General features: G+C 40.1%; 7 protein-coding genes and 1 long non-coding RNA gene across 12 annotated transcripts; 6 read left to right on the top strand and 2 right to left on the bottom strand.

Annotated features, from left to right (window-relative positions):
* Positions 1 to 10,143: 10,143 nt before the first annotated feature.
* On the top strand, positions 10,144 to 11,776 carry myadml2 (myeloid-associated differentiation marker-like 2). Its single transcript, XM_002937307.4, has one exon. It carries the CDS (start codon positions 10,237 to 10,239, stop codon positions 11,143 to 11,145), a length of 909 nt encoding a protein of 302 aa, XP_002937353.1. The 5' UTR covers positions 10,144 to 10,236; the 3' UTR covers positions 11,146 to 11,776.
* Positions 11,777 to 18,678: 6,902 nt separating this feature from the next.
* On the top strand, positions 18,679 to 31,693 carry pycr1 (pyrroline-5-carboxylate reductase family, member 1). Its single transcript, NM_001015942.2, is given in 8 exon segments — positions 18,679 to 19,048; positions 21,599 to 21,728; positions 21,951 to 22,021; positions 22,883 to 23,062; positions 23,239 to 23,460; positions 26,207 to 26,299; positions 27,288 to 27,451; positions 30,297 to 31,693. Coding segments are annotated over 7 exon segments (963 nt in total). The 5' UTR covers positions 18,679 to 19,048; positions 21,599 to 21,661; the 3' UTR covers positions 30,463 to 31,693.
* A 3,483-nt stretch (positions 31,694 to 35,176) lies between these two features.
* On the top strand, positions 35,177 to 48,501 carry mafg (v-maf avian musculoaponeurotic fibrosarcoma oncogene homolog G). Of its 4 annotated transcripts, XM_031894572.1 has the most exons (5): positions 36,244 to 36,303; positions 41,481 to 41,559; positions 45,141 to 45,203; positions 45,441 to 45,504; positions 45,734 to 48,501. In XM_031894572.1, the coding sequence occupies exons 4-5, from the start codon at positions 45,466 to 45,468 to the stop codon at positions 46,184 to 46,186; spliced, it is 492 nt and encodes a 163-aa protein (XP_031750432.1). In that variant the 5' UTR covers positions 36,244 to 36,303; positions 41,481 to 41,559; positions 45,141 to 45,203; positions 45,441 to 45,465; the 3' UTR covers positions 46,187 to 48,501. The 4 variants fall into 4 exon arrangements, with proteins under 4 accessions (XP_004916428.1, XP_031750433.1, XP_004916429.1 ...); XM_004916371.4 differs by lacking the exon at positions 45,141 to 45,203 and having other exon boundaries at positions 35,177 to 36,303; positions 41,481 to 41,575; XM_004916372.4 differs by lacking the exon at positions 45,141 to 45,203 and having other exon boundaries at positions 35,178 to 36,303.
* Positions 48,502 to 51,565: 3,064 nt separating this feature from the next.
* LOC116407979 lies at positions 51,566 to 54,606 on the top strand. The gene is made up of 2 exons (XR_004220661.1): positions 51,566 to 52,918; positions 54,408 to 54,606. It is a non-coding gene; the product is annotated as an uncharacterized LOC116407979 (long non-coding RNA).
* A 2,398-nt stretch (positions 54,607 to 57,004) lies between these two features.
* Positions 57,005 to 64,255, top strand: sirt7 (sirtuin 7). The gene is given in 10 exon segments (NM_001015815.2): positions 57,005 to 57,098; positions 58,626 to 58,763; positions 60,412 to 60,516; positions 60,951 to 61,021; positions 61,148 to 61,220; positions 62,427 to 62,525; positions 62,627 to 62,863; positions 62,959 to 63,039; positions 63,116 to 63,222; positions 63,888 to 64,255. Coding segments are annotated over 10 exon segments (1,182 nt in total). The 5' UTR covers positions 57,005 to 57,020; the 3' UTR covers positions 64,081 to 64,255.
* An 8,679-nt stretch (positions 64,256 to 72,934) lies between these two features.
* On the top strand, positions 72,935 to 87,469 carry pcyt2 (phosphate cytidylyltransferase 2, ethanolamine). 2 transcript variants are annotated; one of them, XM_012966516.3, is made up of 14 exons: positions 72,935 to 73,139; positions 74,709 to 74,901; positions 76,843 to 76,931; positions 78,412 to 78,573; positions 78,715 to 78,781; positions 78,884 to 78,965; positions 79,792 to 79,836; positions 83,147 to 83,285; positions 84,795 to 84,877; positions 84,958 to 85,035; positions 85,318 to 85,383; positions 86,109 to 86,174; positions 86,733 to 86,821; positions 86,924 to 87,469. In XM_012966516.3, the coding sequence occupies exons 2-14, from the start codon at positions 74,876 to 74,878 to the stop codon at positions 87,024 to 87,026; spliced, it is 1,095 nt and encodes a 364-aa protein (XP_012821970.1). In that variant the 5' UTR covers positions 72,935 to 73,139; positions 74,709 to 74,875; the 3' UTR covers positions 87,027 to 87,469.
* An 18,961-nt stretch (positions 87,470 to 106,430) lies between these two features.
* Positions 106,431 to 108,145, bottom strand: npb (neuropeptide B). Its single transcript, XM_002937305.5, has 2 exons — positions 107,696 to 108,145; positions 106,431 to 106,721 (listed from the first exon to the last, which is right to left on the bottom strand). The coding sequence occupies exons 1-2, from the start codon at positions 107,984 to 107,986 to the stop codon at positions 106,593 to 106,595; spliced, it is 420 nt and encodes a 139-aa protein (XP_002937351.1). The 5' UTR covers positions 107,987 to 108,145; the 3' UTR covers positions 106,431 to 106,592.
* Positions 108,146 to 113,508: 5,363 nt separating this feature from the next.
* On the bottom strand, positions 113,509 to 116,033 carry anapc11 (anaphase promoting complex subunit 11). The gene is given in 3 exon segments (NM_001011188.1): positions 113,509 to 113,768; positions 115,752 to 115,867; positions 116,010 to 116,033. Coding segments are annotated over 2 exon segments (255 nt in total). The 5' UTR covers positions 115,861 to 115,867; positions 116,010 to 116,033; the 3' UTR covers positions 113,509 to 113,622.
* Between the last annotated feature and the right edge of the window lie 7,332 nt (positions 116,034 to 123,365).

Genomic DNA, 123,365 nt, shown 5'->3' with positions numbered 1-123,365 from the left:
TAGTGAATAGTGCATTAAGACGTGAAAAATAAGACACAATAAAATTTTTCATGCATGCTATAAATAGCGCTCATTTTATCGCACTTTATCGCAGTATTGCATGTCAATAAGCTGTTAGACCCCCTTACAGACCTTATGCAAACTGTTTCTCTGTCTGCTAATGGCTTTTTAAAAAAAACTTCAGCTCATCAAGTGCAGGGATGCTGCACTGTTTTCTTAATATTTTTGCCAACACAGCAACTAATCTAAGAATGCTTGGAGACAGGCCCAGACTGACCATCTGTGGATTCTGGCAAATGCCAGAGGGGCTGCTGTCAGATGCCAGAGACAGTCGCCATTAATTGGGCCTCTGTGTACTTATAATGGGAATATTTCAAATTCCAGTCAAAATTCCAGTCAAATTCCAGTCCAGATCTGCTGGGAGATGTAGTTTTAAGATACCTGGAGTGGGGAAGATTGCGTATTTGTATTACATACACTATACTACAAATGTAGCAGCTTGAAAGGTCTGCACATTAGTCAGAAGGAGGAAAACCTATGGATAGGCTGGAAGGCTATTTAGCACAACTACACTACTGTGTTCTTTCGATCACAGGGTATTTTAACTGCTATAATGACACAAGCAGAAAAAGGATACTTCTTTCTAAATTTCCTGCATGGAAGTTTGAAAAGAAGTGTTCATCAAATGAGTAGATCATTGTTTGGGTTTGCCACCCCTACGGCAAGCCAAATTGGACTAACGCTATAGTTTGGCACACAGGCTGGTAATCAAATCATATAGAGGGTCTATGCAGACCTGCTGGGAAAAGACTACATCCATAGCCCAACATTGTTATCATCTGTCGGAATTTTTCAGCCTTCCAAATCCATATCTGACCAAACCAATACCGGGCCATGAACAACAGATGAGTGCATATAAGGAGGCCATGCCCACCCTTACTTAGTTTGCACGTGGATAGCAAACTGACTACAGAGATCAGTGTACAGAGGGTGGGTGTTAATGGTACTTTCTCTACTTGAAGTAAGGTTCTTAGTGGGGTCCCTCAGGGTTCTGTACTGGGTCCACTTTTGTTTAACTTGTTCATTAATGACTTAGGGGAGGGTATTATAAGTAATGTATCAGTGTTTGCAGATGGCACAAAACTCTGCAGCCCAATCGATTCTATCCAGGGTGGAGCATCCTTGCAGCAGGATCTTGACCAACTGGCAATCTGGGTGGCTAAGTGGCAGATGAAATTTAATGTGGATAAATGTAAGGTCATGCACCTGGGATGTAAACATATGCAGCCACTTATTCCCTTAATTGGACTGCACTTGGCAAATCCATAATGGAGAAGGACCTTGGAGTCCTTGTAGATAATAAACTTGGCTGTAGCAAGCAATGCCAGGCAGCAGCTGCAAGGGCAAACAAGGTTTAGAACTGTATTAAAAGGGGCATAGATTCACGGGAGGAGGGTGTTATTTTTCCACTTTACAGAGCGCTGGTAAGGCCCTATCTAGAATATGCCAAGCAGTTTTGGTCTCCAGTGCTCAAACGGGACATCACTGAGTTAGAGAGGGTCCAGAGAAGGCCAACTAAGCTGGTAAAGGGTATGGAAAGTCTCAGTTATGAAGAAAGACTGGCCAAGTTAGTGTTGCTTACACTGGAGAAGAGGTGTTTAAGGGGTGATAGGCTATGCTTAAATAGGGAATATAAGGGAATCATATAATAATCTCTCTAATGCTTTATTTACCAGTCCTTCCAGCAGACACGAGGGCACCCATTCTGATTACAAGAAAGGAGGTTCCATCTGAATATTTGGAAATGTTTTTTTAAAGTGAGCTGTGAGGTTGTGGAATCCCCGAATCAGTCGTACTGGCTGATACAGTAAATAGCTTCAAAAAGGGGTTGGATGGTTTTTTAGCAAGTGAGGGAATACAGGGTTATGGGAGATAGCTCTTAAGACAAGTTGATTGCTCTTGGAGTCAGGAAGGAATTTTTTCCCCTTTGCTGCAAATTAGAGAGGCTTCAGATGGGGTTTTTGCCTTCCTTTGCCTTCCTTTGTCTTTTTTAACCCTAATGTACTATGTTACAGTAAATCTATAAGGAACTGTTCATAGTTAGAATTGGTATTACTGTTTAAAAATTATCTCATAGCTAAAAGACCTTGTGTATGTTATTTGATGTATATAGCAATGTGATAGGAGTATCACTCAAATTTCCTTTTTATAATTTTATTACTATAATGTAAAATAAAAAAATATATTATAATAAATATGTATGATTTTTAAAAATAAATATTTTTTTATCATCTGTTATTTATATAGCATTGACACATTTATGCAGCGCTTTACAAAGATTAGATATCATTCACATCAGAATAGCACCAATATCTCTTATAAGTGTAAATGCACAATTTTCAGCTTTAGATGCAAATACTGACTAGCAATTTTACAGATACTGCCATTCCCAGTCCTTGTTCTTGATTAGTTTGGACACACTTTGTAATTTTGATTCTGATATCCAGTTTAAAACACCTATTTAATAAGAGTATAATATTCTGCCTCTATCAGAAGGATCTTCCTTTAACATTCTACAGCAGTTTTTATCTAAAAGCTGTTTTAGGGCTTAGCAGAGATTTTGAAATTTACCTTGAACTGACCTTGAGATATGTACAGATCAGAGTGGGGAATAACTGTATGAAGGTTTAGGCCCAGCTGAGGGTGTTGTACTGAGAAAAGGGGATGGTTGAAATAGTTAGGGTTCCTCAGTTGTAACCAAGATGAACTAATTATAGTCAATGCAGCCCCAATAAATAATATAGTGCATCTTGCAAATTTAATTGTTTTAATACCCTCCCTATGTTTTTAATTGTTGACTTAAGGGTTGCATATTATGTTACTTACTCAGAGTTCAGGTCTACTAAGTTTGCTTTCTGTTTAACGCCATAGGGTATACCTGTTAATGGTGCAGCATTTGCTCATATGTTGCCTATTTCTTTGTGTCTCCTTTCTAGAGGGCTGCTTTAAGGTGCCATAGGGTTTAGTTCAAAGATCTCATTAGTCGGCTCTCAGGGGCCAGCCCAAAAATGTGCAATAGAACCACCCACAAGTATGTGAACTTTCATATAACAAGGCAGGCAATAAAGAAATAGTACAGGTATGTGCTTACCAAAGTAAAAGTGTGGTCCTGGTGTATCGCACTGGACCAACAACCATAAGAGCAGCGAACAGAATAAAAGTAGCAAAATGAAATAAAATAAAAAGTGAAAATTTAAGTTTTTTGTAAAGAAATGGTCCACTGGATTAAAATGAGGGGTCTGCCATTCTTAGACTCACCTCAGACAAAGTTACCAGTTACCAAGGTGGCAATTTCTGCTCCATTGCTCTCTCTGTACTAGTGTCCCCCCATTTGAGCCTCTGTGACGTGAAAAAAGAAATATGGGGGGGGGGGACTTCTTAGGGTGGAAAGGAGCACTGGGGACTCTTGTCCTGCTGGGTTCTGGGCAAATGCCTTTTTTGACCATTTATTAAAAAGACCCTGCTCTTTTTTAAAATTTAATACTGTATATTGAGCAGTCTGCACCCCCTGTGTGGCTTGATGGACATCGGTGGCTTTGACTTACTATTTAAATGAATATCAACCAATCATTCTTTAGAAAGAATTAACCAATTAGAGCTAAAGTAAACTCTACTGATTGGTGCGTTTATCACATAGTTTACAATAAAAACAACAGTTGTTTTTTATTGTAAACTATGTGATAAATGCACCAATCAGTAAAGTTTACTTTAGCTCTGATTGGTTAATTGCAACAGGGAAGCCTTTTTTTCTATGAGGAAAAAATGTAGTATAGTGGAAAGGAGTGTCTCTAACAGTTATTGCCATCTCATGCATTTCAGGGAATTTTAGCAAGCTTTTATGGAAAGTAAAACGTGTTGATTTCACTTGTCGTAATTTAAGAACCTACTAGGAACCTACTAGGAAAGTAAACAATAGCAAATTTATATCCAACACTAGTGTGGGTGAGCATTTAGGGAACAGTGATCAAAACATGGTCTCCTTTGAGATTATGAAAGGCAGAAGGATCTGGGAAGATTAAGATAACACTTTTAACTTCTTTAACAAAATCTTCCACAAAGACCACAAACCAAAATTATAAAATAAATAAATAAATAAATAAATAAGTGCAAAAAAACCCACAAACACAGCCAAAACCCTCTGTAAGAGGCCACTTTACTAACATTCAGATTTTTTTCCATGATGTTTTATTCATTTAAAAAAAAACAGATTTTCCTCCTATTATGCACTGAAACCAAGAAATACATGAATTTAAAAATACGCCATCTAAAAGCTGTCAAGGTCATGTAGTAGTCAATGGGAGCAGGCCAAGGCAATATTTTTGCAGTCTTTTTACTTTTAAGCTATTAAACTTTTTCTTATTTTTTTTTTTGGAAGGTATTCATGCTATTTTTTTAAAAAGTGAGTTAAGTCATGGTAAAAAAAAACACCTCTAAAATTATACTAATTCGAATTTTGATAAATGGGCCATTATGTGTAGTAACTTTGTAATATCAACAGTTCCAGACTGGCAATCGGAGGATTCTGGAAAATGCCAGAAGATGCCATAGACAGTCACTATTTATTGGACCTGTTTGGAGGCTGTTTGGGTATCTGTGTAAATAAATGCCAGGGCATGTTGTGCACCTCAGTACAAACCTGATGTGCTGCCAAATCCACACCAGTGGGTTTTTATAATGACTGAAACTGCCCAGTGAAGTTATGGTTTATTACCCATGTATTACAGTTGTATTTTTTATGGCTGAATGCGAGAGGCTTCCCAGCTTCCTTATGCAATAAATGCAATGGATACGACCGATTCTACTTTTTCGGATTCGGGTGAACCTCCAAATGCTTTGTAAAGGATTCGGCTAAATATCGAACCCAGTCCAAATCCAAATTAGCATTTGCTTATTGGGTTTTGGAAGGGTTAAACGTTGCGGCAACATTTTTTTTTACTTTTGTGTTTATTTAACAAAAAGTCACGTGATTTTTAGGATTCAGATTCGGTTCAGCCAGGACCGTGGATTTTTCCGAATCTTGCCTAAAAAAGGCAGAATATTGGCCGAATACCAAACCGAATCCTGGATTCGGTGCATCCCTAATAAATACTCACAAGACCAGTTGTGTATCAAACAAGTATCTCTTGAAGTCCCATATCGCAACAAAGACAAAACAGTATATAATGTAAATTTTGTCAAAGGGCTAGTCTCAGTAGTAGTTATATGCATAAGTATTTACCAAAGGTCCTCAGGGTTGTCTGGATTCTCCCCACAAAGGTCAATGTCTTAATCAGCAGCGTGAAGCCAAATGCAAGAGGAGACGTATTGTTCTGATGTCTTTAATGGGGCATCAGTTATGCATATCAGTCAAGCCCTGGCACCTAAATAATACTGATTACATTATAAATTAACTTTTAACATCTGTTGCTTAGCATCAAAATTAGTGTTTTATGTTGGAATTCACTATTTTGATTACTTGCACTTCCACTTATATTGGATCAACTGTGTTGTTAAACTATACCTCCCTGAACTAATTGTTATTTTTCTTCTTACACTTTCGTAATCATTATCATAATTATCATTAATATTTATAGCACAAGTAAGTTATGCAGTGCTTTGCAATGATATCACAAATAAAGGTTACAGAATAGAATGGAATCAGAGGGACCTTCTCGCAAAAATATATATAATAATATCTAAAAGTTCAGAATATGCTTTAAAGTAGGTACTAGTATTATCTTAAGGTTAACCATGTTATGAAATTATCATGTTTAATAAACAACTTATATATACTTCTACATACTTTGAATAATTTGTTTTTCAATCTAAAATGTTTACCTGTAATGTTGCAGCTGTTGTTGGTCTACAGCTCCCAAAATCCCATTGACAGTCATCGGCTGTAGTTCATCAACAGCTGACAGGAGCTAGAGCAGGAATCCCTCATGTTTACCAAATTTCTAATAACTGGTATGCATAGATATATCCTTTGAATGCGGCCCCCAAGGTGCCCTGCCCAGTCCGATTCTGGTTATATCGGTAGGTTAGGGCTCTCTGAGTTTGTTGGTGGTATAAGGATTTAGTATATAGTAAATAGTATATCTAAAATAGTATATCTATATAAAAACTATGTTCTAGGTTTTTATGCACAAGGCTGCAGGAACCGGTTAGGCGTACTGTCAAAGTGACGCGTTTTTTATTTTAAGCTTGTGATTTGGCAGTGGTTTTTAGACCCCCTGACTCAGATCTATTATTCTGGTAGGTCCGCACTTCGCTTATAACTAGGTTATATTCAGATATATACTAAATATATATGCTGAAAAAAAAAGTTTGACAAGGTATATTATATAATTGGTAACAGGTTTTTTGGTAAAGTAGAGGACTAATGACTTGGCACCCATTTTTGCACAGGTTTGTTTGTCTAGGCCAGTGCTGTCTCTGTACTGTGGTACCGAGGTCCGGAATTCTTCTGGCCTACATGGTGGAGGGCCAATAATGGAAGCCAGTTTTGACCATTCCCCTTTTTAAACCCACACCCACTTCAAACCACACCCATGTTATCACAAGAGCTTTTAAGACCATCCCCACATTAATGGTGGTAGCGCAGCAAAAACCCAAATGGTTGGTGCTCACTGTAGGGATATCACCCTTCATTCATATGTAAAAGAATTATAATATGTCATTTTAAGACATACCCTTACATCCATATGTCTCCCCTGTGTATAGTACAGCAACTCCCAGCACAAAATTACACACCTTAGGGGAGCATATAATGACTATTTCCAAATGCTAACAAACTCCCACAACACACCCCTGCCAGGTTCACCTCCAACAGGCAGCATAGGGCAGGCAGAGTATGGCACACACAGGCACCTGTTCACACATAGGTGTGAACAGGTGAACAATGCAGTCTGAAACTGAAGTGTGAACAATGCTGGGGGCCAGTTAATCTCAGTACTGATACCATTTAAATCTTACAAAAAGGTAAGCAGTCATGCAGCCAGACAGGTGGGGGGGGCCATACAGGGGAGGGCATGTTGGCCGGATGTGGCCTTTTTTATATATAAGAATCAGCCCGGTGTCCTGCACAAAATTGCAGTTAGGGGTAAACTCCACAAGCGCTTTTCATTAGATTTTGTGGGCCAGATTTTATCTGAACCACCATGCAACATCCGACTTGTTGGATGCATTTTGTCGATCCAATACCTTCTGACAAAAGCTCCTGTGGAGTTTATGTTCTGGGCACAGGGCAGATTGTCAGCCATAAGCGCAGACTGCACTGAACTGAACAATGCAGTTTGAGCCTGAGTTGTAAACAATCCAGGGACTAAAAGCTGTAACCAATACAGGGGATTATAACATATTATATAAACAATATAAGGTCTTATCTAGTATAAATAAATCTAAAGCAACTGGACTTGTTAAGTAATCATTGAAGACGTTTCACTACTCATCCGAGCAGCTTCTTCAGTCCAACATGCTCGGATGAGTAGTGAAACATCTTCAATGATTACCAAACAAGTCCAGTTGCTTTAGATTTATTTATACTAGATATACCATGACCTGGATGAATGAAAATCTTCATTGTCAATATAAGGTCTTATAGCCTGAGTCTGAGGTGTGAACAATGCTGGGGGCCAGTTAAAGGGGTTGTTCACCTTTGAGATAACTTTCAGTATGATGTAGAGAGTGATATCCTGAGACAATTTGCAATTGGTCTTCATTTTTTGTTTTTTTTGTTATTTCATTTTCAGTTCAGCAGCTCTCCAGTTTGGAGTTTCAGTAGCTATTGGGTTGCTAGGGTCCAAGTTACCTTAGCAACCAGGGCGTGGTTTGGATGAGAGACTGGTATATGAATAGGAGAGGGACTGAATAGAAATGAAAATTATAAAAAGTAACAATAACAATAAAACTGTAGCATCACAGAGCAATAGTTTTTGGCTGCCGGGGTCAGTGACCCCTATTTTGTTGGATGCATTTTGTCGATCCAATACCTTCTGACAAAAGCTCTTGTGGCGTTTTAGTTCTACGCATAGGGCAGATTGTCAGCCATAAGCGCATACTGACAATCTGCCCCTACGCTTAAAAAAATCTTCTAGTTATGCCTGATCGAAGCACTGAATCCGTCCAGGTGCAGGCACACACAGCTGATATCATCAGGCCATGGATAATCCTTGGTTTACTTCAAAGAGATTAAGGGTGAAAACACACAGAGCTACTAGTAGCAGTCTACTAAAATAGACAATGCTGATTGTTTACTGATAATTGTGTGTGTTTTAGCAGAGGCAATTCTCAGTATTATCTATGGCAGGGTATTTTCTGGCCTTTAGTAGCCATGGCAAGTAGGTGCTACTAAGTAGCTCCATGTGTCTTTACCCTAAACTGCCGATAACAACAGGAGGAAAGTGACCAGTTCTGTTTTACAAAGTTTGCCTTGCCATACGAGGCGCAACATAAGTGGGCATTATGGTTGATAAAAATCCAAATCTGTTCACCCGTCAGGGAACTTAGAAGGTCATCAGCCCCATTAGAAATTATTGTGAGTAAGGCCCCCTAATTGTATCTAAATTGCTAGTAATCTCATGTTTTACTTAATTCTGCCTTTTTTACAGGTTTAATCATACCTCCCAACATTTGAAAAATGAAAAGAGGGACAAAAAGATTTGGCGTACACAGTAGCCCCCCCATACACAGATGCCCCCCCATACAGAGTAGCCCCTCCCACAGTGTCCCCCATACACAGTAGCCCCCCCACACAGTGTCCCCCATACACAGTAGCCCCATCATACACAGGTGCCCCCCCCATACAGAGTAGCCCCCCCATACACAGTAGCCCCCCCACACAGTGTCCCCCATACACATTAGCCCCCATACACAGGTGCCCCCCCCATGCACAGGTGCCCCCCCCATACACAGGTGCCCCCCCATACACAGGTGCCCCCCATACAGAGTAGCCCCCCCCCACAGTGTCCCCCATACACAGGTGCCCCCAATACAGTGCCTCCATACATGCTGCAGCTTCTTCTTCAGCGTTCCCTCTCTATATGCGGCTCCTTGTTCTGTGGAGCCAGGCCCTTTTATAAGGTTGCGCCCGTGCGTGCGTGTGACGTCAATACGCACGGGCGCAACCTTATAAAAGGACCTGGCTCCACAGAACAAGGAGCCGCATATAGAGGGGAGCCACTGGGGAACGCCTGACTGCAGCCAGAGCGTCCCGCTGTCGGGATAGTTACATGAATGTGCCACATTACGGAAATGCGGGACATTCATGGAACTATCCAGGACAGCGGAACGCGCTACCAAAACTGGGACTGTCCCGCGGAAAGCGGGACAGTTGGGTGGTATGGTTTAATGAAGCTATAGAAGAACTGAATAAGGCAATAAGAAAGCCTGGGAGACAACATAGGCTTGGTGCTTGGCAGTAACTCCTTCATTAAAACTAGTGCTTATTTTAGACCAACGCAAAGAAAAAATAGGTAATGTATAGTGACCTATTAATCAGCAGTGTACCGAGAATGCACCAGTCCCCCTGCAAAAATTTTTTTCAGAGGGGCCTGTGCGCACAGGTACCTAGCTACGACCCTGCTCCCCCTAACTCTTACATGCACGCGCGCCCGCTGCTGAACATTTGCGGCGGGGGAGCATAATGTTTTAGAACAGCTATAGAGGAGGCAGACACTGCACTCTTGGGCCCCCTGGACCGTGGGGTCTGCTTCCTCTATAGTTACACCACTGCTGTTAATGTATTCTAAACTGTACATAAGGAATGGATCTATGGCTCACTGACATAACCCAATATAAAAAGAATTGTGTAATGTTTTCAAATAAATAGTTATAGCTTGCATATTAGCTATACTTTTCCTCAAAAGCTTCCCTACTAACTGTATAATTGTTTGATAGAACTGGGTGCTGTTTTTGTCCCACTCTTCCTTCTCAAAGTATTTGCAATCTGTAACAGGTGTCCTATGGAATGTGTCTGTCTGTAATCAACACGAATTCATATCATTGCTGCTAAGCACTACCCAGTCTAACACTATAAATATACATACTATTAATACACAAAGCATGTTCCTTTTTGAGTGATGCACTGAGGTCACAGACCAAGAACAGTGGCAGCCCTATAAGCACACTGAGAAGCTGGAGTAGTCACTTCTTTTTCTTTCAGTCTCCTGCTCACTTCGCTGCTCGCCAGGTTTCAAAATGGATGGCTCAGGGGGGGCCTACCTAAATGTGGATGCCATTTGGTCCAAAGTGGGATTTGTACGCTTGCTGCAGATGTTATTCGGTTGTACAACTTTCAGCCTAGTGCTGCACCGTGCCGGCTTCAGTGCAGCTCATGGGACATTCTGCGTGTTTGTCTGGGCCTTTTGCTTTGCCCTCACAATTCTTATTGTTACTTGTGAGCTGACAAGGCTTCAGTCATGCCTGCGTAGCATTTCCTGGGGTAACTTCACTGCTGCTTATGCCATGCTAGCTACCCTCATGACTCTCACAGCTGCTGTAATATACCCTCTGTACTTCACATCTTTGAACTGTTCCTCTAGTGACTGTAGTACCAAGTATTTCCGTCTGGCTGTCAGCGTTTGTGCTGCGTTACTGTTTGTGGCTTATGCTGTGGAAGTGTTCCTGACCCGGGCCAAACCTGGTCAACCTTGCAGTTATATGGCAACTGCTTCTGGACTCTTAAAAGTTGTCCAAGCTTTTTTGGCTTGTGTCATTTTTGGAGCCTTGGCAAGTGAAAGCCAGTACAAGAAATTTGTGGCAACTCAGTGGTGTGTCGCTGTGTATAGTTTCTGCTTTGCTGTCACCATGGTGGTGATTATACTGAATATTACTGGACGTGCACTAAGCCTACGTTGCCCCTTTGAGCGCTTTGTAGTTATATACACTGTACTGGCCATTTTGATGTACATGAGTGCTGCAGTCATATGGCCGGTATATTTCTTTGACAGCAAGTATGGATCACCAAGAAGGCCATCACGCTGCACCTGGGGACAATGCCCATGGGACAGTCAGCTGGCAGTTACTATTTTCACACACATCAATTTGATACTGTATATTGCAGACTTGGTATATACACAGAGGCTACGCATTGTGGCTCAGCGCTGAATACAAGGGACAAGTCACTTTAAGGGAAATGGGGACCAGTGTCATGATGCTGACACAAACTGCTATGGGCAGGAACAGAAAAGTGACAGTACACACTCAAGCCATCTAAAGAAAATAATCTTTGTACTTGTTGCTCTTATTTTTTAACATTCAAAAATATTTATTTTAAATGGTGATGGTTTTGTCATTGCATAAAATATCTGAAATCCATGTGGTGTTTGAATGGACTTATTGGTAACCGTGTAACAAATGTGAGGATTTTCTTAATGGGATTACAACAGCTTTACAACAAGGATGCCAGGAGCAGTTTTTGTAGAAAAGAAAGTAGGTAGCAAGAAAAAATTAAATCTTCTCCTTAAAAATATCAAATACAGTTTCAAAGTAAGTTATGGTAAATGTGTTGCTACTGTTTTGCTTGCTTTTGTCATAATTCAACATTTGTAAAAAAAAAATGGAGGTCTCATTTATGAAAGGAAATGTGTGGATCTATAACCATTATTTCTGTTTCCATCCCGACTCCCTACTCCTATTTTGCTTGCTTTTCTCATTAGAATTCAACATCTGTAAAAAAAATGGAGGTCTGATTTATGAAAACAAATGTGTGAATCTATAAAAATTATTACTGTTTCCATCCTTGATCTAATAATTTATTGTTCCTGTACCAGAAGTTGCTTCAGCATCACAGCTGATTGGCCTTTCTACAAAATGTGACAGTCAAAACTGGTCTATAGTGTGCATGGCATAGGCATTTGAGGAATGCGTGGAATGAATGCAGCTGATTCTAATGCTGTATCTTCTCCCCACCTTACCACAGGCTTCTCATTTTACACAGAAATTCAGACATCTGTATTCTGCACAAAAACAGAAATAGTTAACTAACCACAATATGCTCCCAAAATATGGGGGGGTCATTCCTAGGAATCCGTGGAATGGCTGAAATGATCAGGTTATACTAAAACACTGTTAATCTTAAAAGTATCCCATAGTAAAGTAAGATTTGAGGCACATATGTCTGCCTGCAATTTGTTCTTATTGGCATCCTTATTCATCTGTTTCTCAGGCAATTCTATTTAATAATGAGAAAGCTGGCAGATCACATTATAATAGTGATACTTGCAAAGGCTTGCCTGCATACATATTAAAGTCCCTTGATGAATATTGTTTTTATTATGACATATAGCAGGTAGTCCATTGGTGGAGGTGAGGGTACAATGGGCCACATATGGTGGCATTGTCCAATAGCCCAGCTTTCTTGCACCAGAGTATTTGGCGTGATTATTCCATTACCTATATGCCTAGATAGCCTACTGAACTTAGCTATGTATTTACAGCAGCCAAACAATTAATTAATAATGGCAAACTCCCTTCCTCCCAATTTCCCAATGCAAGGAATCTGTAACTGAAATTATGATTAATGAGAAAATAACCTCAATATTATTGAAACCTCATGATAATTTCCTTAAAATTTTGGAGCCCTGGGCTCCACAAGCAGTAATTACTGGACCAGGGTTGGACTGGTCCGGCAGGGCATCGGGAAATAATTCACGTGCGTGCAGCATGACCATAAAATTCTGTTGGTGCACGTCAAAAGAATGAAGCACGCGTTAAAAAAAATGAAACGCGCTTTAGAGAAAGCGCCACACGTCAAAGGAAGCGACATGCAGAGAATTTTATGGTTGTGCAAATTATTTTGCTCATCCCTGCATTTAACAAATATTGGCTGAATATTTAATGCAACCTGGTTTGTATTTCATGCCTTCCTATCAGTTACGGGCAATGTTTCTTTGTTTTCTTATGACAAAAAATTAATGAAAATAATTTTTTTAAAAAGGACCCGTTTGGGCTGCTTTAGTTGTAACCCTGCACCCTGTAGGTCGGTCTTTACAGGCAATGACACAAGCTTCAATCACCAACTTATTTCTGGGAATCTTTAGAGCTAGATGAGTGGAATAAACTGCAAATGCCCAAAGTGAGCTTGCAGGGAATAAAACTGTCACTTAAGTGTTCAGCCAATGACAGGGTGTCAATGGCTCAAAAGAAGGGAGTAATCTGCACATTTCCAGAGTGAGTTTACACAGGACAAACAACTTCACTTAGTGCTTTTGGGAGGATGCAGTCTCTTTATGCACTAGAAACTTCATGGCATTTTTCTTTTCGCTTTTCTCTGATAAAAAAAAGGTTTTAATTTTGCATTTCTGTACTTGTATTCCTGAAATGCATTAATTGCACCTTATATTTATCACCTCTGGTCGCCATATTGTGTGATCAGGACTTAAAAACACATATAATGTATCAACCCCTAGTAACCATCAAGTTTAAGGTGGCCAATACTATAAGTCTGCTGCCAGGCTTTACATTAGTCAAAGCAGACCAAGAAGGCTTATATAACAAATTATTGCCTTGAGCCTTTTTATTGCTTCCTAATTGGTGCTAAATTGCAGCTTTTTTTTTTATTGGCCAAAACTTAAATCATGTGAGCAGCCTAAGAAAGCCTTGCTCAGTTGCAGCATCTGCCTTCAAATCTCCCCTAATGTTGCTTCCTCCTACCACTTTGGTCTAAATTTGATCCATGGAGGTAAGGCTGGACATGAAGCTAAGAAATCCTTTGCAGATATTAAAGGAACAGTAACACAAAAAAATGAAAGTGTATAAAAGTAACTAAAAAGTAATGTGCTGCTGCCCTGCACTGGTAAAAGTTGAATGTTTACTTCAAAAAAGTCTACTATAATTTATATAAATAAACTGCTATGTAGCCATGGAGGCAGCCATTCAAAGGAGAAAAGGCAAAGGCACATAGCAGATAACAGATAAAACACTATTGTATTCTACAGAGCTTATCTGTTATCTGCTATGTAACATGTGCCTTTTCTCCTTTTTTCCAGCTTGAATGGCTGCCCCCGTGGCTACACAGCAGCTTATTATATAAATTATAGTAGTGTTTCTGTAGCAAACACACCAGTTTTAAAGCGCTTTCATTTTTTGGTGTTACTGTTCCTTTAATGCTAAACCTCACATTAGGAAAATACAGATGTTTTCAAAAGAACCCAAGATACTTTCCATACTAAACAGGGCTACTATGCTTACCAACAAAACAAAACCTTGTTTCAGATAAATGTTATACTTATATATTTTTAGAGGCTATAGCCTTCTTTCCTGTTACTTCCATATTAAAACGATTTATCTGTTTTTCATCAACATTTGTTTATCAAAATTTTTGTCTTTACTTTATCTATATGACAATTACAACCAGAACTGCCATTGAATAAATGTTGTTTGCTGGTCATAAATTCCTGCAAACTCTTCTTTATTTCATCCTGGGCTGATGAGTCGCTAATCCTAAAGCCTGCCTCCTTGCTTAGCTGTCCATCTGTCACCCTGCCCTCCTCTAATTCTGATTGGATGTGCTGCCAGAACCTGTGTGAGTGACATGATGCATGCTGGGTTCTCCGTTAGCTGAATGAAAACATTTGCTCCTCCTCCTCCCTGTTGGATAACATAAAAGGTATGATTTTTACTAAGGTTTATTAGGTTGGTATACTAAGCAAAAATGAGAGAATATTCGTAAAAACCCCTGGAGTGAAATAGGGCATTAGTTCATGTATATGACAATTACAGGCTGAACTGCATGTTTCATTCATAAGCCCCATTTGATCCATTTGCCCTGTTCCAAGGCGTATGGGTCCAGGGGCACTGGAGACAAGCAAGGCTTATTTACAGATGGGAAGGCACATATTGCATCCTAGGCAATTCAGCTACTGATCCTGCAGCTGATCCTGCAGCCTGCCTCCTTGCTTGGTAGTCCATCTGCTGCCCCGCCCCCTCTGCCTTGTGATTGGATGTGCTGCCAGGCCCTGTGTGAGTGACATGCCACGCACTGTCATTCCAAAATGGAATCACTTGCTCCCCCTTCTCCCTCCTTCCCCCTCCCTGTTGGATAGCAGAAAAGGTATGCTTTTTCATCTTCTGCAATCACAGTGGAAATATGCAATGTGCGCCCTGTATGGGGAAAAGGGTTGCTAACAGAAATTTATAGACTGAATTTATTCAATCTGCTGACCAGTGCACAGCCACTTGTACTGTTTCTGTATCCGTCTATTTGGCTCAGAGGCTGAGCAGTTGGATACCATACAGGTTCTGCCAGTGTACGGACAACTTAAAGGGGACATAGAATGTGTCAGTGCATTATACTCCTCTAAATATAGAAGGAAAGTGAAACATATTCTCACTAAATCCAGTGGAGACCAAAACAATAGTGTGAGTGCATTCAGTTTATTTAGCAATGTTTAATTACAATATATTTTGGATCACTAGGGATCCAAGTTGAACCCTTTTTGCAGGGACCGTTAGGACATGCTCATTACTCATTTGATACATGGACAAGGGACCATAGCAGATAAGTTTGGAGCTCCAATAAAGGGTCCCTTTTTCTTTAATTTTATTAAGTTCAAAAGGAAAAAAGAGATAAACAATACACTTGAAAGTTACAGAAAAGGGGTTCCATTGTTAAAGCTAATGACCAATTTAGTACAGATTGAAACCTGTACCATAAACAGATATGGGACATTTTATCCAAAATGCTCAGGATCTGGGGTTTTTCAGATAGGGGATCTTTCTGTATTTTGGATCTCCATACTTTAAATCTACTAAGAAATTGTTTAAACAATAAATAAATGCAATAGGACTGTTTTGCCTCAAATAAGGATTATTTTTATCTTAGGATCAAGTACAAAGTACTGTATAGATGTCTTTATTTATAAAGTGCTATTTACAGTGGAGGAAATAATTATTTGACCCCTCACTGATTTTGTAAGTTTGTCCAATGACAAAGAAATGAAAAGTCTCAGAACAGTATCATTTCAATGGTAATGCAAATCAGTTTCTATCTTTTATTTAAAGTTATTTTTTCGATTTTCCTTATGATGTGCTATCTGCCACTGTTAAAATAAACCTACCATTGAAATGATACTGTTCTGAGACTTTTCATTTCTTTGTCATTGGACAAACTTACAAAATCAGTGAGGGGTCAAATAATTATTTCCTCCACTGTATGTACGCAGTGCTGTACAGTAGAATAGATTAATAAAATAATTATTAAAATAATAATAGATAAATAAAGTATAACTATAAAGACAAATAAATACAAGGTACAGTTGCAATAAGTTAACAATGAAAGAGGATGGAGTTCCATAGAGCTTACAATCGAAATGGGAGGGTAACATAGGTTACAGTGGGTGACAGTACAATATAAGTGCTAGTTCCCAGATCAGGCTCTGTGCGAGTGCTCCAAGAGGTAACTAAGTTTAGTTCTAAAAACGACTGAGGGAGGATTCTCTCCGGAGGAAATGGGGGGGGCATTCCAAATGTAAGAGGCAGCAAGGCAGAAAGTAGGGACTGAATCCAAGATTCGGTTTGGGATTCTGCCTTTTTTAGTAGGATTCAGGCGAATCCACGCTCCTGGCTTAAGCGAATCCAAATCCTTAAAATCATGTAATTTTTTGTCACATAAGCATGTAATTTTTTGCTATGAACGTCGCTCTTTAACTCTTCTGTATCCTAATTTACATATGCAAATTAGGATTTGGTTTGGTATTCGCACAAATCTTTTATGCAGGAATTGGGGTTCGGACAAATCCAAAAATGGTGGATTTGATGCATCCCTAACAAAAAGTTTTAAGGCAGGAAACAGCAGTAGTAGTGGGGGGGGGGGGATACAACCAAGCAGTTGCTCTGTGAGGAGTGGAGGAGTCGACCAGGAACGTATGGAGAGATGTCGTGAGGGGCAGAGAAATGGGGGGGTTTGAAGGAATTTGTAAGATTTGTTTAATAGGAAGCCATGATAAGGACTTTAACAGTGGAAGGGCCTGAACTCTTCTAGATGAGAGGAGGAGAAATCTAGCAACAGTATTTAATACAGACTGTAGGGGGAGAAATGGGAGTTGGGGAGGCCAGTTAGTAGCAGGTTACAGTAGTCTAGTCAGGATAGAATGAGAGCATGTATAAGCATCCTAGATGTTACAGTTGAAAGAAAGGGATGGATATTGGGGATATTGGTAATATTACGTAAGAAAAAGTAACAGGTTTTGACAGTGGTTTTAATATGGTCAGAGAAGGAGAGAAAAGAGTCAAAGACCACCCCCAAACAACATGCTGAGTCGACAGGGTTGATGAGGGTGTCATCAATAGAGATAGTAAAGGGGGGAGTAGGACCAGGCTGAGGCAGAAAGGTCATTAGTTCAGTTTTTGCTGGGTTCAGTTTGTGGTGGTGGCGTTGGTTCATCCAATTGGAGATTGCTAGGAGGCAGTTAGTTCTGTTTTTTAAATACAGAGAAAAAGGGAATATGTTTTAAAACTGAATTAGTTATAACACAGTTAATAAAAAGTGAGTAAAAATGGAAAAAGAGAGTTAAATAGCACTCCTTCCAAACCCTTTCAGTACTTCATACATAAATATAAGTTACTTACAGGTATGGGATCCATTATCTTGAAACCCGTTATCCAGAAAGTTCCGAATTACGAAATGGCCATATCCCACAGACGCCATTGTAAGCAAATAATTCAAATTTTTGAAAATTTCCTTTTTTTCTGTAATTATAAAACAGTACCTTGTACTTGATCCCAACTAAGTTATAACCATCCTTATTGGAGGCAAAACAATCATATTGGGTTTATTCAATATTTAAATGTTTTTTAGCAGACTTAAGGTATGGAAATCCAAATTACAGAAAGATCCCTTATCTGGAATTAGTGCTGGGCGGTATACCGGTATATACCGAACACCGTTTTTTTTAAAAAAGATGATAAAAAATTTTAACTTACCGGCATACCGGTGTGGGCGCCTCCTGGCAATTTTTCTTACTATTTCCGGGTTGTGCGCGCTGACGTTACGTGCGCGCTGACGTCACGCGCACGCTGACGTCACGCGCGCAACCCGGAAATAGTAAGAAAAATTGCCAGGAGGCTCTGTGAGCTGTCGGGGGTGCCTGCGGCTGCCTGGCCCGTAAGGTTTATTTATGTGAAGGGGATGGGGGGGTGTTTGGGGTTGGATGGGGGGTTGGATGGGGGGTGTTTGGGGTTGGGGGGGGGTGTTGGGGGGGGGGTGTTTGGGGTGGTCACCTAATCATGCATGGGGAAAAAAAAATACCGTCAAATACCGTGATACCGATATAATAAAAAAAAATACCATGATATAAATTTTTGGTCATACCGCCCAGCACTATCTGGAATACCCAGGTCCCAAGCATTCTGGATAATAGATTCCATACCTGTATTAGGAGTGTAGAGCAGGAATTTGGTTGTAATGCAGACAGGTTGGGGCTGAGAGGTTAGAACAGCTGCAAAGCTGTAGAGTAGAATAGGGAGCTTCTCTTTACATCAGACCTATTGCATGCTGGGTAATGCAGTTTTACAGTACCTTAGTTGTAGGCTAATTGATAAATACAAACTACATTACCCAACATGCATTGGGAAAGGCATGCCAGGTACACTAGGGACAAAAAGCCTTTGGCTTGTTTGTACTTTAGAAGCCCGCATGAGCTTTAAATCAGTAGCCCAAATTGGCAGAAAAAACGCCAACCTGGCAACCCTGCCTTCCTCCCATGTGGATTTTCCTCACAGTGCCTGCAGGGTCCTAAAGCTCTCACTTGTTTCTCCCCTAACAGCATAAAAGTATGGACTCTATTAATGGGAACAAAACAAAAATAGTATATAAAAGGGCAGATGATATAAAACATAAATTAGTTCAGAGTTACCTGAGGACTAGCAGACAGGAAGCTGAGAGCATTAGGACCCTGCAGGCACCTGGAGGAAAGTCACATGGGAGGAAGGGAAGCAAGTGCTGATGCAAGAAGGAGACTGCTGCTGCTGCTGGTAACATATACAACGTGGGGATATTTCCAAACTCAAAGTAAGTAGCTAAATAGCATGCAGGGATGGTTATAGGGAGCACAAGCGGGCTTACTCATACACCACTGCATTTATACTTTGTGTCACTTGGAAGTAAAAACCAACAGACTGTTTATTTACTTTAAACACCTAATAAGTAACTTGTATTCATGTATGATGTACTGAAAAGGGTTTGGAAGTAGTGTTGTTTATTTTTTTTTTTTTACTTAATTAGCAATTTTATTACAGATTAAATGAACGTTTAGTATGTTACAGAATTGCATATTCCTAGTAACTTTGCAGTTGGTCTTTATTTATTTTTTATAGTTTTCAAACTGTTTGCCTTCCACTTCTACATTTTTCTGGCTTTCTCTCCAGAGGAAATCAGGGATGGCATTCCAAATATAAGGAGCAGAAGGGTTAAGATGGGAAAGGGCAGTAGTGGGGGGTGCAGTCAAGCGGTTGCTCAGAGAGAAGCAGAGGAGTCGGTCAGGAACATATGGAGACACAAAAGAAGTGAGGGTAGTGAGATGCAGAGGAATAAAGAGCTTTAAAGGTTATGAGAAGGCATTTGTATGAAATTCTTTGTTTAATAATACAATTGGCCAAAAAATGGATTCAGATAATTTAATCAATCCCAAATATGCCAGCAAGATCTCTGCACACCTCCCAATACTTTAAAAAGTGTATTACTAAATCCTGTGCACAGTGTCCAAAAAAAAAAGACTCATCCACTGTGGCCACATTCCCAAAATACCACTAACTACTTCATGACACACTGTGGCTTCCAAGCATTTCATGACAGACACAGTTGCAACATTATGTTAATGACAGACACCTCTAATATAGGGATTTACCATTCTTTCAATCCTGGTGTGCCTTAGAAACTCTCATTAGACATGGCCTATCTATTTTATAAAAGATTCTTTTGGATTGTAAATATTCAAACCCACCTTCCTATGTGTGTAAATGGGAATCAGAATTAAATATTAAACTCTCAGAACAAGAGTGGAGGAAATTTTTCAAAACAAACATAAAGTGTTCTATTAGTAATACGTATAAAGAATCATCTTATTATATTTTCTTATCTTGCTGGTATTGAACCAACAGTGTTATATAAGATGGGTCTGATATATTCCAATAGCTGTGTGGAGATGTGAAACAGAGGTAGGAAACGCATTGGCTGCTATACCCAGTAATAAACCCCTTCTGGGACCAGGTGAAATAGATATGTGAGACAGTAATAAGGGGGCCATGTAACAATAAGCCCTTTAACGATCCTACTACTATATAAGTTTGAAACCAGGGACCCTACTTAAAGTACTAGTAGCAGCTAAAATAATGACTCCCCTGCATTAAACAGCCCCCCACAAACACAGTTTAGAGATGGTTTAAAGCAGTCTTATGGAGAAACTGACAGCTTTACTGCACAATAAGAAGGACTGTGTTAGAGCCCAAGAGGCCTCAAATAAATAATAGATTTCTAATCCGTAAGATGTGTGCAAATAGTTATGCCAAATTTTCAGATAAAGAAAATACTAGCATAGATTATAAGGCGTATACAGTTATAAATATTGTGTTATGAATAGCTTGTGAACCACTTCAGTTATTTTCATTTGATTAACAAAACTTAATATCTGCTTTAATTTCTTTTCAGTTTACCTAAGTTGTACTCTGTATGTCACTGACTCTGTGAGATAATCTGTTTCATTTGATTAAAATATTATATAAGTATAAAGGGTTTTGTGATGAAGTCTTCATAACAAGATCTGTAAGAGTCCTATTGTAAATGATATAACGTTCAATAAATGTGCATGATCTTAAGAAAAAAAACTAAAATGATGCTAATTTCACTTGGCCATAGTTTGCACAAAACCTCTTTCTATTTTGGTCACTTTCTGAGAAGTGGCTCTGATGGAGGCAGGTACTGTTGGCAACCAGGAGAAAAGTCTTTTCTGTTTCTTTTTTTGTTGTTGTTCTTTAACAAAAGTAGAAGGTAGGAGCAGAGGAAAAACAAATTTTGAGGGGGCGACTTGCCCCCTCCCACAAGGGAAATAACTTGAGGTTTGAGGTGAACTCAAACAGGGTATTTTTTTTTTATGAGATGCCTGTGCTCCTGTATGGGTGACTGCATTGCAGTGCTTGTATATAAATATGTAATATTTTTTTTACAGTATATTTTGTGTTGACATAAACTTTGCTAAACTTAGACTGGATAGCTAAAACCAATATAAAGTAGCTCTTGAGGCCCAGCTACATTATTATGTGTCCTGAATGGCAAAGGAGGTTTATGCATGGAAAAAATGCAATTGGGAGCCAGATGGTCATCCTATTTGCTTAATTGCAGACATGGAATATATTTGTAATACAAGCATGTAATGGTCCTGAAAAAAAATGAAACTTCAAGAGAAAAGGAGCATGGAGCATATGACTACTAAGCACTGATAGCATAAATGCAGTTTCTCATCGGCTTTCTCTTTTAAATAAAAGGTGTGGCTGGGCAAATGAGCTTAAAGTTGAGAATACGGAGTAACATCTCTTATGGTGTCCCCATCTCTGTTTTTTACTTCAGGTGTCCGCATTGCATTCTCCATCTTGGTCATCACTCTCTCTTAACAGCAATACAGAAACAATCATGAGTGTGGGCTTCATAGGAGCTGGCCAGCTGACTTATGCCCTAGTGAGGGGCTTTACTGTGGCAGGTAAAATGTGTGAGATTCTATCACTTAATGGCAGTGTAGGTTGTCGCACCATTCAGGATAAGCTAGGCAAAAAAAAATATTTTTCCATTTGAACTATACAACTAAAGTGCTAGATTTTAACTAAAAAAAAAGAAAAACTTTATAGGACAAGATATTGCAATATATATTATAACTGTAGCAAATACACTCGGTTCTAATTTTCAGGTCTGCATTTTCTTCTAGGTGTACTGGCTGCTCACAAGATCACAGCAAGCTCTCCTGACACTGATCTGCCAACTGTAGCTGGGTTAAGGGTAGGAAATGCTGGGTTAATATTTATCATTGTACTAAAGAGCCTTAATTAACTACAGAGGCAAATAAACTCTATTTTAGTTTGTTTAGTTGTGCATTTAATCACAAGCCCTAAGCATGCTCAGTTTTTACTTATGACGTAGGTACAGGATGTCTAAGATATTTCATTTAATTGCTCTCTGTAAACATGCAACTAATACCAGCATCAGTGACCTGGCCAGGCAAGGAGCAAAAATAGGTAGAAATAGACTGAGGCAGTAGCCTGGTATAGCAGCAGCCCTGTACATGCTGTAAAGTGTCAACTAAGGGCACAATTTGCTCTCACAGTGCCCTAATTCCTTTCATAATTTTGCATGATCCTTTTGCTCTCTGAAATATACATATATATTTGGGTTTCTAACTTATCAGCCCGTGCATGGGCAATAACCATGGGCCTGCCAGATGAAATCAGCCAGATCTCGATTGGGCAGGTTTGATTTTTCTATCGGTCAGGGACGGCATCGGCTTATTGATGCAGTCCCCGACCCGACAGACGCCTATACCCGTTGTTCTAATTTGATCGTTTGGCCCCAGGGCAACTAACCTCCCCTTGGAGCATTGGCCTTAAATAAGACATAGATTTTAAAAATTCCAGTGTAGACATAAAAATGGGTGTATTCTGATATCATTTATCTGAATGAAATAGCGCATAGATTCTCTTTTATTTTTTTCTGAAACTTCCAGTTTTTGTTTCATACTAAATTTACATACTATATCTCCTGTTAACGTCTATCTTCACCTGCTTGGTGGTATTATACAGATTTATAATTATTCACATTCAGAGTCTTCATCTGCGCAACTTTTTATGCTTATTTTATTTCCAGAAACTTGGCATCAATTTCACTACCAGTAACAAGGACACGGTGAAGAGTAGTGATGTCCTGTTCCTTGCTGTGAAACCTCCTATAATCCCATTTGTGTTGGATGAAATTGGGTCTGATATTGAGGACCGCCATGTGGTTGTGTCTTGCGCTGCTGGTGTCACCATTAGTTCTATTGAGAAGGTAATAATGAGGCACTTTGTCATGTAACTAAAGGTGTAGTTCAGCTTTAAATTCACTTTAATTATGTTGTCAAGTGATTTTCAGAGGCAACTAACAATTGGTCTTGATTGTTTTTATAATAACCATAATACTGCGCCTATGGTATGATTAAAAAACATTACGTTCTTTCTCATTAGAAACTGGGATCTTTTCATCCATCTCCCAAAGTAATCCGGTGCATGACAAACACTCCAGTAGTAGTTAGAGAAGGAGCTACAGTCTATGCCACAGGGACACACGCAGATGTGGAAGATGGGAGGCTTTTGGAACAGTTGATGCAGAGTGTAGGCTTCTGCACTGAGGTGGAGGAGGACCTTATAGATGCAGTGACTGGTTTAAGTGGCAGCGGCCCTGCTTATGTGAGTGTGGAAATGAGCATTAAGAACACTACTTAACTCTACGTTTCTGTATCCTGTTTAATCATCTCTAGATGCGATATGAATTCTCTTATTGTCGACGCTGAAATACAGTTAAGCTCCAAATGTTCATATGGAATGATTAGGAAGCTTTGGCCAAATTTTAAACTGCCTTACTAATCCTTACTAAGTTGGGGTCAAACTTGCAGGCTTGAAATTTTTAGGCTATAAATTAAAGAAAATACTTTTTTTCCGAGCCAAGGCAAATCAATCCTCAAGTGTTTGGTACTTTATCATTACTTTATCATACTTTATAACCATTATCTTGAAGATACATGAGTTAATCACCTTCCAGAAAGGACAACCCCACTAAAAATTGTTATGGGTAATGGCAGACTATTTCTTGTGATTGTACATTTTCCCAAGAGCATTTCTAAAAACCACTGCCAAGCCCTGGGTCCTTCAAGTGTTTGGTACTTCTGACTGTGGGTTATGAAGGAAAAGAACCCTTATCTTGAAGATACATGACTTAAGCACCTCCCAGAAAGGACAACCCCACTAAAAAAATTTATTGGTAATGGTAGACTATTTCTTGTGATTGTACATTTTCCCAAGAGCATTTCTAAAAACCACTGCCAAGCCCTGGCTCCTTGATACTCACTGATGGGAATTGCTCAAAAATTCAGCACCTCAAGTTTACAAGCAAAATGTGCCTGTTGCTAGACAGGAGTGGTGTTTGGTGGTGAGTCCCAAGTGTTTTGAATGGTCAGGTGAAAAGATATAGACACTAAGGGGCTGATTTACTAACCCACGAATCCGACCCGAATTGGAAAAGTTCCGACTTGAAAACGAACATTTTGCGACTTTTTCGTATGTTTTGCGATTTTTTCGGATTCTTTACGAATTTTTAGTTACCAATACGATTTTTGCGTAAAAACGCGAGTTTTTCGTATCCATTACGAAAGTTGCGTAAAAAGTTGCGCATTTTTCGTAGCGTTAAAACTTACGCGAAAAATGCGCAACTTTTCGCGTAAGTTTTAACGCTACGAAAAATGCGCAACTTTTTACGCAACTTTCGTAATGGATACGAAAACTCGCGTTTTTACGCAAAAATCGTATTGGTAACGAAAAATTCGTAAAGAATCCGAAAAAATCGCAAAACATACGAAAAAATCGCAAAATACCGATCATTACGGAAAAAACGCAATCGGACTCCATTCGACCCGTTCGTGGGTAAGTAAATCAGCCCCTTAGATAAGAGCTGTATAATAAAAGTCCTTTACTAATTAAACATAAACCCCACTTTTAAGTTTGTTTTTTTTTAAGTATCCATACATGTTATAATGGTATTTCAATAGCTTGGCTGTCACAATTGTGTAGCCAGTGCATGGGCATGGGCACAAGGTCCCCTATTTTGGCACATACACGAGATTTTGAGATGATGCAGAGCTTTTTGTGTTCACAAAATTGTTCCAGAAATGGCAGGCAGACATCCCATCCTTTATAAAACAAATATAGAAAGATATTCTGGAATCCCTCCAGGAATATACAGTAGCAGCAAAGGATAACATTTTGTATTTCATATTGTTGCATAGATCACTCCTCTCTACATAGAGGATATCTGCAATGTATTTAGTTAAATGTCCAAAATGTTGCAAATTTAGGGCAACAATTCTTCATATGAGCTGGTCTTGTCATATGGTACAAAAATACTGGACCACTAAGTACATAAATATATATTTCAGACCACCTTATGATGCCAATACAACTGGAACCTCTGCTGATCTTAAAAAAAAAGTCTCTAAAATCGTAATATGTACTTTAACCTCATTGTTACAATGGTAATCTAATAGCCGTTCTATATAAGTTTTTCTATATTAATAGAGCAGGGGTCCCTAACCTTTCTTACTAGTGAGCCACAATCAAATGTAAAAAGACTTTGAGAGCAACACAAGCACCATAAAAGTTCATGGAGGTGCCAAATAAGGGCTAAGATTGGCTATTAGGCAGCCTCTATGCACACTATCAGCTTACAGGGGGCTTTATTTGGTAGTAAATCTTGTTTTTATTCAACCAAAACTTGCCCCCAAGTCAGGAATTCAAAAATAACTACCTGGTTTGGGGGCACTGAGAGCAACATCCAAGGGGTTGGTGAGCAACATGTTGCCCCCGAGCCACTGGTTGGGGATCACTGCAATAGAGGATGCCCTGAAATATTACAAAATGGATGGTCCCCATGGCTCTATCAAATGTAAGACTTTACTTAAGTCATAGACATAGTGAAACACTTAGTAGTAGTAGAATTATTTTATTATATGATTCTTTTATACATATTATTTGATCTTAGGATTTTCACAGCTTCACTGAGACGGTAAAAATCAACTCTTTTATTTTTATACACTAATGGTAAAGGTATGGGCAGTCTTTCACCAAACTAGCATTATACACAGTATACATAGCAGTATACACGTCATCCTGTAACCTTGACAAAGTTCTCAGACAGGTGAACTATATGCAAGATTTTTTTTTTTTTAACTTTGCTATAAAAAATAGTTTGTGCACCTTATTTTGGGTTTATGCAAAGTTTTAGTTGCACCAAGCTGTGAACAGTTCTTTGTTATTGAAACCATTAGCACTGATATCATGCATCCATCTTTATAGATTTGGAATGTTACATGTTAAACATGTCAAATTTGTGATATGCAAGCATTGCATTTTATCCCTTGTATTTTCTCCCATCTCTTCTAAGTCATTCACAGCTCTAGACGCTCTTGCAGATGGAGGAGTAAAAATGGGACTTCCAAGACGCCTTGCAGTCCGCCTAGGTGCTCAGGCTATGTTGGTTAGTAAATTTCTTCTTCCTATATACAGTTGACCAGCTATATACCACCTATATACAGTTGAGTCATGAAATGTATGTATGCCTATGCTAAAGATGTTTAAACATTGCCTTTGTTAAATCAAATAGGGTATCTGCTCTATTTGTACGTAAGTTTAAAGAACTTAAATATTACAAACTAGAAGAGTGACTTTTTCAGAGTTGAACATGCACTCCACTAGAGCAGTGTTTTTCAACCTTTTTTGGGCAAAGGCACACTTGTTTCATGAAAAAAATCACGAGGCACACCACCATTAGAAAATGTTAAAAAATTTAACTCTGTGCCCAGCAGCAGTGCCCCCCTAGTACATTGGTGCCCAGCAGCAGTGCCCCCCTAGTACATTGGTGCCCAGCAGCAGTGCCCCCCTAGTACATTGGTGCCAAGAGCAGTGCCCCCCTAGTACATTGGTGCCCAGCAGCAGTGCCCCCCTAGTACATTGGTGCCAAGAGCAGTGCCCCCTAGTACATTGGTGCCCTGCCTACGGCACACCAGGCAACATCTCGCGGCACACTAGAACAGTGGTTGAAAAACGCTGCACTAGAGGAATTGCTTGGAAGTAACACATGCTGAAATAACAATGTATTATGGACTAAAATTGTCATCCTAAGAGGAAGCAGCATTTGAAACTCTCAAGTACTTGAAGCAGTTTTCCAATGAGAATTTACAGCTTTGACCCTGCTGTGCTGTCTGGTTTGAAAAAGATCTTAGCATGTGCTGCCTGACATAAGGGAAACAGTAAATATATTATGAACCATCATATTCTTTTTCCTTCAATCAGACCGCACAAATTTTGTCCCCAAAAAAATAAAACATATTGCATTGGTAATATGTTATGCTGGGTGAGAGGGTGGAAATTAGTCTTGTAAAGGTGCAGAAAGTGCCTTCAGACTAGAGCAAAAGGAAATGAGTAATAAAAAGTAATACATTTTCTCTTTGTTCACTTTTTTTAAGGGTGCAGCAAAAATGCTTCTAGAATCTGAGCAGCACCCAGGACAGCTTAAAGATAATGTGTGTTCACCAGGTGGAGCCACAATCCATGCCCTGCACTTCCTAGAGAGTGGAGGATTCCGCTCATTACTTATTAATGCTGTGGAGGCTTCCTGCATCAGAACCAGGTAATACTCTAAGCCAGTGCTGTCCAACTTCTACGGTGCCGAGGGCCGGAATTTCTCTAGCATACATGGTGGAGGGCCGCTAATGGAAGCCAGTTTTGACCACTCCCCTTTTTGAAACCACACCCACTTCAAACCACACCTATTTTATCACAATGGTGGTAGCACAGCAAAATCCCAAATGCTTGGTCCTTACAGTGGGGATATCAACCATCATTCATATGTGAAAGAATTATGTCATATTAAGATATACCCTTAAATTACATATGCCTCCTCCTCCCCTGTGGATAGCAGAGCAACCCCCAGTACATAATTACACACCTTAGGGGACCATTTAATGGCTATTTCCAACTGCTAACAAACTCCCACAACAAACCCCTGCCAGGTTCACCTCCCACAAGCAGCATAGGGCAAGCAGAGTATGGCACACACAGGCAGCATAGGGAAGGCAGAGTATGGCACACACAGGCAGAGTGTCATACCCTGACTGTGTGTGCCATACTCTGCCTGCCCTACCCTTCCTGTGTGTGCCATACCCTCCCTGACCTATGCTGCCTGTGTGTGTCATACTCTACCTGCCCTATGCTGGCTGTATGTGCCATACTCTGCCTGCCCTATGCTGCCTCTGTGTGCCATACTCTACCTGCCCTATGCTGGCTGTATGTGCCATACTCTGCCTACAGTACCTATGTTTGAGGTGTGAAGAAGTGAACAATGGGAGTGATTACAGTCTGAGCCTGAGGTGTGAACACTGCAGAGGGTAAACAATGCAGGTATTAAAAGGTGTGAAAAACACAGGGGATTACATGTTTAAACAATACAGCCTGATTACAGCCTGAATCTGAGGTGAGAACCATGCAGGGGGCCAGTTAATCTCAGTACTGATACCATTTAATGCTTACTCAAAGGTAAGCCATCAAAGCAGCCAGACAGGTGGGGGGCCACACAGAGGGGGGTCGCGGGCCGCCAGTTGGACAGCACTGCTCTAAGCCATAGATATGTTATTATTTTGAGTCTGATTGATGTAAAAGTTCATATTTTATTATTGCTGCTTAGACATGGAGATGAGCTTTACAAGTGACAAACAGAGCACACCTGTAGGTGCCTGCTAAGGCTGCAAGAATGTTTAAGGTTATTGCAGCTTCCCTATGACTGCTTAGTTTAAAAGGGAAGTGTCTCTGCCACTTATTAAACTACTATATTGATTGAACACAAATATTTATTTCTGTGTGTAAGCCACCACTGATGAGTTAGATATAAGGATATAAATCATCTGTCGGTTTTAAATGTATTTAAAAATGTATAGATCCCATTTTAAAGGGCATTTTTCATTTACTTAGATTGATATATAAATGGTTCATTAGTGTATTTTGTAAACCTATTTGTAAAAGATGAATTTAGCTTCCAATGTTGTTTATAGTTGGTTATGCATGGGCCAGTATAATAGGGGGTGGTCTCTTTTTTCCATTAAAATGATCAACACTTCAGAGGCAACCTCTAAGACAGGGGTCCCCAACCTTTCTTACTTGTGAGGCACAGTCAAACGTAAAAAGACTTGGAGAGCAACACACGCATCATAAATGTTCATGGAGGTGCCAAATAAGGGCTAAGATTGGCTATTAGGCAGCCTTTATGCACACTATCAGCTTACAGGAGGCTTTATTTGGTACCAAATCTTGTTTTTAATCAACCAAAACTTACCACCAAGTCAGGAATTCAAAAATAACTACCTGGGGCACTGAGGGCAACATCCAAGGGGTTGGTCAGCGACATGTTGCCCCCGAGCCACTGGTTGGGGATCACTGCTCTAAGATAAGAGGAACAGAACTTAATTTGAAGCAGCATAGGAGCGCAGTGAGGTTGGGAAATGCCCTTCCAAATGACGTGATGCCTTTGAGTGGCTTGGATGATTTCCTGAGTAAGCAAAAATCTACAGTTTCATTACTTTTGTAACTTATATTTTTATGCAGGCCCTGTCCTATTCATATTCCTGTCTCTGGTTCAAACCACTGCCTGGTTGCCCCTAGCAACCAGATAGCTGCGGAAATGCCACACTGGGAAGCTATTGAACAAAAAGCTAAATAACTAAAAAATCATAAACAATAAAAAATGGACCAATTATAAATTGTCTCAGAATATCAGTGCCATACGAAAGCTTAAAGGAGAAAGAAAGGTAAAATCTAAGTAAGCTTTATCAGAAAGGTCTATGTAAATACAGCCATAAGCACTCACAGAAACGCTGCACTGACTTCTCTGTGAAAAGATTTCTTGTGTCTGTAATTCCTGTGCCAGAGACACACAGCTCTCTGCTGTCTCCTCTTTCCTGCTCTCCCCCCCCCCCCTTAAGAATGCTAAGAACTCACCCCCTGCTTAGGAATGTGGATCTGAGCCAATCAGCAGGAAGCTTCCTCATAGTTTAACTAACTGAGCATGTATACTTGGTCTCAGTCTCGGTGCAGGAGTGAGGCATTACGGGAACTTTCTTTACCCAGCTCAGTGTTTTTTCTTCCTGTTTGGCTTCTGATCATCTGAACAGGTGAAATTTGGGGAGACTTAAGAGCACTATTGAGAGAACTGAAGGTATGCCTGCAGCTTGAGATTAACTCTTTATTAGCCTTTCCTTCTCCTTTAATTTAAATGTGAATCCCTGAAATAATAGTGATGGACTTTTGTAATTATAATATCTGTCCAATATTTCTCAATGTCAATAACATTTAACAGAATTGTGATTTCATTTATTCAGAGAACATATGAACCATTCCTTATTCCTGATTGCTGTATTCATATTCTTACTTTGTCCCTTTCCGTTACTGTGACTGACAATAGAACCTTCTGCCTTCTGATACAGGGAGTTGCAGTATTTGGCTGATCAGGAGAAAATTCCAGCAGCAGCAATCAAGAAGACAACATTGAGCAAAGTCCAACAGGAATCTCCTTCAATATCCACTGCCCCTCAGGGATCAAAAGTCAGTCTATTTAATAATAAGTACCCAGCAGGAGTTAAAAAGTTTTAATAGGAAAAATAAAGCCATAAAGAAACTAGCTTGAGAACTGAAATTGGGACTGGGTATTATTGGGGCTAGGTCTCACAATATGTGTGAAGAGGGGCTGATCTAAACCTTTTGATCTCCCCCATTACATTTTAATTAATTTTGATATACATAATTAAAGCCAACGGTTATCTGTAAGATATGTAACTAGTAACTTAGATTGAAAAAAGACAAGTAACCAAGCAATTAATATGTATACCTACCCTGTCATATCCAAATTTAAAGGAGAGCTAAACCCTAAAAACAAATAGAAATGCCATATGTATACTATAAATTGAACTAACTGCATCAGCAGTTAAAACTAATGAAGGGTTACTTGCCAATTCACATGTGTATATAATACACGAGCCATGAATATCCTGTAAATTATATCCTTATAAATGATGCTTACTGTAATTTGTGTCACGTGACTCTTTGAAATAGTGTTCCATGGCCCTTGTCCTCATGGCCATATATGGTCATCGAACTCCGTGGGTGACTTATAATATCCTTATATTTTACAAAATGGGATGCATTATTTCCTTTATAATTTTATTACTTTTAACTTATTTAAGTTCAGGGAGCAAAAATAGCAATTTCTCTCCTGACAGGGGACTAAAAGACCAAGTAAGAGAAAGAGCTGAATAAGGGCATAAAGACTGAAAGAGCAACTTCTCTTTTTTCAGACTGCACATGGATCAATCTGTTCTTACTTCAGACAAATTAACTCTTTAATTTGATAGAGCAAAATGCAATTTAACAATTTAAAAGTACCCTGTTCTTTGTCAAATCTCTGTTGTGAATAAAACACAGGCACAGGCTTTTATACAAAAACTTGTATATGCCTGTACGATCAAGCTGGTCAATTGGCTAAAGCCAACAATATATATTTTGCATTTTTATAATAAGATACATTGTACCATTATTAAGGCACATGCACTGGCACATCTATATGGGACTAAACAACAATGTTGTCTCCCTCTCCATATGAACCTAAATGTAACAGTGGCTGTATCGCAATTATGTATGATAAACTGCAAGTACAACATCTCAGCAATAAAGTCCACTACATTGGAATACATAAAACTTTATAGGCAAAGTAATACAATTCATGAATAGAAACACATAGTTGTTCTTTTGTTCTCAAAGTTTACTGAAAAATTATAAAAACAAACAAGACTACATTTGTATACAAAAATAAACATGTTTTCATGTACATTGTCATCAGAATTTTTTTGACAAGGTGTACATTCAAAACAATAAACACGGTTGCTAAGTGGGGAGATCCTGGTTGGTGGCTGCAATTATTGGGTTCCCTCTGGGGCCCTCTTTGATGGCCCAGGAGGCCAGAAGAGGATTTGGGCTAATTTCCCCTTTGCTCATGCCTAGGGGATTCATTGGCCTCCAAGAGGTACAGCCGTCTGGTTAACTTCAGTAACAGTAAGGTCCTGTGACCTTATAGGTTAATTTTAGTACAACATGTAGGCAACAGAGCAGCAGATGCCATAGAAGTGCTATTCTCTGTACTTGCCTTCCTCCTTTTAGGAGTGCATTTACTCTCAGTGCAGAATGCACTTAACCTGATCAACAATTATAGTGCATGCATAGTTATTTTCTCCCCCTCTGGGCCTGATCAACAAATATAGTGCATGCATAGTTATTTTTTCCCTCTCTGTGGCAAATTAGGAAGACATCGGAAGGGTTTTTTTTGCCTTCCTCTCAGCAGCCAGCAGTTTTGCAGGTTATTTATAAGCATTAAGGTTGAACTTGATTCACGTGTGTCTTTTTTTCAACCTAACTTACTCTGGTACTAACGAACACCTAGAAATTTATTTTTTGGTAATGTATGAGAAAAACATGAAAGAAGACACATATCCCCTGCTAATCGATTTGTTAGGAAGACTGGTTATTACAGAGTAAATGCTACAGACTGACCAGGTGGGACTGATTAGACAGCTGGCCAATCAAGAAGCTGAAAGTCTGGCTAGTCGGCCTACATGAGAGCTCTGACTGAGAGACATAGGTGTCTGTGAATCCAACATACAGGAATCTATGTGGCTGTACACACTCAGTTGCCTTTGCAACTGAGTTCTGTAATATTGCTGAAATTGATGTGTCACTGTAATGGAGGAATTCTCTTTTATACACTCTTGTTACATCTGTATCTGGCTATTGAAGTAAGATTTGTATCTGCATGTGTAAATTGCAAGAGGGTGACGGATCTAAGCCTGCTCGTGAGCAGCACAAACCCAAATGCCTGAAGTGCTGTGTATATATGGATATAAACAACAAGTTGCTTTACTGTTAATGTACAAATGCAGCTTCACCAGCACCCAGCCCGGCTCCATTCCTTTATTTTCCCTTTGCACATGTTTGCTGTTGAGTGTGGCCACATGACATGCCACAGCAAATGAGCTTCCACTTTGCTCTGTCACTCACACATTTCTGCGTCACTGACGCAGACCAGGGAGCCAGAGATTCTGAAGGGTGGGAGATGGGAGGCTGCTTCAGTAATTTTCCATAACTTTGTAACAATGCAAGTTATAAATTGTCAAAATTTTTGTCTAGACTTTATATTTTCAATATTATAAAAACATTTTTCATGATTGTTCCCCTTTAAGCAGTTTGATAGTATAACAATCCTCCCTACATGAACCATGTGTCCCTAAGGGGCCCTAATTGATTCTTCACAAAGGACGAACCACTCAACCTATATTATTGTACCTTGCTTCAAATACCATATTTTACATATTCTCTTGCCAAGTGAAAATGAGTCTGAACTCCATTCTTTCTCCACCAATGAACCTTTGTCAGTCATCTACAGAAACAAGGTTGTCTTGAAGGCTATATCCCTTCCAAGTGTTATTTAAATAGTTGCCAGACCTGGAACTTAATAGTGAATATAAACAGGTATTGCACTGATGACATGAACTTGAGTGTATGGAATGGGGGACCAGTCCTCCTTTTCCTACAATAGCCAATTTTCCTTTTGCAAAAGAGTCACTACTTCTGCTCCTCGGAACTACAGCCTCTCCAGAATAATATACAACCATCCACATGGCTTCCAGTTCACACATGTACAAAGTTCTGCTGGCCCATCATAGTTGCCTTGGCTGTTGGACATGCTTTGGACATGCCTTGCTGCAAGTGGTTGCTGGGCCTTCTTATCCCTCCCAGCAGGGCCGGATTTGTCTTCTGGGCGCCCCTAGGCCACCCCCGTTGACCCCCCCCCCCCCCAACGCGCATGCGCGAACGAGTGAACAACCACCTGCGAGCACGCATACGCACACATTTAAAGTCCCATAAGATGTTCCCACCGCTCCGAATGGAAAAAAACTTTAAAAACCCTGTTGCGGGGGGCGTGCCGCCCCTACATTTCTGCCGCCCTAGGCCCAGGCCTTTATGGCTTCTCCACAAATCCGGGCCTGCCTCCCAGTCAAGTTATGGTACAGCTTTTGGATGTCCCCATACGTCTGCAGGACAGGAAGAGCAGCCTAGAGAAAATGAGATTTTCTTACTGGTAAATCCTTTTCTTGGATTTACTGTCAGTGCAGTAAGCCCCCCCCTTATCTCCTTTAGAGTAGTTGGCCTATGGGGTACCTGGCTATGCTGCCATGGTTATACAGTTGCTTAAAATTTTTGTTTTGTTCTTCCTTTTCCATCTAGTTATCCTTCAACAGTTTTTTTATGTACTCTTTCTTATCCTATCCTGTGTTTTTTGTTTTTTTTAAATACAGCCTCATCGCAGGTGAGCCACCTGCACCTGGAGAGAGCTCCTAGCGCACGCAGCCATGTTATTTAGTGCACATTAATAGCTGTGACAAGTAGCTGCTACTAAGTAGCTCCATGTGTCTTCACCCTTAGAGTTGTTAAACTAGGAGTATCTCACGGTTCCACTGTTAATAAAAAGACCCATTTGGATTCCTGGAAAACTACCCATTTGAAAATATATGAATAAACCTCACGCTCCAGGTATACTCTCTTTACAAATTGAACTATCCTCCAATGTGGGAAAAAAAGTAAGAACTTATTATCCCAATGGACTAAATACAAAATATCCTGGTTAGGACGAAGATGTTTATTTTACCAAAACTATATTTTTTTCACTCCCTACTTATTCCAGTACCTAAGACTGGGCTCATTACTTCACAAAAACTTTTAAACAGGTTCATATGGAATCATGGCTACCCTTGTGTTTTGGGTGCCATTTTATGTAAACATAAGAAAAGTGATGGTTTAAATTTTCTCAGTTCATTAAAATATTATCAGGCAGCTCAAATATCTCCTATAACTGTATTACGTTTCCGATTAACACAATTTTTTTGTGGTTAAAATCACAATATGCCAAAAATTTAGAGTAACCACGATAATTTCTGATGTTCGAAAATTATTTTATCGGTCGTACGAAAATATTATGGTTCGTTTTGAAAGTCACAAAATTTTCGGATCTGAACGTTCAGAAATGGCCCAAAAACCTTTCTGGCTTTGAAACCTTCAATGCATGATTTTGAAAGCCTTCCCAACTTGGCCAAAAGATAGTCACGATACCAAAGCTTGAATAAATTCCGAAATGATTGCAGTCTTTACGAAAAATACGACTTTCTTGTGGAAGTTAACGAAAACCACGAAAAAGTTGTGACATTTTAATGAAATTATCGTGGACATTACGAAAAGTTCAATAAATTAGAAAAAATACAATTTTTTCTCAAAAATAAAAATTGTGGTTTAATGAATGGGCCCCTAAGTGTAAGGGATTTCAGTTTTATCCATTTGCCTTCCATGACAAGCAGGCCCTAGAGCCTAGACCCTCAAAGTTTGTTTGTAAACATCCTGTAACTAGGATGAAACACAGTAGTAGTCACTGCAGACTATGAAATATTTCATTTCCAGTAACATGTAATATTTGATGGTATCCTTTAGCCAAACCTTAAACCATGTGACCAGCCTAAGAAAGTCTTGCTCAGCTGCAGCATCTGACTTCAGATCTCCCCTAATGTTGCTTCCTCCTTCCACTTTGGTCCAAATTTCATCCATGAAGTTAAGGATGGATATAAGGCTAAGATATTAATGCTAAACCTCACGTTAGGAAGCATTTTAATAAATATAGATGTTTTCAAAAGAACCCAGGATACTTCCCATAGTAATAGGGTTACAATGCTTACCAACAAAACCAAACCTTCTTTTAGGTAGTTAAATGTTATACTTATCTATTTCTTATCTAAAACTTTTGTCCTTTCTTCATCTTTATGACAATTACAACCTGAACTGCATCTTTGTTTTATAATATTTATTTGAATTTCTGCTCTTTCAAAACATTCCCTTATCTTTAGAATTGTCATCCGACAGACTTCCGGTAAAAAAAATCTTCCACGTTCAGCTACTCCCCTTCCTGTGATATCACATTGTCCAATAAGCACAGATCAGACCTGTGCTGGCTCCCACCTCTTTAAAGCCACAAGCTCCTCTGCCGGGGAACACAGAAATGTGGTTCCAGTGGTACAAATGTATTTTCCCAGTGTATCTTCAGGAGGCAGTTGCTAAACCCATTAGCTGTTGCTAAGTGGCAATCCTATCCCTAGAATAAATATTGTTTGCTGGTCATAAATTCCTGCAAACGCTTCTTTATTTCATCCTGGGCAACGGAGTTACTAATCCTGTAGCCTGCCTCCTTGCTTAGCTGTCCATCTGTCACCCTGCCCTCCTCTAATTCTGATTGGATGTGCTGCCAGAACCTGTGTGAGTGACATGATGCACACTGGGTTCTCCGTTAGCTGAATGGAAACGTTTTCTCCCCCTCCTTCCCCTCCCTGTTGGATAACAGAAAAGGTATGCTTTTTTTTTTCATTTTCTGCAGTCACAGTAGAAATATGAGACATGGGCTCTGTACAGGGAAAATTATTTTTGCACAGCAGCTGTCAGTTGTGTGGGCTCTGAGTTTAGGAACAAAAAAGAGAGAATATTCATTGAAACGCCTGGAGCGGAAAAGGGAATGCAAATTTTTTTGGAGGGGGGTGGGGCATGGTATTCTTTCATCTATATGACAATTACAGGCTGAACTGCATGTTTGATTCATAAGCCCCATTTGCCCTGTTCCAAGGCGTATGGGTCCAGGGGCACTGGAGACAAGCAAGGCTTATTTACAGATGGGAAGGCACACATTGTGTTGTGTTTCCTTTCATCCTGGCATCCTGGGCAATTCAGCTACTGATCATGCAGCCTGCCTCCTTGCTTAGCAGTCCATCTTCTGCCCCGCCCCCTCTGCTTGTGATTGGATGTGCTGCCAGGCACTGTGTGAGTGACATGCCCCACACTGGTTCTCTGTCGGCTGAATGGAACCACTTGCTCCCCCTTCTCCCTCCTTCCCCCTCCCTGTTGGATAGCAGAAAAGGTATGCTTTTTCATCTTCTGCAGTCACAGTGGAAATATGCAATGTGCGCCCTGTATGGGGAAAAGGGTTGCTAACAGAAATTCATAGACTCTCAGCAGGTGCAGAGACTATATTCTCTTGCCTTATAAATGTATTCATTAAATGCAGGCTTCTGGGCTTTTGCCTTATAAATGGATTGAATGTATTCTGCCTGGAGAGCTGTTTTCTGTGCCTCTTTTATTCTTCCCATCTCTAATGTGTACAACTGGGAGTTCTCGGCCTCTCTTGATTAACTGGCTATGCAGGTACTGATAACATGGTGTGAAACTAAGTTTAATACTATATTTGGCGCATATACAGTGGTGTGAAAAACTATTTGCCCCCTTCCTGATTTCTTATTCTTTTGCATGTTTGTCACACAAAATGTTTCTGATCATCAAACACATTTAACTATTAGTCAAAGATAACACAAGTAAACACAAAATGCAGTTTTTAAATGAGGGTTTTTATTATTTAGGGAGAAAACCTACATGGCCCTGTGTGAAAAAGTAATTGCCCCCTGAACCTAATAACTGGTTGGGCCACCCTTAGCAGCAATAACTGCAATCAAGCGTTTGCGATAACTTGCAACAAGTCTTTTACAGCGCTCTGGAGGAATTTTGGCCCACTCATCTTTGCAGAATTGTTGTAATTCAGCTTTATTTGAGGGTTTTCTAGCATGAACCGCCTTTTTAAGGTCATGCCACAACATCTCAATAGGATTCAGGTCAGGACTTTGACTAGGCCACTCCAAAGTCTTCATTTTGTTTTTCTTCAGCCATTCAGAGGTGGATTTGCTGGTGTGTTTTGGGTCATTGTCCTGCTGCAGCACCCAAGATCGCTTCAGCTTGAGTTGACGAACAGATGGCCGGACATTCTCCTTCATGATTTTTTGGTAGACAGTAGAATTCATGGTTCCATCTATCACAGCAAGCCTTCCAGGTCCTGAAGCAGCAAAACAACCCCAGACCATCACACTACCACCACCATATTTTACTGTTGGTATGATGTTCTTTTTCTGAAATGCTGTGTTACTTTTACGCCAGATGTAACGGGACACGCACCTTCCAAAAAGTTCAACTTTTGTCTCGTCGGTCCACAAGGTATTTTCCCAAAAGTCTTGGCAATCATTGAGATGTTTTTTAGCAAAATTGAGATGAGCCTTAATGTTCTTTTTGCTTAAAAGTGGTTTGCGCCTTGGAAATCTGCCATGCAGGCCATTTTTGCCCAGTCTCTTTCTTATGGTGGAATCGTGAACACTGACCTTAATTGAGGCAAGTGAGGCCTGCAGTTCTTTAGATGTTGTCCTGGGGTCTTTTGTGGCCTCTCGGATGAGTTGTCTCTGCGCTCTTGGGGTAATTTTGGTCGGCCGGCCACTCCTGGGAAGGTTCACCACTGTTCCATGTTTTTGCCATTTGTGGATAATGGCTCTCACTGTGGTTCGCTGGAGTCCCAAAGCTTTAGAAATGGCTTTATAACCTTTACCAGACTGATAGATCTCAATTACTTTTGTTCTCATTTGTTCCTGAATTTCTTTGGATCTTGGCATGATGTCTAGCTTTTGAGGTGCTTTTGGTCTACTTCTCTGTGTCAGGTAGCTCCTATTTAAGTGATTTCTTGATTGAAACAGGTGTGGCAGTAATCAGGCCTGGGGGTGACTACAGAAATTGAACTCAGGTGTGATAAACCACAGTTAAGTTATTTTTTAACAAGGGGGGCAATCACTTTTTCACACAGGGCCATGTAGATTTGGAGTTTTTTTTCTCCCTTAATAACGTAAACCTTCATTTAAAAACTGCATTTTGTGTTCAATTATGTTATCTTTGACTAATAGTTAACTGTTTTTGATGAGCAGAAACATTTAAGTGTGACAAATATGCAAAAGAATAAGAAATCAGGAAGGGGGCAAATAGTTTTTCACACCACTGTATATGCATGCTGTACATGGTTCATTGGTCATGTGTGAAAATGTTATCTGTCAACCAGTGCATGGCCACTTGTACTGTTTCTGTATCCGTCTATTTGGCTCTGTGGCTGATCAGTTGGATACCATACAGGTTCTGCCAGTGTACGGACAACTTAAAGGGGACATAGAATGTGTCAGTGCATTATACTCCTCTAAATATAGAAGGAAAGTGAAACATATTCTCACCAAATCCAGTGGAGACCAAAACAATAGTGTGAGTGCATTCAGTTTATTTAGGGATGTTTAAGAAAATATGTTTTGGATCACTAGGGATCCAAGTTGAAACCTTTTTGCAGGGGCCGTTAGGACATGCTCATTACTCATTTCATACATGGACAAGGGGCCATAGATGGGACAGCTGGGAGCTCCAATAAAGGGTCCTTTTTTCTATAACTTTATTAGTTTTAGAAGGAAAAAAAACGAGATAAACAATATACTTGAAAGGTGAAAGTTACAGGAAAAGGTTCCATTGTTAAAGGAACAGTAACACCAAAAAATGAAAGTGTATAAAAGTAACTAAAATATAATGTGCTGCTGCCCTGCACTGGTAAAAGTTGTGTGTTTACTTCAGAAAGTCTACTATAATTTATATAAATAAGCTACTATGTAGCCATGGAGGCAGCCATTCAAAGGAGAAAAGGCACAGGCACATAGCAGATAACAGATAAAACACTATTGTATTCTACAGAACTTATCTGTTATCTGCTATGTAACCTGTGCCTTTTCTCCTTTTTCCAGCTTGAATGGCTGCCCCCGTGGCTACACAGCAACTTATTATATAAATTATAGTAGTGTTACTGTAGCAAACACACCAGTTTTACCAGTGCAGGGCAACAGTGCATTATATTTTTATTACTTTAAAGCTCATTCATTTTTTAGTGTTACTGTTCCTTTAAAGCTAATGATCACTTTAGTTCAGAATAAAACCTGTACCATATACAGATATGGAACCTTTTATCCAAAATGCTCAAGGCCTGGGGTTTTCCAGATAAAGGATGTTTCTGGAATATGGATCTCCATACATTAAATTTACAAAGAAATTATTTAAATATTAAAAAAAACGCAATGGGACTGTTTTGTCTCTAATAAAGGATTAATTTTATCTTAGTTGGGATCAAGTAAAAGGTACTGTTTTTAATTACAGAGAAAATTCAGAGACTTCTGGATAATGGGTTTCAGGATTAACCTGTATTATTCATTGCCTATAAAATAAGGGAGGTTTCAAAATACGCTTTATGACTCCTTGAAACCCTGTGTTATGCTGGCAAACATAGGAATGTTTATTACTTATCTTTCTATTCAGACCCTCTCCTATTCATATTCCAGTCGTTCATTTAAGCCACTGTCTGGTTGCTAAGGTAACGAGATCATAGCAACCAGATAACTACTAAAAAAAAGCTAAATAACTGAAAAACCACAAAACTAAAAATTGAAAATTGCCTCAGAATATCAATGTCTACATCACTTCAACAGTTAATTTAAAGGTTACAGTCCCTTTAATATATTTCAGTCTTTGATAAATATGGCCCAATATCCAGTGCCCTCCATGTCTGGGACAAAGCTACATTTTCCTTTGATTTACACCTCTGCTCCTCAGTGTAAAAGTTTAAATGAAACAATTCAGATGTGATTAAAGTGCACATTCCAGGCTTTAATTTGAAGGTATTTGCAAATGTTTCAGTTTCACTATGTAGAAATTACAGCGCTGTTTATACCTAGTCCCCCTCATATCAGGGCACCATAATGTTTGGGACAAAGTAATGGTAGGTATATTAAAGTAGTCATGTTTAGTACTTTGTATCCCTTGCATGCAATGACTGCGTGAAGTTTACTCTAGTGCAGCCATCATCAACTCCTGCTTGTTCCAGGCGTTTATCAGCATTTGGAAGGCTCAATTGGATTTAAATCAGATGACTGGCTTGGCCATTGAATAATTTTCCATTTATTAGCTTTTAAAAACTCCAGTGATTCCTTAATGTTTGGGATCATTATCTTGTTGCAGGCTGAAACTCCATCCAATGAGTTTGGAGGCATTTACTTGAACTTGAGCTGATAAGATGTTTCTGTACAGCTCAGAATTCATTGTGCAACTGCCATCAGTAGTTACATCATCAATAAAGATAAGTGTCATGGTTTGGGCAGGTACAGCTGCCACAGGTACTAACACCCCCGCCACCATGTTTACCAGATGAGTTGGTATGCTTTGAATCTTGGGCTTTTCTTTTTTGTCTCCACACTTTCCTCTTGCCAACACTCTGATACAGGTAAATCTTGGTTCCGTCTGTCAATAATACCATTTTCCAGAATTCTACAGGCTCTTTTAAGTACTTTTTTGCAAACTGTAATCTGGCCATTTTTGTGGCCAACTAGTGGTTTGCATCTTGCAGTGTAGCCTCTATATTTCTGTATATGAAGTCTTCTGCGGACAGTAGTCTCTGACAAAGACACACCTGCCTCCTGATCTGCTGGACAGGCATTTGAGGATTTTTCTTCTGTCATGAGCAGTGGAGGTCTCCCTTGACGATTACAGAGCTCGCCAGTGCAGTCTTTCTTAATGATATTCCAGACAGTTGATTTTGGTAATCTTAAGGTTTGACCGATGTCTCTAATGGTTTTATTCTTGTTTTTCAGCCTCATAATAGCTTCCTTGACTTTCGTTGGCACAACTTTTCTCGTCATGTTGAACAATGGCAGCTACAGACTCCAAATGGTAAAAGCAAGCCTAGGTATCTTATCCCTGCACTAATGAAGCAATGCAACACACCTAATTAATCACAAACACCCACTAAGTCTGTTGTCCCAAAACATTATGGTGCCCTGCTATGTATAAAAAGTGTTGTAATTTCTACATGGTGAAACTGAAATGTATACAAATAACTTTAAATTATGAAAGTCTGGAATGTGCACTTTAATCACAGACAACATGGACGATACTACTGATAGAGTGCAGCAAACATGGATGTGGTCCATGGAGGTTCTGCATACACCTACTCCTATGCTCTAGTTTTTAGCCTAAGGGACACATTTTCTTTTGTTTTTTCTCTCCATGGCTGTGTTATTTTCTGTCTTACTCCTTGTTCACATTGTCTCCACACTACTAATTTTCAACAGGAACACAATAAGTTTTTCTGCTAATATTCTGAAAGGAATTGTGTCAGTATCGCTAGAAAATAGACTAGTATATAATTTTTTTTTTGCCTAAATTCTTCATGATTTTATTCACTCTACTTGGGGTCATATTTACCAAAATGCTAAATTCCACCTCCTATATCGCCAAAAGCATAGATAAGGTGGAATAGGAGTGGGATATTAGCATGGCGCATATAACATAGATATGAAATGGTAATGTGTGTGCTGCACCTTTATAATGGTTTTTCTAAATCTGGCAAAGTAGAATTGGTGCCCTTGATAAAGTGGCGTATTTTAACACTGGCATAATTACACCTTGCAAAAAGACATGTTCACCATTAATTTGTCAACATTTGTCATGTTGGCGTCTTGGTAAATTGCTGATGCCTTGGCAGATATTCCATTTTTGTCAACTTTGACATTTTGCACTTGCAAATATACCACTTGGAATTCTACAGATTTTCTACTGAGAATAGATACTCTGCACAGATAAGAGGAGTAGGAGGAAGGAAATGCCCATCCCAGTCATGATAATTTTCTAACAATATTGTGGGTTTTCTAAATATAAAGGACATTGACTTTTTGTTTCAGGTAGTCAGCACTAATTTATGTTTAATGGGGCATTCATTCCTCTTAGTGCCTTATATGCCATCATATAATAAGCTTGAATCTGATGTAAAATTGCCTTTATATCTTGGGCGCCTTTTGAAAATTTAGATTGTAAAAAATACTTTATTGTAGTACACCTGAAGTGATTACAACAAACATAACTCCTCCCCAACCCACAGCAACAAGCCATGCTCTCTTTTTACCCAATCCACTCACCCAGAGTGGAAATAATCCATAAAGAATAATATAACAATTAGTACAACTGGCAGAGAACTTGGCCTGTAGCTCAACAGCTCCACGGGCTCCTAGAGGCAACCAATGAACCTGTGGCTTTTCTCTCCTTTTATTCCAGGTGATCATATTAACATGTTTTCATTTTTTCTACTGTGTGTGAATTAAAGGGGATTTCAACCAAAAAAAGTCAGTTCTTGTGTGGATCTGTAAATCATGTGGCTTCTGCTACATTGTTTCAGGACCAGTGATGCAAAAATATTTTCTTTTATTGTGCAAAAAATGTTTTAGGTGGAGCGCAGTACAGATTTTGGATTACACAGTCAGTTTAGTACCATGGGAATACATATGCCAATACAACCTTGGCTTCAGCGTTTAATAAATGACAATTATAGCAAATGGAATTGAGATAGAGTTCGCTGGCTTAGATTTTGCTGTTGCTTGCATCAGAAACCTGCCTGTTAAAGTGGTTGAAAAGTGTATGCCTTTAAGGGGAAGGGGATGCTGTGGGCTCCCTAAACCTATGAAAAGCATATTGGATTTTTACTTTGTGTACATGGTCTCAATACTTGATATGATATTTCCTATTTGGTATAATTTTTGATCTATTAATTGAGTTGAATTTAGTTTACTTTTTTCAATTTGTTTTTAATGTTGTGTACATGTAATAAAAGTTGTAAAATGGAAAAATATTTTGCACAAATAAGAATAAAATAATTCTCATTTTGAAATGTAATATTCTTCATTATACAGTTATTGCATAGCAATTTTTAATTGTGCATTGCAAACTTTTTAAAGGAGACAGAAAGGTAAAAACTAAGTTAGCTTTATCAGAAAGGTCTGTGTAAAAACAGCCATAAGCACTCACAGAGTCCTCTATCAAAAGAAACACAGGATTTCTTGTCTTTTTTGTAAACATATTCTTCGGTATCTGACTTCCTCTCTCAGAAAAATCCTTTATTCTAGGGGCCAGAGTGTGGGCACCTCTCTCCTGTTTCCCCCCTCCCTTAGGAATGTGTAATCTGAGCTACAATGGCTAGAGCTGCAGCAGGAAGCTACCAAGATCAAGCTAAACTGCCAGCTGCTGTCTTAAACAAATAGAGAAAGCTTCTAGGGCTCTTTACTCAGGTATGGTAATGATTTCTGCAGAATAAATATAGAGGTGGCACTAATGTGGCAAATCTATTGGCAGTAAAATGCCAAAATGACTTTCCTTCTCCATTAAGACATGCTCAAAGGTGGGGAATCTTTTGGAGCAAACATAACTTTTTCATTAAGAAGTTTTATTACATAGACTGCACATTGGCACAAACTTTCTTCCACTGTCGGAAGGGGTCAGTTTCCCCGCTTACAAAAGCTATATTATATTACAGATTTGTTTGTGCACAGGCATACATTTTTGCATTGCAAATATTTTTTGTTACTGGCTGTTATTACATTCCTCCTTTATTCTCTAGAGTCTAGAGGTTTCTGTTCTTAAAATGTTTAAATGAAGGCCATTTTTTTACTGCTCTAATAAGCCAATGATTAAGGGCGGTTCTACCCTAAAAGCATGAGGTAGCTGATGCTGCTGGTGGTTTTTACTTTTTTTCCCAATAAAGATTTGCTTTTTAACTGAAGCCTTGGAGTGCGGAGACCTCTTTTCCCTTCTTTGGATTGTTGCTTGTATATAGAAAATTGTGCCAGTGTAGTTTATAACTCTACCTGTGTCCCCCTGCTTACTCTGTAGGTTAGCGAGTTATAGTATCCAGCCATTTAGATTAAAAATGTAACATTCACATCTGCTACCACTCACAATTTGGAGGGGTAAAGAATAAAATCAGACACACATTTTGCAGACCTTGTTACCCCCTGGTATTGTATGAGGGGGGAAGATTGCAATTGTTCTGCATTCAGCCATGAGCTGCCCTGACTTCTTGTGCTTAATAGAATGGCATCCTGGTCTTTGGTATTGTTGCTATCAGTGGCCTGGGCTGTACTCTGGTGCTGGAGCTTTCAACTCAAAGCAATGGGCTCAATGAGAGGTAGGATGAGCCAAAAGCTTCCCCTAGCCACATTTCAATTAGTCATTCTGGGTTAGTTCCCACTTTGGTGTACTATTATTTTAACCCCTAACTTATTGCTATGCAGCTTTATGTGCTAATATATGCACAAAAGTATTGAGCTTTACAAACAGACCTCAGTGTGTGCAAAAATGTTATTTCGGCATAAATCACTATATGATAACATAGCGCAGGGATATTTATGTCTATGTCAGCTGCTTACATTTGCATGAGGAGCTCCTTTTATTATTATTATATGTTTTTTTTTTTTTTACAACAGCCATCTGCTATTGTGCATGGATATATATAGTGTATGAACACACCATGCTGCTCAGTGATACAGGTATTCTGCTGACTCAGCATGACTGTGCAAGTTCTACTGTTTCTTTCCCCTTGCTTATTTTTTAAGTTTTTTTCGTTCCTGGACTTTGTAAATATATATTGTTTTATCTGGGTTAACTATTCCTGTAGACAAGCAGTGCATGAGGTGTGTGTGTGTGTTAAGACTAGGGGGTGTTTTGTGTGCTGTTATAAGAGTACAAAACTCATTCTCATATTCTGTATTTATGTTCTTCTTTAGTTTGCTGGCACAAGGTTCCTGGGTTATGACGACTATCGGCAAAGGCAACATCAAAGCCTTGAAGGTAAATTGCTCTTTGTCACCTCCCAAATCTATACTACTGTACATCAGAATCATTGCTGTCACCATAGATCAACATGGGCAATAGAAAGGCATCCAGATACTATTGTACTTCAGGTCTCATCATCTCCCCCAATAGCTAGGAGTTAAGTCTCAACCACATCTTGAGGGCAACTGATGTCAGCTACTGCTCTAGATTAGAACTAACCAATCACTCCCACTTAATCTGACAGGTGAAGCGAGAGCCAGGGGAGAATGGCACAAGCCTTACAGATGAAGAACTAGTAACAATGTCTGTCCGTGAACTAAACCAGCATCTCCGTGGTCTCTCCAAGGAGGAGATTATTCAGCTAAAACAGCGCCGGCGCACACTAAAGAACCGCGGCTATGCAGCTAGCTGCCGAGTTAAACGTGTGACCCAAAAAGAGGAGCTGGAAAAACAAAAGGCTGAATTGCAGCAGGAGGTGGAAAAACTTGCATCTGAAAATGCCAGTATTCGACTGGAGCTGGACTCATTGCGCTCAAAGTATGAAGCACTGCAAAACTTTGCCAGGACTGTAGCACGCAGCCCTATTAATACTCCGCTTGGGCAATTCACACTAGGCAATAGGCCCTTCATAACGAGTAAAATGGCCGCAACTAGTGTCATTACCATAGTGAAATCCAAAACAGATGCAAGATCATAAGTGTATAACAGATAGGAAGGACTGCTCCAAAGCACAAGCACTTCATGATCAAGAGCATTGGTTTAAGAAGAGGCAGTAAATTTCTTAATTGGTTAACGGGAGAATATAGCAGTCATGGGGTCAGTTTACAGTGAGCGAAACTGGAGATCTCTTTGTAAAAAGAGGAAGGAACTGAGCTGCCTGTGAGAATCCATGTGGCCCAGTTGGTGGGTTTCCTCACATGAACCGCTTGCTTTAATTCTTTCCACAACATTTCAATTGGATTAAGGTCAGGACTTTCACTTGGCCATTCCAGAACATTCACTTTATTCTTCTTTAACCATTCTTTGGTAGAACAACATGTGTGTTTAAGATTGTTCCTTGCTGCATGAACCACTGTCTTTTGAGATTCAGTTCAGGGACAAATGTCTTTACATTTTCCTTTAGAATTCTCTGACGTAGTTCAGAATTCATTGTTCCATCAATGATGGAAAGCTGTCCAGGCCGAGATGCAGCAAAACAGGCCCAAACAGGACACTTCCACCACCATGTTTTACAGATGGGATAAGGTTCTTATGTTGGAATGCAGTGTTTTTCTTTCTCAAAATGTAACTCTCCTTATTTAAGCCGAACAGTTCTATTTTGGCTTCATTCTTACAACAAACATTCCTTCAGTTTCCTTTTGGTTTGTCCACATGATCTTTAGCAAACTGTAGATAATACAGCAATATTTTTGGGGAGAGCAGTAGCTTTCGATTTTGCTAACCTGCCAAACACACCATTGCTGTTCAGTGTTATCCTGATGTGGACAGGACTCATGCACATCAATATTTGCCAATGTGATACAGGCCTTCAGTTGCTTAGAAGTTACCCAGGGTTCCTTTGAAACCTCTTAGGCTATTAGACACCTTGCAGTTGGAGTTATCTTTGATATTCCACCACTTCTCGGTAGGGTAACAACGGCCTTGAATTTCTTTCATTTGTACAAATCTGTCTGACTGCTGATTGGTGGAGTCTAATAACCTTTTCCAGTTTTATGAGCATCAACAACTCTTTTTCTGAGGTCCTCAGACACCTCCTTTGTTCGAGCCATGATACACATCAACAAAAGTGTTGTATGTGTGATCAGGCTTTGCTAGATCCATATTCATAAAATAAAACAGGGCCTCTCACTCTCACTGATTGTCACCCCATTGACTAAAAACACCAGACTCTGATTCCACTTTCAAATGATATGATAAAGCTAAGGATTGACTTAATTTTGCCACACACAGTTTATGTTATTGGATCATTTTTTTTCCAATAAATACATGACCAAATAGGTTTATTTGTTTAACTAGGTTTTCTTTTTCTACTTAAAGGACTGTTTGAAAATCAGTTGATGTTACCTTCATATAAAAACATAGAAAACTGTAAAGGGTTCACAAACTTTCGAGAACTACCATATGTGTCCATAAGCTTAAGCTTGGTCTTTTACAAGTAGAAGAATCAAAATTGACTGTATTTGAGTTTCCTGTTAATTTGTGCTGATTGTGGTGTTTTAGCGTGTTTTATATGAGGTATGTGGCGCTGTGCATTTTGATGTGGCTGTACTTGTGTTGTGGTAGATCATTTGAAGGATTATAAAAGTAATGCTACTTTTCCAAGTTGGTGTTGTGTTTTGACATCAGTGTTCACACTGTTGTATTATCAGTCAAGGTTGGAGGTAGTGTATGTGACTTCTTATGAATATTTTGTACTGTAAGACTGTTCTGCTGCTTGTGTGCTGGTACAATTATTTATTTTTTTGTGATATCATATGTGCCGTCAGTCTCTTGGCATTATGTTTTGTTGTGAATGGCTTTTGTGTATGGCCCAGTGAGTTCTCTTAATGCCAGATAGTGCTGCTTTTGGGGTACTATTGTGACTATTTTTGGTGTGTGTGTGTTGGATGCAGCTTCTATAGTGTATCTCTGCCAAATTGTAGCTTGCATGCTGAATCCTAGATCTTCTTAGGGTATATATTTCCTAAGTGATAAAAAGAGATTGATCATTCAGTGTTACTTGCAAACTAATACAAGGACAAGGAAAGTCACAACTCTCTTTGTGATGTTTCAAAAAAAGTAGTGACATTTACTGCCCCTATATTTAATGTAGACAGCAAATACTTCCATTTCCCCAGGTGTTAGATTCAGCCCCTTATTTTGTTTTTAATTTATTTAAGATTAAAGTGCATTGTGTGAAGATCCAAAGGATTATATTTTCCACATCATTTCAGAATTTAATTCAGACTAAAGGTGGCCATATATGGGCCGATTCTAGCTACCGATATCAGTCATTTAGACCGATTCGCCAGCTTATTTGCCTGTGTATGGGCACGAACAACGGGCCTCCCCGACCGACATCTGGCCTTAAATCAGCCATATCTTGATCTGGCAGGTTTGATTTTTCTGTTGGATCAGGGACCACATTGGCTCGTTGATGTTGCCCCCAAACCGACAGTGCCTATACCTGCCCGATATCGCCCACCCGTAGGTGGGGATATCGAGAGATGATCCACTTACTTGCCCACCATTTAATGCAGGTGTATTCATTATTTTGATAATGATTTGATTGGTGCAATGCTGGTGAAAAACACATTATTAAATGGCCAGGGGTTAGCACTGTTGCTAGTTCTAGGGTCCTGAGTTCAGTTCTGACCTGGGGCCTATCTGCAAGGATTTTGTACAGTATGTTGTTGTCATGTCTGTTTTGTTTTATCTGGGTACTCCAGTTTCATTCCAAAGCATTCAGTAATATTGATTGACTCCTGATCAAACTGACTGTAAGTTCCACTGGTGCAGGGGTTCATATAAGGGCAGTGACACACGAGGAGATTAGATGCGCCGTGGCAAATCTTCCCGTAATGCCCACCGACTAGAATGTAAATCGCTGGTGGGATGGCATACGCCTTGAGAGGAATCTTCAGTGACTTCGGCAAATTGCGGCGCCACGTATGCCATCCCACCGTAGATTTACATTCTAGCTGGTGGGATAGCATTGTGGGGAGATTAGTCGCCCGCGACAATGGAGATTTGTCGCGGTGTGACTAATCTCCCCGTGTGTCACGGCCCGAAAAGATGAGCAATCTCTGCAAAGTGCTAAGTAAATGTTTCGGCACTATTTAACAAAAGTATAAAAAAAAATATGAAAAGGAATTTTCATTAAAGCTTTGTAAATCCATGTACATTTGCTGATTTGCGGATATTTTTATGCTGTGTATGTAACTTTATCATATACTTTACTAATAGTGCACTTTTTTTTTTTGAGCTTCAGATTGTTTCACATTAATTTTAAAGATAAAGTCATATGTGAATATTCTCTATTTTTCCAGATTAATTTGAAATATATAATTAGCAGAAGGAAATGATACAAAAAATGTAACCCCACACAATGGCGGCAGAACCCTACAGCCACAGACACTGAGACTGTACAAATAACATAAATACTCCAGCAATTGAATGTGGGGTTTAGTATCAACTTATATTTATTATTAAATGCTTTATTCTATGTTTACGTTAATATACAATGCTACAATCGCTTCAAATATTTCATCCATTAATGATCCATGATTTAATGTTAAATCTTAGTAAAGTAAATGCAATTTAAAAACAATTAAAATTATCCAAAGAATTTACAGATATTATAAAATTAAGAAATTATGATAATAGCAATGAAGGTATGATGGTGGGATGGATTTATAAGTGAATCAATGTCCAGGAATTAATCAGTTGCGTGATAATAAATTCAGCCTATGTACTGACTACACAGGGTATAAAAGATATTGGTTCGAAAAGCACAGCTGATACCAAATGAGCAGTGCCAATAGCATTTTATATATAATCGTTATGCTGGTATCTGGATTATAAAAGATAAAGAAACACCAATTGACACTGATAACTGAGTACCTTGGGGATATTTCCATATTTTTTTTATCATCTAGCAGTTTGGTAGGTTTTTAGTTATACCAAAAGGCTGAATGAACTCGACTGATTTTTAAATTTTTTTTCAACTTAAATTACTGTTACTATATGAAATATTTTTTGCAGTCTACTGTACTGTACAGGTTATGTGCAGTTATTCTGATAATAAGCAGCTGATGGGGAAAATAAAGGTTTCTTGTCCAAAAAGTCATCCAAGCCATTCCTATAGGCATTATTAGAATCTGACATCACAACATGAGCCACGGCGTTGACGTACAGGCAGACAGAGCGGTTTCTCATACTCAGGGCGAGGGCAAATGTATTGCCTCTGGGTGCAGGCACAGGGAAAGGCTGATGCCAGCATAGCGCTGATTCTCATCCTGTGTTTATCCAAATGCTGAGAACAACATGGCATTAGCCTTATAGTTTTCAGGCACAGAGCTACAGTAGATCTTTTTGAATAAAGGCAGCACATAAGTAATACCTTCAGTTTCTGGAGCTTTGTTTACTTTTACATGTTCTAGTCTCTTTAGATTTGGGTCTATTTAAATGGAAAACTCCACCAGCTCTGTGGAATATGTGCTGCTTTATAAATAACAACAATTATTAACTTGTTCTTCAGTTGTGGCAACAGATGAAAAATAACAGCTTAAATTTTTTGCTTTTTGTGTGCTCTCATCAATCTATTTACCTATGCATTTCCACCGTATTCTGCTGTGTGCAGGGCCAGATTTATACTTGGTGCGCACCTAGGCCACCTGAAGTCGCGCCCCACCCCCTATGCATGCGCAGTAGCTCACCTACTCCCCACCGCTCCCGCACTCCTAGTCGCTAGTGCTTCTCATCTGGTCCAGGAGCACTGAGAAATTGGCACACAGGAGAGGTAAACAAATTTCCTGCTTGCCTATTTCCCCAGTGCTCCATGGAAAAAACAAATGCGGCTGGGCAGCACGCCGCCCCTAAGATCTTGCTGCCCTAGGCCCGGGCCTTTGTGGCCTTCCAACAAATCTGGGCCTGGCTGTGTGTGATGGCACAACCAAAAGCTTGTTTGAGGGTAGGGGCAGATGCTTGGGGGCACATTTACTAATCCACGAATGTCCGAAAAGTGTTCCGAATGCATTTTTTCGTAATGAGCTGTATTTTGCGACTTTTTCGCGAATTGTCGTGAATTTTTCGAGCGCTCAATATGAAAAAGTCACGACAATTCGCGAAAGTTGTAATGGCTATGCAAAAGTCGCGACAATTCACGAAAATCATAATGGCTATGAAAAAGTCGCAACAATTCACGAAAATCATAATGGCTATGAAAAAGTCGCGACAATTCACGAAAATCATAATGGCTATGCAAAAGTTGCGACAATGCACGAAAGTCATAATGGCTATGAAAAAGTTGCGACAATTCGCGCAAGTCGTAACGGCTACGAAAAAAATCGCAAAAAAATACGAAAAAGTCGCAAAATGTTCATTTCCAATCCGATTTTTTCCCATTCGGGATTCAGATTCGTGGATTAGTAAATCAGCCCCTTGGTCTTTGTTTATCCGCCCCATGTGGCATTGGCCTAAGGGTCTCACCGCTTGTTGCTTAACTTTGTTCCTATTGCTCCTCGCCCAATGCCCACTTTTAGCTTGTCATTTCCAAGCTAATTTGAATGCCTTTAATGCACTTTAAATCTTACCAACCTCAATGCTAACTTTTTTTATCAATAAACAAGTTTATTTCATTAAGGTTTAATAACAGAATTGCCCTTTTTTAACTTTAATCTGCATGCATTCATTCATTATTGCTTACTTAAACCATAGTTGTTAACAAATATTAAGTTCATTATATGCCGAAAAACACTGATTAGTAGACATACAAAAGGGTAAATTTGGATGAAATTTATAAATGTTTTAAAACATCAGATAATTTATAAATAGGCTTTCATAGGATTTAAAGAAAAATTTATGTAAGCCAAAGTACAACATTCAGTGAACATTCACTAGGTACCTCAGTGTACCCAGTGTACCTATCTACTAAAGGGGGAGTTAACATTTAAATGATCTTTTAGTTTGGTGTAGACAGTGATATTCTGAGACAATTAGCACTTTCTAATCTTTTATCTTTTGTGGCTTGTAAACATTACACATAATAATAACACCAAACAAAATATTATACGTAACAAGGACATTTATGCTACTCAAATCTCAGTTTGTATTCAATTATATACCGGCTTCTCTAGTGTTGGTTTTTTAGAAGCCAATGGTCATGTGATAAGGCTGGAGCAGGTGCTATTGTATTACTCTAAAGGTGGGCATACATGGGCCGATTTTAGCTGCCAATAGGGCCAAACGATTGAATTAGCCTAAATTCGCCCAACCGTAGGTGAGCATAATGATAGAAGATTCACTCACTTGGTGACCTTGCCAAGGGAATGAATCTTACAGTGTATGGCCACCATTAGATAGCATGACTTGACAGATCGTGTTGGTAGGTAAACACACATGCGTCTTGGCAGGAGTTCAATGCAACAGGTAATTTAATGCAACAGGTAATTTTGAAAAGCTTTGAATAAGCCCTGTGTTATGGTTGGAGCTTATTTTAAAAGCCATAAGAATAAGCTAATTAAATAAAAAGGTCTCATCTCTTATCTCCTGTTAGTTTGCCTTCCTTTATAGAAATATTTCTCTTGCATGGAGAGGGTGTGCCATATTTTACTTTATGTTAAAGTTACCTTATGTTTTTTGCTTATATCTAGTGCAGAACAGTCTGGAAAAAATAAACACCAGATATAGAGACACAGCTGAGTTACTTTGTACTTATTTTTACTAGCAGGTGAGTGAGTTGACCTGAAACCTGTAGGTTGGATGGGTTTAGACCTGCAGTACTGTGTGTATCACTCAAAGCATGGCTTGTCAACATGGGAATGGGTCAAAATCAGGTTTTGGTGTTTTTTACATGCTTGTCGGCCAATGCAGTTTTATGTCATTGCAAACAGACGGTGTTTCTTTCCATCTTGGTATGTGCCCTGTATTTGTCCTTTATGTGGCCAGTATACTAACAAGTTATACTCCAAAAAATCATCTACTTATGCCAACCAGTATGCAATTATTTTTGCTCAATCTCCTACAAGAAAATTAATTACTGTTAATTGCTGATTCATTGTTATGGGTTACTGCTCTAGTGGCATTTATTAATAAATCAACTCTAACTATAAATCCTCTTAACAAAGAGTAAACAATATACATTTTATGTATTGTTCTCATCTGGGACTGTGTGATTGTTCAAGTTCACTGTGATCTATGGCTTTCACTTAATATTGTATTCTGCCACTGGCGCTTGGGGACTTGTTTCAAATAGTTAAACTTCATTCAGGTTGTATCAAAGAAGTATTTATTGCTAAATTATTGTAACATTTCCATATGTACATATATATAAGTACAGGTGTTAAAAATATTTATTTAAGGGCTGATCTTTCCAAGTACTTTGGGCACTTGCAAGGAGTAGAGAAGATTTGTGGGGGGAGGGAGAATAAAGTGTATATAGTGTAGTATATTTTATCAATAATACTTATCTCCCCAAAATGATTTACATCTGTTATTTTGCAATACCAGTTTCATAACAATATAAAAATTATGCTTTGAAGTGTATCTACTCCTTTGATTAAAGTTTGGTGGTATTGACTACTTTCAATGTAGAAACCGCTAGGGTTCATTTAAGCATATCACAATAAATTTCAAATATCAATGTTTCCTTATAGATTTTATTTTCTACTTTGTAAAAGATTGGAAATACAGGTATGGGATCCCTTATCCGGAAACCCGTTATCCAGAAAGTTCCGAATTACAGAAAGGCCATCTCCCATAGACTCCATTATAAGCAAATAATTCAAATTTTTAAAAAGTATTTCCTTTTTCTCTGTAATAATAAAAACAGAACCGTGCAATTGATCCCAACAAAGATATAATTAATCCTTATTGGAGGTAAAACAAGCCCATTAGGTTTATTTAATATTTAAATGATTTTTAGCAGACTTAAGTTAAGGAGATCCAAATTACGGAAAGATCCCTTATCCGGAAAACCCCAGGTCCCGAGCATTCTGGATAACAGGTCCCATACCTGTACTTTCTTTGGCAAGCTTGCAGGGTAGTAAATCCTACTAAACGTCAGTGAAAGTAGTGAATATACTTTACACTGCTTTGAAGACACTTATTGGATTTTTCATATCTATATAGACACTAGTAACACAAAATAAATCACTTTGGGGAGATTTGCATTGGTTTTAAGATGTATTATACTATATACATTTATTCTCTTTCACCAGGGTTGGACTGGGTCAGAGGGACACCTGGAGGGCTGATGCCCCAGGTCCGCTGCCTGTCTGCAATTTGGCCTCAAAGAAAGATCTTTGCTACCATAGAGTCCCCGAGACCTAGGTTTCACCCATTGCTGCATATAATGTATGTTTGATTTAAGCTCTATATTATTTTGTTTGTTTCAAATAAACTTTTTTTTAAAGACAACTGGTTCTTATTGACTCTATACATAAAACAAAGGATTACATAAGGGAAGGAATAAATAAAAAGTTTGGGGAGTACATGGTGTATACACAGGGCACCTAGAAACAAAAACATAGGAAGATGGCTTCCGTGAAAGTAACCAATGTAAAGTGTACAGCGGCTTATTCAGTGGCTTTACATTTAGAGTTTATGCATCAAGGATGTGGTTGGGGCCCGTCCTAAAAGCCAATCAGTATGAAATGTGAGGGGACATTTGTACTAGGTTTTAATATATTTATAACCTTGTTCAATAATGGGGAGCCCTTCTCATTAGAGCAGGGATGGCCAGACCTTTTTCATTGGCAATCGACCGATGACCAGGAATGCGGAAGTGTGCGTGAATGCGTACGTACGCTGCGTCACATACATTTGCATTCACGCAGCACTTACGCATCCCCGGCTTGACGTCTTGGCCACCCCTGTATTAGAGTAATGCATATGTGGCACTTTTTATATAATAATATTACCAAACAAAATAATTTATACAGTAGATGTTCAGTTTAATTGAGTCGGTGGTTCACTTCATCTGCTATGGCAGTGATCCCCAACCAGTGGCTCCTGAGTAACATGTTGCTCCCCAACCCCTTGGATGTTGCTCCCAGTGGCCTCAAAGCAGGTGCTTATTTCTGAATTTCTGGTTAGGGGGCAAGCTTTGGTTGCATAAAAACCCAGTGTAACAGAGCCTTGTATAGGCGTCCAGCCAACACAGGGGCTATCAAATAGCCAATCGTAGCTCTCATTGGCACCTCTGGGAACTTTTATTCATGCTTGTGTTGTTCCCCAACACTTTTTCCATTTAAATTTGTCCCACGGATATAAAAGGTTGGGGGGATCCCTGTGCTAAGGGTTGGATTGAAGGAAAGCTGATGTAATTAAGATATTGTATTCATAAAAGGATTATGATCTCAACCTGCCAGTTATTTGAAACTTCTGCGATTTCGGGGAAATCGCGGCGCAGCGTATGCCATCCCACCGGCGATTTACATTTTCACCGGTGGGATGGCATTTCGGGGAGATTAGTTGCCCGCAACAAGGGAGATTTGTCGCAGGCGACTAATCTCCCCGTGTGTCTCAAAAAGGCCTGGAAAGGATCATTGTCTCCCTCGTGATATGGGGCTTGTTCACAGCTTTGCTAGAATTCTTTCTACTCTGACAGATCTAATAGTAGAAACTGCTAACATGGATGCCTTACCTGCTCAGAAATGTAATTTAGCATTTAGGCTAGCAACCCACGGAGCAGTTCAGTCGCTCGTGATAGATCTCTGCTATTGTGGGTGGCTAACCTCGTTGGCCAATAGGAGTCGCCAGTGGAAATCCCTTCACATGGGTAATCCAAAGCAAGGCAAAAGGCTTTCTACCGCCAACTCCTATTGTTGCTGGTGGAAAGCCATTATGGAGCGGTTAGTCACTTATATCTAGTAGAATTAAGTCTAAAACAACTGGACTTTTCTGAGTTTTTCTTGAAAACCTTTCACCACTCATCCGAGTGGCTTCTTCAGTTCAAATGACTGGTAGAGAATTCCCCAGTATTTAAAGGAGAAGGAAAGGGTTCAAAATTCGACCCCATACATAGATAGGCCACATGTACCTGTAGCTGATTGCTACATTTTTTTACCTTTTTTGCAGGTACTTTTAGAGCACTCGTCGTTCGTTCTGAGCGCTCTTTTGCTTCTTTTTTGCATTGGATATTTATATTAGTCCAACATGGCGCAGCTTAAGTTGATGTGCATGCGCAAACCTTCTCCCTCCCCTATACGCGAGCGCTCCTGCATATGTTAAATGTGAATGCGCTTACTCAAGAGCTGGCCTTAGTCTCGGTGCAGGAGTGAGGCATTATGGGAATCTTCTTTACACAGCTCAGCGTTTTTTCTTCCTGTTTGGCTTCTGATAATCTGAGATTAACTCTTTATTAGCCTTTCCTTCTCCTTTAAACCCTTGATGGTAGTACAGTCGCAGATATCAGATCACAATGGTTCCATTTAGCATTTAGGCTAGGAACCCATGGAGCAGGTTAGTCACCTGTGATAGCAGAGATCTATGGTGAGTGACTAAACCGCTCCCTGGTCTGTTACCCTTAAAAGTACAGTACATTTCCTGGGCCTACCAGTTATTATCAGGTGGAGACTTAAATCTCATTTTTAAACAAGAGCCTTGATTTTTTTTGGCGTGTAAATTTAACCAAGAGTTTTGTGCAAAAAATATATTTCACTCTCAAGATTTAGTAAAATAACAACGTGGTTATTAAACTGCCATAAAACATACATATACTACTGCTATAGTAGCCTGTTACAGTCTTCGGCTGCAATGTTTTTATTGTAAAACCTTTCCGGAAGCGGAAGTTCCTTTCCTATCCAAACGCACTGACTGGAACTGCAACAATGGGGCGCGCAGAGAGGAAGGCGGAAGCGCGAGAGGAAATTCTCCGGCGAGAACAGAACCGGGACCGGCTCCGGCGGGTAAGTACCTCAGGCGGGGGGGAAAGTACCTCAGGCGGGGGGGCAAGTGGCTGCGGCGGGGGGGGGGGTAAGTACCTCAGGCGGGGGGGAAAGTACCTCAGGCGGGGGGGAAAGTACCTCAGGCGGGGGGGTAAGTGGCTGCGGCGGGGGGGGGTAAGTGGCTGCGGCGGGGGGGGGGGTAAGTGGCTGCGGCGGGGGGGTAAGTGGCTGCGGCGGGGGGGGGGGGGTAAGTACCTCTGGCGGGGGGGAAAGTACCTCAGGCGGGGGGGTAAGTGGCTGCGGCGGGGGGGGGTAAGTGGCTGCGGCGGGGGGGGGGGTAAGTGGCTGCGGCGGGGGGGTAAGTGGCTGCGGCGGGGGGGGGGGGTAAGTACCTCAGGCGGGGGGGGTAAGTACCTCAGGCGGGGGGGTAAGTACCTCAGGCGGGGGGGTAAGTGGCTGCGGCGGGGGGGGGGGTAAGTGGCTGCGGCGGGGGGGGGGGTAAGTACCTCAGGCGGGGGGGAAAGTACCTCAGGCGGGGGGGCAAGTGGCTGCGGCGGGGGGGGGTAAGTACCTCAGGCGGGGGGAAAGTACCTCAGGCGGGGGGGCAAGTGGCTGCGGCGGGGGGGGGTAAGTACCTCAGGCGGGGGGGAAAGTACCTCAGGCGGGGGGGTAAGTGGCTGCGGCGGGGGGGGGGGGTAAGTGGCTGCGGCGGGGGGGGGTAAGTGGCTGCGGGGGGGGGGTAAGTACCTCAGGCGGGGGGGGTAAGTACCTCAGGTGGGGGGGTAAGTGGCGGCGGGGGGGGGGGTAAGTGGCTGCGGCGGGGGGGGGGTAAGTACCTCAGGCGGGGGGGTAAGTGGCTGCGGCGGGGGGGGGGGGGTAAGTACCTCAGGCGGGGGGTAAGTACCTCAGGCGGGGGGGGTAAGTACCTCAGGCGGGGGGGTAAGTGGCTGCGGCGGGGGGGAAAGTACCTCAGGCGGGGGGGAAAGTACCTCAGGCGGGCGGGTAAGTACCTCAGGCGGGGGGGTAAGTGGCTGCGGTGGGGGGGGTAAGTGGCTGCGGCGGGGGGGGGAAAGTACCTCAGACGGGCGGGTAAGTACCTCAGGCGGGGGGGGTAAGTACCTCAGGCGGTGGGGTAAGTGGCTGCGGCGGGGGGGGTAAGTACCTCAGGCGGGGGGTGGTAAGTACCTCAGGCGGGGGGTAAGTGGCTGCGGCGGGGGGGGGGGTAAGTACCTCAGGCGGGGGGGTAAGTACCTCAGGCGGGGGGGTAAGTACCTCAGGCGGGGGGGGGTAAGTACCTCAGGCGGGGGGGGGTAAGTACCTCAGGCGGGGGGGGGTAAGTACCTCAGGCGGGGGGGGGGGGTAAGTACCTCAGGCGGGGGGGGTAAGTGGCTGCGGTGGGGGGGGTAAGTGGCTGCGGCGGGGGGGAAAGTACCTCAGGCGGGGGGGTAAGTACCTCAGGCGGGGGGGTAAGTGGCTGCGGCTGCGCTTATGCTGCAGGATTCTGTGGGCACGATGAGACGGCTTGGGTTGAACTGTTTCTCTCCGCAGGTGTGTGTGATCCTGCACAAGCCGGCCGCAGACAGGAGCCCAGAGGAGAGTGAACTGCTGGGGAAATGTGGGGACTTGGTGCACGAATTGGAGAAACGGAGGCTGCATGTGGAGAGGCGGCGGCACCGGGAACAAGAGGTGAGGGAAGGGAGGAGGAGAGTGAGCCGAGCGCCATAGTTGGGCTGTAGGCGTCGCAGACCCGGGATGGTCACTCTATTATTCACTGCAGCCATTAGTTGCCCCTGGCCAGCTTTCCCTGCTCACTCCCTATTTGTGCACTATAGCTCAGACACATTACCCTACAAGTTTACAGTACTATTCTTCCCTGTATCCCTCTGCTAAACTGGGTGGTTAAGCCCTGAGAGTTGTAGTTTCTCACAAGGTATATTACATTTTTTTCTTAAGGTGGCCACACATGTGGCGATTTTCGATCCTTTGGGTGACCATTGGTCGCAGGAAAGATCGTTCCCATCCTCCACAGACATTCAGGGCTGAATCATCCGATAAGGAGGTAAAAACAATAGGAATTCTACCTCCTTCTGCCGATTCAGCCCTGAAGGCAGATTCTGCTCAGGCGCCTTCTATGGCACCCAATCAAAATCTTTTTACCTGCCTGATCGGCGAGTCGACCGATATCCTCAGCCTTTTGCGATATCAGTCGCCTCGCCGAGTCGCCATACACGCACCCAATATCGTACGAATCATCGGTGCATGTATGGCCAGCTTTACTGTAAAGATATCCACTTTGCTCAGACTATTCCTGCTGTTTTGGGCTTGTTAGCGGATTTGCTTGCTAGCATGCATGTGGTACTTGTCATGCAACAGACTAATTGTCTTGGTGTTATGGCTCCATACTGCGTGTAGGTTCCCAAAGTGTGAGAGTGGGTACGAGAACAATTCCAACTTGGCCATCCTTTTCTAATAACTGGAGACCTTCTGTACTTTTTATGTGCTTAGTTGGTTTTATTTGGACTTTCTTCATTTCATTGATATACTTTTTAAATCTCCATGCACAAGTATAGAAGTCGCTGCATGCAAAATGTGGCGCGTGACTAGTCACCACGACTTTCGTGGTGGGTGATTAGTCACCTGACTGGATTTTAAACATTGTGGCGACTAGTAACCTCGTCTGTATCACCTTTACAGAAAATGTAAAGATAGTAAAGAAAGATCCTATGATCACTTTTAGGGGAAGGCGGATTAGAGGTTACAGTTGCTCCAGCTCAGAGACCCCTTTCCTCATGAAGCCTGTAGGGGTTAGATTGCAGTTTAGTGTTCAAAAATGGCAGAAGGAAACCTCCAAGAGATATTTTAAACTTTGAATAAAAGCTATACCATAGAATTCATTTTTTTCCTCCAGAAACATTAATTCTCTTAACCTCCAAAAAATCTCTCTAAGGGAGTCTTTACTAAAGGCAGTATAAGAATTCCAGTACCTTTAAGCAAGCAAAGCATAGAGGTCTGTTCGCCAGACCTAAATCAAATGGAAAGAAAAACTAAAAACTCGGCAACAAATTAGGCTATAAATGCATTACCTAATGTTTTTGGCTTTGGTACCACACAAAGTGCCACAACCCTTTAGATCTGTTGTCTTTTCTGCTGATTCAAATTACATGTTCCAGGTTGCTGTCATTTACCTGAGGTTAGAGAAATACAGTATATATACACACTTCAGGGTAGTATACATGAAAAATGCCTGCTGTTATTGATAGTGCCAATGTTCAGAACTTTAATTGTTTTGTAAAATTAACATTCCATTATATTCATTTATTCTCATTTGTTTCAGGTGCTGGATGATACTGATTTGCTGAGGGAAAAGGTTCTTCAGTTGGCAGGTGCCTTTCGTGCAGCAGAACATGTTGTTATCTACACGGGGGCTGGAATTAGCACGGTAAAAAGGGGAAAGAAATCCTTTCTGCCTGTTTCCAACCAGTCACCTTGCATGCCATTCTGCCCCTCCCGAACTTCATCTGGGCAATTTCAAATTTTACCCTGTTCTCCATAATTTTTTGGGAGATGCAACCCAGCTGGTTTAGAGGCAACCATGTTTAGCTATGTCACATTTGATACCTAGGTTCCTTGGCCACATTTGTATCCACTGCTCATGTTCTACTTGCCAATTGCAACTAAGGAGCCTGGGCTAGGGTAATTAACCCCTAACAAATAGATAACAGTTTAAACGTTTAAAAGTCTGAAAGATGCAGCACAAAAAAAAAATGACACCCAAGTTGGAAACTTGCCTAGAAAAGTTTTTTCCACTGGGGATTATTGACAATGTAATATTAAGCAATTCATTTTATCGCCAGATGTTCTTACTCTCCACAGGCTGCAGCTATTCCAGATTATCGAGGGCCAAGCGGTGTATGGACACTTCTGAATAAGGGCAGGACTGTAAAGTAAGGGCCAGTGCCATGGGCAATACAGTTTTTTGTTGTTTTTTTTTAAGTAAATACATTTGTGATAACTATTTTATACATAGTGTTTTTTCTATTTCTTTTTTTTTTTCTGCTCGATTTATTCAGTGCAGGGGATCTAAGTGAAGCCCAGCCTACTTTTACTCACATGTGCATTGTGCGGTTACACAGTGCAGGGCTGGTAAGATACAGTTATATCTTCTCCCTTCCTACTTTTGTTGTGCCAGGTTAATGAAATGTCTGATACCCAGTGTATGGGCATGGGTATCAGGTACCCCATTCTAGCACATAAACAAGATTTTGGGGTGCTACAAAGCCTGCCTTAATAACAGTGCCCACAAAATGGCACCCACTTGCAGTGATTGTGTAATTCCAGGACTGAAGGAAACAAGATTTATATTATTTTTATAGTGTAAGTGAAGTTTATTTTGCTTGAGAAACACAATAGAAAAGAATTCGGAATTATTTCTTAGGGTGACAGGTCCCCTTTAACATGGTCCAATACTGAAGTACAACAAGTGTGTAAAACTGATTACAGCTCCTGTAAGCCCCACTCCTATGCTGGGTATAAAAACCAAACAAACTACTACATGGAAGTGCAGCAATATAAAAAAAATTATTATAGTATGTTGTAAACACATTCACACCATCAGTTAACTGTGCGCCTCCCATAAACATGTATATTTAGTGTAAACATCTCTGTGAGCAAGGGGGGTTTGGGGATATTGAATATCCAGCAAATGAATCAGTGAGCCTGTCTACTCATCGGTAGACTGCACTAAAGCAAATTTCATACTAGGCATGAGGAAGTAATGGCTTGCCAATAAGCATGGAGCAGAAAAAAAATTACATATAGTGCAAAAAATGTTAATGACACACCCTTTGCAGTAAAGGCCTCATAAATCCGAAAAGATGCAGGCATAGAAGTATAAACTAGCAGCTCTATGCATTTTGTGTGTTATTTACCACATTTCTTATGTAAGTAGCTGTATGTGATTTTCTGTCTTCTCTGCACAAGGTGGAATTTCCTGGTTGCCATGAAATTCTTTTCAGATTGTGATTTTGCCAACGTGTATACATTCTGGTGAGGAGACAGACTCACTGATTCACTTGCTGGACATTCAGTATTCCTACACCCTTTTCTCACATAGGTGCTTTTACTGAATGCACTGTATATGTATTTGAGAGCACTAAAAAGTAAACTATGTTTTTTTTTTGTTTTTCTTGCACTTCTTGTATTATGTTTTTACTTAATTATTTGAGTTTATTATTATTTATATATTTTCTATATACAACATTATATTTTATATTACAACATTAAATCTTACTGTGTCTTATTTCTATCCATGGCTTTAGATGTTTTGCTGTGTTTACACATCTTTTTTAGGTCCAGCATATTGTGTCACAAAATTGTGATGGGCTACATCTTCGTAGTGGGTTACCAAGAGAAGCCATCTCTGAAGTTCATGGAAATATGTTCATTGAGGTGAGCTGAGGTGTTTCTGTGTGAATGAGAATCTGAGCTCCTGCTTGGGCTGCATTTACCCTTGTAATCGGTCAATCTGTCTTTTTTCCCCCCATTTATAGGTCTGCACCTTATGTTCACCGCAAAAAGAGTATGTGAGATTGTTTGATGTAACAGAACGCACAGCTCTTCACAGGCACAACACAGGGCGCTTCTGTCACAATTGCGGTGCTGAACTTAGAGACTCCATTGTTCACTTTGGAGAACGGGGGAAGCTGACACAGCCATTAAACTGGGAAGGAGCAGTGCAAGCTTCTGAGAAAGCTGATGTAATATTATGTCTTGGTTCAAGTCTAAAGGTAAATTCAAGTATGTAAACTTTAGCTATTACCATCATTTAGTTAGCTTTTCTTTTCTTATCTACCACTCCTGTTTCTCTATGACCACCTTTCAGGTCCTGAAAAAGTATAGCTGCCTCTGGGGCATGAACAGGGCTCGTGCACGTCGGCCAAAGCTCTATATTGTGAACTTACAGGTGAGTGTTGGCCAGAGAGTCGTTTCTGCAACACAGTCTGGATCCTCGTAACCCTCCATTTTCTGTTTCTTTACAGTGGACCCCTAAGGATTCAGTAGCTACCCTTAAGATTAATGGCAAGTGTGATGATGTTATGCAGATCTTAATGGAAGAATTGAATTTAAATGTTCCTGTTTATGACCGGTAAGTGAAGTTATATCTCTGCATATGTGTTTATTTCTAGCTCTGATGGTGTCCACCTTACTTAGTAAAAATAATTTTGGTAGAGAACTGTAGTGTCAAGGCTTGTTTAATATACTAGTAACACAATAGCTGCTTAAAGAAGCCTTGGAAACAGGCAAGTCTGTTATTTGCTGCAAATTATTTTCATATAAATCCTTAGTAGTAGTATAGCATAGTATTGCTTCCTAGTTGTAGTTTTTATAAATTTTTAAAATAGGGTTGTAATTGCTTTGTATAATAAATTGTAATGTCTTTAAATTTCATTAGTCTGTGGATAAAATGCCCAGAATTTTGTTTTGTGACTTGCAGTTTGCAGCTTGGCTCCCATCCTTCTAAATACTTTCCTGTGGGCTTATATGGCTGATCCCTTAGCATAAGTGCACAGATGTAATGAATTGAATTCTTTTTTCTGGTTTTCTTATTAAGCTAATCAACTTTGGGGCAATTACACCAGGGGCTGATCATCAATAAAGGTGTTTCTCTTTGGCCAAATACATAATTGGGTGGTGACCACACCATGGAAGTATATGTGTCAGCATTCAAGCGAAGTTTACATTAGTTAATAATTAATGAATGATGAATACAGGATGAGCTATGTGCATTATTGATAATTACCCATATTGCAGGTCTCAGGATCCAATATTCTCCTTGGCTGTCCCATTGCACTCCAGTGAAGAACAAAGCCATACTCGAAAGCCTATAAAGACTGCAGATTCACACAACATAATACCTGAGCAGGAGCAGCCTGTTGTTGAGCAGCCAGTAAGTGGCGGCTGGTTTGGTAAAGGATACACCAAGGGTCGGAGGATGAGAAGATGATGAATCGAGGGGTCTCTCTTCCCTTAGTAAACTTGCACATCTGCACTATATATGGCTGTTTGCACAAACAAAAAAATTAAGCTGTATAAAATGTTCTTAAAAGATATTTTATTTTCCTAAAGTATTTTTTTAAACTGCAAATATTAAGTAAACATTGAAAATCTGTTTAAAGCTGCTGGCAAAAAGCACTGTGCTCAATTATATTCGCCACTTATAAGTTGAATACTATTTGTACAAGGACAGGCTGGATTATATGGTAAGCAAACTTACTGGCTCAGCAGGAATAGTTTAAGGACAACAAAAATACAAACAGGGTTAAAGGAAACCAGCAAGGGAAAGGTTCCTGAATCAGGATCAAAAACCAGGAACAGGATCAGAGTGCCTACCTGGCAATCAGGAACAAGGTCAGGGTGCCCAAGCCAGCAGGGTCACCAGAAGGTACAGAGACCTAGAAACTGGCGAGGTGAGGTGGGGAAGACAATAACTTTTCCATTCAGGACTCCTCACTTTCCCCTTCCTCTGTAACCAGTGCATGAGTTTAGACATCTGGTCCCCCATTCTGCCACATAAACATTATTTTGGCATGATGCAAAGCTTGCCTTACTAACAGTGCCCACAAAATGGCGCCTGCCTACTTGTTGTGATTGTGAATTCCAAGACTGAAGGAAAGAAGATTTATATTATTTCTATATATAGAAATATATATTAGTGTAAGTTTATTTTGCTCAAATGTTAGAAACACAGTTGGAGTTATTTATTATGGTGACAGATCCCCTTTAAATAAGGGCTCTCTGCTGGGAGCTCACCAGGGATTGGCTGCACTAGGGATAGCCATAAGAACTTCAGAACAGGGTAAGCCTATACATCTAACCTCCCTGAATAGGAAAGAGGTAATGCAACAGGCAGCAACGTACCAGGTATCTGATTTAAACCCAATATAGGAATAATACGTTAAAAGTGGCAGAGGGATACTGACCCCTTCCTTCCTCCTTGGTGGAGCCTTAGCTGCTTGGTCTTTTAACACCTAAAATGAACTGCAGAGATCTGGCTTCTCCGAGGCAACAAACTTCAGACAGCCTGGCATCATATATTCCATTGTCATCGGCAAAAGAAAAAATAGTCTACTGCTTTCCCCCTTATATAGATAACCTAAGGCAATTCACTTCCCTTCAGAGTAACACTGAGGAATCGCATGCGCAGTAGAGTGAAAAGCCGACTTTATATTTTAAGTTTGGCTTTTTCACTCTACTGCGCATGCACGCGAAGGCAAAAAAGCGATCGCAGCTACCCTGAGCTGGTGCTGTTCTCTCTGAAAAGGGGCACCAGCCCGGGGTACAAGGTAAGCGATTTAAAGGAGAAGGAAAGGCTAATAAAGAGTTAATCCCAAGCTGCAGGCATGCCTTCAGTTGTCTCAATAGTGCCCTTAAGTCTCCCCATACTTCACCCGTTCAGAAGATCAGAAGCCAAACAGAAAAAAAACGCTGAGCTGGGTAGAGAAGATTTCCCATAATGCATCGCTCCCCCCATGGAGACGCAGCGTCGCCGAGTTCTCTGACAAGCAGGAGGAGGAAGGGGGAGGGCGAGCTGGTGCTGAGAGCGAGCAATTGTTTGTGGCAGGAGCGGGGGTATGTGGGAGGAGCGGGGGGGGGGGTTTGTGGAGCTGCAGAAACTTTGTAAGCAGGGAGCTGGCTTGTGCTTTTCAGCCCATAGAGACACGCTGGACAAGATGGCGGCGCCGTTCACTGAAACAAGCATGTAAGTTCTAGTATGTGTATCTCTGTAATTTTTTCATTAGGCAAGCCAGGAATATAGCGATTTTACACAGCAATAGTAGTACTATTTAATAGTGTGCTTAATAGATTTTGCCTTTCCTTCTCCTTTAAGTCACTTGTGGGTTCCTAACATTTTGGCACCCCCAAGTGGTTTTCCTTCTCCTTTAACCCCTCTCACAACCATGTGTTCTATTGATTTGGAGCCCACATACTGGAGGGGGTGGATGGGACTAGAGAGCCTGAGGTAGCTGGTATCAGTAGGAGTAACTACTTATTAATACTGCTTATTAAGTTCAGCCAATTTGCCTATGTGAACATTTTCATACCTTTCCTTATAACATAGACCTTCCATTTTCTTTTTAATTAATAGCCTTTTAAAAGATTGAAGACCAAAGCTGCACTGCATATTCTAGAGGCCTTATCAGTGCTACAGCCAAGTTTATTATCCACAAGTATCCCTCTGTCCTCCATCAAGGATGTGTCTTAACTTAGTCCCATTTGAAGTATAAGTGGCTTGCATATTATTGTATCACAAATGCATACCCATACATTTATTATCCTTAAACCTTGAATGCCACCTAACTGCCCAGTCTATCAGTTTGTCTAGATCCCACAACAAGGACCCCACATCCTCAATGGAATTTATTGTCCTGCATAGTTTTGTGTCATAGGCAAACACAGGTTCATTCAGGGCCGCTGCTGCCGTGAGGTGAGTTGAGAAACTCCTCAGACGGCTGCACCCTGCAAGTTACCAGGTGCAAAATTGGAATTTTGGGTCTTCTAGTGCAAATTGCGTGCTCTGCAATAGCGGTGACCTCCTTGACCCATGCCAAAGCTCCAAACAGCAGGTGAGGGGGTGGCATCGGAAGGCCTACCTCAGGGCAGCCAGGGGCACAGAATTGGCCCTGAATAAATTGCCCTCACCAAGTCATTAATTAAACAAAATAAAAATGGGTTTAATCATACCGCCCAACTGTCCCGCTTTCTGCGGGACAGTCCCGGTTTTGGCAGCGCGTCCCGCTGTCCCGGATAGTTCCATAAATGTCCCGCATTTCCGTAATGCGGGACATTCATGGAACTATCCCGACAGCGGGACGCGCTGGCTGCACGTTAGTCCTCCTCTTCAGCGTCTCCTCTATATGCGGCTCCTTCGGCGGAGCCAGGCCTTTTATAAGGTTGCGCCCGTGCGTATTGACGTCACACGCACGCAGGGGCGCAACCTTATAAAAGGCCTGGCTCCGCCGAACAAGGAGCCGCATATAGAGGAGACGCTGAAGAGGAGGACTAACGTGCAGCCAGCAGCCTGTATGGGGGCACCTGTGTATGGGGGGGGATACTCTGTATGGGGTGCACCTGTGTATGGGGGGGCACCTGTGTATGGGGGGGGGATACTCTGTATGGGGGGGCACCTGTGTATGGGGGGGATACTCTGTATGGGGGGGCACCTGTGTATGGGGGGGGATACTCTGTATGGGGGGCACCTGTTTATGGGGGGGGGCTACTCTGTATGGGGGGCACCTGTGTATGGGGGGGGCTACTCTGTATGGGGGGCACCTGTGTATGGGGGGGGCTACTCTGTATGGGGGGCACCTGTGTATGGGGGGGCAAAACTGGTACATAATTATAACTCACGTATAACTTAGGTAGTACAGTATGAGGGTATAGCACATTTGCGTCTGATCCCGCCATTTCATCTATATAAAAGGAGTATTTTTTTTTTTAAAGGGTGTGGTAATTGGGGCGTGGCCACAAAAGGGGGTGTGGTCAAAAAATTGTCCCTCTTTTCATTTTTCGAATGTTGGGAGGTATGGTTTAATACAGAACTCTGCAGCAAGACATTGTTGAATATTGAGGAATGCGGAGATCACTTGAGGTAGAAAGGTGAAGTATGTTTAATACATGCTGGATTCTGTCTCTGAAGAGTCAGAATGAAAACACAAAGGAAAGAGAGGGTTTTTTAACAAATCCAGACCTCGGTAAATGGGAGTATAGGGAGTGAGTTGTAAGAGCACATGCAAAGCCTAGGAGCAAAGGACTAGGAGTTACCTTTGGAGAAAGAGCTTACATATATGGCTACACAGTAATAAAACAGTACAAAGTAACTGATAAGAACTGTTCTGGAGCTTTGACCCTAGTGGTATCAGAATGAAGAGTAACTTAAAACTGCTTCACAAACTCCTTCAGCCATTACACCACTAAGAACCCGCTCCAAGCAGAGCATTTTCTATTGACAACCACCCTCTGTACATAGCCCTTAAACCAGTTTTCTATCCAAGTATAAATAGCATTACTTATACAAACAGAACTGATCAAACATCTAAGTTGCACTGTGTCAAAATCAAAGAGGATCTACTGCAACCCCACTATACAAGTTTCTTCTTACCTCATCATAAAAATATATTGAATTTGATATGATCTATCCTTCAAAAAGCCATGCTGATGACTACTTATAATGCCCACAAGAACATAATCTCGAATGTGATGCCCTACAAGCCTTCAAAAAACTTGCCCACAACATATGTCATACTTACAGTCTTGTAATTGCTAGGTCAAGATTGAAATCCCTTTCTGATTATTGGAAATACATCTGCTCACCTCCAGTCCACTGGTACCAAAGCAAATGAAAGGAAGTGTGAGATAATCAGAAATAGTGTGCTGGCTCAAGCTAGACTAAACTCTCTTAAAGTACTTCAGAGTATATTCCATAAGGCCTTGGACCCTATTTACATTAAAGGAATACTATGCCCCCAAACAATGTAGGTCTCTATAAAAACATATTGCATAAAACAGCTCATGTGTAATGCCCTGCTTCATCTAGATAAACTATTTTCATTAAAATATACTTTTTTAGTAGTATGTGCCATTGGGTAATTCTAAATAGAAAAGTGCCATTTTGAAAATTAATGGCTGTCTCCTGGAATCATATGATTTACGGTTCACACAAACCAATCAAGGGCACACGTCTTTTATCTTTTATTCTTACACTTCTTCCTGTTAAAGTTAGAGCTCTATTATTTGTATGTATATATATCTTTATCTATAAAGCGCAACTTATGTATGCAGCAATGTACAGTAGAACAATAAATTAATACAGGGGGTTATTACCCCCTGTTTGTTTAAGATTGCAGCTGCCATTTTAGCTTGGTCTCAGTAACTTCTGTGCTGAAGCTTTAGCTGCTGGTAGTTCAGATCACACGTTTACATTGTGATGGGAGGAGAGAGCAGGAGAAGGGAGAGAGGAGAGAGCTGCGCAGAAGTCTCATACCGATGTTTATAGAAAAGGAGACAAGAAATTCTGTGTTCCTTTTGATAGAGGACTCATTGCAGTGTTTCTGTGAGTGCTTATGGCTGTATTTACATAGACCTTTCTGATAAAGCTTACTTAGTTTTTACCTTTCCTTCTCCTTTAACGTGGGAAACGGCAGTAGTAGTGGGGGGTGCAAGCAAGTGGTTGCTCTATGAGGAGCGGAAAAGTTGGCCAGGGACTTATGGAGACAGGACACAAGATATTTTTATGGGAAGCCATGATAAGGATTTGGAAGGTTCTGAACTCTCCTTGATGAGAGAAGGAGAATTCTGGCAGCAGAACAAACTGGGAAAGATGGGAGTTAGGGAGGCTGTTACAGTTGAAGAGGGACAGATTTTGACAATATTGCATAAGAAAAATGACAGGATTTTAAAGTGGTGTTAAAGGAGACATATCCTATAAAACTTAAGAATGTACCAGTGAATTATACTCCGCTAGATATAGAAGGACTGTGCTTAAAAAGTTGTGTTTCTGACTGATTTATTGAGAAATTCCACAAAAACCCCACTAGTCCCGCCCATCTGTTCCACTTCCTGCTGGCTGAATTCTCTGGATGAGCTGGGGAGCCGGCGCCCCTCAGTACACTGCACTGTAGAACAGGAACCAATCAGCAGCTAGGCTGACCTGTTAGGGAACTGAAGCCTGTCTGTGCTTGTGTGACTGCAGGGCTGTGATTGGCTCTCCCCCTATACTGTGCTTCTGGCGGGGACCTTTTGGACACGCCCACTCTTCATTTTACACTGGACTGAGAAGTGATAGGATCTATAGGGAGCTCCAATAAAGGGACCATTTTTACAGAGAGGATTCATTTTTAGCACAAAGTGAAACCAGCACCGTATATTATTCATAATTGCCTACAAAATTAGGGTTTTTCCCATTTATCCAATATGTCTCCTTTAATATGGTTGACAAAGGAAAGAAAGGAGACAAAGATCACCCCCGCACAAAGGGGAGAGTAGGGCCAGGCTTAGGGCTCTGGCACATGGGGTGATTAGTCGCCTGCGACAAGTCTCCTTGTTCACGGGCGACTAATCTCCCCGAAATGTCATCCCACCGGCCAAAATGTAAATAGCCGGTGGGATGGCATACGCAGAGGCGTGATTTCAGTTCCTCTCAAGGCAACTTCCGCGATTTCACTGAAATTGCGCCGCCGCGTATGCCATCCCACCGGCGATTTACATTTTGGCCGGTGGGATGGCATTTCGGGGAGATTAGTCGCCCGCAAACAGGGAGATTTGTCGCGGGTGACTAATTTCCCCGTGTGCCAGAGCCCTTAGGCAGAAGATGAGGTGGCGTTAATTCATCCAACTGGAGATTGCTAGGAAGTAGTTAGAGATTTGAGTCTCAGTGTCAACTGTTAATAGAGGAGTTGAAAAGTATAGTCAAATGAGCAGATGAGATCTCCCAAAGACAGAATGTAGAGGGAGAACAACAATGGCCCAAGTACACAGCGCTGCGATGCCCCCCACATTAAGTTGAACCGGAGATGAGGTTTTGTCTGCATAAGAGACAGTGAAGGATTGGTTAGAAAGGTAAGAAGAGAGCCAGGATATAGCCTGATTATGAATACCAATTGAATGCAGAATTTGCACCAGGTGGGAGTGGTCAACCGTATCAAATGCTGCTGAAAGGTCGAGGATGATTAGTATAAAGAAACGAACTTTGGCATTGGCAATCTGATGATCATTTGTAACTCTGCACAATGCATTCTCAGTAGATTGTGCAGGCTGGAAACCAGATTGCAGCAGTTCCAACAGAGAGTTAGTAAGACAGGAGAACACAACGCACTGAAGGATTTTAGAGGCAAGTGGTAGAAGCAAGACATGACAGTAACTAGAGAGACTGAATGGGTCCAGTGTGGCCTTTTTAAGAATAGGCTTGATACAGGCCTGTTTGAGGGTAAAATTCCAGAAAGCAGAAAAGAAGAATTGAAGATGTCAGTTAGAACTGGAGTAAGCTCCACAGCACAGTATTTAAGCAGAGAAAAAGGCATAGGGTCAAGACAGGAAGTTGTGAGGAGCGATGGTGAGAATCCGGGACACTTTGAAAGGTTGTTACAGGATGGAAAGAATTAACACATGCAGAAGGGGGGCTCAGGAAGGAGGAGCTGGTTAGTGTTAGTAGAAGGGGGAATCTTATTGTGCATGGACTTCTTCTTTTTGAAGAAATAAGCAAAGTCCTGGGGAGAGTTAAGTGATTATGTTGATGAGGGATGCAATAAAGGTATTGAATAAAGAAAACAGGAGTTGTGGGGTTGGATTTGTTATTGTTTATAAGGGTATTGTAGTACCCCTGCTTAGCCTTTGACAAGGTAGAGTTGAAGCATGACAATAGGAATTTATTATGGGATTTCCTTCACATACATTCTGCAGACCACCACACAGAGAAGAAGAGGCTCAGGAGCACCGCCCTGAGCCTTCATCTAGAGGTGCAGATATCACAGTTTTTTTGAAGAGTAGGCACTAAAGTTACTTTTTAATTAAGAATCTGCCAAAAAAACAGTGAATTTGTTAGTTAAGAAGTAAATGTGAAATGAACAGTAACACCAAAAAATGAAAATGTGTCATAGTAATTAAACTGTAATATACTACTGCCCGGCACTGGTAAAAATTATGTGTTTGCTTCAGGAAGACTACTATAGTTTATAATAATAATAATGGGGCAGCCAAAAGGAGAAAAGGCACAGGTTACCTAGCAGATAACAGATAAACTCTGTGTTAAACATCTCCATTATTTATCATGGCTCCCTGTTAAGCAAAGAATATCATACAAAATCCTTCTAACATTCCACGCCCTTCACTCCTCCGCTCCTCACTACATTTTCTCACTTGTGTCCCTGTACGTTCCTGGCCATCTCCTCCGCTATTCTTAGAACCACATTCTCCATCCCAACCCGCTGCCATCTTCATATGAAACCTTTTTATGTAGCTGCTCCTTACCACTGGAATTCTGTCCCTGAATTCCTATTAGAAAAAACACTACCCATGGGAAATAAAAACAGCTGGGTGGTAAACCTTGATTTAGAATTTGTGGCTTTGAAAACTAAAGTATGCAGAGTGCTTTGGAAATGAACTGCTGGGAGATTTCCATCTGTACAAGTCAGAAATCAATAAAGCTATACAGTTTTGGTATTAGGGCATTCAGGGGACATTCCAAATCAGTTGTAAAATAAAATATGTTTCTGATATGTGTAGGGAAACCTGGGCAGGGAGGCAGGCAGGGGTTGGGCAATAGTGATCTGTGTCATAGCTTATCCCCATGATGACGTGCCCATCCCATGACATCACAAGCCATTTGCAATCTCCAAGAATCCTGCCCGATTTTCCAAATTAGTAAAACCGGCCAGGCAGTTTTGACCCACGCAGCCCAACAGAAAACAAAACTGCCTGGGTCAGAACCAGACACTTGGCAACCCTAGATATGTGTTTATATAAAAATATATATTTTTATTTTGTGTGTACTTAGAAGCGATAATATTTTATAGAAGTGGAATTACACAATCATTTCTGCAGATTTTAAAAGCTTAGAATATGCTGAAAAAATGATATATATCATTTCCTAGGTAAAATAAAAGTCCACCCAGGAAATACTCCTATGTGAAATAGTACAATTACGAAATGCTTTTGGCAGGAAAAAAATTAAAGCGCTTTGCTTCGCGCCCTTCCCACATTTGATCTTTCTCTCATTAACAATTGTCCAAAATTCCTTAATGGTCCGACCCCCGTCCCTGCCCTGCAATGGCTGACGCTGCGGGTAGGAGGGCTAATGCCAGAGAGCGGATTGGAGGAGGCAGGCAGCCTGACATTACGCTTCCCCACACATATCTCGGTCACATGGATGTGACGCCACAGCTTTGGTAAAGCCACTCAGCTCTAGCACTAAAGTCAATATACACAAAACGGTATGATGAGGAACGGATACCCAGAGCTAGGAGATAAGGAGCCGGTACGGGGGCAAGTCCGGGTGTGGTGCGATGGCTGGTGAGTTTATGCCCGTAATGCATATGTTATGGCATATCGTATTGCTTATCGTATTGCATATCGTATTGCTTATCCCAAGCTGTCAAGGGCTCCCTATACCCTGTACTTCCGGTTGGTGCCGCTGCCCCGGGCTGTCAGGCGCTCCCATCTGCTCTAAAGCCGACCTGACAAGCGAGTTACGCAAGTTCTTGTAATTGAGCGTAGAGTATTCCATGCTTACAGGTATTATATCTGTGTAATATTGTTCAGCCTGTGGCACTCTCGTTTTTTTGCACATGCGGTGCTTTATTTTTTCATAATAATGATGGTTTGTAAGCTGCTTGCATTTTATAGAGTGCATTGCTTGAATCATGACTTATTAGAGAAGAATTAATTGCCAGAGATTACAAGACTCACAGAACTCTGATAATGCACCATTAGAGAATAAGGTTACTGTAGTTCTTTCTCAGATTCATTGGAATTCTGGGAGTTGTAGTTCTGCAACAGATCTCTCACCAAAGTGGCGAATACTTAAAACTACAGGGTCCAACCATGAGCAATTTTTTATTATAAAATAAATGCAATTAACAATTTGCATCAGTATTGACCCTTTTTTTTTAGTGTACAAGGTAAAATCCTGGAACTTTCATTGCTATTTTAATTATATTGACTGGGTGCATCTAGTTACAATTATTTCTTCCTTTCTGTTATATGGACTGTTAGTCTTTAAAGGAGACATATTAGGTAAAAATTAAGAATGTACCAGTGCATTATACTCCACTAAATATAGAAGGATTGTGCTTAAAAAAAGTTGTGTTTTAGAATGATTTATTGAGAAATTCCTCCAAAACCCTACTAGTTCCGCCCATCTTTTCAGCTCCAAAAAGGGGCCATTTTTACAGATAGTATTAATTTTTAGTCCAACATAAAACCAACACCATATATTATTCATAACTGCCTACAAGATTAGGGTTTTTTTTCACTTATCCAATATATCTCCTCTAAAATGTTAGTGTACTGTGCAAGTCCAATTCTACCTGAGGGGGCAACTGTGAAAGCCAGGTAAAATGTCAGCCTTTGACTGTTTTCTTGGGTGCCAGCAGTGAGTTTTAGGCTAATGCCAGACCAGGTGTATGGCGTATATTCGGCAAGCGTTTTTCCTCCATATGCCCCCTATCTGTGCCTGCACCCGAATGAATGAGATACGCTCGGGTGCAGGCACATGTAGCCGAAATCCGCATAAAAACGCAAGACTTTGCATTCTCTCACGTTTTTATGCGGATATCGGCTACATGTGCTTGCACCCGAGCATATGCCATTCGGTTGGGTGCAGTCACAGGTAGGAGGCGGATGGCGGTATTTTTGGCAAGCATTTTTCAGCTTGCCGAAAATATACACCATACACCTGGTCTGACATTAGCCTTAGTTTCCTTATCCTTCATTACCCATTGGATAATAACAGCCCTTACAGCTTCTATTTGTGTGATGGTCTGTTCCTAATGACCTTGATTTGCTCCAGTGTGTGTGTGTTGGAGGGACAGAGTACATTTATTTGATTTAAATCCTTGTTAATGCTTATTTATGTTGCAGTTACAGGAAAAAGCAGCATTAAACGCTTGTTTCTTGATTTACGCAAGGATAAAAATAATAAATGCAAAGGCAGTGGTGTCTGTTCCTGAGAAGCATAATGTATTTTGATATTGAGACTGGGCAATAAGATAAGAACCTGAGCGGTCACACGTGCTGTAAGAAAACTCATGGGGGGGAATTCACAAACGTGTTGGTAAGTACACAGTTCCCAAAGTGTCGGTCACCAAATTGTAAAAATGTTGTAAGCATGACCAATTCACAGAAAGTATCTTATAGTTTTATGGATTTGTCATAATGCCGCCAAATGTTATGGGTATGCCTAATTCTCAAAAAGATCATAGAACAATAGCCACGGCTACTTTTAACTACAGTTTTTGAGAACTGTCGGTAGAGGCAGAAAAATGGCACACAATTTGTCTGTGAATAATTTGCTGCACAAACAACATTTTTATGACATTTTCCTTTACTGACATTTTTGTGAACCCCCCCCCCCCATAGAATCTTATCAAACCTCCATGATTCTATTGGTAGAAAATCTGCTCTCTTGTAGAAAAGATGAGGTTGGGGTTAATAGAACACAGTTGTACCAAACTATTAATATGTTCAGTTGTGGTTAGCCCTTAATTGCTGTTACAACCAGTTACTGATGCCAGCCTGTAAGTCTAAAGGGCAAAGTATCATGTAAATGGCCTAAATTCTGTATACTTGGCACTGTGTTATAGACATAACATTCTTATCTCGTCCCATATTTGTTTTTGAAAATCTAGTTTCTGCAGGCACTCAGTGAGCAAATCTTCAGGCAGAATTCTTCATTCAAAATAGTTTTATTGGAGTACCATAATTGACTTACGCGTTTTGTGTTCACAGACACTTAATCTTAAAACAACTGTTGTGAATGGCCTTATAAACCCTTTACCCCCTCCCAGTCATGTGATCAAAGGTATCATTATACCATATAGATCTGCCTGTCTACTGAACTTTACAATATTAATGTGTATAGGGGCTAAATAGGACTGCAAGGTCAGTTTTAGAGGGGGATAATTAGAACTGCAAGTTATCTGGGTTTACACAGCAGCTGTATGACTTGGACACAGTAACTTCAGATAATGGTGCAGTGCTTTATTTTCTTGTTAAATAAATTTAACCTTCTATTGTTCATGTAGGGCAACCTTCTTGGAATGGTAAAACTTTTCCAGTTTAAAGGGGTAGTTTACCTTTAAATTAGCTTTTTATATGATGTAGAAATTGATATCCTGAGACAAATTGCAATTGGTCTTCATTTTTTTATGGTTTTTCAGTTATTTAGTCCAGCAGCACCCTATTTGGTGTTTTAGCAGCTATCTGGTTACTAGGGTCTTATTTACCCTAGCAACCAGGCAGTGGTTCAAACGAGAGATGGGAATATGAAAAGTAGAGGGCCTGCATAGAAAGATAAGTAACAATAATAATACATTTGTAGCCTTACAGATCAATAGTTTCTGGCTGCTGTGGTCAGTGACCCCCCATTTGAAAGCTGGAAAGAATCAGAAGCGAAAGGAAAATAATTAAAAAAAAACTATAAAAAAATAAATAATGAAAACCAATTGCAAAGTTGCTAGGAATAGGTCATTCTATAATATACTAAAAGTTAACTTAAAGATGAACCACCTAAAGGGAAAGGGAAACCAGCACCGTATATTTACAATTAGTTATTTACGTATATTTATAATTGCCTACAAAATTAGGGTTTTTCTCATTTATCAAATATGTCTCCTTTAAAAGAGATGGATTTTACTTTATTCTCAATTAGTGAACTAAAATGTATAAGGAAAAGTTAATCTGCTCAGAAAGCCTTTTTCATCCACACAATTGTCTGTAATATGTGTAGGACTGTGGTGCTTGCTTTGCTACTATAAAATAAATCCTATGCCCTTGACAATGAAACCGTGGCTCCCTAATTGCAAATCCATAATGAAAATGTACATGTGCATTCTTTACATTACCAACTGTCAGACTTGTCAGCACCCTTGTTTTCCTTCTCTGTGATTGCTGAGTTTATGTACCTGGGTATAAATAAAACCGTTGTTAGACGGTAGAATATATACATAGCAATTTGCAGGGCGCAGCTAAAAGATATTCTTCTCATTTTGTTTAGTTATGACATGGTACATTATGGACATTCCAACCAACTTCGTCAGGCCCGGGCCATGGGAGGTTACCTGATTGTTGGCGTACATACAGATGGTAAGACTGACATGTATTCATTATATACCATAACACACCTAAATGCAGTGCAGTCGCAAATAACCTCTAAGGCTAATGCCACACGTAGCGTATTCTCAGCCAGCTGATAAACACTTTCCGAGAATACACCCCACTACTGTAAAATAGTTTTACTTGTTCCTGCACCGCAAAGCATGAATACGCTCAGGTGCAGGCACATGTAGCTGATATCCGCAGAACATGCAAAGTCTTGCGTTTTTTGGCAGATATCGGCTACATGTGCCTGCACTCGAGCAGATTCAATGCTTCTCTGTGCAGGCAGTTTTTTCAAGTGTAGGGGTATATTATCGGTAAGTGTTTTTCAGTTTAGAGTTTCTAAATATTTTTTAATACACTGTACAGCTCAAAGTTATCAGACACCAGCCTGTTTAGTATCTCATTCTTAAAACAATATATACAGTACAAAATATTAAGCTATAACAACCTTTACTTTACTGGGAAGGCTAGATGGTGGAACATTGTTGGCAGGATTTGCTTTTATTTAGTAATGACTCAATAATATTTTGCTGCATAAAAATGCCCATAGACTCCCCCATTGACTTTTGCCATTTCGCAAATTTTTCTGCAAAGGGAAATTGGACAGATTCATTCATCACTAGTCACAAGAGCATTAGACTTCTGCAGAGGTATTGGGCAATCTATATGTGTATGGTTGCATGCTTTGCACCTGAAGTGCTCTTATTCCCTGATGTTTCCACTTCACAATCAATTCACATTCAGGTGCTCCTCTTATAGGGCAGAAATTTCATAAATTCAATGATTTTTTGCTACATCAAAGGCCAGAGACCACTTAAGTATAACCCATACTACTTAAAAATTTTTGTTGCCAGTTTACATGGCTGTGTGTTAAATTATTCAGCTCTGTTGGCAATGTTCATAGCTTAAATACCCACTTTCACTAATTAGGAAGGGTATTTCAATACCTTTAGAAACATAATGTGTATATGTTACTAAAATGGCACCAACATAATTGCTAAGATGACACTCACACCTTCTTTTCCAGAATGCAGGGTCAAGCAAAACTGTAATATTGCCAAGAAGGTAATTGCACCGATCCCTTATCTCACAGAATTCAATTTGTCCTATAGCACACTGCTACTATAATACTGCTTAAGAGTCCTTTGCATTTAATTCTTTTGAGTTTTTATATGTAAATGGTATCTTGGTACTTGTTGGATATATATATATATATATATATATATATATATATATATATATATATATATGTATACCTTGTGTTTTCATATGTGTGCTTTGATTGCTGTAATGTTAATGCTGTTAATAAGCATCTCCTTGTCTTCTATTTGTTGTTTAGCAAAGCAGGACAGAGCAGGGGGTACCTTCTTGCCACCAATATAATTAACAGGAGTAACATTTTTTCTTTGAAATAACTGACTGTGTATGCTTCCTGGAGATTTATTTGTAATATCTCTATGCCTAGAGGAAATTTCTCAGCACAAGGGCCCACCGGTCTTTACACAGGAAGAACGCTACAAGATGGTGAAAGCAATTAAATGGGTGGATGAGATTGTGCCTGGAGCCCCCTATGTGACCACCTTGGAGACACTAGACAAGTACAACTGTGATTTTTGTGTCCACGGAAGTGAGTTGCTTGTGATTTATAATTTTAAGTACAGTTTGAATGTAGACGCTTGCTAGATGTATTGTCTGTAAAGGGTTTGAATGGTACCTACTTTACACAAAAACTTAAACAGTGTTGTGGCTGTGCACCTCTCCTTTCCAGATGACATTACATTGACTGTAGATGGAAAGGACACATATGAGGAGGTTAAGAACGCTGGTAGATACAGGTGTGTAGATATCAAGAAAATTTTCATGAATAACAATTGATCACCAGAAGGCACTGTTTACCTTTAAAGCACTCTTTCTGAAAAGCTCTTATCTCCTTACAGGGAATGTCAACGCACACAAGGAGTGTCTACTACAGACTTGGTTGGACGGATGTTGCTCATGACAAAAGCCCATCACAGCATAGTGAGTTAGACAAAACAAGGAAGTGAAGGGGCTAAGAGCCCTTCAAAAATAAATGCTATTTGCTTAATGTCAGTTTTAGGGCATAGGTGCAGTGACAGCACAGTTACAGCAGCCCTGTACATTATGCCCTCATCTCCAGTTCACTAGAATCTGTAAGCTTGGGGTGTATTGCTTTTTGCTCCAGGAACATGTCATCAAGGCAAGTGAGCAAAATATATGGATAAAAATTTGTATGATGCTGATGCTTAAAATTTGTATGATTTGTACCTAGACACATTTATCAATGTATGATTGGGTCCTAATGGGAAAAATTTGTATTTTTCTAATTTATAGAACTTTGCGTATTTTCCTCAATATTTTCGTTAATTTCAGCAACATTTTTGTGCTTTACGTGAATTTGTGCGACAAAATCGTTGCAACAACTAACTAACACACATCCAAAATTATTGTATTGTACTTTTAATTATCCGAAATTATCCGCCCCTAAATGTTTCTATCTACCCTCTAATATGGATCTGACACCTAATGCACAATCAGTTTTGGATGTGCAATGACATCCTGGGTTTTATAATTGCTACAAGCAGAATAGTCTGAGCCAAAGCCTGGGGCCAACAGTACATGTGACCTTGAAGGGCATAGAATAGTCTTTACAACCAGATGCTTGAAAACAGATCTTGCAATACTTGAGTAATTTTAGCCTGAGACTTCAGAACTTAAAATATCCTATCCTCACTAACAAAGGAAGCTTTTTTTTTTTTTTTTTTAAGGATTTGTTACTGCATTAAGTATCATTGCAGCCTGTTCTTATATTTATATTCTCTTTTAGGAGGTTACTCTTGATTATCAGAAGCACCAGGACAACCTAAGTAAAGTAAGTAACAGTCACTACTCTTCAATAACATCCTTTGTATCCATCTGGCCCCATCAAAATAAAACATTTAAATTTTGTCCCTGTGCAAAGACCCATAATCAATCATCTATATGCTTTCATCAGTCCAGTTATGTCAGAATCAGGATATAAAATCTGATACAGGTGTAGGACCCGTTATCCAGAATGCTCGGGACCAAGAGTATTCTGGATAAGGGGTCTTTCTGTAACTTGGATCTCCATACATTAAGTCTACTAAAAAATCAATAAAACATTGATAAAAACCCAATAGGATTGTTTTGCATCCAATAAGAATTCATTATATCTTAGATTGGATCAAATACAGGTTACAGTTTTGTTATTACAGAGAAAAGGGAAATCAGTTTTAAAATGGGAGACAGGCTTTCCGTTATTTGGAGATTTCTGGAAAATGGGTTTCCGGATAACCGATCCTGTACCTGTAATAGAATGCAGTTTTACAACTATTATTACAGAATAAAGTGCATAGGTCAACTTTCTTTTCTTTTGATTTTTTTTAAATATAAAAAATAGAAATTCTGGTTATGGTCCTTCAGCTTTTGTGAAGTAAAGGAGACATTTATGACTGGTTTACTTTGTAATAAGGGGAAAAGTTTCTGACTGTGTTCTGAGTAGAAAGGAAACAAGAGAACAGTGTTTCTCTTCTCCCCTTAAATGTATAGTTAACTATCTCCAATAAGAAAGCATCACTTTCCTTAAAAACCCCAAATGTTCCTCCACTATGCTAGCATTTTTCCTACCTGCTAGTAAAATCCATTGCAAGCTCTAGGGTGTGCTTTTGTGTAGTACAAGATGCCACTCCATGACGCAGAGGTGACAGCTTCTCATTGAGACTGTTATCAGAATGGTTGCTGTGTATAGCCTGTGCACTGGATCTTTGGAATGTCATGCCGCCATGGTCTCCTGTGCCAAGTTTCCCACCAGAAACCTTGGATGGAAGTAGTAAGATGAGTGTCTACCTGCAGCATCATATCAGCATAACGTCTGGCACACTGGCACTAGATTTGAAAGGCTCTATTGTAAGATGTATTTGTAAGATGGCTATCAAGCTGTCCCTCCAAGGTGCTTCATCAGGTGTGAGCTTCTGCTTCTTACATTGTGCATTCTCCTGGTAGCTGCAGAGTTGCCATGGTCCTCTTTAAGAAGAGAGTTGATGGATGACCTTTTCTCTTATCCCTTAGGGATGAATGGCCCAATGCCCTGAGACCCAAGTTAAGTAGAAAAACAAACCTGAAGAAGAATGAAAAAATGAACCACTGCCAGATATGGGCAAGAAGAATTTAAGACAAGCCTTTGCATTATGTTGGCTTTATGAGCCCAAAAAATTATGCAAGTCCTGCATAGTTAAGATCAAATTTCCCAGCACACCTACGGATAAGATGGAAGAGTGGATGAAAAGGGTCTATGCAACAAACATTTGATTCTTCAAAGTAGTCTGTCTCACAAAAAAGTACTAAAAGTTGTGAACAGCGCATCCAAACATTCCCCCATGTTGGGAGAATCCGTATATGGAAACTTTTTTTTTACAAGAATGCAGGTGTAAGATTTGCTAGAAAGAATTCTTCATCAGAGAAAAGAAGAAGGTGAGTTCTTAGGATGCTTAGGGCACTTTGGATTTCTTTCACTTGGAGAAAACTGAACCATCTTTGCAGTCTGTTAGAAGAACCACTGAGCAGTTCGTTGAAGATGAAGATTTAAGGCTCCAAATAAATCAATTGGGGTTGTGGCACATCTATATAATTGTGTATAGTTCCTTTACTTCTAGTTTTGCATCTCTGCAAGTTTGTCCAGGAGAAATTCTAGAATTGTTACTGAATTGCTGGGTATTCCATTTCAAACCTTTATTTAGGAGTATGTGCACCACTCAGAATTGTTTGTTACTCATTACAGAAAATGTATTCACAGAGTATTATCTTTCACACAAATGAAAAATTGACACTATAACTTACTAAGCCTTGGGTTGTCTTTGGCAGTATCTTGGGCAATGTTAAAAATGTGCATCATCACTAAAACTAATTATTGGCTGAAATTATCAGCCTAGATAAATTCTGGTCTTCTTAACAAGCTGGAAATCTGATAAAAGGGCATTCATTTGTTCCCTTTCCAAGCCAGAACTATTACCACTGATCGAAGCAAGTTATGTTTGGTTCTAAAGAATACCACTGTCCAGAAACTCTCTCTGAAAGCCAACCAAATAGCTGTAGCAGTGAATACGTTAGCTCAGGGCTGGATCATTCCACCCTCTGTCATATGCCTTTCTGCCAGTACCATTTATCACAAAAGTCATATATACAAACCTACTGGAAAAGTCCAGAGTTTGAGCGTAGGAGCCTACTAATTTTAATTTTTGGTGGAACTTTTATTAGTTGGACGATATAATAAAGCAGTTTTAAAACTTAGACCAAGAGGTGCTGCACTTCTTTTTTAACTTTGGCAATGCTTGAATTCCTCTTACTGTTTAGGCTGTCTTTTTGTTTTTGATCTGTTCAGCAAGAAGTGGATTTACAAGCTCTATCTTATAAACAGACATATAGCTACATGTTGCCCACTGAAGTTCTGAGGGCTGATTAATTTCCCCCTAATGTTGTAACAAATTTCTATAAAATGTCTCTGCCCTCCTTCATTCAGTACCAAGGAGTAAAACAATGACTAAGTTAAGCAAAACAACATAATGTTAGAGATAGGGAAAGAAGGAGCCATAAGACTTAAAGGCATATTCAACAAGGCAATGTCAAGCTGGATGTAGGTGCCTCAGGGGAAATAACGGCTTCTAAGTTCTGTTCCCAATTACCATCTTGTTGCTTTGTAAATTCTTTGCTCTATGTTGACTGACAGGATTGGGCTTGGCCACCAGGATACTGGGAAATAAACCGATCGGTCCTGGTCTTGTTGGGCCCCAGTCCTTTTGTGTTGGTTATTCCCATTACCAAATTCTTTGATTTAATTCTACTTCCAAAACCCTATGGCTTCAAAATGTCTCTCTGCCCCACTTCTTTTTATCTTACTGCCCAAACCTACACCTCCTCTCTGTGCTCTGCTCACAGTCAGTCATCTAGTCTCATTTTATGATTTTACTGGGGGTGCATAAAATACATTTAAAAAGTCGATCAAATTGATTAAATAAAATGCAGTTCACTGAACTAATTATCACTGTAGAAATAAAATGAAAAAATGAACACATTTAACAGTATTCTATTAATTTTGTTTTCTGGTTTATGTTGGTATTAAAACAATATTTTATGACTTTTTGTCCTACTGACTGTTCTCTGTGCAGGATGCAAGAGGTCACAGCCCATGGACAGGGGTGTCGCAGTTCCTTCAAACATCTCAAAAGATTATGCAGTTTGCCTCAGGAAAAGAGCCCTCTCCCGGAGACACTATCATTTATGTTGCTGGAGCCTTTGATCTCTTTCGTATCCTTTATACACATATAGCCTCGTGTTCTTGATCCCTCTCTTCAGCCATTCATGTTCACTCTTCTAAGTATCCTGTCTTTTTATTGCTGTGCTTCTTTTTTTTGTCTCCAAAACTGCAATCTTCTCTCTCAAATCTGTCTTTTAAAATTCTCTTACAATCATTCTGCCTATTCTTTTAATTTAAAATAAACACCTCTTCTGTAATTTAGTTTGCAGTGCAGTAATGATCTCTGTATAAACCCCCTCCCTTCAACTCTTTGTTGTGACTGTTTTGGCATAAAGGAGAACTATACCCCAGGGCACAAAAAGCCCCCTTAACTATCATTGCCTAGACCCCCCTCACCTCTCCCTTATTGCATAGTTTTTAAGTTTACACTCTGTCACTATCACTAACCAGTTGGTAAAAATGCAGAGAAGCGCAGCCGCGTACCTTGCCAACATCTTCTTACCGACTGAAGACTCTTCGAGTCTCACAGCCGACACCGAACCTGCTTGCGCATGCGCGGTTAAAGCCGATTTCCTGTTACCCCCAACTGCGTATGTGCAAGCAGGTTTGTATATTGGCGGAGAGACCTAAATAGTCTTCAGTCGGTAAGAAGATGTCTGCAAGGTACGCGGCTGCGCTTCACTGCGTTTTTAGCTAGTGGTTAGTGATAGTGACAGAGTGTAAACTTAAAAACTATGCGATAAGGGAGAGGTGAGGGGGTCTAGGCAGTGATAGTTAAGGGGGATTTTTGCTCCCGGGGGTATAGTTCTCCTTTAAAGGAACAGTAACACCAAAAAATTAAAACTTTTTAAAGTAAATGAAATATAATGTACCGTTGCCCTGCACTGGTAAAACTGGTGTGTTTGCTACAGTAACACTACTATAGCTTATTTAAATACCCAGCTGTGTAGCCATGGGGACAGCCATTCAAGCTGGAAAAAAGGAGAAAAGGCACAGGTTACATAGCAGATAACAGATAAACTCTGTATAATACAATAGTGTTGTATCTGTTATCTGCTATATAACCTGTGCCTTTTCTCTGTTGAATGGCTGCCCCCCATGGCTACACAGCATTTTTCTTTAGATAAACTTTAGTAGTGTTTCTGAGGCAAACGCACCAGTTGTACCAGTGCAGGGCAACAGTACATTATATTGGAATTTCTTTTATACACACATTTTTTGATGTTACTGTTCCTTTAAGAAGGAGACGTAGAAGTCTATTATCTGTCCACTGGTTATCTGGTTAACTGTCTCCCAAGTACCAACATTGGAGAAAAACATCACTGGTGATGTTGCCCAAAGAATCAAAAATAAAGATCTTATTGCTTGCTAACTTGCAGGTGACTGTTCAAATCTAATTGCTGATTAGTTGTTATGGGCAACATCACTAGTAATGTTTGTCTCCAATGTTAATAAATACACCCCATGGACTAACTAGTTTGTTAAAAAGGTATCCAACCCTCTCATAAACTTTAGAGAAATAATTTTTGTCATTTTCATTTAATATTTTACTTCTTCAGATATTGGACACATAGATTTCCTAGAGAAAGTTTATAGTTTAGCAGAAAAACCATACGTAATTGTGGGGCTGCACTTTGACCAGGTAACTAACATTTTATCAGTTTCCCATATAACTGTTTGGATAATAATTTCTTCCTGTAAACTGGTCCACTTTGTTTTCAGGAAGTAAATCACTACAAGAGGAAGAATTATCCCATCATGAACATTCATGAGAGGACCCTTAGTGTCTTAGCCTGCAGGGTAAGAAATATCCTATGTTTGCCTATTGCAAGGGTTTCTAGAATTTAGTCTGAGTGTTCTAGCCTGCAGGGGGAGACCAACGATGCAGCTGCATAACAAGTTGTTTTAATTTACTTCTAAACTATAGAGGAAGCAGCCCCCCCAACCGCGGGGTCTGCTTCCTCTATAGTTAAGCTAGTGCAAGGATGTACAGTCCGGGCCATTATGTTGAGTGAGGCTAGGGTGTTGCTGTTAGTTAATGTCTTTTTTCTCCCTCTAATACCATATTCTTTAATTTTTCAGTATGTTGCTGAAGTAGTTATTGGGGCTCCATACTCTGTGAGTGCAGATCTGCTTGATCACTTCAAGGTGGGTTCCTATCCATACCACATGATTGAGGGTAGAGGAGAATGTTGTTATAGTAGCTCCAAACTGTATAACTTGAAAGGTATAAACATTATGAAAAATCGTGTGGACACATCTCTGCACTCTCTCCAGCTCATTTATATCCTTACTAATGATTGGAGCCCAAAACTGCATTGCATACTCATGATAAGGCCTTTCCAGGGTCATATAAAGATGAATGCCCCTTTTGATTCAAAACAGTACTTCATTTGCTTTTGTAGCCACTAAATGACACTGCCTAGAGTTACACATCTTGTTATCCACAAAAATCTACAGCTCTTTCTCAATTAAGGATATCGCAACACACTGCCATTTATTGTATAACTCACATTTATATTGTTTCTACCAAAGTGCATAACTTTGCGCTTATCAACATTGAACCTCACTTGCTAGTTTTCTGTCCAGTTTTACAATTTAGACAAATTGCTCTGCAAAGTGGCAGCATCCTGCATGAAATAGTTTGGCACATTTTATTATCATCAGCAAAAATAGAGATTGTACTAACAATGGCCACCTCAAGGTCATTAATAAGTATAAAAGCAAAGGGGCCAAGAAAAGACCCCTGCAGTGCTTCACTAACCATGCTTCATTTACTACCACTGTTTGTTCCAATCTACTGTACTTGAAGTTTTATTGTTAGAAAAAAAATTGAATTTTATTAATATGAAATATTATTTTTTTTCCCTTAGGTTGACATTGTGTGTCATGGGAAAACAGATGTGCTTCCTGACAGAGATGGATCAGACCCTTATGCAGTGAGTTGGTCTTTTACTCATTCAGGCAAACACTAGGCTCCAAGAGTTCTTGGAGAGATTTATTTAAGGCATAACAGTATACATTGCCAGTTTGTTAATACATCTGTTGATATGGAACAAAATAACACCTTGTGTGACCAGTTTTAAAATGTCAGTAAGTCCATCAGTGAGCTGAGCAGCCAGACTTAAATGAACAATCAGTAAGTTTAGCACGCAGCCTCCCAGCAATAAGGCAACTCATTAGTTCAACCATTCAGTCAGTAATTGATGTTGAAATGCAGTTTTTATGGATAGGTCTGTTGTCATTCTCATCACTGTATATCTGGGTTTTTACATTTTTTTTCTGTTTCTTATTATAAGTATGAACTGTCTAGATATGCAGCCTGGAGGCTCAGCAAACCATTTATCAGTCAGTTTCCTTCACTTTATTTCCTAAATAATTTGCTTAGTTTTGTGCTCTCCTAAGGACATGTCTGTAAGGAGTGGTATTATTAACCATTTATTCCTAGTATTATGCATAGAGATTACTTCTAGTCCTGAAGCCTTTTTGCATCCTAGGAACCAAAACGGAGGGCAATATTCCGTGTCGTGGACAGTGGCAACAGTCTGACAACAGATGACATTGTACAACGGATAATAAAGAACAGGTGTTTATAATTGTTAAGGTCTTGGAACTATTTCCATTTGTGAGATAAATTATTTGTGCGTCAGTACCTATGCATTTAACATGTCTCCCTGTTTTATTACAGACTTGAATATGAAGCTCGCAACCAGAAGAAAGAAGCCAAAGAACTTGCTGTGTTCGAGGCCCAACAACGAAGGGAGCAACTTATAAATGGGCACAAAGACTAGTGAGACTAAATGAGCACAAAGACTAGTGCAAGGGCACGTGTTCCTCCCCATATACCAACCACTATTCATATATTCCATTACATCAGAACCACCCATATTGTCTAGTACAGTCTAGTACTATGTGCAAACTGCAAAATCTCCAGATGTTGAGTTTAGCTCCCAGAATACCAAATCGCAATTACCTGGGTTTACCCATCCCAGGTCTAACTGTATCGCCAATTAATTCTATTAGATTCCACACAAGCATTTTAAATTGTAACTTATAACTTCTTACACCACTGTAAAATACATTAATGTAATGATCTTTTAACAATGTTTGTTTTTACATCAAGCCCCCTACCATTAGAGCAACACAGCATTCATGTATGTAAACATCCAGAAGTGGTAGTGAGTGGTGCACAGTGCTGAAATAAGCTGTGTAAAATAAAAGAACCAAAGCTTTATCTGTGTGTATTTATTTGTGAATTTTTGTTGCATAATCACCCTATACCTCTCATACTAAAATTTAGGTAGCAGCCTCTAAGGAACTGGAACTGAGTGTGCCTGTAAAATTCTGCTATACTATACCTGATAAATGCGGTCAGTAGATATTCAGGTATGGGGTCTCATCCAAAAACAGATTTCCTGAAAGCTTCAAATTATAGGAGGCCATTGTAAGCAAAAAAATTTTTTTGTACTTTATTATAATTGGGGTTATTTAATGTTGTTGGGATCTAATTGACACGCCTCAAGCATTCCAGATAATAGATCGATCTGTAATTGAAAACTAAATATCACCAGAACAGCAACAAATTATTATGTGGTGTTCTGGCCCCATGTCTCTGGGCTACTTACAACATAATAGTCACATATGCACCCTTGATGCACATACAGTAGTTTGCATATGACTGCAAGGTGTTCGTTTACATCAGCCAATTTGTCAGTCCAAGTTCTTACTACTTTCAATGAGGCTTATGTTTTTAAGGTAAACTACATAAGATTGCCCTTCAGTTCATGCCAAACACCAGAGATATTACACCAGCCTACAAGGAATTAACTTGACAAAGGCCACAATATAAATAATGTATACATAAAGTTACATATACAGTGCAAACAGTAAATAACATAAAAAGGAATAAAATGCCAAGAAACACTATACTGAGGGTAATGTTTTTTCATGTATATCCTAGTACTATATATCAGTGCTGTCCAACTGAGGTACCAAGGGTCAGAATTATTCTCACCTATGTGCTGGAGGGCTGATAATGGAAGCAAGGGTTGTCCACGTCCATTTTTTAAACCGCACCAACCTTAAAGGCCAAACTGCAAGAGACTGACTGCACAACATTAAATGGCACACTAACGTCCTGCATCATATGGCAGTGACTGTCCAACATCAAATTGCAAAATAACTTCCAGCATTCTGCAACATTCCTGCAACATTGATGGGGATTTTCAGAAATGCCATCAAAACCTCTGAATTTAGGTAGGCTTTGCCGCTTGGTAGTTTGGGGTATAAAGAAACATTAACATTTGGATTTGTCTGCTTGTGTACTTTCCAAAATTTGGTGTGCACAAGGTATATTTTGGGGTCTCTAAATGCCATGTGCTTTGATATACCTATGCACATTGGGCATCAAACTGTTCAGTGGACCCCTGGCATTTGAATTTAGGGTGTTTTATCTTGGTATCTAATGCTATGTGGGAGATAAGATGCTGTAAAGTGTAAGCTTTGAGGTGGTTTTTGGAAATGTCATCAAAATTGCCAATTTTAGAAAAGCATTGCGGCTTGGTACTTTGGAGTAGAAAGACAAGGGTACCCATTTTAGACTCTAGGGAATGTGTACTTTCAGAAAATATATGGGTTTTCTTGGGTGAGCATAATTTTTTGTAGCTTTATGCCACATAAAATGATGTAAATATGTTTATTTTGCCAAAGCTGAAATGACAGATATGATCAAATGGGGTATCTTTACCTTGAGCCCCCTAAAAGCCACATATCTTGGTAAACCTATGGGTATCAAATTGTTCAGTTTACCCCAGGCAATCATATTTAGGGTGTTTTATCTTGGTACCTAATAATATGTTAGAGATAAGGTGCCGGCTGGCAGTGAAAGGGTTAAGGACTATTGTCTTTTTCTTAAACCCCAACACCAGTGCTAAATACCCAACCACTCTAGTTGTCTTGGTTCTGAAGAAAAGCAAATCCCTCAACAATGAGGCGTCATAATGGAAAAATACATATAAAATTAGATATTTGGGTCTCTCTGACTTGAACACTTCTAACTTTTTAAGGCTCTGGAACATACATGATCTCTGCCATGACAAAAGCACACCTGTACACACAGTCACAATGTACTTACAAAAGTACACATATACATATAATCCAAATACAGTGGCAATATACTCAAACAGTATACAGGTATGGGACCCATTATCCAGAATGCTCGGGACCTGGGGTTTTCTGGATAAGGGATCTTTCTGTAATTCGGGTCTCCTACCTAAAGTTTGCCAATAAATGATTTTTAGCAGACTTATGGAGATCCAAATTATGGAAATATCCCTTATCCGGAAAACCCCAGGTCCCGAGCATTCTGGTTAACAGGTCCCATACCTGTATATATATATATATATATATATATATATATATATATATGTACAGGGAGAAAAACACCCCCTTTGACAAAGGCTGATGTTGCAACCGAAATGTTAGTTCACCCTTTCTTGGCAATAAAGCAAATTTTTCGTTTTTCATAAGTCCTACGAGTGCGGCTTCCGTTTTTCTCCCTGTGTACTTTCTTAAACTCTGCACCCAGGCAACTTTAATACTATTTTCGTGAGTGCCGGCGGTCTCTCTATCTATATATATATGTGTTATGAAAAAATATCCCGCACTCACAGGACTTATGAATACGAAAAACTTTTATTGGCAAATGACTAACGTTTCGGCTGACACAGCAGCCTTTCTCAAATACTATTTTCGTGAGTGCCGGCGGTCTCTCTATCTGTATATATGTGTGTATATATATATATATATATATATATACACACATTTCATATATTTTGCATGCATTTTACACATAATTATACATTCACAGCTGTAAATTAAACAGTGATAATTATATATAAGTAGATTTACTCAGAATTACACATTGCAATTGCAGATGGCAAAGTATTGCAAAAGTTTGTAAAATTTCTTTAAAAGCAAAACTTTTTTTATACTTTGTAGACTGTTATGATGTCTGTAAACTTGGTTCGACATTTGGCGCTGGAACATCAGTAATTAGTGTACATCCTCCACTCCCATCTCTTTATTAATAGAAACATTCCACCCCTCAGGATCTGAAGGCACAGATTAAGGGTGATGCACAGACAGTGGCGAGTTCAGGAATGATAGGCAAGACTGTGGGCCATGTAGGCGCTGCTCAAACAGATCAAGTCAGAGGTTTGTTGGGACTGTTTACTAATCTGAGAGTCTGCTATAATAATGTTTTGGTTCTGGAGCATGGATTGTGCAGTATTACTTTTTTTGCAGAGAGAGAGAGAGAGAGATTACAATCACCTTTAAATGCCTTTTGTAATTACATTTACTGTATATAATTTCTGTATTACATGGTTGAAAAACTCATTTATGAAAGGGCCTCATTCTCTCATCTGTGTGCTTACAGTGAATACAAATGATTGAACCACAGGGGAAGGTTTATAAACCTTTTCACTGCCAGACAGTTTTTCACACTTTGTGTTTATTGACAGATAATTTTGAATTTCTTAAAGAAACTTTTTTTTTTGCAGAAAAATGACCACAAATTATTATTTTATGTATTGATTATTGAATTATTATATTACTAATAATACAAATTACAAGTATTAGTTTGCTTAGTCACACTTTTTATTTCTTCAAGCAGTGTAAAGTTTTATTGACCTCCTCTTAGGCTGATGCCACACGTGGCGTTTTTACACTGTTTTTTCTCCGCCTAAAAACGCCGCACAAGCCACACAGCCCCTGACTATGGCGTTTTTCAGCCTAGTACTGGTGACATAGCAAATCCCGTTTCCATGGTGCTAATAGTGCAAAATAGTAAAAAACTCTGCGTATTTCAGCTAGGTCTGGCAGCTGCCTTTGTGTATACATAGGAATAGCTTGCTTTGCAAATCCTGGCGTATTTCAGCCAACGCTTGAAAAATCTGTGCTAAGGTGTTTTCTAGCGTATTTCCGCATTGTGTGGTTTGCTTCGAGTCTTTTCAAGTTATTTCTATGGATGATGATATAAGGGGTTTTTCAGCCGCTGAGAGAATTAGAAAATACGCAGCGTAAAAACGCCACGTGTGGCATCAGCCTTAAATACACTGTCTGTGAACTTCTGGGACTTGACATGGACCTCTACTTGTGGGTCAAGGCCTGGCACTAAAAAAAGATACAGGTATCGGACCCCTTATCCGGATACCCATTATCCAGAAAGTTCCAAATTACAGAAAGCCCACCTCCCATAGACTCCATTTTAAGCAGATGATTCACATTTTTAAAAATGATTTCCTTTTTCTCTGTAATAATAAAACAGTAGATTGTACTTGATCCCAAATAAGATATAATTAATCCTTATTAGAGCCAAAACAATACTATTAGGTTTAAATACTGTTTAAATAATTTTCTTAGTAGACTTAAGGTAGGAGATCCGAATTGGAATGGAAAGATCCCTTATCTGGAAAACCCCAGGTCCTGAGAATTCTGGATAATGGGTCATGGGACCTGTACATCAATATTTCTTTGCAGGAATTCTCTCACTTCTCCCCTCAGATTAACTGAAGAAAGACATTCTCTTTCTCTCTCTCTCTCTCTTCCTTCCAATGTTTAATCAGATATACATAGTGAATTGGCTTAAGCTTTATTTCCCTGTCTGGTAAATCTGATAGTTAACCTCAACAATTACCTCATATATTTGACTGTTCCTGGGACACTTTATGAGGGGGTTAACTCAAATGGCAGACATGGCTACATCATTTTTTAGAGGAAGAAACTGGGACACCCAGTGTAGTCAGGGAACTTTCCAGTTTGTATGAAAACAAACAAGTTTTGGATGGTTCAGCTGTAGTCGGAATATCTGTGAAAACAGCTCATTGGAAATGCGTCAGCCACTAATAAGGAAACTCAATCCAGTAAATACAAATATTTTACTTACAGTCTCTTTGCACCTAAGCTCCGCCTCACCTTGTCCCCCATTTCCTGGTCAAGAGCTCAGACTAAGCCAAACCCCTTTTAACAGGTGGTGATTAATCAGACCCAGTACACAGTCCTTCATTTTATACCATAAGTTTTGCCTTGTAGAACATTCTGGGAGGGAAAAACCTGCCCTCCAGTGTATCTCTAGCTACTGTTGTTGGAGCATTGTTAGGGAAATATAATATGCCTCGTTAGTGCAGGCCCTTTTTACATATGTGTGTGGTTATTAAATAGTTTTAGCTAATTAAATATAGGAGGCGTATGTTTGACATGCTTATGATAAAAACATTAAAAACCCAAAGGGCTACATTGTAAACATGGTTTTAAATGTAACTTTGTGAAAAATCTGTGTTGGTTATGTTTTAAAATGGTGGTTTTTTTGGATCTACTGGATTTATATAGGTATTGGACCCGTTATCCAGAATGCTCGGGACCAAGGGTATTCCGGATAAGGGGTCTTTCCGTAATTTGGATCTTCATACCTTAAGGGCTCTGGCACACGGGGAAGATTAGTCGCCCGCGAACAGGGAGTTTTATCGCGGGTGACTAATCTTCCCCGTGTGCCAGAGCCCTAAGTCTACGGAAAAACCAACAAAACATTAATTAAAGCCAATAGGACCGTTTTGCATCCAATAAGTATTAATTATATCTTAGTTGGGATCAAGTACAGGTACTGTTTTATTATTACAGAGAAAAAGGAAATACATTTTAAAAATCTGAATTACTTGATTAAAATGGAGTCTATGGGAGACAGGCTTTCCGTAATTCGTTGCTCTCTGGATAATGGGTTTCCGGATAAGGGGCCCGATACCTGTACATGGTTATTTCTAATATCTACCATAGGGTGATGTGTAGCTAATTCTTTTCTCAGCTCGTAGTACAAACCTTAAGCTGGCCACACACGTGCCGATTTTTGATCTTTCCACAAAAGATTGTTCCAACCCTCCACTGGCGTTCAGGGCTGAATCATCAGATAAGGAGGTAGAAACAATAGGATTTCTACCTCCTTCTGCCGATTCAGCCCTGAAGGTAGATTTTGCTCAGGTGCATTCAATGGCGCCTGATCAAAATCTTTTAACCTGACCGATCGGCGAGTCGACCGATATCCTCAGCCTTTTGCGATACCGGTCACCTCGCCGAGTTGTCATACACACACCAAATATTATTTGTATTATTGGTTTTCTTCTTTTACTGAGACAGGGTGGGTTTTAAGTTTCCCATTCTGACCTAAAATCTGCTCTTTGTCAGCATTATTTTACTGAAGCAAATATATTCTTTTCATGTTTGTTTGCAATTGTGGGGCCTGATCTATCAGTATTTGAGATCAAGAAAAAATATTAGGGGAAAAAGAAACTAGAAAAGACACAAGCGACTTTCACTTTTTAACTTAACTCTAGATTATTTAAGAATAGTTGCAAACTGAACAGTCAAGTTTTTTTGTGGAAAAAAAAGTTCCAGGCTGGAAAAAAATGTCATTCATTTTCAACAAGGCTGAAAAACGTGAATGTTTTAGCAAACTGGGAAAATAAATAAACTTGTTAGAGAATATTTCCAGTGATTTCAATACAACCGCAACAGCTTTTACTGTTTTTCGTGGTGACTGTTTGCGCGCGTTTTTCTTTAAAGGAATACTGTCATAGGAAAACATGTTTTCTTTCAAAACCAGTAAATAGAGCTTCTTCTGCATTGAAATCTGTTTTTAAAAGCACAAACAAATTTTTTAATATTTAATTTTGATATTTCACATGGGGCTAGTCATATTCTTCATTTCCCAGGGGGCCACAGCCATGTGGTAAACTACAGTCGGTCTTTACTGCTGTGCTGCAAGTTTAAGTGGTATCACCTCCTCCCTTCCCCCGCCCCCCCCCAGCAGATGATCAGCAGAACAATGGGAAGGTAGCAAGATAGCAGCTCCCTGTCACCTGTATTACTAAAAGTAATCCTTAATTGAAAAGGATCTGGGGATTCTAATAGATAACAAGTTGTCTAATTCCAAGCACTGTCATTAAGTGCCTACTAAAGAAATATTTTGGGCTCCAGTCCTTAAGAAGGATATTAATGAGCTGGAGAGAGTGCAGAGACTGCAACTAAACTGGTAAAGGGGATGAAGATCTACTTGAGAACTACTTGAGGTTTTAGAAAACTTCACATTCACGTTTTCTTTGTGTTTTTCCTTAAATGATCGAATTAGAACGATGGGTATAGGTGTCTGCTGGTTCGGGTACTGCATCAGCAAGCTACTGCGGTCCCCGATCTGACTGATTTTTAAACCTGCACAATCGATATTTGCCCGATATCAGGCCAGATGTCGGGCAGTCCCGTCGTTAGTGCCCATACAAGGCCCAATAAGCTGACAAATCGGCAGCTAGAATTGGCCCGTGTATGGCAGCCTTAAGATGTCATCTTCAGCTGTTTTATGTACCTTCAGGTCTTCATGATGTACCTGAAGACCAAACCCAAAGTGATAATGATGTGGAATTATAAATGGATGTGGATATGAAAACAGATGGAACGAAAGAGGTCACTTTGGCAGAGCCTCAGACACAGACTTGTGCTAGTATAGTATTTAGTCCTCTACAACATGGTCTCTGTATGTATATGCACAAAAGGGACTTCCTGGGCCACAGCAATTGAAGTGCTTTTATTATCCAAAAGAAATATAACAAACAGAACTGTGACCGGCAGCAAAACCGAACTTATAGACCACAAACCCAGAATGGTTTATGTACTTGGAGACCAGGAATGCTGTTTTTTGTGTTTGCTGCAAAATCATTCCACATGAATGTGCTGTATCTGTACTTTGTTCTACTGGAACACATTAATGAAATAACCTTTCTAGAAGTTTAGCCAGTCAACATACTTATCAGAACACTGCCCATTCAAAACCTAGCCTTTCATGGGATGTCAAATAAGCTTTTAGCACCAAACTTCCATAGATCTGTGGAGGCAATAAGTTAATTCCATAGTAGTTACAGTTACAGTACTGGAAATGACCCTGCTGTGGTAAATATAAAGCAACACTTGAGACACCTGCATTGACACTAAAATCTTTAAAAGAGAAGGAAAGTCATTTTGGCATTTTACTGCCAATAGATTTGCCACATTAGTGCCATCTAGAACACTATTTTTATTCAGCAGAAAGCTTTACCGTACCTGGCTTTAAAGCCCTAGAAGCTCCCTCTGTTTGTTTAAGATTGCAGCTACCCTTTTAAGTAGCTTCCTGCTTGCAGCTCTAGCTGTTGGTAGCTCAGATTTCAAATACCTAAGGGAGGGGGAGGGATTTCTTAGCATTTTTGTGGGAGGGGGAGCAGGCGAGAGCTGTCCAGACTCTGGCCCCAGGAATGAAGGATTTTTCTGAGAGAGGAAGTCAGATACATGAAGAACGTGTTTACAAAAAAGGAGACAAGAAATCCTGTGTTTCTTTAGTTTTTACCTTTCCTTCTCCTTTTAGTACAACCTGCTGGGTTGAGGAAATCTGTATTAAGGCTGTAAAAGCTGTCTGGAAACTAATTGGAAAGATTATTAATACCCTTACTGCTGTTACATAGGATTGCACTTTATTAGGAGCTGCAGTTTCTAAAACCCCTGCAGAAGTAAGAGGTATCCAGAAACATATATGAAAGTTTACATTTTTATGTGGCTTAATTTTGTGGTATGACATCTTAATTAAAATAAATATCACAAGCAAAAGGCTGCAAGGAATTGAAGGTGAAGTTACCAGTCAGATGAAGAATTTGGCAAAGGAGCTAAAAACTGATACTCATTTGCTACTTGTACTTTCAATATGAAGCAGATGATAAACAAACAGCTGAGTCAAAACAACAGTTCAAAATGAATTTCTTTTGCTGTTTGCCATCCTGCCAGTTGATGAATGATTCCTGTAGCTGAAGGAACACAGTGGTGTATTTGACTTGTTCTACACCCCAAAACATAAGGAGAACTATCGCGAAAATGAAAATTTAATATAAGCTTCATCATACTGAAATAAGAAACTTTATAAATATAATCAATTAAAGATTCTGTACCATTCCTACTCTTTCAAAATCACCAAAAATCATGTCTCTCTACGTGCAGGATTTGCACCAAGTCAGTTACGTTGTTTGATTTTGTTTGTGCCGAATTAGTTATTTATGTTAGCTCACCACCGAACCACCCCACATAGATAAAGTAGGGCTAACTGTCAATAAAAATGTGACACACACCTTTTGCATGGAGAGAAACATATGCTTAGAGAGAATAAAGGATTGAAGGATTTTCTGAGAGAGGAAGTCTAATACCGAAGAACATGTTTACAAAAACAGTAATCCTGTGTTTCTTTCGATAGAGGACTCAGTGCAGCGTTTCTGTGAGTGCTTATGGCTGTATTTACATAGACCTTTCTGATAAAGCTTACTTAGTTTTTACCTTTCCTTCTCCTTTAAGCCAAAAAATATAAAACCAGAAAACGCTAGTACTTTAGGGAGTCCTCCTGCCTATTCTCTTATTCTCCCGGCTGCACAGAAAGCTCCCCAATATAAAACCAGGGTCTATGACAACAGTTCCACAATATTGCAGACCTTCTTGTAGCAGTTGCCAGTGGTGAGTGCCGCTTCCCCATGTTAAAACTAAAAGTTTTTGCAACAGCAGCACAAGAAAGACTTGTTGGCTTTGCTGCTATATCTACTGAGAAGTAACTGGACCAGGAGGAATCAATTCATGCATTTGCTACTCTGAATGCAAGGAGTGCATCCATCATTTAAATAAATGCCTGCTAGCCAGGCTCTTTGAATTATATTCCTATTAAAGTTATCAGAGTTTTGACAAGGTCCAAAAAAGCTTATATTCAGTAGGTATTGATAGCTGTCAGTTCATCGTATTCTTGCAGTCATCATGAATTAGAGTTCATTGCTGTCAGATATCATTTTTTTAAGATAACCACACTAGTTTATTCATTTTAAATTTGATTACTTTTCAATTAAGAAATAATTATATTTTGTTTGATTAAACATATTACTAAAAATGCTGTGGAACAAAAATTGGGGGGAAGTCCACACCCTCTTTTGCCAAGCTATATCTAGACTGGTGGGAGTAACTATATGGAAGTAAAAAAGATTAAATAATGTATTTTGGAAGATATATTGATGATATACCTCTAATATGGTCCAGCACTGCACAGCAGGTTTCAGGTAATAATATGCTGACATTTTCAGATATTACACTATGCCTACAGAACAATGAAATATACAACAGTGTATAGAGAAAACCTTTGCAATAAATACTATTTTAGATGCAAAATCTGCACACACCAAGCACCTTATTAACAGCATATCATATAGCCAGGTTTAGAGGTTAAGAGGTATTTTCTCAAACTAATATACTGTGACCCAATAATACATACTTACATCAGTAAGTGACTATGTCAGTTATGAAGAAGTTACAGTATAAAAAGACAATCACCTATCAGCAGGAATAGTGTTAGTGATGAGGTTAATCTACAAACCGGATTCCAAAAAAGTAGGGACACTAAACAAATTGTGAATAAAAACTGAACGCAATGATGTGGATGTGCCAACTTCTAATATTTTATTCAGAATAGAACATAAATCACGGAACAAAAGTTTAAATGAGAAAATGTACCATTTTAAGGGAAAAATATGTTGATTCAGAATTTCATGGTGTCAACAAATCCCCAAAAAGTTGGGACAAGTAGCAATAAGAGGCTGGAAAAAGTAAATTTGAGCATAACGAAGAGCTGGAAGACCAAATAACACTAATTAGGTCAATTGGCAACATGATTGGGTATAAAAAGAGCTTCTCAGAGTGGCAGTGTCTCTCAGAAGCCAAGATGGGTAGAGGATCACCAATTCCCACAATGTTGCGCAGAAAGATAGTGGAGCAATATCAGAAAGGTGTTACCCAGCGAAAAATTGCAAAGATTTTGCATCTATCATCATCAACTGTGCATGACATCATCCGAAGATTCAGAAAATCTGGAACAATCTCTGTGCGTAAGGGTCAAGGCCGTAAAACCATACTGGATGTCCGTGATCTCTGGGCCCTTAAACGGCACTGCACCACAAACAGGAATGCTACTGTAAAGGAAATCACAGAATGGGCTCAGGAATACTTCCAGAAACCATTGTCAGTGAACACAATCCACCGTGCCATCCGCCGTTGCCAGCTGAAACTCTACAGTGCAAAGAAGAAGCCATTTCTAAGCAAGATCCACAAGCTCAGGCGTTTTCACTGGGCCAGGGATCATTTAAAATGGAGTGTGGCAAAATGGAAGACTGTTCTGTGGTCAGACGAGTCACGATTCGAAGTTCTTTTTGGAAATCTGGGACGCCATGTCATCCGGACCAAAGAGGACAAGGACAACCCAAGTTGTTATCAACGCTCAGTTCAGAAGCCTGCATCTCTGATGGTATGGGGTTGCATGAGTACATGTGGCATGGGCAGCTTGCATGTCTGGAAAGGCAGCATCAATGCAGAAAAATATATTCAGGTTCTAGAACAACATATGCTCCCATCCAGACGTCATCTCTTTCAGGGAAGACCCTGCATTTTTCAACAAGATAATGCCAGACCACATTCTGCATCAATCACAACATCATGGCTGTGTAGGAGAAGGATCCGGGTACTGAAATGGCCAGTCTGCAGTCCAGATCTTTCACCTATAGAGAACATTTGGCGCATCATAAAGAGGAAGGTGCGACAAAGAAGGCCCAAGACGATTGAACAGTTAGAGGCCTGTATTAGACAAGAATGGGAGAGCATTCCTATTCCTAAACTTGAGAAACTGGTCTCCTCGGTCCCCAGACGTCTGTTGAGTGTTGTAAGAAGAAGGGGAGATGCCACACAGTGGTGAAAATGGCCTTTTTGGGATTTGTTGACACCATGAAATTCTGAATCAACATATTTTTCCCTTAAAATGGTACATTTTCTCAGTTTAAACTTTTGTTCCGTGATTTATGGTCTATTCTGAATAAAATATTAGAAGTTGGCACCTCCACAGCATTGCGTTCAGTTTTTATTCACAATTTGTTTAGTGTCCCAACTTTTTTGGAATCCGGGTTGTATTTGGTACTAAACCATAACCAAGCTGCCAGGTGGAAGGAATTAGAAAACAGAAAGATAAAACTTAGACTCTATCATGTGTGCTGGGTTTACTTGGAAGGGTTGAACTTGATGGACTCTGGTCTTTATTCAACCCTGTGTAACTATGTGTGTTAAAATATACTGTAGCTCCCAACATAATTAAATTAACCATATTATAAAACACTATTCTTAATAACATACTAGATTCACATTTTAATTTTGCCTCCAGACATTCAAAAACCCTTACCCTCTTTCACCAAAATAAATAGTATCTCTTAGCTGGCTAATATTGGGATGTAGAGAGTAAAAATGGCTCAGGAAGATACATAACATATAATCATGTACAGATAACACAAAGTTTGAATTCTACTAGTTCCTGGAGAACATATAAAATAAGAAACTTTATTAAATACACATAACAATATGTGTAGGAATCTGTAAATTCCTAAACAAAATGTGGGACAGACATACCCTAAAAGAGAGAATTAGGGAACACATACATATAAAACACATACATATAAAAAAAGAGTCAGAAGGTGCCTCAATTACAGGAAGTACTAAAAGTGTGGCACTAGGCACTAGAGCAATCATTTGACTTGAACATTAGGAAATATATCACACTGTTATTAACATCAGTCCCAGCCAATGTGATCTTTTGTTTTTTTTCATACCCCAAATTACCCCCTAACATATGGAAATGTGCTAAGACTATTTTGCTAGGAGAATGAGGGACTATGAAGTGTTCTGTTATTTCCCCTCTCACTTCACTCTGTACTGCAAATTCTTTTCTACACCAGAACACTTGGCATCTGTAGTTTTCTGGATAAAGGGGGTTTCTCTAATTTTCTGTAATATGTTTTATTATTACAAGGGAATAATTTCAAATTAATTGCTTAATGTACAATATATAGGAGATGGCTTTACCGTAACTCGGAACTCGCTCGATATGAGGTTTCCAGATAAGATATCCTATCCAGTTGTTACAATTGTGCAAAGGTTAAATTTTTTGCCTTTTTTATACAATATATTTCCTGCTAATTAATTTTATTATATTCCTCCACCAGAATTTAATAAGGCAGACATTTTGTGACATTCTACTATAGTTATACACATTTTTCACATGGCTGTGTGGTGCAAACATAGATAGGTGCCATTCTGTGCCACACTCCATTGTTTCCATATAGAACCATATGGAAAGGCAGTACCTTTTCCATAGATAAGAGGCAGGTACATGAAATGCTAAACACGTCTCTGTGTTTTATTTCACACAGAAAGTTTAAACAGAACAAATTAAAGTCCATATATCTGATTCCTCAATGGCTAACAATCTTGCAAACAGAGTCCCACCATTTAGTAAGATTAAAATATCTAAAATGTCCCCAAAACCAAAATACCTTCCTATATAATCAGTTGAAAATGTAGCATTGCATGTGATAGAATAATTGAGCATGCACTCAGCAAGCACTGTGGCACTTTGGCCCCCTGAGTGGATCCACTTTTGCCTTTGGCTCAAATAATACCTGGCTGAGCTCTGAACAGAGGGGAGAAGCAGGCAGTAAAATAACAAACATTTCAAGAGAATGGGCTACAAAGATGGAGAGAATGGGATGTGTATTGGATGTACATAGATGATAAAGCTCTACCACTCACACACACCTTAGTAAAACTGAATTATCAGGTAGAGCTTCCACCTTCACTCGGCTTCACAAAGTAGAGCTGAGCAGGGATCAGCCAGAGAATGGCTGTTTTTGCATCACCCCCGATCTCTTGGTCCCTGCCAGTCACTCTTTCCCAGTTCCCTCACCATAACCCCCACCAGTTGCACAGTTCCGACTCTAACTCCTTCCCCATATGGGCCAGTACCAGGAAAGGTAGAAAACATATACTACAATTATTCAAGGGCCAGAACTAGGGGAAGACAGAAGATGTATGTGGGTCCTAGCCTCCCTATTATGTGTGCCTTCTCTGCCTACCCCTTATTTTCGACCTGCCTCCCTTGTATGAGGGTTATACATTCACCCAAAAATTATTTTCTCCCCCATCTCCAATTCCTTGTACCTGCTTCACTTATTCTATTACTAGATAAATAATCACATTTTAAACTACAAAGTCCCAGCTGGTGCCTACAGACATCTTTAGTAAATTGTTGCCATGCCTTTGTGCCTTGTTTTCAATTCCGCCTCTCTTGCCCTTTCTCTCTCAAGGTGACTGATTTATGTATATTAATTTGCAGCGCTCTTCATTATTCAAATCAGAAAGTGGGAAATTGGCTGGGAATTGATCGGGTTATTAGAGCCGCGCATTCGATGCGCCATGACCCTTGTTATCTCCTTCATAATCACCATGCCAGTGACAAACTGAAATGTCACTACTGACCGTGAGGTGGGAAGTGGGCGTACAACATTTTTATTTATTTAATTAAAGCACGCTAACTTCAGAAGGGAATTATTTTCTGAGCTGATTATTGACGACTGTTTTTTATCTACCTTGTCAGTGTGTTCTTTTCAAATAAAATTATTGAATCGTCCATTTCTATATTCCTTACTTACACAGACGTGTGTGGATATGTTGCTGAGTTTTTCAAATGGATTTTTAAGGGAGAGTTATTTGTGGAATTTGTGTCTTGTCTGTGCTGACACCCAATAATTTGTCTCAGGCTTATGTCACAGAGGGAGATTAGTAACTGCTACTCATAGCTGGCTAGAAATAGGGACAATATCAGAGCACCACAATGTTGATGCTATGCTGACAGGTCTAGACTGGCAATTTGGGTAATATTGGAGTACTAGTGGTTTCTTCCCACACACCAAAAACATACAGGCAGGATAATTGGCTCCTTATAAAACTGCCCCATATAAACATGTTCTGCATCCTTAATTAAAAGTAGAAAAAGTCTTTATTATATTAAGTCTATACATCAATAAACTTTCAAATTATTAACAATTAGTAACAGTAAAATCATTTCTAAAAAGACAATGGAAATATGATGCGGTATCAAACCACATAAGAAACAAGAAAGAGCACAATAGAGACCTGGCTGACTTTTTCAGGATCTTTCAAATAATACGTAATAATGCACCTGGCCTGGGACAAGAAGGCAGTAGGCAAGGGAGGAGTGTGTGCGATCAGGGGTACTCTCTCTGAATCTTTATTTCCGTAACAATAAGTTACAGTAAGGGAAGGCAGTAGGCAGGCAACTTAGGCATGGAAGGAAGGTATACGTGTGCCACTGCGCCCAGACATGCAGATCATTCAGGCACGAGACACGTGCGCACCAGAGGTCTCTATGACAGTACATGTATGGTGCGGGACAGTTATGCCACTGGAGCATGCCAAACCCATCCCGGCGAAGAGATTGTGGGTGCACATGAGTCGCCTGCACGTCTGGGCGCAGTGGCGCACGCATGCACTCCTTCCTTGCCTGAGTTCCCTGCCTGCTGCCTCCCCTTCTCCTAGGCAGGTCAGTTATTAAGGGGCACATTTACTAACCCACGAACGGGCCGAATGCGTCCGATTGCGTTTTTTTCGTAATGAACGGTAATTTTGCGATTTTTTTCGGCGTCTTTACGATTTTTGCGTAAAAACGCGAGTTTTTCGGCGTCTTTACGATTTTTGCGTAAAAACGCGAGTTTTTCGGCGTCTTTACGAAAGTTGCGCAAAGTCGCAATTTTTTCGTAGCGTTAAAACTTGCGCGAAACGTCGCGCCTTTTAAGTTTTAACGCTACGAAAAAATCGCGACTTTGCGCAACTTTCGTAAAGACGCCGAAAAACTCACGTTTTTACGCAAAAATCGTAAAGACGCCGAAAAACTCGCGTTTTTACGCAAAAATCGTAAAGACGCCGAAAAAATCGCAAAAAATACGAAAAAGTCGCAAAATGTTCGTTTCCAATCGGAATTTTTCCAATTCGGATTCGAAATCATGTCTTAGTAAATCAGCCCCTTAGTGTAACTTATTGTTGTTGAAATAAAGATTCAAAGCTTTCACAGTTTTCTCCTTGTCAAAATGGATGCCTTTGTGTCTGCTGGAAGGACCTACTGGTAAATAAAGCATCAGAGAGATTATTATATGATCCCCATATATATTTATACAAAGTAATGAAGTGTAAACATGAAACTGGGTAAAATAGAGAGACTGCGCAAAATAAAAAAATGTTTTCAATATAGATAGTTAGGCAAAAATGTAATCTATAAAGGCTGGAGTGAGCAGATGTCTAACATAATGGCCAGAACACTACTTCTGCTTTACAGTTCTCTATGATGTTAGCAGTCAGTAACCAATCAGTGACTTGAGGGAGGGGGCATATGGGACATAACTGTTCAGTTAGTTTGCATTTAAATCTGACCTGCTCACAAACTAACTGAACCGTTATGTCCCATGTGGCCCCCATTAAGTCACCGACTAACTAAGAGGTTAGAGAGCTGAAAGCAAGAAGTAAAGTTCTGGCTATTATGTTAGACATCTGCTCACTCCAGCCTTTACAGATTATATTTTTGCCTAACTAACTATATTACAATTTTTTATTATTTTCCTCAGCCTATTTTACCCAGTTTCATTTCTACACTGAACTGTAAAGTGCCAAATACTTTTTCTGTTTATGCACCCAAGGGCTGCCACCCAAAGCCTCAGACTTAGGCATATCTATAAAAAATATAGACTGAGACTTTTTATTGAATTTTTTGGGGTGTCAGGATACTAAAAATACAGAGTGTACTTTACATTTTAGTCCAGTTTATGTTTTAAATGGAAAACACACAGCCAGAAAATACACTGTTCTATAATACACAGCCTCCCCAAGCAGCAAAAAATATCACCAATCTCCCCTGCTAAAACAAGCTGGGAGTTATAAGACATGAACACCTGCAGTACAGGAGGTTTAACATAATGTATTCTCACTGGGATCTCTTTTTATTCCAATTATCCTTCCATTCAGTTTTTGGCTTTCTGGAACAGACCAAGCTGCAGGTGTCTGGTTACTGGGAGATGCTTGCTGTCAAGAGGCCTGTGGGATGGGGAGACCTGTTTTGGTGTGGATCAATGCATATTTAGGTTGCTGTTGCCTAGTAACAAGAAGAGATTGGCATAGGCAGAAATCAAATAATTCTTAACAATAAAAAATGAATAAATCCCCAGGCAGTGGAGATGATTCTGTATTTTTAATTTCAGAAGATGCCTGTTGTAATAAGGGAGACAGGCATATATGAAAAGGTTCCATGAATCAACCTAGAACTCATACTTAAATACTAGTAGACAGCTAAAACTGTAAGGCACACAGTGGAATGGTGTAAGCCTACATGCTTGGACTTGCTGGTTTCATGGAATTATTTGATGTCTTCTCTCTTTTTGCCTGTTCTGCACTCAGAGACATACATTTTAATTTTTTTATTTTATAATAGATGTTAAATAAAATGGGGGCTGCTGCTCTTCGATTTTGTATGTCTTGGCTGAGAATATTTCGTTTGCATGGGGTGGTAGATTCATAAAGAGTCTCGGGCAGAAGTTCCAAATCAATACTCCCTTTATCATAAATTGCATTCATATCCATGACCTCCCCCCCAGTCTACTGCTTTATGCATCGCTGGTACACTTCATCTAGGTAAAGTATTCCCAAACCTGGCTGGGTTAAAAGAAGGGGGCCCCAGCAATGCAGCATTCCTTGGCCCCAATCTGGTGATTAAAGGAACTTGTAACACTCCTATAAAAAACACCTATCACCTCTGGTTGTCACTTCTGGTTATCTGGTTATTACACATTATAGGTCATTTATAGTATTCACTTTCTCTGGTAGGAGCCCTTCTGGTGCTGAGGTCACAGAGTGTATGCACTCTTCTACCCTAAAAATAACACTGTTCCCAACTTGAAACTCTTAGGAATTCTCAAACTACAGTATCCAGCATACCATGACAACCAATCGTCACCAATCAGCAACCAATCAACAATGGCTACAACCCACATATGGAACTACAGCATGGTGAACTCATGTACAAATGGAATTAAAGAGCACCTAAAAGAACTTGTGCACACATGGCAGTGTGAGGTCTTAGGGTTGTTGAACAATTTCCCACGTGCAACAGCTGTATGCATTCTAGTTATAGCCCTGTAGTCTCCCCCTTGTACTTTCTAGCTGTCATGCTATCTGTGCACCTGGCTACTATAGAAAGGTCGGTGGATTTTTCCCCAAACAGAAGCACCAGCTTGGGAAAATAACTTCAGCAAATATTTTTTTCCCTTTACAAATGGCAGTTATGTGGTTTACATATAATCTCTACATGTCTTTAGACAAAGACCAACCAAAGTAATTGTAAGGGTATAAACTAGGGATGCACCGAAGGACCAGGACTTGGTTTGGGATTTGGCCAAGGTTCAGCCTTTTTCAGCTGGATTTGGCCAAATCTACACTCCTGCACCTTTTTTTCTACCGTCCACATAAACATGGAAGTTGAAAAATTTTCACTCTTTAACCCTTCCATATCCTATTAGCAAATTAAGATTCGGATTCGGTTCGGTATTGGCCGAATCTTTTATGAAGGTTTCGGGGTTTGGTCAAATCCAAAATTAGTGGATTTGGTGCTTCTCTAGTATAAACTTATGTTAGTGTAGTGTAGTGTATAAAGTTAAAATATACCCTTTTTATGCACACTTTAATTTTACTTATATGATATAATATATACAAAATATGATCTTATATACAGATCTTGTTAGGCTGAGTTTATAAAAATTACCCATAAATGACCTGGTTTTCAGAGACCAAATTATTGGCATTTCAAGAAATGTTATCATACCATTTTGGCAAGTGAAAAAATAAAAGGCTATATACTATATTAGGTATAGTAATGCACTACAGCTATATATAATGCAAATTGAATGAAAATTCTTTTCCATAGGCTGTACCAATATGAGCCCATCTCTATGCTCTGAACAGCTGATTGGTCTTTGATCAGCTCTCTGTTCTTTATTTGCAACCTGCTTTCTTCACCTTTGCTTTATTTAACAAAACAATTGTATAGCATTTTTTTAAAAATCTGCATTCAAAATAGTTTAACCTTGTTATTTTTTGGACACAGTTTCAAACACAAGAAAGTGATTATCCACACTCATGAACCGCCACAATTAGATACAGATACGCATGAATGCAGAAAGGCAACAGCAGCTATTTTGATTTATTCATTGAACAAATTATCTCTATGCAGCAGATACAGAATCTACACAATTGTCTCCCCCCCACCCCACGCCTTAGGTCAGGGGTCCCAGTGGGTCACAGAAGGGGGACAACAGAGTCTTTAGGTTTGGAGGCTAGGGTGCGAGGCAATCCGAGGTATCCAGAGAGAGGTAAATCTGGGCTTTGCACTGAAATGTGCTGGATGTATCTGGGAGAAGCTCACAGCTATGCAGGTTAGGAGACACATCTTTCACACACAGCGCCTGCCGGATAAAGAAGAAAAAAACACTCATGAGAAACATCTGAGATCAGTTAGAGCAAAAGAGTTAATAAAGAGCCATAGACATCAAGGCAAATATGATCTGAGGCAAAAAATATATATAATTTTCTTTCTTTCATATATATCCAAACCATTTGCAGTTTTGCCTTACCTGGAAAGCTTAAGGGTAAATCCCTATATAAAAGTTTTATCCCAGACCCCACCCCAGCTACCACTGAAATACTGGGAACAAAGCATCCCCAGCTGTATTCTGAGTACAGCAATTTTAGTGGAGGTCTGTAAAGGCTGGACTTCTATCCTTGTTTTAAATCTGTACCAGAAATTCAGATAGGATCATGTCTGCATGTCATGCATCAGACTAGGGGGGCCAGGGCCCACCAGAGCTGCCACCTTAGGGGTCCCCAACCCAGTTGTGAGTTTTACCCGATGCTGCAGCCCCTCCCTGGTGTGGGAGGACAGGGGGGTAGCTGATCTGAGTAAACTTGGCCCACAAGGTTTCTTCTGGGTGTCCCTGATTGTGCTATAAACTCGATTGATGAAAGACCAATGACCTAAAGTCTACTAAGAAAGGACTTTTGATAATCTCCCAAGAGCACTGACCTCTATCTACCCCAATAACCAATTCCCTCAGCACACATGATTATTAACCAACTGGCCACCTAATAAGTCATTAATGCCTCCTGTACACACACTGCATCAATTACACTTAGATTCCAGACTACCCACAGACTCACCTTAGTGAAGGTCCTCTGCATTTTCTCCTCATGCAGACTTGGGCTTTACCTGTTAATCATATTCCAGTAGCTCACTGTCCACAGTGGTTTTATTATTTGCAAGTTTGTGCAAAATAAATGACTGCCCAATTACAATTACCTTAAGCATAAATAATATACTGGCTAACATGTTCCTTACACTCACTATTACTTACATTAATTCTCTTATAATATCCATACTTACCATACTTTTTAGCACAGCTCCTTGCCTCTTGACTCCCAAACTGTTTAGGTAGGTCTCTTCTGGGATCTCTGTGCTTTCCATGGAATTTTCTGGCTCTGAACGGCGAATATCGGGGGATCGGCGAATGCCAGACAGCAGCCCCGAGGCTCGACCCACAGAGTAATAGCTGGGGCCAGTAGACTGTTTATACCAGGCATGAGTGCGCTGGCATGAGAGCAGCAGAGCAAGGGCACTGCAGAACAAAGTGAAGCGCAGAGATGAGTGTGAGCCAGGAGATAGCATGTCGAGCATCTGGAGTAGTTACACAAAGCAAATATGCAATGGGAAGGAGTCAGAGGCTTATATACAGGAGGGGGTGCCAGTGACAGCAAATGCCAGGGGAGGAGTGGGTGGAGGTAGAGAGGGGGCTGGTGTCAGTGTGACAGTTCTCCAATTGTCAGAGAATTAGCATTAAGCCTGAGGCAAACTATATGGAGGTAACTGAGCATATTTTAGTTTGACAACAAAAGCATAGGATAACTAATAAACTAATATTGGAATGCACTGAATTCAACATTCACTTTTTGAAGGATTTGGATTCATCTGGATGCTTAGTATATGATGTCTTGCAAATGGTTTATGTCAATTGACTTTAAAACACTGGAAATGAAAGTCACACATATACAGGTATATGTTCACAGATGATGTTGTTTGTAATAAAATACATGGCCAGATGCCAATCTCGCAGTTTGATTTTCCTGTCAGATTGAGGACTAATGCAGTCCTTGATACAATGGCAACAATTATGATCCCATTGGTGGTCATGGGCTAAATGATTGGATCAACCCAATATTACTCTTCTAAAGGTGAAAAATCTGCTTGTTTTGCCACCTCACCAATTGAGCAGATCTTATAATGAAGGTTTGGAACCTGTTATGGAGAATGCTCGGCACCTGGGGTTTTCCAAATAAGAGGTCTTTCTGTAATTTGGATCTCTATATCTTAAATATACTAAAAAAATAATTTAAATAAACCCAATAGGATTCATTAAATCTTAGTTGGGAACATGTAAAAAGCACTGTTTTTATTATTATTATTATTATTATTATTATTATTATAATAGAGAAAAAGGAAATCATTTAAAACTATTAGAATTATTTGCTTATAATGGAGTCTATGATAAATGGCCTTCCTGTAAGTCAGGGCTTTCTGGATAACCATACCTGTATACGGCCAGCTAAAAAGTACATACCTGCGGACACATAAACAATTACCATTGGTACATTTTCAAGCATTCACTGTCACAGCAAAACAAGTGTTTATGGACGTGTGGAAGGGGAAACCAGGGTTAAACACGACAAATATTATCTTGTTTTTGATAAATATAAAAAAATACTGTAAATAAAACAATGCAGGAAAAAACATTTTGGGGCTAAAAGTGGTTTAGATTTTTTTTATCCCCAAAACTTGCAAAAATATCTGCTCCAATATAAATCTGCTATGATATATGCAGTGATATTATTGTCAGTTTCTTTTTCTTTGGAGATGTGCTGGTGGTGTAGTTCAACTGCAATTTTAACAAAAAACTTTGCTATTGGTTCCCATAAATATAAAGTATATAAAGTATAATTCATTGATATACCTTAAAAAGTATAGACATGGGCAGCACCTGGTACTGCCTGCTGCGTCTCAGACCTGCCAGCCCCATAGGTACAGTTTAATGCCAACCAAGTCATCATGCTTAAGGGAGTTGTGCTTTTGTGTCTTAATTTTAGACACTAATCAGACACATCAGATATCTCCACAAAGTCTCTCTGAATTACTCATCTTGTTAAATCAGTCACTTTTATCTTATTGGATATCACTGGTGACATGTTCAGTGTGTCACATTTATAGTTAATCTGACAGCTAAGAAATTGATTCCTTCTTATCGCAGTGCATCTGCTCTGTGATCCAATACCAGTCCAGTTACTCACATCCCTCTGCACATCACTAACAGGGGGGATTCGGTAAGCAGAATTACTTTTATATGCATCTGTATCTCTTAAATGCACTTTTTTTGCTTTCTGCGTCTTTGACTCAGAGAAACTTGTGAACACTGTGCAGCTGCTTTGTGGGTATGTTAGTCCCACAGCTCAGACTGCATTACATGCAGCTGCCATTAATGCCACCCGTTAGTAGGGACAGGGAGCACAGCTGCTCCTAAAATCCAGTTTTACAAGATAATTAACAATACTCATCTTTCCACTGCCTGGAACCTACATTTATAATCACCTACTTATGTTTCCTTAAGGAGCCCTGTAAATGATTTGTTCCTCAAATTAATTTGCACACACACATATGACATGCCACCCAACTGAATCACTTACTGTAGAAAATGCTAGAGAACTGGGGGAAAAACCATGTTCACAATTAAGGGGGAACACATGGACTTAAAACCTGAAAACTGTTCTGCACAAAAACATTTTTGCACAGTGGAAGAAAATGTAATCCTAAGCATCTATCCAATATACATTAATAATTATTTGAAAATGTAATTTCTATAAAACAAATACAGGAGAGATGGGGAAAGTAAAATGTCTGTTTGTTACGCAGAATTTAAACCCCAATATAAAGGAAGATATGATGTAGGAAATCAGAGGACTGACGCCCTATGGGTGGAATTTTTGGAAGGCATCAGAAAATTAATTGTATGTTAAAAGCCCCCTCAAGAGGGAGAGGCTATAGCAGTTAGGTAGGCTTCATTTAGACAAAAGTTTGTACTTGATGCACAAGTGTCTTTTTTTCAATCTAAGTTACATGTCAACATAGTAACATAGTAAGTTGGGTTGAAAAAAGACATACGTCCATCACGTTCAACCATAATGCCTATATATAACCTGCCTAACTACTAGTTGATCCAGAGGAAGGCAAAAAACCCCATCTGAAGCCTCTCTAATTTGTCGCAGAGGGGAAAAAATTCCTTCCTGACTCCAAGATGGCAATCGGACCAGTCCCTGGGGCAACTTGTACTAAGAGCTATCTCCCATAACCCAGTATTCCCTCACTTGTACTGAGAGCTATCTCCCCTACCCCTGTATTCCCTCACTTGTACTGAGAGCTATCTCCCCTACCCCTGTATTCCCTCACTTGTACTGAGAGCTATCTCCCATAACCCTGTATTCCCTCACTTGTACTGAGAGCTATCTCCCCTACCCCTGTATTCCCTCACTTGTACTGAGAGCTATCTCCCCTACCCCTGTATTCCCTCACTTGTACTGAGAGCTATCTCCCCTACCCCTGTATTCCCTCACTTGTACTGAGAGCTATCTCCCCTACCCCTGTATTCCCTCACTTGTACTGAGAGCTATCTCCCCTACCCCTGTATTCCCTCACTTGTACTGAGAGCTATCTCCCCTACCCCTGTATTCCCTCACTTGTACTGAGAGCTATCTCCCCTACCCCTGTATTCCCTCACTTGTACTGAGAGCTATCCCCCCTACCCCTGTATTCCCTCACTTGTACTGAGAGCTATCTCCCCTACCCCTGTATTCCCTCACTTGTACTGAGAGCTATCTCCCATACCCCTGTATTCCCTCACTTGTACTGAGAGCTATCTCCCATAACCCTGTATTCCCTCACTTGTACTGAGAGCTATCTCCCATACCCCTGTATTCCCTCACTTGTACTGAGAGCTATCTCCCATACCCCTGTATTCCCTCACTTGTACTGAGAGCTATCTCCCATACCCCTGTATTCCCTCACTTGTCCTAAGAGCTATCTCCCATACCCCTGTATTCCCTCACTTGTACTGAGAGCTATCTCCCAAGACCCACTATTTATGTAGGGGCACACATGGATAAAGGTGGCCATACACGTACCAATTATGATCTTCCCTCAATTGGCGTTCAGGGCTGAATCATCAGCAACTGAGGTAGAAACAATAGGGATTCTACCTCCACCTGGCGATTCAGCTCTAAATGCATAATTTATGCTCCAATCAGCATAATATGTTTAACATAACCAGCAATGTGTCAGGGATCTCACGAAGGTAAGGTGTTAATTGCATTAGCATTAGAGCTTTGATGTGTTATTAAACCATCCAGGAAGAGGTGCCAAAACAGCATTGTAAGTTGCAGACAATGATGGAGATGGACTTGGAGATAATAAACTTGGATGTAACAAGCAATGCCAGGCAGCAGCTGCAAGGGAGAAAAAATATTTTTTGACTGTATAAAAGGGTATAGGTTTACAGTAGAGAGTAATTCTTCCCCTAAACAAATCACCGGTAAGGCCCCATCTAGAATATGCCATGCAGTTTTGGTCTTCAGTGCTCACATTGGATATTATTGAGTTATAAAGAGCCCAACAAAGGGCAACTAAGCTGGTAAATTGTGTGCTTATTCTCAGTTATTAAAAACACCTGGCCAAGTAAGGGCTGTTTATCCTGCAGAAGATGTGTCTGAGGGGAGAAATAAAAACTATGTATAAATATATATAGATATCATATAATAAAATCTCTGATCCTTTATTTAAGAGTCGGTCCCAGCAAACATAAGAGCATCCACTGAAGTTAGAAAAAAAGGTGGTTTCATCGTAATATTCAAATTGTGCTTTTCTACAGCGACAGCTGTGAAGTTGTGGAATTTTCTCCCTGAATCAGTCGTACTGCCAGATACATTTGCTAGCTTAAAAAAAAGTGTTGCGGTACTTCAATGGCAGGAAAGCAATTATCCTATCCTGGAAACTAGCCACAGCCCCCACCCTAAAACACTGGAAATTTTTGGTTAACGAAGCTCTCCAACTTTACAAGCTAACCTATATGAGCACGAGGTGCCCAGATAAATATAAAAAAGTCTGGGGCCTGAGGATAGATGAATTTGCAACAGCCACTGACCAAAATAACACCCAATATGAAATAGTGTATAAGTGCTCTGTTATTTACTGACCCTCGCCCCACAGCCTGCCTCCCCCATCCCCCAACTCCTCACTTATATCTTCCTATAAGATGTTAAAATTGTTTGACCAGTTGCTGGTTGTTCCAGTCCTATTCAGCAAACTTGGGTAGTATCAAATTATTGTCTACAAGAGGATGACCAATGTATCTTAGATCTGACAGTTACTGTTTGTTAATGGTGTACTGAAAAAAAAAAAGAATAGGTTGGATGGCTTTTTAGTAAGTAATAAAATGCAGGAATACTTGGGAGTCAGTAAAAAAAAATTTCTCCACTCTGTGGAATATTAGAGATAGGGTTTTCAGCCTTCTGGATCATATAGCAGTTGTGAAGGTTTCATTTAGAGACAGAAAAGTTGAACTCAATAAACTGTTCATCCTAAATTACAATAATACTATTACCTGGGTATATTCTCTGCACTCCTGGCTCTGTTACATGCAAGGGGCAGTTTAAAAAAAAACAAAACAAAAAAAAACAAAACAAAAAAAAACATTCTTGAGTATAAGAACAATTTAAAGATTCATAGAATATAGTATTTTTTTGTTTCTTTAAAAATGTACAAATGATCATTGTTGCGCACACAGCCTGCAGGAAATTAGATGTGACACTGATTAAGTGTCAACTGAAAGGAGAAGATGCTTTCCCTTGAGATTACATTTAAATATGAAAGCGAAGCTTCTATTTGGTATACTGGCAAACATCCCAGCATTTGGCTGACTCAGTATGTAGTTGAAACAATCCCTAGTTAACAGCACACTTTATGAAATATGGTATTTCTTCCAAAGGGGTCCATCCTGTTCTGTGTATAGATCACCTTTCTGGCGACTTCAGCTGCCATAATATTTGAATAACAATAGCCATGCCAGGAGCAATGGTGCAACTTAGATTTAAAAAAAATGATCCAGTAATAACTGTTTTTATTGGAAAAGATCATGGGGGAACAAGCACAACTATGATATTTACAAGAGATATAACAATCTTAATGGGTACTACATGGAACTAAATCTTTGCATTTCACTCTTTGAATTTCCATTCCTGACGACACATAGGGCAGTGCTGCTGCACCTGCTGGGAATTCAGCCATTTTAAGATGCAATGCATGTGGAAGCAGTGAGAGCAGTGACCCCACACCAATGGGCAGTCATCTCCTGGGATTTTACCTGCAAGGGCAAGAGTGAGAGACATTGAAGTATAGTGGCGTATAGGTGTCCTGAGAAGAACAGTGTTGTATAATATGAAGTAGTAAGTTATAAGGGGTGGTTCACCATTAAGTTAACTTTTAGTATGTAATAGAATGGTCTATTCTTAGATTATAGTTTTTGAATGATATGCCTTCTGCTAACTCTTTGCAGCTTTCAAATGGAGGTCACTGACCCCAGCAGTCAAAATCAATTGCTCTGTGAGGCTACAGTTTTATTATTTTTGTTACTTTTTATTGTTTATTTTTATATTCAGGCTCCTCTGTTCATATTGCAATCTCTCTTTCAAACCACTGCAAGGTTGCTAGGTTAAATTGGGACCTAGCAACCATATAGCCACTGAAAGCCCAACCCGAATTGCTGCTGGACAAGCGAAATAATTAAAAAACCCCAAATAATAAAAAATCAAGACCAATTGCAAACTGTCTCAGAATATTACTCTCTACATCATACTAACAGTTAATTCAAAGTTGAACAATCCCTTTAACTACTTGTAGGCATTATAGTACACTCTGCCTTGCTTTGCCATGTTTACCCTGTCTGCCCATTGCCTACCTACTTGCCTTGTTGTTTACCTGTGCTGTAATACAACTTCCATCAGTTGGCAAGCATCCCTCCTATCTAGCTCTGCTTCCTACTTGGATCCAATTGCATTTATATTGATCAGTGGCACCTAAGGCTCTTTTGACTCTCCTGCTCATGACAAGAAAGAAGTCAGCTGCATAAAGCCATAGGAAACAGCATGTTTTTATAGGAGAACTATACCCCCCGGGCGCAAAAAGCACCCATAACTATCACTGCCTAGACCCCTTCAACTCTCCCTAATCACATTGTTTTTAAGTTTAATGCCCACCACCTTCTTACTGACTGAAGACTCTTTGGGTCTCACCGCAGACACCGAACCTGCTTGCACATGTGCAGTTGAAGTGGATTTCCTGTTACCCCCAACTGCGCATGCACAAGCAGGTTCGTATCGGCGGAGAGACCCAAAGTGTCTTCAGTCAGTAAGATGATGTTGGGCAGGTAGGCGGCTGCGCTCCTCTGCATTATTAGCTATTGGTTAGAGATAGGGACAGACATTAAACTTAAAAACTTTGATAAGGGAGAGGTGAGGGGGGGGGGGTCTAGGCAGTGATAGTTATGGGTGCTTTTTGTGCCCAGGGGTATAGTTCTCCTTTAAGGAACCACATATTATTTGATGCCATAATGATTTAAAGGAGAAGGAAAGCCTAAGTCACTTGGGGGTGCCTAAATGTTAGGCACTCCCAAGTGACTTTAATCGCTTACCTTGTACCCTGGGCTGGTGCCCCTGTTAGGAGAAAACAGCACCAGCCCGGGGTAGCTGTAGCGCTTCCTTCTTCTGCGTTTGCCCCCTGCAATTAGAGTGAAAAGATGAACTTTGTTGTTAAAGTTCAGCTTTTCACTCTAATGCGCATGCCCCGGGCCAGGGAATTTGCCGCAGAATAAGGAAGCGCTGCAGCTACCCCGGTGCTGTTCTCTAACAGGGGCACCAGCCCGGGGTACAAGGTAAGAGATTAAAGTCACTTGGGGGTGCCTAACATTTTGGCACCCCCAAGTGACTTTGCCTTTCCTTCTCCTTTAAAGTGGTTCTTTATTTTAAACCTAATGCCAGAATAGCAGGGTGTCATGTTAGGATATCCCTATTAGTCAGAATACCTACAGCCTTGCTTACTTCAGAACAAGCAAGTAAAAACAGTAAAATGAGAAACAAAAATCATTTGTAAAGAAGCGAGGAATCTCCAATGTAACACTCACAGGCTTGTGTGCTAGCGGATTAAATATGTACAACTGTTCTAACATAAGGGATCCTCATTAGAATGTAAAGGGCTCCAGACTATAGAAACCCTGGCACAGGCCATGAAGCCATGTAGTAAGCCCCATTACAGGGCATGTACATAGGCCTATGCTCCTCTGAGCACTCACATTCAGGGCAGCAGCCATTAAATGCCATACGACAGATCCCACAGTTGTCATCATTAGCCACCCATTGCCAAGAGGCAACGCCATTCCAGCACTTCAAGCGAACCTTCATGACGAGCCTGGAAAACAGAAGCATATTGTAATGATGCACACAATCCTCATGAACTAGAATGCACAGGCCCCACTATGTGCAACTGCTAAGGGCCACACACAGCCTGCACTCCCATAATAAAAACACATAAAACCCATATCGCTACTTACACCTCCTGCAAATATGCTTACAGCCTCCTCACAGAGGACGAGCGTTACGACTACACGTAGCGCAGTGACGCACACGGAGCCGCCCAGTGGGCGTGGCCAATCGGTGTAACATAAGAGGGAAGTGCTGCTCGGTTGCGGTACATTCTCTCATCAAAATCTGTTCTTATTCTGCTCGCACCTTCTATTGTTTGAAAACAGAAAAGACGACTTTTGTGTTGTTTATCGCCATGGCTTGTGGCACCTTAGCTCCCAGTCTCCTTACAAATCATTTGTATTGGCTGTACAGAGCTTCTGCTTGTGCCATCAGAGAGACCTCTCCCGAACTGACCCAAATGGGAAGACGTTTTGTGCAAACTAGGGCAAAGTGAAATTGTAATCATTCTAGATTTTTATTTTAGTTTAATCCACGTTTATTGAACGTAATATGAATTGCAATAAAACTCAAACTCACAGATCTGCTTTACCGAGGCGTAATTATCCTAAAACCCTTTATGATTATATAATACCTTAATCTCAGGTAGCAGTTTATCTCGAAGAGTCAGCGACACACAGATTAATACTTAGTTCAACTGAAATGATAGCAGATAGATATTAAGTCCTGTTAAACAAAAGAATTTTGTAAAGGTCCCCATACAAGGCCGATTATAGCTGCTGATATGGGTCCCTTGGACTGATTTGGCAGCTTATCGGCCTGTGTAGGGGCAGAACCGAGGGGCCTGGCCTACCGATATCTGGCCTGAAATTGGGCAGATATCAATCGCCCAGGTTAGAAAATTCAGTCGGATCGGGGACCGCATCGGCTCGTTGATGCGGTCCCCGAACCGACTGCCCCATTGCTGCCCACATAATCCGATCGTTTGGCCCTAAACGCTCCCCGGTATCGCCCGCCCGTAGCGTGTATGGGGACCTTAACTGATCATAACACACATAGGGGCACATTCATTAAAGTAAGACAGGTCCGATTACAAAAAATTTGTACCAATTTTTGATCAGAAATTATGTTTTCTTGAAAGTACTTGACATATTTCTGATTGTCTTCTCTAATGGTGCATCTTTGTGTAAATTTATCCAAGTATTTTTGTACTTAAAATGACACATAATATTCTCATAATAGAAGACAATGGCTGCTAATCTATCAGCATGCCTGGTAAGCAGCAGACCATATCTGTTGACATCATTAAAAAAAACACCAGCTACACAAAAGATGCACAGACACACAGGATAGACCTGTCTTCTCCCGACATCCAAGGAAGAGCCCATAGGTGTGGAACAACAACCTTTTTACCTGCAGTAGAAGTTCTGCTCTAAGCTGCCACCTAATTACCTAACTGGCAGGGAATATTAACCCTATCTGCACTAGGTATCCACTTTATGTAACCTGTATTTCATACAAGTTAAAGGCATGCTTCCCTGTACATTTTCATGCCAGGCAGAATTTATATATAAATATATTAGTAGTTCTGTGGTGCAGAAATAATTTGTTGTGTATTAATTCTAGTGCCAAAATAAAAAAAAATAATTAGGACAAACAAGTTGGGAGGACCCAATTAACTAAATTAAATAATTTTTCTGGGACTGCCGCCAAATAGAAAAAAAGGCTATTGCAGAGTGCTCTAAAGAAACCAAGCAAAATCTTGTGTGTGGAGCAAATCCTTCTTCAAAATGTATGTGGTGCTCCATTTGGAACTACTCATAGAAGAATATCTGCACTTAAAACAAACAAATCCAAATGGCACTCACTTCGCTTAGCAATGTGCAAACAATGTGTAGTTTATTTTTCTACTACCATGTTTTTTTCTTATTTTCAAGCGCTAGCATAATAAAGAAATATAGTTGCAGTCGCATTTTTCACACAAATGAAAATCACACTGTTCAAACTGAAAATTTTGACTATTATAATCTGTGGGGATTTTTTTTCCTGCATTTTATCTTTAATAAATCACAACTTTAAATAAATTCTTGAGTATATTTGTGTTCATGTTTTTTTCTCAAATACCGAAAAACTCTGCCACTGTTCTATTGCATTTCAAAAAATGCACATAAAGATGTGCAAACTATAGAGCACTCAAAACTATTTGTTGTATGTTTAGAGAGCCAGCAAACGTTTATGGGTTGCCCCCTTCTTCAAGTGCTCTCTACAACCATGTAACCAAATGCCAGTATTTAAGGGATAGGCCCCACCCCAACCCACCCCCCAAATATGTGACCATACAGTGAAGAAATACAAATTCCTTACTTCCATAAAGAAATTTTTTTGTCATAAATCAAAGTATAGGGGCACATAGTCAGTTCATATTTAAGTCCAATAGTCAAGTCATATTAGAGACCCAATCAGTGCACTTAAAAGGAAGAAGTACATAATAAACTTAAAGATTAAATCATGCATCAATGAATAGTACCTAGATTACAAAGGAATGTTCAAATCCTGTATACCAAAAGAATTAGACCAAATTTACAGTAGAAGAAGCCTGAATAGGTAATGTTTTCATTGAATCCCTTTGGTGACAGGGTGTCCAATCTGCCTATCCACATGGTCTCCTTCTGTAGTAGCACCCTATTATGGCAATTGATAATCTGACACCACTTCCTCTTCCACCAACAGTGAAGCAGAAGGTGTAGGAACCCAATGTACACCAGAAAGGAATCATAGCCAAATCAGGCGAGGTAACACTGAGAGGAGTGTTTTTTAGGCAGAAATCTAGTGGACAGTTCTGTACCACAGGAGCAACGGTGCAAAGGTGGACAAGTTGGGGAAGGTGCCATTCATCAACCCTCAGCAGGTCCTACCAGAGCCAAAGTCAAAGTTGGCATAATTGATAAGGACACAAAAAAGAGTTTTTAATCATTGAATACCCAATGAAACCTGTACTGTACTTACTTAAATCCCCCAGGACTTGATAGCTGCATGTTTCTATGCACTGCTGATATATAATTGTTGTATACCAGCATGATGAAGGCTTTATGTACACTGTATATTTTTGGATATGAGTCGTGATTGCTAATATTTGAATTACTGCGGTTTATATTAACTTAAAATTATTTCAAATTTGGAAAAGAATTTTATGTACAGACACAGGGAACAAGCATGGGCAGTAATGTGGCTCCTAGCTACGCTAACATATATGTCTTGTTCATTAAACAGCACATCAGGATCATGTAACAACCCCATAAAGATGATTTATTACCCCCCCCCTTATTGCACAATAACCCTCTCACAGCCACACATATGTACATGCAGGCAGACTCACATTCAGCCTCTCTCACACACACACAGCCATATTCCCCCTCTCCTTTTTCACACAGACATCATGTGACCAGGCTGTGAGTCAGACCCAGAAGAAAATATACAATATGCAATAAGATTCAGGCTACAGCTGCCAAAGATACTTGCAAAGTTATCAGAAGTAATCAGAGGCACAGAATCAAGGGTACATGTGGTGCTTGGTCTTACCTTACTTGAGGGGAAAACTCTAGGGGCCTGGCAAGTGCCCACATCCTTTGGCTAATCTTTTAAAGGAGACATATTGGATAAATGGGGAAAAACCCTAATTTTGTAGGCAATTATGAATAATATACGGTGCTGGTTTCACTTTGGGCTAAACATTAATCCTCTCTGTAACAATGGCCCCTTTATTGGAGCTCCCTATAGATCGTACCACTTCTCCATCCAGTGTGAAATGAAGAGTGGGCGTGTCCTAACGGTCCCTGCCAGAAGCACAGTAGGGGGGTGAATGCCAATCACAGCCCTGCAGTCACACAAAGCAAAGACAGGCTTCAGTTCCCTATCAGGTCAGCCTAGCTGCTGATTGGTTCCTATCCTACAGTGCAGTGTACGGAGGGCCGCCGGCTCCCCAGCTCATCCAGAGAATTCAGCCAGCAGGAAGTGGAACAGATGGGGGGGGGGGGCTAGTGGGTTTTTTGTGGAATTTCTCAATAAATCAGTCAGAAACACAACTTTTTAAGCACAATCCTTCTATATCTAGAGGAGTATAATTCACTGGTACATTCTTAATTTTTATAGGATATGTCTCCTTTAAGATTTGTTTCTTAATGTAGTGTAAGGGGAAAATTAAAATAATTACTAATTGGTAAAACTCGAATTCTGGTATCTTGTGGCCTGTAGTTAAGCTAAAGTGAACACACATGTGTATAATTAAACTGTGAGTATGTCCAAAGATGTTGGGGGAATACCGGGGTGAGTTCTCTTCCTGTTGCTTTAAATTATGTTATTTGCCTTCCTAAAAGTTCACTCCTCTCAGTTCTTTTCTTCTGCATCACTTTGGATTGCTGCCATATACTGACTTGGAAGACTAAGCTGCTTGGCTTACATGTTTCCTTTTTCTCTGACACCCCTTCCATCTTTTGTGACTTTAATATCCATATAAGTGTATGTATGAGCATTTTAGCTGTTGCTTGTGAAAGAAAGCGACAATATTGTGTAGAAAGAAGTGACAGGTTTTGACTGACCACTGACTGAAAGTGACTGACCTGTCCCTCTAATGAGTGTTAACATTCCAGTCCATAATATACGCAGCTTCTATACTCATACACATCACCAGCTGCTCTTTCTTTGCCATTTCTTTCACCAGTCCCTACATTGGCTTCTGCTATCATTCAGATTAAAATGTAAAGTACTGACCCTGACGTTTAGAGTAGTTTATAACTCTGACCAACTCTATCTATTATATCACTTATCTCTTATATATAATATTTCCCAAACAGCTCACTGATCTACTCCTAAAAACGTACTCTTTTCCTCTGTCATACAGTATATGTGTGCAAGAGCTTCACCTTTTCTCTGAAATTCCCTTCCACCTCCATCAGGCTTTCTCCCAATCTTTCAGCATTTAAATGATCTGTTAAACACATGTAGGGACCCATAGGTATTAGAGTCCCTATGGCTTTAAATCCCTACTTCCTAGTTCCTAGTGCTGTTGCTGGGCAAAGCACCATGTATCTAGTTTATACTATATTGTGCCTTATTGGTTTACTAAGGATGACCACTCCCCTTGCAGACTGATAAAGTGTCTTGCAAGGAGGAGGGCTTCCTCTTTGGCTGCCTTCTGACTCTCAGGTGACATCTCCATCGAGCCTGGGATCAGACTTGGCCCCAGTAAAAGCCATTTGCCCTAGAGTAGCCCCTTGGTGCTCTAGTGAAAGTCGGGGACAGGGCCCCGTGAATGAGGTGAAGTTAGCAGAGGGATAGATCCTGTAATAGCACACTCTATATAGTGTGAGACAGTCAGGGCTATCTAGCATGAGCAGCACTCGCTCCACCATAGGAGATCTAAAAAGGGTTTAGCAATACCCAGGCTCTGTTTGCCTTACTGAAGGGACCGCAGTCAGACACAGGTATCAGGCAGTTTCTTCCCCTGATCCACCGTTGCTGTAGGGATCCGGCCCAGTACCAGGTGATCATCCTTAGGATTTGTCTATATCTCCTTATCTACCTCCACCGTGGTGTTACTCTGCATTGCATAACTACAACTGTATTATCTGCTTCACCATCTACCTCAGTATTTGTGAGTATCACCCTGCATCATCCTGTGTGTAACAATAAATGTTTATAGTTGATCAGCAAAAGAACCTTCTGGCGTCCTAATTACTAGCACTACACCATACAGCATCAGGGAGGTGTAGTTCAACACCATCCTCATCTCTAAAAACGCTCCTAAAGGTCATCTCCCACTTAGCGGAGGCCCATCCTGGGAAAGGGGGATCGCATGTAACACATGCTCTACCTAATACTAGTCTGGATTGACCCTTTACTGGCCAAACAGGTGTTACACACATTTCTTTAAAAAAGCCTTATGCTCTTATAGCTTAGCATTTTTTCAATAAAAGAAAAAAATATTGCTTTCGACTGTTAATGGAGATTGCTAAAAAGTAGTATGGCTTCTAGTGTTCATGCTCCTGGTCAGCAATGAGCACCAGGGACCAGAGATCAGAAGCGATCAAGTCAGACATGGCAGCTACCAAACCCAGGTCTGCCTTGGCCCCCCTGCAATAAGGCAAGTTGAGAAGCTTGTCTCAGGCAGCACCGCCCTAAAGGTTACCAAGGGTATCAAAAATCTGCTCCTTGTGAGATAAATAGCTCAGGGCTGTCTTCAAGAAATGTTGAGGGTGCACTTGTCCTACGTTTTAAAATTCACTTTATATTACCTTTAAGTGCAATATACAATGCCACGTCTCACCTTGGTGGTTCCTGCATCTTACCCATCCCCACTCCTTGTGCCTCATACCACCTTCTCCTTTTAGATCTATGGCCTGCTTTTCATCCTGTTTTGATTAGTATTCTGACATTTTTCTGTGTAGAAAACTCTATCCTTATAAACGGCACATTCTGAAATCACACTGCACTATTTATAACTTAAAGTAACACTGAAACAACATTTTAATAGAGCAGTGCCACACCAGTACACAGGCGCGGGCCAAGCTGTAGGCAACCCGGTCAGCCACCTCGCCCCTGCACCTTTCCCCACCCCCCCTCGTGTGTGCTTTGGCCTGCATACGCAGGCCAGGGGTAGGCAGGAGAGGCTCCTGCCTGGCGCCCCCAAATCGTTGCACCCTAGGCAGCTGCCTCTTCTGCCTACCCCTAGTTTCGGCCCTGCCTGTACATCAGAAACATGGAAGGGCACGAGGCAAAGGGCCATATTTTCTAGATATATGCGTGAGGGCCCATGAGGGCCAGTGATACCCAACCAGTGGTTTGTGAGCAACATGTTTCTTCCCAAACCCTTTGGATGTTGCTCCCAATGGCCTCAAAGCAGCTGCTTATTTTTGAATTCCTGGATTGGAGGCAATCCAAACAGAGCCTCATTTAGGCTGCCAGTCCACATAGGAGTGTGGCCCACAGGTAAGAAAGGTTGGGGACCCCTGCTGAAAGCGCTGGGGGGGGGGGAGCGGGGACCCCTGAAACTTGTAGATTGTAAATAATAATGTACCCCCTACTAAAATGTAAAAGTATTTTAGAATCTACTGAGGTCTATAAGCTTTATAAATGGCTTTGTTCCTTAGAGAGAATGTTCTCTCTGATTCACTGTTCATTCAAAAATGATCTTTTGTGTCCTTTTAAAAACCAAGGAGGTGGATCAGAATACATATAACATATTTTTCACACAAACGTCTGTGATTTCAAATATACTTATAAACCACACAAGGGACTACATTTTTTATACATGTGCATTAAATAATCAGCGTGTTTGGCGTTCCAACATAATTGTGGAACAACGTGAGAAGTATCGTAATTAAACACTTCCATTTCAAGATACAGGGGAGCGATCGGTATAGAGGCGCTTGGAAAAATCTGAAACTGATGCAGCTCATTATAAATAAACTTTATTTTCAGTTTAGGCT

This window comes from Xenopus tropicalis, chromosome 10, assembly GCF_000004195.4.
Source record: "Xenopus tropicalis strain Nigerian chromosome 10, UCB_Xtro_10.0, whole genome shotgun sequence".
In the NCBI taxonomy this organism is placed as follows: domain Eukaryota; kingdom Metazoa; phylum Chordata; class Amphibia; order Anura; family Pipidae; genus Xenopus; species Xenopus tropicalis.
Note: the sequence above shows the minus strand (reverse complement) of the source record. Positions and strands in the feature narration are given on the sequence as shown.

Excerpts from the sequence above, each read along its gene's own strand:
- myadml2 (XM_002937307.4), top strand. The coding sequence starts at position 10,237 with ATGGATGGCTCAGGGGGGGCCTACCTAAATGTGGATGCCATTTGGTCC.
- mafg (XM_004916371.4), top strand. The coding sequence starts at position 36,253 with ATGGAAACGTTTTCTCCCCCTCCTTCCCCTCCCTGTTGGATAACAGAA. Across the intron at positions 36,304-41,480 it reads CCTGTTGGATAACAGAAAAG|CCTCATAATAGCTTCCTTGA; the intron begins GTATGCTTTTTT and ends CTTGTTTTTCAG. Across the intron at positions 45,505-45,733 it reads GCAACATCAAAGCCTTGAAG|GTGAAGCGAGAGCCAGGGGA; the intron begins GTAAATTGCTCT and ends TTAATCTGACAG.
- pcyt2 (XM_012966516.3), top strand. The coding sequence starts at position 74,876 with ATGGGGGGGAATTCACAAACGTGTTG. Across the intron at positions 74,902-76,842 it reads GGGAATTCACAAACGTGTTG|TTATGACATGGTACATTATG; the intron begins GTAAGTACACAG and ends CATTTTGTTTAG. Across the intron at positions 78,574-78,714 it reads TGATTTTTGTGTCCACGGAA|ATGACATTACATTGACTGTA; the intron begins GTGAGTTGCTTG and ends TCTCCTTTCCAG.
- npb (XM_002937305.5), bottom strand. The coding sequence starts at position 107,986 with ATGCTCGACATGCTATCTCCTGGCTCACACTCATCTCTGCGCTTCACT. Across the intron at positions 106,722-107,695 it reads GAGCTGTGCTAAAAAGTATG|GCGCTGTGTGTGAAAGATGT; the intron begins GTAAGTATGGAT and ends TTTATCCGGCAG.